Source organism: Taudactylus pleione, unplaced genomic scaffold, assembly GCF_031769625.1.
Source record: "Taudactylus pleione unplaced genomic scaffold, aTauple2 ptg000105l, whole genome shotgun sequence".
Classification (NCBI taxonomy): domain Eukaryota; kingdom Metazoa; phylum Chordata; class Amphibia; order Anura; family Myobatrachidae; genus Taudactylus; species Taudactylus pleione.
Genome location: NW_028284507.1, coordinates 12,106,902 through 12,220,000, shown reverse-complemented (window position 1 = coordinate 12,220,000; position 113,099 = coordinate 12,106,902). Strand labels below are relative to the sequence as shown.

Sequence of the window (113,099 nt, the reverse complement as noted above, 5' to 3'; positions counted from 1 at the left end):
GACGCGCAGTACAATTTGTACTTAATAAGCGTTCCTGTAGTACTCCATTGTATATTGCAGACTGTCAAGTCTTCTGAATGCTGCAGGCAGCATTGAAATAGATGCAAACCAAAAGCTGGTCCATTCTCTTACATTGTTTCTTTGGACTGTGAGCATAAAAGGACATTTAGAGACCTCAAGAAGAACCCTTGAACTTTTAAAATCAATGATGGTGTGTATGCGCCTTAAGGCCTTATACCCACTGGCAGCACTCTCATGTGGTGTGCTATCATTTCTAAATGATATGAAGTTTCTCTACTATGTTATATAGCACTGGGAAGCACATAATTAGGATCTGGGTACTAAAATTCAATAATGATGCAAATAAATAATAAAACACATGCAGACTTTCAATTAAACATACTGTCTAATTCAGAATAGTGCCAAGTAATGTGTGCCAATTATTTTTTTGTCCTGAAGAAGTTACTGTCTCACCGAAACGTTGGCACACGTGTCATTTGTTGTGAATTAAAATTTGCTTTTGATTGAAGACCTGTAAGCAAGTGTGTGTTTGTGTGTGTGTGTATATGTATATGTGTGTGTGTGTATATATATATATATATATATATATATATATATATATATATATATTATAATGTGTGTGTGTGTATATGTGCGTGTATATATGTATGTGTATATACATATACACATACATTATTTCTGTGTGTGTATATATATATATATATATTAATTATAATGTGTGTGTGTGTATATGTGCGTGTATATATGTATGTGTATATACATATACACATACATTATATCTGTATATGTATATATATTAGATACATTATATCTGTATCTGTGTATATATGTGGGTGTGTGTACACACATATATTATATAAAAAAAAATATATAATTATTTTAATAAAACCTGCTTAATAGATCTCTATGCCCTGTGCACATATGTAGGTGCCCCCTCTGGTGAGGGTAGCAGTGTCTGTCTAGTCCCCAAGCACAGCACCTGCTCCCCCCTCCCTCTCTGCTCTCCCCCCCTCTGTCTCTGGATCTGCTCCGGATCCCCTTCTCGCTCCACTTCGTATCTTTGTGTTTTTCAGTCACTTCCCTTTTGTTTGCTCCACATCTGTGCCCCTGATCGCTCCCTTCCCCCTCCCGGCTGCTGGAGGCTGAGAGAGGCGCACACAAGGTGAGTGAGGGGCCTGACATGTGGGGCACGTAGGGATCGGGGGAGATAGGGGAATGGAGCCCATGGAGGTCCCTGCCTGCATCCTTTACTAATACAGACTCTTTGCACTGCTGCAACTACTACTGTGCGTCCTCCTGCTGCTGCTGCTGCAGCTGCAATGGATACTTGTTGTGCCGCTGCCGAATGTGATGTGTGCAGAATTGCATGTGTCAGTTTTGTTGCATTGTGATACATATATTTGTTTGCCCACAGAAGGTCAGTGGGGCCGCAAAGGACTGTGTGAATAACATTGTACTGTATACTGTAACGTGCTGCTGTTGCAATGACATGAAAATGGATTTAGATTAATGAAATAATGACATTTGCCAATGTGTGTGTGTCTGATGTATTGTTACTAATGCTGGGTCCAGGGGACCTTCCTGCTCCCTTTCCCTCACTGCTCACACGTGGGTTTCCCCCGTTGTCACACAGTGATCGAGTCACCACTGTCTTCTGCAATTATGGGTGGCTAATGGAGCCTGCATTTATGTGGTATGTACATTGGCTGGTTCCTTGGGTCCCCTGAATTGCATTACATTATCTGGGGTACCCCCTCCCTGTAATGTCCGGCTATTGGGGTGCTTGGGTCCTATGCAGTATGGAGGAAAATGCAAAGGGGGGCATCTAGGGAGGGGGATGTCTCTTTCCCTGCACATAGGGGGCGGGGGTCTCTTTGTTGGAGGGGGTGGGGGAGGGCCGACCTACTCGTACAGTCCCAGCTCCCGGCTCAGAACAAAGAATCGAAGGGGAGCTCTGTCCTGTCATTGATAATAAGCCATTAGCACTAACTGTGTTGGGCCTTTTTTGTTGGTGTGTATTGCGTTTATATTGTGGATGTGAGTATGTTTATACTGTATGCAGCTGCTTTGTGTGCATGGATTCACAAGAATGTGGAGTAAGATGTGTTTTTTTTTTTGGGGGGGGGGGGGTTGTTTATGTATAGACAAAGTTTCTGTAGTGATTGTGATGTTTGTTTTAGTTGTGTGTATCTGCTAATTGTTTGCTTCCTTTTTAAATTGTTGTGTGAGGGCATGTACTGTTGGTGTTTGTAAATGGTGTATTTTCAAATATTACAGTAGTAGTTAGCTAGTATGTACAGTGTTTTATATAGTGTATATTTTAGATTATAATGGACTTGTAACAGTGTTTTATCTGTTAGAGATCATGCAAAACATACATGTGTGTTAAATGTGGCGGAAAGTTTTACATATGATATTGTATAAAAGAAGATCACAACCGTTCTATTTATAATCTACTTTATGTATCCACATAGGAACTAATTTAAAGTTACTATGACACCCCAGAGAGTGTATTAATAGTCATCAGTTTTAAATAACTTTGTGTGTATGTGTATATGTGTGCGCATATGTAATATAATATATATATATATATATATATATATATATATGTGTGTGTATATGTGTATATATATATATATATATATATATATATATATATATATAATTTTATTTTATTTTTTTCACACATGTACATGGACCAATCGAGATAGATGACACATGCTTTTGTATTTGTAGGAAAAGTTTCAGGAAGTCCTGGTACACCCCCATCCCACCGGATCACTAGAGCGTAGACTTTCCCACTACTTGAGTCATGATGAGCTGTCAGGGGGGAAAGGGGAATCACCAGGAGATGCGCTTTCGCTTACACTTATCATGTCTGCTAGGCTGGGCAGCGAAGGATTTGGAGCAGTAGGAGAACATTTCCTATGAAGGTACCATCAAAAGAAGGGTTCTCATCCAAATGAAGGGACATAAACTGTGTATCACTTTTAAAAGTTGGTTAACATTGGCTCACAGAACTAGATAACATTTACCCAGACCCCACACGGAATAGCCTTATGCTCTCTTAGCAAAGCCGGTTTCTCAAAGGTTCTGTGTTAGGGCTTCCTTTTGGCTGCATGATGATGGAGACCCAGACTGCCCCAATGCCCCACATGGGCTCTCAAGATATTTATGATTTCTGTGATGACGGGGAATCCCTTGGGAGGCTGAAACCAGTGGAGCTGCCAGTAGAGAAGGCTCTTGGTGTGGCTGGCGGCGGAGACGTTGGTGGCTCTGTTGCCGGCGATGGCAGTGCTGTGGAAAGCTCAGAGCAGCCCCGTAAGAAGAGGAAGCGCTGTGGGGTCTGTATACCATGCCTAAGAAAGGAACCGTGCGGAGAATGTTACAACTGTGTGAACCGGAGTACCAGCCACCAGATCTGTAAGATGCGAAAATGCGACGAGTTGAAAAAGAAGAGAGTCGTACCACTAAAAGGCGTGGAGGTGAGAGGTGTTGCGTCATTATTTCCTTTTAAACTTAAACTGCATGTTGACCTACAAGGCTGCTGCATTATTCTCAACATGCTGCATTTTATCTGTATTCCACCGCTAGCTCAGTTTTGCCGTATAGTTACATCATTGTGGGGAGAATGATAAACCTTTTAAAAGTTTTCACCATTCTATCTTCTGCTGCGGCATGGAAAAGTATTGTTCCGTGCCGGGGGTCGGAACACAGGCTGCCTGGGTGAAAGACCAGGAATCCTGATTGCTAGATCATTTGGGAACGTCCTGACTGTCTTCAGTCTGATGTGCACATGGATATGAGCAATTCCATGTAAATTGTTCTACAACTCTATGCACTGCTATCTAGAATAGGGTTAAATGTCAGTGTTGCAGAACAACTGCACAGTTCCAGACAAGCCCGCCACTGATGTATGGCTCTCAGCTGACGGCGCTAGCTTTGTATTGGTTTGTCATTTGTGTAGTGGGTGGAGTTTGAAATCACTGGGATTCGTGTGGGAAGTGCATGGAAGTCATTTTGACACCTACGTAGTTTAATTGCCTTTTAAACGGAATACACCTAAATGTTTAAACAGATTTTGTTTATTTCTCCAAATGTTTTTTTTTTTTTTTTTTAAGCGGGGGTTATCAACCTTTAGAATAAATGTACACTTTTTTTGTTTTGTTTGTGTATTTAACTACAGCAAGTAAACACTATATTGCAGCAGCTTGTCTTGAGGTGTGGCTATATGTGTCTGTTTACGCCGGCTGGTTCGATTGCAAGCTCTTGTTGAACTACTAACTCATAACATAGAGATTGGTTTGGCTTTGTTTCTTTTTGAATGACTTCACTATATGATAATACAATACAATACAATCGTTCGAGTTGACACTTATATGGGTAATGTTTCTAGATAAAACTCTGGGCCTAAATGGACCAGACTAGAGTACTTACCATCTTGCTGCTGAGAGAACTACAGTTCCCAGTGTCCCAAACAGTCTTTGACAAGTGGTATTGTAGTTCGGCGGCAAGGACTACAATGCCATACTGTTAGCACATTTTTTTTTTCCTCCCTATCTTGTAAATGGGATGCAAATCATGTTCCTGTATGGTGTGCAGTGTTCTTCCCCTGACATGGCCTTACTTGCTACTGATCTGCATGCTCCTGTGATCTGGTGTTATCTCCCATCAGGGTAATAAATTAGCTGACCTGGGTGGTATATGATGGTGTGAAATAGACCTTTTTCCCTCCTCTTGTTTTAACTCTTTGTCAGCTGCTGCAAAGCACCTACTAATACCTGATACCGTTCCCTGGAGCTGTCCCATGAATTTAGGCAATCACCTTTCTATGGGACTGTAAAGCAGGCCTCTCTTTTGTGTATGGGGTTGTAAGTGAGCGTGCGTCACCCTCCCCCCGCTCCTTTCCCTTCCTCCTCCTACCCCCGCCTCACAGGGAATGGCTCTTGACGTGTGGTATAGGCAAGCATATCCTATGGCTACCAGCTGGGTTTTAAACTCCCCACCCCCCACTGCAAGCCACATACTGCTCCTTTTGTGTATCCTGTTTAGACTTCTTTTCTTCATCTTTGTGATCAGGATCTGCCTGGGTCACTAAATACACTGAAATCGTCCCAGTCTGCAGCAGGGAGGGTGACTCTATCCTCTGGTTTTCTGAAACGGCTCATCCCAGCTGCTTGTCCCCCTTGTACTCTCAACCCTATGAATTAAAACAGATTTCTGCCTGGCATAGCCTGCCATCTACTATGAGGGAGGCACCAGGGTAGGCCAGGTGTTCTGTAATTTTTGCATGGCAATCTGCATGCTACTACGCCGAGTAATGTCTAGGACAAACAGCCTGTATTGTTCCCCCTGTTCTCATAACTAAAACACTGCATTAACAACATTGCTTCACCCTGTTGTCATTGGATTTACAGAACACCGGTAACAATAGGTCTTCTGTGCGGTACTCTGCTATTACAGCTAGCGTTTTATGTTACTGACTCCAAATGTTTTTGGAGACAAGCGGTAGGAAGGTGTCGTCGGCTTGATAGAACTGCTTCAAGTTCTCTTAATGAGGTCTTGCTGTTGTGTTCTTTGGTGTCTCTCCAGAACTATAACCTAGTTTTTGGTTGCTATCCGTATGCCCTGTATCGTCATTGTCACAGCATCAATGCTATCTTGAGATATACAGCCGCCTAATGTTACTTGGTGTCGGTAGCGTTGTTTAAGCATTTGTCGCTGTCCAATGTACAACATATAATCCGGGAAGCCTGTGTGCAGATGCCGGAGTTCATGACCAATTCTTCTTTTTATAACTTGTTTGTTTATACGGTTCATGGGCCTCGCTGCAATAAGCTGCTACAGTAGTGCAGAGTAATAACCTGTGAGGGTCTGTGGCGATATCCTTTGCCGTGTTCTGAAATGTCACCTCGTCTCTTCCAGCATTCTGTCCCATGGTCATAGTTCCAGCTCTTGTCCGTACACGTGCGTGAGCGACTTACTCATACTTTTGTTTTCCATCAGTTACGTATGCTGCTTTCTTTTTCTCCTGTGACGTTTTCCCGCTTCCCTCTCGTCACGACCCCACACTGCAGCGTATCTGTGAGCCTGCCCTTCATCTGCGTTTACAAAAATGACTCCGTAAGCCTTCTGATAGCAATGTCCTCGAGTTACCTTCCAGGGCCGTGTTCTGCCTTGGTCCACTAGGTTACGCTGTGAGAAACACGCTACGTTGTGAATAAGGAAGTATGAATTGTCTCGGATCTGCCCCTTTTCCCAGAACAGACCGTTTGCCCAAAAGTTTCAACAACTAATCCCCAAAGAGTTTCAAAATAGATTATAGTTTGGTTTGGTCATTAGAGGTTTAAACAATGTTTTTTTTTTTTTTCTTTCTTTTCCTTTTGTGTCAGGCCTCAAAAAGTGACTTTGCTCCTATTAATGACGCTAGCGCTACGTGAGAGATGCCGCTGATAAACGTGAACCTTGTGTTTTTTTGTTGTTGTGTTTTTTTTTTTTGTGTAGCAAATGCCAGATTTTGTTCCTTACTGGAGCTTTCAGTAGATACATATTGATGTCTGTGAATAAGTAACTAGGTTGGTGCCCCTCTCTTTCTCGCAGGTACAAAGGTTTAGGTTTTTCTTGCTCTCTTCCTATTGCCTGTAATCTGTTATTGTGTGAGGTGGTGATTTTCACAAATTCACGACTTGCACAATAAATTTGCTGGCGGGATAGCAAGCTGGATGCATAATGCTCATTAGTGATAAGGCAAGGTGTGAAAAAGTCCTCCCCCCCCCCACAGTTGCCAACCATTAACACCTTTATCATAGCTGTTAAGTGGAGGATTTAGATGGTTCTAGGTAACAGCCTAGCCAGATAGCCATGAAGTAGCAGCTTTTTACTGGTTTATTCATTACATAGTTATGGCGATGAAATGTATTTACTGTGAATGTCAATGTTGGAGTGCCTTCCACTTTGAAAGCTTTTTAACACGGGGGCAACAGTCAACACTGCAGGTTTTGGCACTAACCTGGTATTCGTACTTTAGCAATTTCCTTTAAAGATCTTGGAGATCAAGGCGCAAGTACAAGGTGCCACCAAATTGCGCCATCATGGCCTCTACTACTTAACTAGGGAACTGCGGACGTGTCCTACCTCCTGGTTATTTTCCCTTTGTAAAGCTGGGTACACACTGAGTGATATTTTTTGAATGAATCGCCCGATTTCCGACGGTTCAGAACTTCAAATGGTCAAGTGTGTACCCACTATGTTGGGCGGTGGTCGCTCCCGTGGGTTTGTCAGCAGCATCGTCAGGTCGGCCCTACATGCAGCTTAACCTGACTGTGGCTGACGACTCCATGCAGCGGGCACCTGATCGTCTAATGTGTGCCGGCCGCCCGATATGTCAGCCCGTCGGGGGGGTTCTCGCGTTGCGTCGCGCATCGCATCGCTGGGTACACACATCGTTTTTAGTGTGTACCCAGCTTAAGTGCTCTTCTGTGAAGTCCTATCTTTAACATCTGAAAAGTTTTGCTCCAAATAAAGTCTGTGTTAGTATGTAAGAAGATAAGCTTAGAACTATACCACAGCTATGTTTTTATATTTCCTCTTGTTTGTCTATTCCTACATGGGTATTTACCTAAACACAAAGTTACAGAATAAACAAAAAGAACATACTGATTTTGTACAGTGAGACTCCACCTTTCTATTGGGAAAATAGATTTTGGTGTCTTTACGGATTGTCGGACAGCATGTCAGTACCTATAGAGTCCTGTAACAATCGGGACAATGCCCCCATTGTGAGCTGGGCTGGTGGAGGGGAGGCAGATGAGTGTGATGCAGAGAGGAGATGCTGCAGAATGGGATTGTTCCTCTAATCTCCCTCCTTTTTCTTTCTTTAATGGTACTATTGTCCCTGTTTACTACTTACACACCAAACTGGTATAGCGCCCAGCTATAGGCACACAGCTGTGATTAAGCTGGTGTCTTGGTTTATATTCCCTCATTCTTTCATTTTTGTTATTTTTGTCTTCTGCATGCTGCTTTTACAGTTATGATACTTATGTCAGATAATGCATATTCCTGCTCTTAATAATTCTTACTGACTAATGCCATAAACTTGGTTATTGCAGCTGAAGTACTACACATTGACTTTTTACCTGGGGGGGGGTTGCTGATGAACGTGCATCAAACCAGGAGACCTCACATACGTGTGCAGGATTTAGTGTATTCCTTTAGAATGTAAGCTCTTGCGAGCAGGGCCCTCTACCCTCTTGTGCTTCTCCTTTATTTTCATCTACTTCTTAAGCTGCATACACACACAATGATTTTTTTAATGATTATCGTTAAACGATATCGTTTAACGATAATTGATGGCAAAAATCGTTCACTTTCTGAGTCAAACGATGAACGATTATCGTTCATGCGCGTTCACGTTTGTCGTTTGTAGTTTGTCGTTCAGTCAGACTTGTCAACTCAACGATTTACATTAAGGGAATATGCAAAAATCGTTTGTAGTTCATAAAAATCGTTCATGACATTTAGTAAATGAACAACTTTAGTAAACGATTTTAGTACATTTTTTCAAGGGAAAAAATCGTTTACTCAAATCGTTCATTAAAAAAATCGTTGTGTGTGTATGCAGCTTTACTCCTCACTACGGCGCCTAACATTAGTTGCTTATGTTCTGTTGCTTATTTAGGTGTTATGGTCACCGATGTAGCAATGTATATTATACATGTCCTTGTCCTGCATTGTATTTGTATTGTACTGATTAGTCAATTTTTTGGTCATGTACTTTGTAAGGTGCTGCGGAACATTTGTGGTGCCATATAAATAATGATAATAATATTCATATGGACATCGGACTGTCCACTAATTAGTCCTTTATGCGGCCCTGATAGTGGCAAAGACAAGTGAAATCGCAGTTGGCTGCAGTGCCACAGTGTGCGTGCATGGGTTACCATTGGAAGTGCAGGTATAGTGCACCTCTTTGTTTTGAAGTGTAGTAAATTTTTTTTTTTTTTTTTAATTCGTGTGCTTTTATCTGCAGCTCTGAATTATATTGATCCGCACCAGTTCTTTGCATGCTTTCGTTGCATTGGATTTATTCTGTAGTGAAGCAATGTTTTGTAGAAAAGGAAGCCCTATAGAGATTTACTAATAAGCACATAAGATTGTGCCTTCCTTATAATGCCCCTGAACCGATATCAATAAAAATAAAAATCCTGAACAATACCAGCGGCCAGGTGAGTGCTACAGGACTGGGTATGTGTGTGATTTGGCCATTTAGCCCGAGCATTGAAGAGGCAGATATGCCCACACATATGTATGGGTAGGCAGTGGGCATATTATAAAGTGATTCTTTCACACGGTGTTTGTAACCAATAGCAGGATCAGCCCCAGGGTAAGTGTCAGCTCACCTAACACAAAACCTGCTCTCTGCATTACTTTTCAGCAGAAACCCTCAGGCGTTACTGAGGGACACAAGGTGGAAGGACAGTCCATAGACACTCTAGTGTTTTATGTGATTGCAATCCTTGAAATATATAGATATATATATATATATCTATATATATATATATATATATATATATTATATCTATATATTTTTTTTTTTGTTTTATTCAGTCTTGATTGCTGCACACTAAATACCAATCATGGAAAAATAGAGAATCCTAACAACATGGAACCTAATTGTGTGCAGTTGGATTCCTTGATGGATTTTACTGAGGTTGCCAAACAAGTATACCAACAAGGTCATATTTCTCTATGCTTTTCTAAAAGCTTTGTTAAAAATTGTTCTAAAACACCAGTGAGTGGATGTTTGTGGTGAAACCCTTGCTGTTAGGTATTGTTTAAAGTGATAAAAGGACCACTAACCCTTCCTCTCCCAATTTGATATTAGATGTGGACCATTGAAGATAAAATGCTTTGGTCACTGTGGATCTGACAGTCCATTGCAGCTGTGTTAAGAATGACGTATAGTATTCCCTCCCTACCCTACTATAGACTGCTGAAGCTTTTCCCACATCTTGGAGAGCAGAACTGGGTGATGTATCATGCAGGTCATTAAGCTGAGACTGCAGACATTGGAAACGGAGACATTGCTAGCCCTGCCCCTCAGTATGAATCCACCAATCCACATGCTGCATTTTTGCGCAGACTGGAAAGCTGCCATTCACTCTCTGTCTATTCTGCTTAGAAAAAGCTCCGCTCTCCTAACTTGGGAGCCTTGTTGCAGGGGAGTGATGTAGGGCATGGAGGCCTTATATAGATGGGGGTAGAAGCACACCAATATATTTTGTAATCATTCAGCTCATTAATACACAGTCCTTTAGACATATCGCTTGTTGTTTACAGAGTTACTAACACGTTGACTGTTGCAAATGGCCTTTTTGTAACAATATATTGTAGTACAGTGAAGAACAAATAAGACCATTTTTAGAAATGAATGTATATCTTGAAGAATGTGCATCACTGAGCTGAATCCTATATGTGAAATAACTGAATATAGCCTCCAGGATCTTTCACTGTTTTGTACAGGTTGCTGTGTTAAGGTGCCCACACACATAGCGATGTGCTCACAATCAGCCGATGTGTACGATTTCCCTTGAAACTCTCCCCGGCAGCTCTGCACACGATCTGCACATGATTCGGTGTCCAATCTTCATACGATCTCTCCTGCATCCAGACTGTCACAGAGCATCGCCTCCTAGATTGTCAGATCTGCCCTACTGCACGGCAGATCTAACGATGTGACGTGCGACCACCGGGGACGCGCATCGCAATCGTAAGTTGGGGACTCACGATTATGGCATATTTTACACGATTTGTCGCCACGATTCGTCGAAATCGGCCAAATCGCGTAAAATATCGCTGTGTGTGTGGCCAGCTTTAGGAGTGTAGGTGCTTCTTTGGCTAAGCAGGTGATGGTGGAGTGACAGCTTTGTAGAGTTGCTGTGCAGGAATGCACTGGTGGATGGGGAACAGGGTGCTGTCACAGTAGCACAGGTGACTGCAGTCTATGCTTTTTGGTCTGTATGAGAAAGCTTAGTTATCCTGGAGGTTGTTGTACACTGGAGCGTATGGGGGAATGATAATACTTATAAACAGAGCTGCAGTGTATTTTACCTCTTGTTCAGTAATCAGTATACCTCCTTATGGGATATAGTTTGTAAGCCGACGGTCTAAATGCCGACCGCCGGCTTCCAGACTTTCTAATCCCGGCGTGGTATTAATGACAGGCTTTGAAAACTCGAGGCCTGTCATTAACCATACGCCGGAAGACCGACGCCCGGCATACCGAACGAAGGTAAGCCGTGCGCGGACAGCCGCAGGGGAGGCAGGGTTAGGTCTAGGGCTTCCGGGGGGACTTAGGGTTAGGCACCCCTCCGGGGGTTTAGGCTGCGGGGAAGGGGAGGTTAGGGTTAGGCATCCTAAAGGAGGGTTAGGGGGTTAAATTAGGTTAGTTTATACTTACCTTTAGGACGATCGGGATCTTCACCCTTGTCGGGCTGCCGCTGTTGGGATTTGAACAGTCGGCCACGCGGCCGATGGTAATACCTACTACACCCCTCCTTATATCCTCAAATCACTTATGCTTTTTTTTTTTTTTTTTTTTTTAATTATTAAATTTGTATGCTGAACCTGACATGTTCAGTTAACAGTGGTTGTGTAAAGCTGGGTAAACACTATACGATATGTCGGGCAAGCTTGGTACTTTGGATAAATCTGCATGACTATCGTATAGTGGGTATACCCAATCCACCGTTTTCACCCTTCGTCCATTGCATTGCCTTATTGGATCTTCCAATGGGACAATTCCACGGATGACGTGGTGTTACATGAAGCGTGTATCGATATATTGTGTCGTCGTCGGACTGTTCGTGTAGCTTGTGCAGTGATGCAATATATTGCTACATGGCGACACACCGTCGTTAAGCTGTGTACCCAGCTTAAGTGTCCTGCCTGTATATCTATTACTTGCTCCATTATTGTTTGGTACTGTTGGCAGAGTCTACTTGGCTGACATGTGGTTGACTTGTGTACTAGGAATCTAATGGTGACTGATTACATTTCAGATTAATACAGAATTCCTAAAGGTTTTCTCCATCACTTTCTCATAGATTCACACTTCTTTTGCATTAGTTCCAATTTGTAGGTTCCCCCCCCCCACCCCAATTATTGTTACCAGTTTCTGCTGTGAGAACGTAGTCACTTTTTGTCTCTCCTATCCTGATTTTCCCCTATTTTTCTTGGGTTTTGGCTCTCCCCTTGTCAGAGGAGCAGGAGGGAACTAGAGGCCATCTCTAACACGAACATCTGTTTCCTTTCTCAGAATATAAACATTATCACAGCTTGGTGTTTTGAAAGCGGTACAATGTATTTTGTGGATGTGGCCAGTTGAGGTGCAGCGTTATTGCTCCCTATGTTGTGACGTTGTACAGAATTTTACACAACTTGTTTGTTCAGCTTCACAGGTGACTCTTCACTATACGTACAAAAGGGCTTTTGTCATGGATGCAAGTCCTGGGAACCCATCCATTCTAAACGAGACTTTCGCAATGCCTATTTTTATATTTTAAGTTGCAAGTCACGGCAGTGTACCAACATTTCATACACATTTGTGTGGACCCACTCGCCCTGTTTCTGTAATAAAGGCGAGAGGTAATTTTTCATCCAGTACCCCCAATGTGCAAATAAATGAGACCCAGGCATCCTAAATGTAATTCCAAAATGTGATTGTTACATAACTTGTGTAATGTGCGCCGGAACCCCCCACCCCCAAATTAGCTTGTCTGTCCTGCGTGTAACGGCTCTATGTAACCCGAGCATCTGTCCAAAGCGGTAGAACAAATAGTGACTGCATTCTCTACAGATGTAGACACAGCAGAATATATAACTAAAACATAAATGATCAGATCATTGAGATGTCTAAGGGTGCATACACACTGTCAGATGAACGATTGAACGATTTTTGCTTGTATTAAATTGAATGAAATCTGACTGCAAACACATCAGATGTCAGATATCGTTATCTGACAAACGGGAACGCGCATCGTTCATCATCCATCTGACAAACATGTCAGATATGTCAGATTTTCCTTCAGATATGAACGATTGAACGATTTTTTAAATCGTTATTGTACAGAAAATCTGACCGTGTGTATGCGCCATAATTCTGTTTGTTGGATAAATGTTAAAAAACAAAACAAAAAAAACTGCTTTAAAAAAAAAAAAATAGACTAAAAAAACAAAACGCTGGCATCCTATGAATGAAAATACCCAACTGGTTTCTACAGGCTCTGTATCGTAAATGTTATATACAAGTACCCCAATCCCTTCTACTGTTTCATGCGCTTTCATATATGGATGTGGATGCTTTGGGTTAATGACCGGTTTGGGTTTGCGTGCCGTACTAAACTTTGATGATGATTGTGTTTTGGTTGTCAGTCAAGTTCTCAGCGCAACGTTGAGTCTTTCTGGGGAGAATTTGTGATTAGCATGATGGTGGCGGCAGAGCGCGGTTAATACTTGCGGAGAAGGCATTTTGTTGGTGTCAGAGTGGCATGGAATGGGAAATGTTCCAGCACATGAGAACAGGATGCCCGGCAAAGATCTCGAGCACATGGCTAATTAGCGTACAGGATAAATCTGGAGCTTGCTCCTTGTGCGTTCTGCAGGAAGAGCGGTCTTCCAACTCCGGGCGCTGCATGTTTTTAGAGCAGCAGGAGTACGGCAATCCCTCTAATACTCTGGTACTAGTGTGATCTGTATGACCTGCGACAATTCAATCTAATTTCAAAGCTTTCTTTCAAAAGCACTCCAGCTCCCCTTTACATGACTGACCAGCAATTTGGAGCATGTGAGAACAAGTCAACTTTACAATGGAACATCATTTTCAGTTAAGGTTATTACAGTTCCCCCTCAATAAATATAAAAGACTACTCTAGCCATCGGCTATCAGATTCTATAATTTGTAGCATTGTCCATAAGAAGTGAATACCCTTTGGGGTTTCCTAAACAATGGAACCATTTGTCAATGTGACATTGTCTCATATTACGGTTTCTAAAACGACTGGGGGAAAAAGTTTTGGATGTATTTTTTTGAAAACTTTTTTTGCAAAACTTTAGTATATGCAATCATTTTAGTTAACCCCATATGTGTCACACCTGTTTGTCTGCCCCTCCCCTTTAGAATGTAAGCTCTTACGAGCAGGGCCCTTACTTCTCCTTACTTTACTTTCACCTATTTCTTACCCCCCACTGGGGCACCTAACACTTGGTTGCTTACGCTCTGTTGCATATCTAGGTGTTATGGTCACTAATGTAGCAATGTATATTATCCATGTCCTTGTCCTATATTGGTACTGTAAGGCAGTTGTCAAATTATTTGTTTATGTACTTTGTTAGGTGCTGCGGAACACTTGTGGTGCCATATAAATAAAGGATAATAATAATAAAATAATAGTTAAGGAGTATAAACCTTTGCAATACCATTACAAACCCCAGCATATGTAAATTGTGCATTAATAGGGATATCTTTCAATGGTTTGTCATCTTTCAGATAATGTAGGTGTTGATCTTGAAAACATGTAACCAAACCCCCAAAATATCTAGTGCAAAGTGCAAGGCAAAGCTGGTGCAACTGGAGCTCCACCGAAACTGCTATCTATAGCCTATATGCGCAATGGTGGGTGAATATGTTGCATGCCGACTACGTTTATTTTTTATATTTACTGCTGTCTCTCATCAGATCTGTTCAGCTTTTTAAGGATATATACTCATAGCATCCTTTATCATCTGCACATGATTCTGAGAAAGCTGGTCGCAACACACCTACCCCCCATAGTTGCCACCCAACATTGCATCCATTTCTGAGTCTGGCTCACATCTGGCACACCATTCCCAATGAATAATCATGCACTTGGATGTGGCTAAATAGCATTATTTGGCCAATAAAGACATGTCTTTTTTCTGGTGGGTTTCTTTTTCTAAATATTTTTTTCTAAATAGCGCAATAATGGGTTAAATGATGTGGGACAGGTATGTGGGGGTGTAAATGATATGGGACAGGTATGTGGGTGGGACAGATACCTGGGGATGTAAATGGTATGGGACAGGGATGTGGAGGTGTTAAATGATGTGGGACAGGGATGTGGAGGTGTTAAATGATGTGGGACAGGGATGTGGAGGTGTAAATGATGTGGGACAGGTATGTGGAGGTGTAAATGATGTGGGACAGGGATGTGGAGGTGTAAATGATGTGGGCCAGGTTTCTGGAGGTGTAAATGATGCGGGCAGGTACAGGGTGGAGGTGTAATGGATGGGGGCTAGGTACAGGGTGGAGGTGTAAATGATGCGGGCAGGTACAGGGTGGAGGTGTAAATGATGGGGGACAGATACAGGGTGGAGGTGTAAATGATGGGGGACTGGATGTGGGGTTGTTGTATTGATGGAAAAGGGATCTTTAAAAATGTAGATGGGAGCAAAAAAGCATTTTTTTCCCCAACTTTTTACAAACTATAAAAACACTGAAAAAGCAATTTACACACATTTTTCTGCACCCCAAATACTGTAGAGACTATAATGTGCTGAAATACACTTGCTTGTTATCATTATTCTACCCTTCATAAGAAATGGAAAAATGAACCATTTGACACCATTTATGAACCTCCAGTACTTTCCTTATGGCCTTTTCATATGGTCCTGCTATCTCAGTTGTCACTTTTTTGGGGTCCAGGACAGTTTCCACACTTTCATGCATGTCTTTCAGGTCACTTTTGTAGAAAAGTCGCACGACCTTCCTGCGAGTTCAACAAATTGGTATTTCTAAATGGATCTCTCATTTCTCGGGTGCGAGCATTCAAGTGATGTACGCAAATAAATGTAGTTGCACCCCTTGCATTGCAACTTGGTTGGTTCCAGGTACAAAGTTACTTGCTTGTTTTGCTTTGCTCCCACTTCCCAATCTGCCCCTTTGTATTCCTGGGTTGGGTACGGGATGCCGGCGCCCCCACCCCCCCTTCAGCCTAAACCTAACATTCCCCACTTAGTGCCTAACCCCACTACTTCTTGTTGGGATGCTGGCACTGGGATTCTGACTGGTGTCTGTATTTTGGCACCGGCATTGTGAGCCCCGGCATCCCAGATTTAAACTCAATTCCGTATTCCTTGCTTATTAAACGATTGCATTCAAATTACTTAGCCTGATGGCCTTTAAACAGAGGTGGCTGCTTGGATGTGTTTTTGTTTGCTACATTAGTAGCTTTATGGTGCATACACACGGTCAGATTTTTCCTTCAGATCTGAACGATAACGATTTAAAAATCGTTCAGTCGTTCATATCTGAAGGAAAATCTGACATATCTGACATGCCTGAACGATGGGCGATGAACGATGCGCGTTCCCGTTTGTCAGATAACGATATCTGACATCTGATGTGTTTGCAGTCAGACTTTGACGATTCCATTCATTTTAATGCAGTCAAAAATCGTTGAAATCGTTCAAAACTTTGGTAAAATCGTTCATCTGACAAATCTGACCGTGTGTATGCTCCATTAGACTATGAGCGTGCAACAAATGTTAGTGTGTATCCGTGTGCGCCTAAACACTAGCGGTCAATACATTTTTTATAATGATATGCTTTGCTTTCTATGATTAATAGAATAAATCCAGAGGTTAATGTAAGACTACTTCTGTATAGTTTTGGGCAGGTTGATGTGTTTCTCCAATATGGCCCAAATAGCGTCACTTGCATGTACTGCAATAAACTGTAATCGGATTTGGCAACAAAGCTGCAAAAGTCTAGATGGCTTGTCAACACTGCGGGCATGCCCAACACTTGTCAGTCTTCTAGGGTCTTAGGCTGTACGTAATGTCACTCATTCAGCACCCCCTAACAGTGAAATGCCCAATCAGAATGAATCTTTGCCATGCAGTCAATCACTTTGTCCACCCAACCACCATATTTGCACATTCGTGGACTTTCTGAATGTGGCCACTTAGCCACAGATCTGGTTATTTAGCGACCTTGCCTGTGTAATACACAGACACTTGTGGCAAGTCTTGTTTTGAAATTAATAGTCACACGTGCCAAGCATTAGCCGGTAGTTAGTCAGGAAAAGTTTTAATCTGGAGAAAGCAGCCTTTCAAACGAATGCTGTTTCCTGGCACCCATGTGCTTATCTTAACACTCTATGAATATAGGGTGTAAAAGGGACTTAATACGGAGAATTCCAATCCGATACGGGCTTCCTTGTGTACAGTAGTCTTCTCTACCGCAAAAATGCTGCACATTTTGAGTAGTATTGGATCTGGTTTGACTTGGCCAGTAGAAATTGAATTTGTAAGAAGTCTTAACTCAAATCTAATCCTATAGATTACACTTCCCGAAATTGCATTTTGCTACAAGTACAGTTGCCTCCTGCGTTAAGGAAATTGCATGGATCTTCGTTTAATGTTTTGTCCGAAAATAGTCTATATATGTGAATCTCAGTGGCTGGCTTACTGACAGCATCGGCAGGACCATCAGAGGAACGTAGACGGTTTCCTAGGGTGTCATGGTTTAAGGGGTGTCTGAAATATTGACCATTTCATTCTTGGAACTGAATGATGATCGAGCTGAGGTCAAACAAGGCACAGTTTGTTCAATGCATCCATCATAGAACAGCGTCACTGCACAGTACACGGTATGATCACTGACTCTCGAAATCAAACTTTAGGTAGGAACGCAATGCTTGTTTTATTTCTTGCACCCTAGACCAGATCAGCTATACACGCTAATCTTTTGTTTCCCAGCCATCCCGCACCTTACTCTATGCAACCTTTTAAAGCCGCAGTACTCATGCGATCGTCCTGTCTCGTGATTGTGCTTACTGCGCTCCTGCATTGCTGCTTTAAGAAGCAGCCGCGCACAGTTCATACGCACTATACGTTACGGGGATTTCCATTTTAGGGTCAGTTCATTTTAGGTCATCCAGGATCTGCTTGTTCAGTTTCACATTTACCTTGCTGACACCTCGGGTGTGTATAACTGATAGGCCGATAGTTCCGGGGGTGTCTTTTAGTTTGCTACGTAGTAAGCGTGCCAGCGAACACATGGCTACAAACCTGTACGGTGTTTTAGTAGGAAGTTAAAATGAAGGCTGAGAGTAGGGTGATTGCGCTCACTTGTCTAACACACCCTGAACGTTCTTTCTCGGAAGGGTTTCCTGTGTTTCTTTTTAATTCTCTAGCTTAACCCAACCACCGTTGGCGGCAGTGGGAGTCCACGGGTTAAATACTTCTGCAGTTCTGTTTAAAGAGCTAGCTCTGGCTGAGAGTTTAAGGCTTGGCTGCTCCGCCCACTGTATTTAACCCTTCAGCGGCAAATTGTCAACTGGCAGCGACTCATAGTGAAAATAACGCTTTCTCCCCACGCAGAATGATTATCTTTACTAAAGTTCATCTACGAATGCTCTGGTTCTAAGAGAAGAATTAATAAAAGTATTGTTGCTAGAACTGTCTTGTGTAATGCGTCCGTACAATCCGGGATGGCTATCTAGCTGCCTCAAATGCTACCTATAATCGGAATACGGAACTAAAGAAAAAGAACGTTATAAATGTCAATAATATCCTACTCCTTGCTGGCTGAGCACAGTACCTGACACTTTATGAGGAAGAGAATGGGGGAAAGCCTATGGCTGTATACTGCCACAGTCAGCACACAGCACCATTGCAGAACCCGAGGGGGTGGTAAATAACCTGGGCCATTAGAAATGGCAATATAATGAACACCTGAGAAAGGAAAGCCTCTACCCGAAAGAGCATGCAGTCTACGATGCATGGTCAGAATGTGAAAATAAGCCTTAATTGATCTATGGAGCGTAAAAGCTAACTGACAGCTCCTCCGTTCGTTCTTTATAGTCCAGTCCGCAGATTCCAGCAGCCTGCAATTGCTGGGAGAGAAACCACATGGTCTGCTCTCCCTGTTAAGATCTGAAAAAAAAAAAAAAAATCAGCATTACAGCACCCAGCCCCCACCCTCCCTCCCCTCCTCCCTCCCCTCCCTCCCCTCCCTGTGCCCTGGTCTCCATACTACTGCAAGTGAGAGAGGGAGGGGACATGTCACATATCATGTGTTGGGGAAAGGGGGGTTAGAAGAGGTACTAAGAACTCTGTCTTATGATAATGATCCCAGCGTCTGGCAGTAAAGGGAGAGAGATAGAGGGAGGGAGTGAGTTTAAAAAAAAAAAAAAAACCCAATGCACCAGTGTCTTTATAGGAGCAGACCTAAAATGGCTGCTGGTAATCAACTGTGTTTTGAATTGGGAAGCCAGATCCTTTTAAACAAAAGGTTATTGTTCAGTCCGTCTGCTTTCAAATTTGTCTGGGTTACCTAGAGATTTTGGTTATACAGACCTGGCGTTCACGCCATTTAAATTAATTTCAGCCGGCATCTAGCCAAGAATCCCTTCTCACAGACGCAGCGTGTGCTTAGAGACAGGACATGTCACCCGATTCCATGCTGTCGTTAGAGACACTGAATGCTGCCTTCGCTGCATATTTCTCTTTATCCCGTTTTTTTTCTAGGTTTTTTTTTTTTTCATTTGTAATTTTTGTAATTTTTTTTCTTATTGCAGGTTGTAAATGACATCTCCCAAATTCTGCCGAATGAGCAAGTGCAGAGCGTGAAGGTAGGTACAGCTTAACCCATTCCAGGGCACCATGATCGTGTTACAGTTTTTAAATGCTTTTCATTTCGCCAGTGGTCAGAAAGATGGAGCTTGATTCTAATAATATAGTAATTACACTTAAGTAAATTAGTCATCCTAAAATGCAAAGAAATTATCTTTTTATTTAAAATAAATACAACTGCTCTGTGGTTAAAGAACCGAGATTAACCCATGTGCTGTCCGTATGGATAAACACTACTTTTCTCTTTGCAATGAGTAATTCAATATATTTTACTTTTAACGATCCAATGGGTAAATTGAAAGGATCTGCCTTTTGTGGCTTATAAATGTGAATATTTTGAATTCATGAAAGATAGGGAAGTGTGCCAGGCAGAAAGGAATGTGTGCCTTCAGACATGGCACGAAGTTCGGCGTCTTACATCGACACGCGCGTTATGTTTTGTTGGTGGTAAAGGGGGGTGGGTGACGTGACCTCTAGTCTATATGCTGGGTGGTCCAAGTGACATCTTAGAATTTATGGAACGATGTAGAATTTGCATCCCATGCCCTATTACATTTACGCCCAATGGACACCAAAATGGCACCAATTGTTCGTGGTCTCCGCAATCCTCTTACATTCGTGCTATGTGAACAGCAGAGCTAACACAGCGCGGAGACCAGTGGATCTGTGTTCTGCGCCATTTCTGCGGCTTTTCTCTCGAGTTACTTTCCGTTAGAAGCGCAGCTCAAAAACAGTCATATGGACAATCCCTATCGGAGTTTGGGGTGTGGGTGATTCACATCTGTAGTAGTAGCACATAATGCATTGTACAGTGGGTGCAAAAGACTTGGAAATATCTTCCCGTATCACGGACTGTGTACAGAATTACAGGAGTATTGTTTTTCTTCTTACATCTATACAAGTATATGGCTTATTTGTTCATGACACCTGCAATCTAATCTCAACTTTTGTGACCTTTCCCGCGGCATTAAATCTGTTACGTCTGCCGTCCAGCTGCTGTGTATTAGAAGGTTATACCAAAATGAGTTAGAAAGTAAAAAATAGCTGTGCGCCTACCTAATTGCTGCTATACTGCTGTTTGCAAAAAAACCACAGGGCCTCATCTTCTTTCTAGGAAACCTCTCCTCACCGCCCCTCTCCTGGCAGGCAGATCTTGCTTTCCCCATCTCTGGCGGAGTCACAGATCCCCAAGTCACGTGACTCTTTAGTTTACAAACATTGCATCCCTCACACGTCACATCAGAGGGGAACACGCAGTTCCCGCCTGCACGCGCTCTAAGGGAAAACAAAACTGCGGAAGCCTTAAAATTTCATTGTATGGGTTACCAAACAGATGATAGCTGAGAGAGTTCTGTGGTCCACTTACAGTCTGTGGTGCAACATAGCGGAGTATAATCTACAGTGCAGGTCAGACGAGCGAGACGCTGACAATTTAGGACATTACTGTGGGCAGAGAGCCCTGATCTGTCAGTCTTTCGTCTATTGCTCTTTGAAGGCTATGACACAACTGCAAAATGCATGATCTCGTATTTAACCTATAAAAAAAAAAACATTTTTGATTCCTGGCTTTAAAAGTGTTCTGCTATAAGTTTCCACCAATATTGTAGAGACGGTGGTGGTTTACACACATCACATTTATGCTGTGTATTCGTGCCGGCAGCGGTCTCTCCCTCTACCTGTTCCCAATAATGCAGAGGTTTTCTGCTCCGTAGTGACATTCTTAGTGCTCTTTAAAAATCCCTTGGTTACAAGTAGAACGCTACGGACTATAAAAGAAAGTGAACTTGGGTTCCGATTGTGTCTATGCCTTTATCTTGGGAGATGGTTCAAATTGCCGCAGCTGTGTTTGTCTAATTGCTGAATGAGCCAATAATCCCAGTATATTCCACATACTAATGGTTCTAATGCCAGGCAAGAATAGTGCAGTGCTTGCGTTCGTTTTTGCTCTTGTCAAACATATTGAGAAGTTCTGCAAATGGTAACGTTGTTGTGATCAGTTTCCACCACACTGTCTTAGAAGTTGGCTGTGGAGGTCTTGTCTTAGATAATCTGGATTTGGGATGGCAATGCCACAAGACCCCCTCCGGCAAGCTCATCGTAATGTTAGTATTGATATAATAAGCAGGAAGCAGAGCTACAGATTAATCTTCATGTCATTCCCTTTTGCATTAACCCTGAATTTCTCTCCCTGCACCCTTTGCTACCACTGTGTAGCAGTCACTGGGCAAACGTAGCAACCGTCACGCTGGTGATTGAGGCTCGGCAGCACGAAGGTGTCTGCAGGTAGTCCTAATAACAGTAACAAAAGCAGTCACCTGACACCACCTCCAAACTACAGAGATATGTACACACATGGGAAACTATATAGGACAAGCAGGATAATTAGAATTTTTACTGTAATCTTCTACTGTACTCTAGAGAGGAGTATAAATGCATGGATGTGTATGACTACATGCTATTAATTCAAAATTGTTTCCCCCTCCTCAACCTGATCTGTTCCCTTTCGCAACCAGTCTTTCTTTGTATAAACATTGTAACATTGATTGTATAAAGGGGTTGGGTATGGGATCCCAATGGCCGGGATGCCGCAGGTCAGAATACAGACAGCGGCATCACGACAGTCAGAATCCCGACACCCGTAGGTAAGTACTCCTAACGCTAACCTCTACCCCTCCCCTAACCCTCCCTCCCCGGTGCCTGAACCTAACCTCCCCCCCCCCCCCCTAGTGTAACTTGTGTCGCCATATAAATAGACAATGATGATGATAGTGCCTAAAACTAACCTCCCCCTCCCCGCATCCTAAACCTATCCCTTTCCCCTTAGTCCCTAACCCTCCCCTAACCCTGATACTTGCCTTAGTTATGCCGGCAGTAGGGATACTGGAGCCGCAATCTTGCGCCTGTATTTATATTGTTGGCATCCCGCGCACCGGGATTCAAACTACACCCCGTATAAAGGGATTACCTTCTCTTATATTTTATAGTGTGCTAGTCACTCCCCTGCACAAAGGGGAAGTAGCCAGGTGTGAGTGGAGGCAATATGTATAAGAATACAGCCTATTCATTCACTAGAAACTAGCAGCCCAATGGCTCGTCCTAACACTTCCTCAGTGATGTCACTAGTTCCTATGGATGTATAGGCTGCATTTTTTGTAAAGGATCGGCTCTGCCCCCAAACTGGCTGCAACCGCTGTGTGTAGGTGACTGGTATCCTCAATGAGCCCTTGTATCTGAACACCTGCTCTCATGCTGTATTTGTACTAATCACAGTTTTTACCAATTAATGGCTCAAACTGATCTGTTTCTGTAGTGTTCCAAATGGAATTGCTTGTGACATATGGCAGGTTATTGATCTGTATGCAGTAACGTGTTCACTGTCCATGTAGGCAGCAGTATAATCCACAACATGGGCAGGAATGCAGGAGAAACCGCTGCAGACATCTCTGTACCTTGTTTCAGCGGAGATTTTATTATGACCGGTGATGGGAGACACCACTTGCTTGGACAAGTCAGAGGCTTCACATAAAGTGCATGAGGCTAATGTATTTACTATCAAAACTTTAAATCATCTTTATATATTTGTTTTTTTTTCCGCAAAGTCCTCTATAGGTATCCCAGTGACCCCTTACAGTACTGCAACCAGCAGGCATTGTGCAGCCTACGCTCTTCTTCGTCACAGCTGCAATCTCAGAATTTGTATTATATTCCCGGCTACAGAATCCGCGTATTCCTGTATGAAACAAGCACATCAGTAATAAGGCTTTAGTTGAACAAGCAATGAGAGCAGCTTATCTTTACTGAGTAGCGATGGTTGTGAAAATGGTCATAACACTACTCAGGAAAAAAGTGCACGCAGGTATATTGCACATCCAGAGAGCCATACACATCCACAGATACATGAGCCTTTGCATCTGCAGCATAGGCACCAGGTTTATGACAGATCCTCATTGTCAACAGGGGAGTTTGCACCTGCCCTGCTGCAGGAGTACAAGATAGCTGCTGGTCTGCATGAGCTGCATTTGTAGGGCCCCTACTGAACTGGGAGTAGATGTACTAAGCCTTGGAGAGAGATAAAGTGGACGGAGGAAAAGTACCAACCAATCGGCGCCTGTCATTTTTCAAACCCTGTAAATTGACAGAAGCTGATTGGTTGGTACTTTGTCTTTGTCCACTTTATCTCTCTCTCCAAGGCATAGTACATATAGACCCTTTGTTCTGTTAGAATTCCTACCCCCACTCTAATTCTCCATTTGCAAGGAGTCTTGATTGTGTCAGATGGAAGCTGCTCTGCATTCCCGCATATTCCTGTGTACGCTTTCTGAGCATTGTGCAGTGTGGAATTGCGTAAGATACTGTACTCTACAAAAACTGGCGTAGTACTCGCTCTGCAGCAAATCTTAGCATGGGTAGTACAGATGTGTTCTCATACATCTAGCCTCAATACGCCACACAGTGCGACTTGCCTGACGTGAGTGAGCCTCCAGCTCCCGTGAGACTCTCCTAGCGCCGGCCGTTTCTTTTTTGCCAAGAATGCTTCTAAGTGCGCACATCCACTAGGCGACGGGGTAACGACAGTACGATTACAACATTGCAATCGTACCGTCGTTCCCCCATTCCCTACAGTGCCTACACTGAACGATTAGTCGTTCAGTGCAGGCACCCTCCCTCATGTCATTATCGGCAGATTGACTGGCATGTTTGGGCGATGATTGATGTCGGAAACTACCAGCGGGAGAACGCATCGCTGGCCTTTTCCGACGACATAGTGCATGATTAATGAGCGATTGCACGATTACAATGACGTAATTGTGCAATCGCTCATTAATAGCACCTAGTGAATGTGCGCCTAAAGTCGCAAAGCGATGCTACTATGAAGCACCAGCCAGCAGACTGTACTGATGAATTCGATATACAGCACTTGTATATCTGTGTGCACCGGAATCTGTATATGAAGCACAACGTAACTTGGAATGAAAATAAAAGTTGCAGCCGTTGCATTGTAGCACATGGTATACAGATTCAGAGACTCGGATGCACACAGATATACAAGTGTCACACATCAAATTAATCATCTGTCTGCTTGTGCGTTGTAATTGTATCGCATTGCGACTTAGTTGCATTTTTGGCAAAAAAGACGGTGCTAGCAGAGTCTCAGGGGACCTGGTGCGTCGACAGGGGCTTTTTAGCGCGACTGCAGCAAAGATGTGTAAGGTCACATCTGTATAAACTATACCCCCTATAGATGCCATCCGCCAGCAGATGGGAATTGGAAGATTTTGAAAAACTAACTTTTCCTTTTTTCCAGGAAAGAGAGTTTGAGAAAATATGTGTACGTCTTAGGAGCAAAGTACCATATAAACCTGTAGCTCTCAAATATTCCCATCCGGTCATGTTTTGAGGATTTCTGTCTGCGGAAGCAGGTGGGATGATTAGAGATCTCCGCAAAGCATGACCTGTTGGTGGTACTTGAGGACGGGATGCTGTCAGAATGCCAACTGCTGGGATTCCGGCGGTTAGAATGTCGATGCCGGAATCTCGACACTTGTCAGAATACTGGCGCCATCATCCCGATCCGCCGGAATCCTGAAATAAGTACTGGGGTGAGGGGGAGGATTATGGTTAGGCTGGGGGACGGGGGGGAGTTAGGTTTAGGCTGTGGGGAGGGGTTAGCATTAGACACTAGGGTAGAAGGATAGGTTTAGGCACCAGGGAGGGTTAGGGGTAGGGTTAGGCTTACTTACCTGGGGGTGTCAGCATTCTAACCTAGTAGGGATCCTGAGTGCTGGCATCCCATACCCAACCCCTTGAGGACTGGCATTGAGAACCCCTATTATGAACAGTTTACAGTACCTGAGTAGAGTCACTGTTCTGGCATTTTGGTGTCCATACAGGCTGTGATGTTTTACAGTTGGGCAGAAACCATTGATCTCTCAGCTAATGACCCCTCTCAAAGTCAAGAGGACCATTACAGTTGTCCATACAAGACGATATTGCCGCCAAGTTTGGTTACTTATAAATTCCAAATTGCTGGATATTTATCCTGTTGGTTTTCAATAGAATCATTATAGGAATTAGGATATTTTGCATTCTATAAGCGCCGCAGTATTAGGCCAGTTGTCCAATATCGGCTGCAGTATTCTGTAATTTATGTTGGCATTAAGGTTAATGTATCATTGATGAATAGGTGGTGTGTATCTGTCCTAAAATGCAATATCCAGATCCCTTACTGGTGATACAGTTCATACTGATCACATACTGTAACATGAAAAACTGCTTGTGTAAGATGCAAGTCAGAAACTTCTCTGCTGAAGATTAGATGATTAAAAGGTTTAAAGTCCTTACAATCAGCTGGTCTGTGTAACAGGAAGGGAAGTCAGGAGAGCTGATCCTGCATGTCCTGGCTACGCAGGTAGACCTGCCCAACCGGTCTTTACACACAGGTGTGGTTCTGGAGGAGGAGAGTTAGGGAAGGGTACAGGTTTCATACATTAAAGAGACAACAAGGAGGAGATGGGCTGTGGCACCTTCACCTTGAGCCTAAAAACAAACAAACTTGAGGGAGACCATGACAAGCTAACCTAGGAGCTTGGACTAGTATGGTGACCAGGTATGGCATTTGGATGGAGGTGGAGTGCCAAACCTTCATATGCTTATTTCTGTTAATACTCTGCAGGTAGAAGTGATAGCTCACATGATATCTAGTTTCCAAGGCTGACTCTCTATTCCTCAGTAATAATGCAAAGGTTACTTTTGTTTTTATTCCCCCTGAGCCTTTCAATTTATAGAATAAACCAACAATTTTTTTAGTCGGGGTGGGGATACGTGAAGTTGGGTAAATTTAAATTGTAATTACATAAATGTTTGGGTCATTGTTGATTTATTTATTTAAACATCTTGGTGACCATACTCAATTGCTGCATTATAGCCCAAGTGTCATTTTGTACCACGTTTTGTCATGTAGGAGGCAGTATTCATACCCATCTGTGACATATTTGTATTTAAAAATAAACTTTAACATATTTTATAAATATTTTACTGTTTTGGGTTCTAATATCAAAATGGACTTTTGTCCATGGGAGATGATGTTTGTCCATGAAAGATGATGTTTTGCCTCTTTCTGAGACCCGATTTTTGGAGGGAAAAATACGAACTCTGGGCCTGATTCAGAGCCGGACGCTCTGACAAGAGCGCTCGCTCTGAATCAGGGCCATCCTACCTAAAATTGGAGCGGCCTCCTGGCCGCTCGCATAGCTGTGGGTGACCACCCACAGCTTATGCGAGCGGCCAAAAAGATGGTCGCGATGGTCAAGACCATCGCGACCATCGGGCTTGCGACGAGACCCTGCGGTAGGGTCTCGCTGCCACAAGCCCAGGAGTGCTTTTGGCTCTATCAGAGCCGAGAGCACTCCCACTGACATCACTAGTGATGTCAGTGGGGCCGGACCCAGACGGTAGGCGTTCCCATTGGAACGCCTTCGTCTGGTCAGCAACGCCTTCGGCATGCCCACCAAAGGGGGGTGTGCTGTCACTCACCATCGACAGCACGCCCCCTTTGGTGCGAGACCCATAGCGACGGCTTGGCCGTCGCTATGTGGGTCTCGCGCATGCGCATGACGGAGCTCCCTCCGTCGTGCGCATGTGCACTAGGGCACCATCGACCCGCTTGCGAGCGCTCAGCGCTCGCGAGCGGGTCTGAAACAGGCCCTCTGCGCGCAAATTCGAACCTATCCAAGCCTGCACACCCCTAGTTTGTGTTGCCAGTATTGTTTTACTTTATTATTTTTTTTCTTGAAATATGTTGTATGCTGTTCCATTCATACAAGCAGTAAAGGCTTGTCCAGTAGTGTTAAGGAGTACGTATGGCCTACGCTGCATGTAAGCTGTGCTATGGCCTACGCTGCATGTAAGCTGTGCCTGTGATGTCACTGGTCCTTAGTGGGTTCGTATCCTACAAAAATGAAACAAATCATTGTGTTATGTTTATTTGTCGGTGCTGGTTTTATCTCCAGTAAAACACATTAGAATCTGGCCTTCGTATGTGACACACTGGGCTTGTGCTTAAGGACAGCTTCGTTTAAAAAAAAATGTACATGTAAAGTAATATATTATACAAGTAAAGCATGAATTATTACCCGGGAGTACATTATTTATCTGAAGATAATGACAGGATAGTGCTGTATTGGCAAGGATATGGAATAATGTAAAGCTTCATAGGCCTTTGGTAGATTATGAAGTATGTTCTATGGTATTCAGCGTTGGGCTCATGTTTCTTAAAATCACTAATGTTCATGTGCCCACAGCCTCCATTGAGGTTAATTCTGGCCCTACCTTGGTATGACGTGCTTTGCACTGACTATATAATCTCTTTATATGTGCATATTTGTCATGAGTTGCTGTACTGTTTTGGTTGGTGAAGGTGACCTGAAATATTCCTGCATTTCAAGGGACCAGTCTCCCCAGTGAACAGGTGTAAAGCACTCAAGTGACTTTACCAAGCAATAACAAAGCATCTGTCTGAGGCGACGTTTGCTAATCAGTAAGAGGAATCTGTTGCGAAACACAACTTTCCTGTTAAAGAAGTGTGACCCTCAGGTCTCTTGCATGTGCATTTCTCACATATATGTTAGTTTTACCCATCTCTCTCATTTTTCCTCTCTTCCCCCCCTCACTAGAGGTTACAATTGCGTGCCAACCAAATAACATGGCATGTTTTTTTCATTTTCTCCTAGCATTATTTTGTTGCTCTCTCTCTGGTAGAAGTATATTATCATTTTGGTTGTTTTTTGACACCGAGATGTAATACGTGATATATAGAAAGTGTAACAGGCGACTACATCCTGCTAGAAAGTAAGATCTATCAGCTCTCAGCAACTTTCTGGTTTCAGTCTTGCACCAAAACGAGAGCGAGTTTTTCTTAACTAGTGGGTCTACATGAGTTTGTTCCTGTTTGGTAAGGTGGATCTCATGTTTTAACACGTTAGGACGTGAAGGGTGCCCGTCCTGGAGCAGAGGGGTTAATCATCAACTAGCAGTTACATTGTAGTAATAACTATTTCTCTGGGGGAGAATAAACTGTGCAAGTTACTGTTTCACCCATGGAATTCAGAGGCTGTTAAATTGTAACCCACAGTGACCTCATTCCAGGCCCGTTGGTTTAATTCAGGTTAAAAAATTGTCGCTGAAAAAACGATAGTATAGTAAATCAACCTGTAGATTTATATCTTCAGTTCAATATTTCGATCTTCTCATACTTCCAGTAAGTTTCAAAGCCTTGAGCATGAAAATGCATTTAAACAAAAATAAAATAAATATATATATATATATATATATATATATATATATATATATATACAGTCAGGTCCATAAATATTGGGACATTGACAGAATTTTCATATTTTGGCCTCTATTCACCACCACAATGGCTTTGAAATGAAACGAACAAGATGTGCTTTAACTGCAGACTTTCAGATTTAATTTGAGGGTAATTACATCCAAATCAGGTGAACGGTGTAGGAATTACAACGGTTTCTATATGTGCCTCCCACTTTTTAAGGGGCCAAAAGTAATGGGACGATCAACTCAAAAGCTATTTTATAGACAGGTGTGGGCTATTCCCTCGTTATTTCATTATCAATTAAGCAGGTATAAGGTCTGGAGTTGATTCTAGGTGTGACATTTGCATTTGGAATCAGTTGCTTTCGACTCTCAATATGAGATCCAAAGAGCTGTCACTATCAGTGAAGCAAGCCATCATTAGGCTTAAAAATCAAAACAAACCCACCAGAGAGATAGCAAAAACATTAGGTGTGGCCAAATCAACTGTTTGGAACATTCTTAAAAAGAAAACGCATCGGAGAGCTCAGCAACACCAAAAGACCCGGAAAACAACTGTGGTAGATGACAGAAGAATTATTTCCCTGGTGAAGAAAAACCCCTTCACAACAGTTGGTCAAATCAAGAACACTCTCCAGGAGGTATGTGTATATGTGTCAAAGTCAACAATCAAAAGAAGTCTTCACAAGAGTGAATATAGAGGGCTCACCACAAGATGTAAACCATTGGTGAGCCACAAAAACAGGAAGACCAGATTAGAGTTTACCAAACAACATCTAAAAAAGCCATTACAGTTCTGGAACAACATCCTATGGACAGATGAGACAAAGATCAACTTGTACCAGAGTGATGGGAAGAGAAGAGTATGGAGAAGGAAAGGAACTGCTCATGATCCAAAACATACCACCTCATCAGTGAAGCATGGTGGTGGTAGTGTCATGGCGTGGGCATGTATGGCTGCCAATGGAACTGGTTCCCTTGTATTTATTGATGATGTGACTGCTAACAAAAGCAGCAGAATGAATTCTGAAGTGTTTCGGGCAATATTATATGCTCATATTCAGTCAAATGCTTCAGAACTCATTTGAAGGTGCTTCACAGTGCAGATGGACAATGACCCGAAGCATACTGCAAAAGCAACCAAAGAGTTTTTTAAGGCTAAAAAGTGAAATGTTATGCAATGGCCAAGTCAATCCCCTGACCTGAATCCGATTTGAGCATGCATTTCACTTGATGAAGACAAAAGTGAAGGGAAAATGCCCCAAGAACAAGCAGGAACTGAAGACATTTGCAGTAGAGGCCTGGCAGAGCATCACCAGGGATGAAACCCAACGTCTGGTGATATCTATGCATTCCAGACTTCAGGCTGTGATTGCCTGCAAAGGATTTGCAACAAAGTATTAAAAAGTGAAAGTTAGATTTAGGATTGTTTAGTTTGTCCCATTACTTTTGGCCCCTTAAAAAGTGGGAGGCACATATAGAAACCATTGTAATTCCTACACCGTTCACCTGATTTGGATGTAATTACCCTCAAATTAAATATGAAAGTCTGCAGTTAAAGCACATCTTGTTTGCTTCATTTCAAAGCCATTGTGGTGGTGAATAGAGGCCAAAATATGAAAATTCTGTCAATGTCCCAATATTTATGGACCTGACTGTGTGTGTGTGTGTATATATATATATATATATATATATATATATATATATATATATAATATTTTGTTTTTCCCGCCGACTGGTACTTTGTTCAAATGTTATCGTATCAAGCATTTTAAAAATAACATTAAGTACTTCCAAGGAAAATCTTCCCCCTCTCCACTTAAACTTCATTGATTTAGGCTTCAAAATTGGCGAATCCTTTCTAGGAGTATAATCTTGAAATATCTATTGCATTATAGTTGTTCACTTTGGGTTAATGACATTCCAGCCATGTGTCTTACACGGCCACGTGCAGTTGTATGACAACACTTTGTCCCCGCCCTCCATTCGGGACTTCCCAACTAAACAGAGGGCGCAAACCTGGCATTGCAGCGTACAGTGAATACTGCAGATGTCTAGCTTGTCCTGTCAGCGTTCAATTTTAGAAATAAAATAGGCACCATTCTGCATCGATAAACTCTAGCTCTTTTACGTCTTTGCCTGATACATTTGCTGATTGAAATGGGATGGAAAAACAGTTGTCTCATAGATGTTTCTATAAAACGGCATATATTTCATATACTACAGATGCATCTGATCACTTTGTTCCCTGTAAACATACTGTACGTGGGGCGGTATAAGGTGAACGATAGAATGTACAATTCTTTTATTGATTAATTTGGCACGTGGCTGCAGGTTGTTGCAGAAATTTATGTTTTGGCTTAGGACAAAGGAGCTCATTCAGACCCACTCGCAAGATGCAGTCGCTCGCAGGCAAAAGGGGACGGATATTTAAATTAAGCGCTCGCACTGCGTCGTGTAAGGACGCCCACTATGTTTTAGCAAGCTGCGGCAAAGTGCGCTCGCAAGTGTCTAGAGATGTCCCCTTGCCACTCGCAACACACGTCATCTCCGGGAAATGTAGGATTAATCGGGACCATCGAGAGCCATCTGAGCTGCTTGCAGCCCTTGGGGTCGCCTTAACCTGCTGCAAGCACAGTGATCAGTGCGGGCTAAAATAAATGCAGATGATGTGTACAATGACGCTACTTTGCTAATTATGCACGCCCTTTAAACAGCGTTTTTTGGCGGCCTGACACGCCTGTGTTCGCACATCCACTCCCCCATTCACAAGCACCTTCCCCTGTTACCACCCACAAATGACACCATCTGTCACTGAAAGCAGCGACCTGATAGTGGCTTATGAGCAACCAAAATCATATCGCAATGAATTCTACACATGCGCAGATGGGCGAAAATCGCTCAGAGCGAGTGATCGCACCTTAGCGAGCGTGTCTGAATCAGGTGTCATCACTCAGGGATGGGATTATGGTCCAATAGAGCACAGCTGACTGAATCGATATGATTTGCCGCCAGGCCCATGCCCGGCGGTTGGGATCCTGACAGCGGAATCCCGATCGTCCAAGGTAAGTATTGTCTAACCTAATTCTACCTCCTAACCCTAACCTTCCCCCCCCAGTGCCTGACCCTAGTCCCCCCTCTAAGTGCCTAAACCTAATCCCCCCCCCTTCCCCGCCGCCTAAACCTAAGTCCCCCCCGGGGGTGCCTAACGCTAACCCCCCCCTAGCCTAAGCCTAACCTTCCGGGGGACTGCCTAACCCTAAGTCCCCCCCGTGAACCCTAAACCTAAACCCCCCCCCCCCCTCCCCCCGTGGCTGTCCGCGACCGGCATCCCTTTGATCGTGATTACAGGGGCCGGTCTCCCGGCGTCCGTAAAATGACAGGCATCTAGATTTAGACGCCTGTCATTTAACCCTCGCCGGGATTAAGCAGTCGAGAAACCGGCTGTCAGGATTAGGTCCGCCGGCTTCCCGACTGCATACCCAGCTGACAAGCCCCTCGTTTCCAATGGACACTGTAGAATAACCTTTTACTTAAGAATCCTGCATGAACTAGGAGGCCTGGCCACTGCATAGATACAAAATACAGCCCTACAGTGTGACAGCGTAAAGCCTGAAGGCTAGCGAGTTATTTGTCCTGTGCAGAAAGGGAATGTCACATTTCAGGCACATGATGGATTTTACACAGAGCGGTGTCTTTAAAAACCGGAAAGACTTGTCAAGCCAATCTTTAATGAAAGTTAGTGACTTTGTGCAAATAATTTATTTCATTTGTGAAATCTATTTTTTTATCTTTTTTTTTTTTTTTCTGTTTCCTTCTAAATAATTTGTTCTTTGCCTCCCCTGCGCCGTCCTAGTCCATCGCCTGGTAAAGCATAACAAAGGATATTCAAGATTGACAATCTTTACAGGACAGCGTACAGTGCATACCGTCCTCATACATGCAGTGTGAATTTCCAAGGCTTGAGCTGTCCAGCAGGGATTTAACTGTTTCATGCGGAAGCTCTTAGAATGTTAATAAGCCTAGGTATGTCTTTGGTCTTACGTGGCCCACAAGACATCACATATCAGCGACCAAAACAGTCGATTTGCGGACATCGATGATCAGCGATCAGTCAGTGGATCAGGGAAATCCTACATGTTAAAAATCCCCGACTCGCGGATTCTGACCATTTTCGAGTAATCGAGATCTTTCAAAATGTTGAACAATCGAGACCCCCCCCCAGCCTGTTGGCCATCAGCAGAATGGGGGCACTGCGGAAAAATGTTGCAGATGTATTTGTTGCAGTCTTCATCCAATTGTTACTTTGGTTGGGTTTTGATGCATGGAATCTTGGCTTTTGGAACACCGGTGTAAATACTAGATCATCCATGTGTGCAAAAGTTATTTGATGTAAGACTTTGAATGGTGTCATACTCACCTTTCTTCTGTAAATTAGGATTTTGGCAGGGTTTGGTGGAAGACCTTTAATAAGGTGTGGGCAGTGCTTGCTTTCCTGATCACAAATAGTTGGGTTGGTTATTTAAAATGTATTTTTAAAGGGAAAAGTGCTGTTTGTTAGTTAAATGTGCAAGATGTTTCCAAAGGGTCTGCTTTTCAAATATAACGCTTATCCTGTGAGTATATAGATTGCTACATATACTCTGCTAGACTAGCGTGCACCTCTCCTATAGACTATTTCTCTCTGGTGGGCCGGCAGCATGTAGTCCCCTGCTTACATTTGGCCCCCGCTAATGAGACACAAGCCTGGCATGAATGTGCAGAGTTTGAGTGCTAGACACAATCGCTCCACATGGCCATAAAATAATTAGAGGCTACATTTGGAGAACAGATACTTCTCTATTTTCTGGACATTAAACTCCTGAAAGCAAATAACCCACGTATTTGTACATAACACCATTCATTTATTTACAAGTCTTACAAATTTGTTTAATTTTCTGGCCAAAATTTTTATGTGTAAAATGTGGCTAGTGAGTTTGTCACTGAAAGAGCTTTAAACCCAGGCAGTAAATCTGTTTTTGTGTCTGTCAAGGTCGTTTATAATTTGACATGGAGGCAAAATGTGTCTCTGCTATGAGAGCGCTCGCTATGCGCTAAGTGTGCGGCCATGGTTTGTGATCCGTGATGTAGCAAAGTAGAACATTTTTCTTTACAGAGAAAAAAAACCCCATAAATGTAAAAATGAGATTTTTCTGACCGCAATGATTGCCGTTTGTCCAATATTACAAAGGAATGTCCTTTCCCCATATAATTCAGCATCTTCCATGCTCCCTTGTTCATGCCGCAGGAAGTCGTAATTCCAGTGCTGCGGAGGAGCCATCTTATTGTGGCATTATCCTAGCAGAAAGTATGGCCCTTTTGCGCTACAGTGCCAGTGCACCCGGCCTCTGATTGGCAGGCAGCGTTACGTAGCCGTGGAAGGATGGACTCCGCTTTATCTGGGAGTGCTTCCCAGATTACATCATAAGGGAAGATGGAACTAGGAGCGGGGACAGAATGGGTGCACTCTCTGCCTCTCCACAACCTCTGTGCCAAGCAGAAGTGAATTTCAAAACCGAAAAACATCCATTCGGGAAGAGTGGAGAAAACCAGCTTATATTTCCCACCCTTCCGCCCGCAGCAAGCCTGATTTTTGGAGGTGGGGAGACGGACAGAGCGTTAAAGTAATTGCAGCTTCACTCTGTTCCTTTAAATGGGCAGAAGCTACACGTAAGGCCACCGGGGGCGAAGCAGAATGCTGCATCTGATTCTGCTGCCATATAGCCGTGGTCTATGGAGAGGAAAATTGCCTGCCCACCTTTTAGCGACCGTTCTCTCGCTAGTTTGCAGCAGAGCCAGCCTGTGTGCTGCTTGCAGAATGTACGTGTGCTGTTTGACAGGGCTAATGGCCCCTACAGCTGTTAGAAGGGGGGAGGGCGAGGTGTGTGTAGGCTGAATCTCTAAGCGGCTTCCTGCTCACCACATCTACTCTCACGTCCTTTAAAGCCCCAGGACTCCTCTTCCTTGTCGTGCTTCCTCATTTTTTTTTTTTTTTGTTTGTTTTCTGCTGGATCATTGAAATGTAAGTTTTTCCCTGTTTGTTGTTTAACTGTTAAGTTCACGGCCGATGGGTCCTATTGTATCTCTTAATCCTGTCTCGTCCAAGTCTAACAAATGAGTGTGCTAGCTGTGAAAGGGTTAAAGAGCTTCGCTCTGTGCCGGCGGCAGCGATTCATCTTGTGCGTTGAAGTTTGTAAGGTTTTGTGCTCAAATATAGCTGAACTGGATGCTGGGAGCACCTGTGCCGTGACAAGGTTTTTAAGTCATTGAGAATAGTACAAGGCTGTCTTCTGAGTACAGGTGATATTGCTAGAAAGAGAACCGACACTTCAAACGTCTATCAACACCCATGGGGTTACAGCTTGGCCTTCATGGAGCAGTTTTGGAGGGGTTGTTTTTTTTTCTTCTATTCCTTTTGTGCATTATTTTAGGTATTCCACAAAATAAGTTGTTTTGGTATTTACAATTTTATGTTTTATTTTTTATTATCTTCGTACGGTTCAAAGAAATACTATATGAAATGAAATGAGCCTTGTATGAAGGTAATGGCTGCTTATATGGTATCCAAGCCTGTCTGCGTCAGCAATATTTGAATGGTGGACATTTTCCTTTCAGTAGAATGATTGCTGGGACATAATGCAGAGATGTGTTGCTCCCGGAGATGGTAGCTTGGTGGCTATTTGTAGAGATGCTGCATTTGTACATGCCTGACTGTCATTGTGCTTCACCACAGCAGACAAAGAGGCAGCAGATGCTAAACCCCTATACAGTTTCAGTTCTACACCGTAGTTGTTCTTTGTTTAAACAAATATATATATACATAGATCTATAATGCTGATTTTACACTGTAATGTTTATTTCTCCACAATGAAGTCTGCAATTTAAAATTGCCCAGAATAGCCATTCCGGAGCTTGCGATCAGAGGGCCTGATTCAGAGGAGGACGCAATGCCGTCATTTTCGCAGAATGAGCGATTGTTTTCTATTGTGGATGTGCGAACGCAGCACGGTACCCGCGCAGCGATTGCATTTCCATTACTCATGTACATAGGAACCAACCGCAAAGTAAGTAGGTAGTCAGCGTTGGGGGGTGGTAAACGAGGGTGGTTGGAAGAACGCAGTGACGTTTAAATGCCGCTTCGTGGGCGTGCATAAATTAGCTCCGGTGCAGCATGAGAGCTCTCAGTGTGTCAGGGATAGCTGCAGTGTGTGCGGCTGGTCAGACTTGCCATACATGCTGCGTGACTGCCCGATGTGCTTCGATGTTACCGATGTTTACGCTATTGTACGTCGTTGGACAGGTATGAGAAGGCAGCAGTGGGCTTCCCTATGCTCAGCTGTGCTTTGTAAGCCATTCGCTTTCACAGCTGCGTTCCATGCGAAATCGCAGCTGCGATTGCATTAGCGTAAACCTCTGAATCAGGCCTGTTTTGCAATCTCGATAATAGCAGACTTATTTTACCATCAGCGGCCATCTTGTTGCTATACAAGTCATTTTTTATTAATTTGTTTTGTACCCCAAGTTTCCTGGCTACCCTTCGTAATTTGTGTAACAGCGTCATTTTTTAATAGGATCAATCTGACCGGACCAATATACGTTATGCACACAGCACCTCCATGTACCAAACTTCTATTATCCTATAGATTGCGCGCTTGTTAGCTAGGCCATCTTACCACTTTGTCTGTTTGTTAATACCAAGTCTTGCTTGGTTTCTTCTTGGGTCTAACTCGCTGTGGAGTGTACATAAAGGTTTGGCACCAGATGTTACATTTTCTACTTCGAGCACCAATAATTTTCTTAAACTGAGTCAAAAAGATTTAGTCCGTTTGAAGACTAGGAAATGTATTAAGCAGAAACGTTAAAACATTATCTTATACGGACGAAACGTCACTTTCATGGACATCTGTGCCGAGATGTCCGTGAAAGATGATGTTTTTGCCTCATTCAGAGATCCGACCTTGGCTGGAAGACCCTAATGAAAACCGAACCGCTCATCTCTAGTACTGAAACTGTCCTATGGATTATTGTGTAGACTAGATGGTGTTGACCATGGCAACTAATGAGATGTTTGCTTTTATTTTCTACACTACTAAAATGTCAGCTATGCTAATTGGCTGTAATGGGCCTAATTTAATAAACTGGTATTTAGTAGAATAGTTTACATAAATGTCCCTAAATGGGTCTACTAATTTGGTCTAATAGATACCATATAACTAGATATAAGGGGTTTAACACCAGTGAGATAAGATTTTAGCTTTCTCTATATCTTCTGCATCTGGGCTTTTTGCTTGTGGAGTTACAACATTAAGAAGGCTCTAGTTTTCCCCACATTGAGGAAGATTACAGCTGTCACTTACAAACAATCCTTCACTTGCTGTCACCACAAAGGACTGATACAGATCTCTTCTATCCATCTGGGCAGCTGTCTGGAAGTCTGTGAAATACCAGATAATGCCAGCACATGAGTTCATGGCCATCCTTTTGCCAGGGTGCACGTTGCCTATACTGATGGGCAGACACATTATCTGTTTAATAGTTGCTGTCCCGCACATTATTCATTAGACATGTGATTTCCTGATGTGTATGGGCCTGATGCATTTTATGCGCAAGTCAGCCTCCATTGCTACTGCATTGAGTACACGTAACTGAAGGTGTATTTTCACCCATATGCAAGGCTGCACGCATCTTGGCAACAGGACCACCCCTCCCTGCCCTGTACGCTTGCTTTGATCATCATCAGTACAAACTTTCATGGTCCCTCTCCTTGGTGCAAAAGATACTTCTGACACCCGTTGTATTTATTGAAATGCCCTCACTGAGCATTGTGAGAACACCCAGTTACGCTGCTTCAGTCGCAAATGGAAATGCGTACGAGTCTGAATCACCCATGCGCGAGATGCGCTTCACATACGGGTGTACGTTAATATTTAGCACAACCTTTTAGTGGCTGTTCAATGTGCTTTGACAAAGCTAGTGTGACAAGTGGATGGACTGAACACACACACTCTTTTTTGACAAGCGCTCGCTCTGCTTTTCAACTTTGGCGTTGTATACAGCGTTCGGAAGAGTTAATCTTGTATACAGTGTAGTATGATTCAATGGAAAGCCTCATTAGGAACCTAGTGCTCTCTGCTGCAGGAAACTTTGAGACCCCTTAATGTAACAACAGACTTCTATTTTGCTTTTGAAGCGAGAGTAATGTTTTGTCTTTGCTTCTAAAAAGTGGTTGTTTTTCCAACACTTGTTTGTAGAGCTCTAAACTAGTAATTGTCTTTCCTTTCCTTGAATGGCTCTGATAAATCCAGTGATCATCCATACCACTTTCTTAGCCACTGACTTGGATCGTCCTCATTGGTTATTTATAGGACCGCACTTATTCCTATGAATACTATCATTTTTAGAAGTAAAGTATAGGACTTTGATCTCCTTCCACTATATGCTTTGGCGATATCACCGGTTCCACGTTAATGGATGGGCTGCTTTTCATTAATATTGTATTGGCCCTGCCCAAGGGGAGAATTTGGTTAGCCACGGCAATTTACAGCAGCTAATTGACCCTCCAGGGGGCTATTCAATTAGCCCCGAAGCCGGCAGTAAGCGGTTGTTATTTTTTTTCACGTGCCTCAAGCAGGTGAAAAAATTCCCGATTTGCACTCCTGTGAAAAAACATAAGTCAGTGAACTTATCATGGATTTTGTATTTTGGGGCGAATCACGTTTTTTTTTTGTGTGTTCAAAATAAACATGATTTTAATTGAATTGCGTAAGAAAAACGCAAAAAATTAACGCGTCTCTAATTGAAGCAGTGGAAAAGAGAACCTGGACTGACTAAGGAAGTAACTTACCACAATTTATCTCTGATATTTACCATCAGCATTTTCCCTCAAGACCATAAGTTGTGTAACTGAGCGATTTCAGCTCTGTGACTAATTACACATATGTTGTGTTTGAGCCTTACAGCTACTGTCTCCAATACAGGTCTGGAGACTCAAAGACTTGGGCGACCATTACTAGCAGTTGATATGTCTCTCTTTCTTCAAAGAATTCTATAATAAATGTTCGAACATTGTTAAATGTCATTTTATCTGTTCTTACTAAACATTTATCTGTTCTTACTAATTTCTGTATTTACGCTCATCAGTAGTATATAGTGCCACAATCACAGAGCTCTGAATTACCATCAGATAGATCAGTGGTTCTCAACTCCAGTCTTCAAGTACCCCTAACATATTATGGGCCTGATTCTGGTTGGATCACAACTGCGATTATGTACACTGTCAGACGATTATTGCGTTCTGCCCATGCGTATGCATCGCAGTGCGCAAACCAGTCACTGAGATCTGGACTGCGATAGCAGTGGCTACGCAGACCCATCGCAGAGTGATTGACAGGAAGTACCGTTTGGGGGTGGTGACTGGGGGGTGGTCAGCGAAATGCAGGCGTGCCAGTAGGTTTGAACGCCGTTGCAAGGGCATGCATAAATTATCCACTGCGATGGCATTCGCAGCTTGAGCTCTCACTGCGTACCGGACGGTTAGCAATTTGAGGTCTGACCTTGTGCAAGTGTGCGTGAGGATCCGATTGTTCTCAGTCTTGCAAAGTATTACGGATCTGTGTAAGGTAGTGTATGGCCTTATGTTGTGCTGCAACGACATAGGAATCGCAGTGTATTGGCATACCTTCGCAGTGAGATTGCATGCTTAATCACAACCGCAATCCAACCTGAATCAGGCCCCATGTTTTCAGGATTTCTGTCTGTGGAAATAGGTGGGATAATTACTGACCCAGCAAAATAGATCGACTTGCTTGTGCGTGATTTAAAGCTATTTAGAAAACATGACCTGTTGCGGCTGCTTAAGCTTTGGAGTTGAGAAACACTGAGACAGATAATTTTATTATTATTTTGATTACTTGTAGCATGAAAACCATTTTGTTATATTAGTGTTATTTAATTTGCTATTTCTTTTTCTTCATTTTGTTTTAACAGAGTTGTTCGGAAAGCACTTCAGTTGATGGACCCGAAACAGACCAAATGGAAACAGGGCCGGTTAATCATGTTGAAGAAGGAAGGTTGAAACAGGAATGTGATGCTGGGCTTCTGAATAAGGGATGCGAAGATTTAGGACACAGATTGTTAATGGAACCAAATTCGTGGCTATCGAACACCCCTATTCCCCAAGATTCTGGTGACAAAATAAATTGGGAAAATTCTTCCATCCTCAATCATGCTGCTACTATCAACAGTTCAAGTCTAGAAGATGCCAAAAACCTAGTAGCGTTCTCTGCTGTGGCCGAGGCTATGTCCTATGGCATACCAGCATCCAGGAATCCCTCAATGGTATCGGTGCAGCTATATGAAAAGTTTAATTATGAAATGAACAGAGAGAGCTCTAATCTCCCCGAAAGCAAAGCCCCATCTTGCCCTGAAGATCTAAATACCTTAAAGGCAGCTCTGGAACTCGCAAAGCATGGCATGAAACCACCTAACTGTAACTGTGATGGGCCAGAGTGTCCAGACTACTTGGAGTGGCTAGAGAACAAGATCAAATCTGCTGTTAGTGACCATCCAGATAGCTCACACCACCCACTGAGTCAAGTCAGCAGAGAGCTGGTGGAGAAGACCTACTCTAAAGAACAGGTGCTTGCCCTAGAAAATAATACAGCTAAATGTCCTTCTGGTGTCCTTCCCTTTTCTCAAAATGCATTGAGCATTGCAAAGGAGAAAAATATAAGTCTACAAACCGCAATTGCCATTGAAGCTCTTACACAACTTTCATCTGCACTTCCACAGCCAAACAAGGATTGCCCCAAAGGCGCGTCACAGACCTCTTTTGCTCCCAATGATCACCTAACCTATTTTCCGCCTGCAAAGGGTAACCATGGTCATATGTTACCAATGTCCTGCAATGACCTGTTCCAGAATCCTCAGTCCCAACTATACACTGGTAAAAATGCACTTCCCATGTCGCAGGCCTCTTGGCAAACTACGTGGGAACAAGACAAAAAGGCTACTTATCCAGAAAGGCAATACATTCCAGAGGACAGTCTCTCTCGTAGTGCTCCCATGCTGCAGAGCCAGACATCCACCCCACAAAAATCAGAATTTATGCAGCAATGGGATCAAGGACCAGAGCAACTAAAATTGTCTTCAGACCCCATGACTGGGTTGAAGCAGTTGCTTGGGAACACAGATGACTATATTAAGTCTGTGTTCAAAGGCCCTGAGTCTTTACCCCCGAAAGTTAAAAAGTCAAAAAGCTCTGTAAAGAAAGAAGCAGCAGAGTTTTACAAAATGTCACCAAATCAACATCTCGCTCAATTGTTCGAAGAACCAAATTTCCACAAGAGTACCCAGGTTGCTTTGCAGCAGCACCTTCACCATAAACGCAACCTCTTCGTAGATTCCAACCCCATGCAGGAAGGTCCACAAGAACAACCCAGCTGGTGGGTGCCAAACTCCCAAAAGGTTCCAAAGAGTGTCGATAAACCAGTAAAGGAGAGGAAAAAAAGGGTGCAGTCGCCTTCGCAAAAACAAACTGAGCCGAAAATTAAACCACCTCGAAAGCAAATACAGATTAAGAAACCCAGGCAGAAAGATGGCCATGCTGTATTTTTGCCCATGAGCCAAATCAAGATAGAAGACTTTCGCCGAGTTGAAAATGGAGAGAATCAGCAAAAAGAAAAGACCGATCAGTCTATTCTTAACGACATCAAATCAATGGTGCTTACACCACAGTCTGTGTTACAGGCTAATCTTGACCGCAGATATACTTTAAACACTCAGGAAATGTGCACTGTAAGTCAGCCGAATGATGGGCAAGCCAATGGCTTCTCTCTTCATGAAGATAACCGTTTTGGTCTAAAAGATACTTGCCCCACATCTTCCATGGATGATACCAACTCTAGCTCTGGACAGAATGACTCTATTGGCCAGCAGGCCAGTGCAGGCCATGCTTCTGTTCAAAATGATCTGCTTGATGACAAATTTGATGATTTATTTAGGCAGTTTGAAGCACAATTGGGTAATAGCTTCTCACTCCCAATGACCGAGATGCCCTCTCATAATGGTGAAGGTCCTCCAAAGCAAGCAATGTCGTTGGACTCACAGGCCAAACTACCCTTCCCTCCCCAAATGCTACCATCTGAACACTCCACGTGTCCAGCCACAAATTCCGACGCTGCACTTTCAGACATGGAGATGTCGCAGAATTTTGACAGTCTATTTCCATCAAGGCCTAAGCAGATCAAAGTTGAGTCTTCTGGTGCTATAACAGTGGTGTCTACCACATGCTTCTACTCAGAGGAGAATCAACAGCTTGACGGAACGCCTACCAAAAGTGATCTGCCTTTTAATCCTTCTCTTAGTGGGTTTATGGAATCTCCGTTGAGTTATTTAACTTCTCCAACCAAGAGTTTACTGGACACTCCAGCTAAAAGGGCTCAAGCTGATTTTCCAACATGCACCTGCGTAGGTAAGTACAATTGTTAATTTATCTGGAAAAGAGAAAATGTTGCACATAGATAATCCATCACACCACATGCAAAATATCAACATCCGTCTTCCTCAAAATTCTTGCCCCAAGCCTAATATATATGTACTCTGGTGAGAAGTATATTACAAAGTACTCCATGATATTTAGGGAACCTTAATATTACTCTTTTATTAAAAGGAACTGTAAACAATCTATTTATTTATTACCAGTTATTTATATAGCGCGCACCTATTGCGCAGCGCTTTACAGAGAATATTTGTCCATTCACATCAGTTCCTGCCCCAGTGAGCTTACAATCTATGTTGCCTACCACATGATCACACACTAGGGTTCATTTTGTTTGGAGCCAATTAACCTTATTTTTGGAGTGTGGGAGAATACCAGAGCACCAGGAGAAAACCCACACATGCACAGGGAGAATATACAAACTCCACACAGTTAGGGCTGTAATGGGAATCAAACCCACAACCTCAGTGCTGTGAGGCAGTAATGCTCACCATTACACGTGAATTATCTTCTGTGTTTCCATTCGCCAACCACTTGTTCCTATGTGTCTTATAGGTTGTAGACTCTTCCAGTCAATATTTTCTGAAGAGAAAAATTACGAAACCTATAAGTAGGGTTTAATTTTCAATTTACTTTTCAGAAAAATGTGTGCAAGTGATTCTACAAATATAGGCTCAATACTGTGCAGTTACTAAAGGTGTCTGGTGGGCCAAACAAAGTATTGTAAGTTGTAACGGGTACAAAAAATAAAAAAGGAGGTAACTTTACACATATAGACACATCTCTTTTTAATAACCCATCATGGTACTTGGAAAGCGAGTGAGTGGGCAGAGGGCCTGATTCAGAGCCGAACGCTTTGACCAGAGCGCTCGCTCTGAATCGGGGCCCTCCTCCATGAAAATGGAGCGTCCTCCTGGACGCTCGCATAGCTGTGGGTGACCACCCACAGCTTATGCGAGCGTTCATTGTGATGGTCGCGATGGCCAAGACCATCGCGACTATCGGGCTTTCGATGGAGACCCTGCGGTAGGGTCTCCCTGCTGCAAGCCCTGGAGTGATTTTGGCTCTATCAGAGCCAAAATCACTCCCACTGACATCACTAGTGATGTCAGTGGGGCCGGCTTCAGACGGTAGGCGTTCCCAGGGGAACGCCTCCGTCTGGCAGCCACGCCCACCAAAGGGGGCGTGCTGTCAATCAACATCGACAGCACGCCCCCTTTGGTGCGAGACCCGGAGCGACGGAGAGCCCGTCGCTATCCGGGTTTCGCGCATGCGCAGGACGGAGCTCCCTCCGTCGTGCGCATGCACAGTGGGGCAACATCGACCCGCTTGCGAGCGTCCTGCGCTCGCGAGCGGGTCTGAATGACCGCCAGATTTGACTGACTGTTCATTCTTTTGGCACCTTCTGCAATTACCAAATCTAAAGGTTATATGTCGGGACAAAAGGTGTGTAAATGTGGTATTTGATTGGCTGGTCTACACTACTGTCTCCTCTACTGTCCAATCAGAGGCCACATTCACTTCTTTATTTTAGACCTGTTCATTTGGAATTTCCTTCCTGCAGTGCTGATATCTTGCAGTTATCACAGCTGTTGTCTCACAGTGATAACTGCTGTGATATCCCAACTGATGTGCTAGATGGGCGGACTATTGTTACAAGGTGGACAATCTCTGCTGCTAACTTATTTACCAAGTCAACATCTCAGCCATAGACTTTAATAGAAATGTGTTCCTAGTGGTAATTTATCACTTTAAGGGGGAGATGTACTAAGCTCTGGAGAGTGATAAAGTGGAAAGAGATAATCTACCAACCAATCAGCTCCTAGCTGTCACTTTACAGGCTGTTTGAAAAAGTCAGGAACTGATTGGTTGGTACTTTATCCCTCTCCAAGGTTTTAGTACATCTCCCTCTAAATGTTTTTGTTGTCCGGCTATCTGCCTCGAAGCGCTTTGTTTTAATAAGCAAGACGTATTCTCCAAAAAGTATTTTCAGTATGATTAATGCTGCTATAAAATGCTGAGCACAGCGCTGTGCTTTTGCCTTCTCAAGCCCCTGGCAGTGACTTGTAGCAGAGAATGGGAAATACCGCTTCTCTAGAGCGGCGCCTGATCCGTCAAAATACTGCAGGAAATGTTTTGATGTCTGAAGTGTAATTTGCGTGACGTGTTTTCTCATTCCCTGCATTGTACCGTGAGCTTTAGAACTAACCTATACGTGTATTTACATCAGTCTCCTTTCAGTTTAATTTTTCTTCAGGTAAGTTGGGTGCAATGCGCCAATATAGGTCTTTGCATGTGATAGGGAAGCAAGGATGCTCTTCTGTCCTCTGTGACTGATCTTGTGTCGTATTGGTGAGATATCTGTGTGATGAAGAAACAAGTTGTTTTATTCTAAAATAGCCAAAGGCCTCAATATTTCGGGGAAGGGGCAAAGCCACCAAAACATTGTGCTATTTGTCAATGTAGGAGTAAAACTACTCCCAGAGAAGTTTTATTTTCCTTATTTTTCACATGTTGGTAAATGCAACGAAGAAACTAACCAAGTACAAGACACCCACGTGCATACAGCATAACCATAATGGGAATCAGTATGATTTACCGCCGGACCTGTGCCCGGCGGTTGGAATCCCGACAGCAGGAGGAAATCCCGATTGTTGAAGATAAGTATATACAAACCTAATTCTACCCCCTAACCCTAACCCTCCTTTAGGGTGCCTAACCCTAACCTTCCCCCCCAGTGCCTAAACCTAACCCCCCCTTCCCTGCCACCTAAACCTAAGTCCCCTGGGGCTGCCTAACCCTCCCTCCCCCTAGCCTAGCCCTAACCTCCCGGGGGAGTACCTAACCTAAGTCCCCCCCCGGGAGCCCTAAACCTAACCCTCCCCCATCCCCCCCCTTCGATCGAGATGCCGGGCGCCGGTCAAATGACAGGCGTCTATATTTAGACACCAGTCATTTAACCCTTGCCGGGATATGACAGTCGGGAATACGTCAGCCGGATTCCTGACTGCATACCCCATAATGTACATTTAAGAGTGGATGCCGAGCTTAGTCCAACCTCAGTTTACTTCAGTTTAATAATAGTGAAGAAATAAAGTTGTAAATAGGCACGCCATGAACTTGGTGTGGTCTTATTTCATTTACATTCTACCCCCACCCCCAATAAGAAAACAACGTTGAGAAGAGAGAACATGTAAGAGCCATAATAGTTTACGGGTCTAACAGCAGAGGAAATCCACGCCCAATCTTAGTACAAAATATGAAATAATGAAACTGTTTTACTTCCCTGGATAACTGGAAGTCTCTATTGTTTTCCCTCTTTATTAGAACAATGAGTAGCGATAAAAATGGTTCCTGTTCCATGCCATAAACATCACTAGCATTCACTTATGTATATCTACACATGCTAGAGTACGCTTCTGATACTGATGCTTCCCTGTCTCTCGCAGTGTTATGGGAAAACTATTTCAACACAACATTAAAATAACAAATTTACAAAGAGTTAAAAGTAATACAAGACTTGGGTCCCCAGATGAGCTGACATATATTCATGTTGTCACTTGGGCACTCTATAATACTGTACCACAAACCAGGAAACCTTCCAAGGGGTTAATTACCCGCCAGCTGCTCTTGCGTATCAGTGGCTGGCGTCCTGGTTCCCCGGCAACAGCCACCACTTGTTTACCACACGTGTTTTGTCAACCATTCTCTGAATCTGAACAGCTGGGTGGTGAGCTCCACACCACAGGCAGACACTAACCATGTGAAATAAAGTTTATATGGGATTGTAGCAGTGCATAATATCAGATGTCGCCTGCTCCCGCACGGAAGACTGCTACCTTGTGCTATGTACAATCAAGCTAGGAATCGCAATCCGAGGCTGCAGCCGCTCTTGATGGAGTCGCAGATCTTCTCGTTGGTTTGGTCTGCAGGAGACAGCATGCCACTTTCTGCCGAACAGCAGTTCTTAGAGTCGGTCACTGTTTATTTACAGTTGTCATTGTATTTAGAGCAGAAATCAGATTGCAGATGCGTCTGTTCTGTTCTCCAGGAAAGCAGGCCTGAAAAAAAGCCAATGTTTTAATAAATTGATCTTTGAGGGCATGGTCATTTTAGGCAAAGTCCAGATCCATACATTCTTTACATTCCGTCAGGCATTCTCACGCATTCAAAGTATTCTGCCGAGGCCCCAGTTGTACTAAAGCGGTTTCTTACACACTTGCACCAAGTTGATCGATGCTGCAAAAGAAGAATGTCAGTCCAGTGTTCAAGTTATTTACTAACAAAGTGCAGTAATCCATAGCAACAATAAGCAGTTGGCTTTGGTTAATGTGTTTTGATAATGAAAAAACGTGCTTTGAGCTTTGGACAGTAACTATCTGATAAGGACCATACATATGTATATGTTTGTATGCCTTCTCATGAGTCCTAGATCTGTAGGTGTGTTGCGTTTTTGGCTGTCAATTTTTGTTTAAAGCCCATGCCCCAGCTGCCTGTTGGGCTCCCGGTACCCTGCCCTTGCTGACTGCTGAGAGACGCCCCCTCTACTGACTGGGGCTCCTGTAGCCACGTTCTCTGCTGACTGTAGGACTCCCAGAACCATGCCCATTTTTGACTGGGCTTCTTTCTGCTTATTCTGGCAGGGGCGAGGGGGGAAGCGGGGGACATGTTGCATTCGGGAGCATGGCATCGCTAGCGACATCCTCAGATGTTTCTGCATGTACAAAGGATCTGAGGATGCGACGGACGACTGGCAGGAGTGCGCATCGGGATTGTGATGGTGTGTACACACTACACAATTTAAACGATTTGTTGTTACGATGCGTCTGAATCAGCCAAATCGTTCTAAATATCGTTTAGTGTGTACCCAGCATCAGCCTTGGAGAGAGATAACATGGAAAGAGATGAAGTACCAACCAATCAGCTCTTAACTGTCATTTTTCAAATACAGCCTGTCAAGTGACAGCTAAGCTGGGTACACACTGATAGATATATCAGGCGTTCATTGGAACAGTCGATATATCTATAGTACAGCGGCGGGTGTGTACACCTAATATATCTGAACGACGATCACAAAGATTGGAACGGCCTTGCAGCACAGCAGATAGCTGATATATCTGAAAGATATATTGGTCATCTGCTGGTGTGTATGGGTGACCCGCCGATCGCCCGTACACATGCTGCAGGGAAATCGCCACCCAGCCGGCATTTCGGGCAGATAACTTGCCAATCGTCAGGTCGGCCAAACAGCCGACCCATCGACCTAATGTGTACCCAGCTTTAGGAGCTGATTGGTTGGTACTTTATCTCTCTCCAAGGCATAGTACACCCCCCCCCAACCTGTGTGTGAGAGAGAGTGTGATAAACCTGTAATGACAATTATTGTAACTACCATAAAATTCTCACAGAGAAGACAATTTATTGTACATTGGAAATAAAGAAGATTAAACACTGTTCTTTTCAATTTAATCGGCTGTGCTAATGTAATACAATTATTTGTTAAAATACCCATATTTATAGTTAATAATTATTATTTAACACATGTTTCACAAGAGAAGTTGATACAAGAAGCCATTATGTTTATAAAATGGTTTGTCAATTTTTTTTTGCACTTTACAAAATGCTAGTACAGGTTGAGTCTCCCATATCCGTAATTCTATTATCCGAAATATTCCAAAAAACGAAGTTTTTTTTTGCAGCCGTGACATCATGACGTGCCCTGGCGTCATGATGTCACAGATTAATGACCAATCACTAGCAGCGTGGGCGTGGTCTATATGCCGCGCTCCCCCCACTGCAGCGCATGCAAGGCATTTCGTGACACCCGCCGGACTCCCCTGCAACACCTGATGGACCCTATTGCAGGACCCACCCCCGCCGCACATGCCGGGACTCACATGACACCTGCCGGACTTCACCCGACACACGCCGGATCACTCGCGACATCCACCGGACACCCCCGCAGCACACACCAGGCCTCCTGTAATACCTGCCGGACCCCTCTGCTGCACACGCCAGGCCTCCTGTGACATCTCCTGGACCCCCCTGCAAGGTATTCTGAAAACCAAAATTATCCAAAATCCGAAATGCTCCTGGTCCCGAGCATTTCGGATATGGGATACTCAACCTGTACAATGGTATCTCATCTTAGTGGGTTTTATCACTTCTGTAAGGAACTGTGAGCTACAATATATAATATATTGTCAACATTCTATTAGAAAGTATTTGATTGTTTGCAATGCATTGTGGGGCCAGATTAGGTGTAAAATGGCCCTATTGGCTGTGTAAATAGCAGCGTGTGTATATATGGGCATTTTTAGGAATAAAGAGCAATGAGTTGGTAGTCACTTTTGTTGTCATTGGATATTTTATTCCCTGGCAGTGCAGAGGCCATGCTATCAGTCCAGGGCTGATAAGGATCTGTCAGCAGGATTAAAGTGGGATGTTTGCTATGATGCTGTATACTTGGGTATAACTCAAGGTTCAACAGTTCAGGTAGTTGCTGTTTTGTATACCCAGCACTAAATCACACACATCTGCCTTCTGCTTCAGTAGTAAGTTGAGAGGTCAGGTTCTTTGAGGTAGCAGAATCCTTGAGCCATTATTAACAGCAAAGCTATACAAAATTCATTAATGTAATTAAGAGCAAGTACAGATAATATTTTAAATTATACAGTGGCTGTAAAAGTAGTTGCCCGTTTTTTTTAAAAATTTTCCCCCCACATTTTATTATCATAATTTTTTTTTTATTTGGGATTTCTTACCAATGATCCCAAAGTTCTTAGTAATGTAAAATAATGAAAATAATAGCTAAAGTATCTTCTCCATGGTCCCTTTGCCTCGGATGACGTGTGAGGCTTATCCCCTCGTCCGGTGTAGTGAACGAATGGGAAGTCTCCTCTTTCAAACTATGGCCCTGATTCAGAGCCGGACGTTCTGACCAGAGCGCTCGCTCTGAATCAGGGCCCACCTCCATTAAAATGGAGTGTCCTCCTGGACGCTCGTATAGCTGTGGGTCAGCACTCACAGCATATACGAGCGTCCAACAAGATGGTCGCGATGGTCTTGACCATCGCGACCATCGGACTTGCGAGAGAAACCCTGTGGTCGGGTTTCTCAACCGCAAGACCAGGAGTGATTTTGGCTCCATCAGAGCCAAAATCACTCCCACTGACATCACTAGTGATGTCAGTGGGGCCGGCTTGAGACGGTAGGCGTTCCCATAGGAACGCCTCCGTCTGGCAGGCACGCCCCTGGAACGCCCACCAAAGGGGGCGTGCTGTCAATCAACATCGACAGCACACCCCCTTTGGTGCGAGACCCGGAGCGATGGAAAAGTCCTACGCTCGCCGGGTCTCGCGCATGCGCACGACGGAGCTCCCTCCGTCGTGCGCATGCGCAGTGGGGAACATCGACCCACTTGCGAGCGGACTGCCGCTCGCGAGTGGGTCTGAATGACCCCCAATGTGCCCCCATAGAAGCTATCCAGCGATGCGAAAGATATCCCCCAACATGGCGCCCAGGGAATTCAGGGACCCATATTGGAATAGGGTGTTCCCATAGGCATTTTTATAATGGGTGCAAGGTGTGTGGTGCACACGGGCCCCTGGGTCCAGGGGAGCCCACACCGCACACCCTGTACTCACAGGTAATCATACTTTCCTCTCTGCAGATTCCCGCAGTGCTGTTCCGCAGCGCCGGATTGGCGCTGCAGAGCAGCAAACACTCACGGGGAAAATGGCGGCGGCCATTTTTCCATTGATCTGCGCAGGCGCAGAAAAGGTGTCCCCAGGAAAGTAGGTGCGGGCGCCATTTTCCCGGAGACCCGTGCATGTGCTGTAGATTCTGGCATGAAGCCAGACTCTACATCACTCAGTGCCACGCCGAGCCGCCGACAGAGAGGAAGGGGCCCAAACGGAGGCTGCACATGTGCCCCCTCCTCTCTTAAAACGCCCCTGGGTGTTCCCTATTTCAAATGATGCAGCCCTCTAGTAGCTGTTGTCTGGTGATCATTTGTGAAGTTGTCTATTCAGCCTTCTTGCGATCTAAACAGCCCATCTAGTCACGCCATGCCGTGGTGTCTGTAGCGCCGAGTGTCTTTTTTTGTGCAACTTTTTTACCTTCAAATGTGACTTGAAGAGAACACACAAGCAGCTTCTGCTGATTAAAATGTTATGCAGCATGCCTATGTTCTGTGTGTCAACCGCTGACACTGTAACGTAGCATTTCGGAAGCAGGCAGATACTGCCAGTTGACATGTAGCGCACAGAGGATAGATGTGTACATTACACGGCACTTGCGTTATGTGTAGGATAGAAGTATGTGGATACATCTGTATGAACCAATCTACTTCTAGCTTGTGTGTTTGTGTATATATATATATATATATATATATATATATATATGTGTGTGTGTGTGTATATGTATATATGTGTGTGTGTGTGTGTGTATATATATATATATATATATATATATATATATATATATATATATATATATATAAAAAAGAGGGTGTTAAAGAGACATGCGCCTGATAGTGTAGTAAATTCAGTAAGGTGATGATATGTGTTCAAAATTAGTGTGCGTACCAAAGAAAAGAACTTGAAAGCTTATCGGGGTTCCAATGGTATAGTTGATATATGGATGGGTAAATGGGATGTCATCTACTGGAACACCTTTGAAGAGGGCTCGTTCAAGACTGGGATAGAAAAGGTAATATAGCGCAGTTTGTTTTTTACAGAAGTAGCGAGACAGGACTACAATTAGCTGCGTACCATATATCGTAGTAAATCAAGCACGTAGTAAATACAACCAAGGTATCTCCCAGTATTCCTTTCCCTTCTCAATATTCCTTGGAGAAGTAAAAACTGCGCACAAGCAGCATAACCCAAAGACGCCCGGGAAACGCGAACGGGCGTCTTTGGCTTGTGCGCAGAATATTGAGGAGGAAAAGGAATACTGGGAGATACTTTGGTTGTATTTACTACGATATATGGTACGCAGCTAATTGTAGTCCTGTCTCGCTGCTTCTGTAAAAAACAAACATCTACATCCCATTGAGGGAACCACTATAGTTGTGCGCTGTTCCTACACACAACTTCACTATATATATATATATATATATATATACATACATATACGCACGCGCACAAATATTGGGACATTGACAGAATTTTCATATATTGTCCTCTATTCACCACCACATTGGCTTTGACATGAAACAAACAAGATGTGCTTTAACTGCAGACTTTCAGATTTAATTTGAGGGTAATTACATCCAAATCAGGTGAACGGTGTAGGAATTACAACGGTTTCTATATGTGCCTCCCACTTTTTAAGGGGCCAAAAGTAATGGGACAAACTAAACAATCCTAAATCTAACTTTCACTTTTTAATACTTTGTTGCAAATCCTTTGCAGGCAATTACAGCCTGAAGTCTGGAACGCATAGACATCACCAGACGCTGGGTTTCATCCATGGTGATGCTCTGCCAGGCCTCTACTGCAAATGTCAAATCCGAAGTCCCTTGCAGATAGATTGCAGCAGCTTTTCCACTAAGATTGGCCTATATTTGCTGTATCTGTTTTTGGTAAGCGTTAGTCCCTGGAGTGAGATAAGCAGCCACTGAGCAATGTTTTTTTGGCATGATGTGAGAAATGTAGCACCTAGCATTGATGGACCCTGCCTCTACATGATTAGTTGCTTTCTAAAGGTGGGTACACACTAGACGATATGTCGCGCCGATCTGCGGGATCGGACGACATATCTTTTATATCGTCTAGTGTGTACCCATGATATGCGTGCCCCCAGCGGGGCTTTAGCAACATCGCCTGTCTTTATGTTGGTGCCTTTCTCACATATAGGGTCTTTGTTTTGGAGGACCGTCTGCTTTAGACAAAATCACAGTGTAGCCCTATTCTCCCGATTTCTTTTCTCCTATAATGGGCTTGAGTGATCTGGATGGATTCTGGTTTCCTGCCGTTCCCCTGTTTACAGCGTGATAGTCTTGTCCTCACAGACATAATCACAGAGTGGACATATCACTGCCTCCTGCAAGATCAGTGCCCCCATGTCCCGCTGCTGTGACTGCTCCCATGATCAGATTGGTTAGTAAGCCAGGTACAGACGGACAAGCAGGAGATGTATTTTGAATCTGGCAAGGTGGTCATGCACTGTGTGGATTGATGGTTCCATACTGCGATAACACTGACCTTGGTCCTTTGCAACTGAAGTCACTGTATTCTCAGTATTTTGACCTATGTAAGGTCCCATCATGACAAGTTTGTATGTGGGAGGAGCGTCATCTGGGTCTTCATGAGGGCCGGGGTGTGTGTGTGACCTGGCCAGAGCTGCCCTGCTGAATGAATGTAAAAGTCCAGTGCCTCCAGCATGTAAATGAGGCAGGGAAGTCAGTGTGTGAACATGTTCCTGCTACAAGCAAGGCAGCGAGAATCCTTACTGAGTAATAGCGCTGGGAAAAATGCTCCCTCTAAGGTAGCACAGAACGTGGCAATAGTGTGACCTGATGCAGATTTGTATGGTAATCGCATCACAGCTTCCTCTTTGTGTACATTGCGGAATCGGGCCCCAATTCTGAATTATACTCTGATGATTTTCTGCAGTGTTCCCTTTCTATTTCATTGTATAAAATCTCTCCTCACATGCTTTCCATTGATAGGTAGCCTAGGTCACATGACTCATTGTGTACTACGCTAGAATGCACAATTGTAAGAGAGCAATACATTTCATTAACAACAGTAGCCTGTAGTAATAGCACGGAAACACATACCAGTGCATAATACGACACTTTGGTTAGTTTCCAGGAACTTTTAAACATTCAGCTCCTGCACATTTGAGGCACTACAGCAACAGTACGTTGATTGAGAGTCTGTATATACTTTCCTATAAATACCTTTCCTCTTCCTTCCTCAGCGTAGTAGACAGTCCCAGTACATGCGCGATCTCCACATTCCATTGCTGGTAATATGCTGGTGCTTCATACATACCACCCCATGGTACATTCAGATATATACTTATTATATAAATCTACCAGTACAGGGTTAGAACTCTTTCTGTTACCTAGTAGAGCATGGATAATACTGGTTCTTCAAGCTCAATTCACTAATGCCCATGGTGCTTTTTAGTTAAATTACCTTTGAGTTAAAGTTTGACATGTGTGACGAGTAATACGGGAGACGGTCATTATCCCTGCACGTGGGATGCCGGTGCTTAGAATACCAGCACCAGATTCCTGACACCTGGCAGAATTCCGCCGCCAGCATCCCGACAGCTGGCATGCAGAAGGTAAGTAGCGGGGTTAGTGACTCTGAGGTATTGGCAGGTAATAGAATACAAGCAATTATTTATTTGAGACCCTCAATAGTCAGCTCAAATACTTCATAGACCACACGCAATACCACTGTTCCTGATGAATGTCTGCAGTGTGGCAGGGTGCATTATCCTTCTGAAAGAGGCCACTGTTAGCATGAAGGGGTGTACTTGGTCTGCAGCAATGTTTAGGTAGGTGGTACATGTCAAAGTAACATCCACATGAATGGAAAAGAACCAAGGTTTCCCAGTATAACATGCTCAGAGCATCACACTGCCTCCATCCCATAGCGCATCCTGGTGCCATCTATTCCCAAGGTAAACGATGCACACGCACCCAGTCATCCACATGATGTAAAAGAAAACGTGATTCATCAGATCCAGGCCACCTTCTGCCGTTGCTCCATGGTCCAGTTCTGACACGTGCCCACCGTAGGTGCTTTTGGCAGTGGACAGGAGTTAGCATGGGCACTGTGACCATTCTGCGGTTACGAAGCCCCATACATGGCAAGCTGCGATGCACTGTGTGTTCTGACCCCTTTCTATCATAGCCAGCATTAACTTTTTCAGCAATTTGTGCTACAGTAGCTCTTCTGTGGGATGGGACCAGATGGGCTAGCCTGTGCTCTCCATGCGCATCAGTCACCCTGTCGACGATTTACAAGTTATCCTTCCTTGGACCACTTTTGGTAGGTACTAACCACTGCATACTGGGAGCACCCCCCATGACCTGACATTTTGGAGATGCTATGGCCCATGTTTCCAGCCATCACAATATCTGGCCCTTGTCAGTGTCGCTCAGAACCTTACTCTTGCCCATTTTTCCTGCTTCCAACACATGAACTTCAGGAACTGCTGCCTAATATATCCCACCCCTTGATAGGTGCCAATGTAATGAGTTAATCAATGTAATCCACTTCACTTGTCAGTGGTTTTAATGTTAAGATTGATCTTGGTGTATGTATGTAAATATATGGTTGTGGTATATTTTGTCAACATGCACAGAGGGGATGTATCTACCATCCTGGCGGTAGGGATGCCGGTGCTAGAATCCTGACGGTAGGGGTTAGGGTTAGGACACTTACCTAATTTGGTAAGGATTCGCCAGTCGGGACGCCGCTGTTGATATTCTGACTGCCGACATCCCGTACCCAACCCATATAGAATACTGACATTGTAAATGTTAATATGGTGACACTGGGATTTTGCATTGACTTTTAATCTATGCCAAACGCTAAAATGATGTCAGCATTCTAATGATGTGGACATCATGTCGGTGTCAACATATTAACATTCAAGTCTACAAATCCACTGCATACTGTGTGTGTACGTATATATATATATGTGTATATATATATTTCATATATACACACACACACACACACACAATATGTATGTGTTTGTATAAAAGACGCACACCTCTAGATTCTGTTTTGGGGGTGGCAATAACCCCAGATAACTATAATCTTTAACAGCCATATGCAGCATTGCAGGATACACAGTAAAGATTCACATAATGTTATTCCGCTTCCTCCCCTGCTCTGTCCTCATATATTTTACCCTTGAACTTGAGCCTGTGCTGCTATAAACGTCTGCATGAAGGGTGTGACTGTGTGTGCAAAACCATCCGTGACCGGATTTCTTCCCAGGAATGCTGCAGCAAAGACATCTGCTCTGTGTAAGGCATTCCTCCAGCAGCCGAGGGGGGTCAGCACGCAGTATATCTGCATTGCTGCATGCTGTTCTACAGTGCCACTCATCACTGTTATTAGCCCTGTCATACAATAAACACAGAACATCTCTAAGCGGTTGTGGAAGAATTACAGGCTTTATCTGCTTATGTCACGTGTGTGCATATGTTTGTCAATAAAAAAAAGCAATATGTCTGTTTTTCCTTTTAAGTTTTTTTTTATTGTAAAATAATGTCTATTGTATGTTCCAAAAATCCATTATATTACCATATAGTATATACAATTTTGCTAATTATTTTAATACAGCACTAGTATATCAATGATATGCTATAAAAGACCTATTCACACACTGCATAGTTAATAACAGTGTAGAAAGCAGTAAGTGTATATTTAGTGTATGTGTAACACCTCCATGAACTGAACAATGTGTGCTGCGTTGACAATATTTTTATATTATATTACATATTAAGCACATTTAGAGAAAGATACAATAAGTGAGAAGTTTCCGTCGGAACCTCCAACGTTAGTATGATGGTGGTAATGTGGGCAGGATGACCATGCTTGTCGCTCGCATAGAGGTGTGGCAACAACTAGCTAGGGAGATTCCCGCAGTGTGATGTTCCGATGGAACCCTATGCCTAATTTAATATGCCCCTTTCATTTTTTTTCTTCCTATTACAAGTTTTTGAGTTTGAATTTCTATGTTGGAAAACTCACCACAACAGGCTTAATAACATAAATACACTTTTTCCGAATTCTTCTCATAAACACTACCTAATGGACGTAAAATGGGATTCATTTGGTCATCTTGTGGAAGAAAATCAAGACGATTAACTAATGGTTTGTTACAGAAGCAGTCCGCACACTGCTTTCTCTCCCTGCCTCGCGTGTCGGTAAAAGTTTGAAATACATGTCGTTAGCATGGGTATCATGTCAGTTGGTTCACAATTTTTGCTTTGAGATCTGCTGCTGCCAAGGGTTACGAGTTGCAATGTCCTGACAGACTGCGTCTTCATAAGGGCCCATACCTGTATACCACAGCAGGGGGCGTAATGCCCACAACGGGTACAGTAGATGAGAGCAAAGGGATTATTCTAGATGATCGCTATGAAAAATGGCTGCAGTGGAACTTTTTTTTTATTATTATTATTTATTTACATCTATAACCAATAAAGTGAACCTGTTCATTACACATTAAATGGAAATATGAAAACAAAGCAAAAACTATTTTTTCTTTTTCTTTTTGGTAGAATTTCTTGACAGCATGGAGATTCACAGCAGTCCCTCATAATAAACTCCACAGAGAAGATGCAGGCTGCAAAACCTCACCTGCTATTCATGATAAGAACATTTCATATTACAGCAATGCTAGTGATCTTGCAATAAACACCTCATGCCACCTGTCTATGCAGTCACTGGCGTGGTCCTGCTATATGCGTAATGTGGCAGAGCGTTCTTTCTTGCAAGGTTAATGGCCTATCTGTGAGCTAGCCATCATGTATTGTATAAAAGAGACATGACTTTAGCATTACTGCCCGGCTTTACTCCACCTGCCACTAGACCTAAATGTGAGATCATGTGATTAACAGGAAGAGCCATGTGAGCAGTCCGGAGCTTCCCAGGATATTGCTAATGTTGCCATGTACCTATTTTTGAGGTGGGAGGGGCCAAGGGAGAGGTCATACTATCAACCGTACACGCTAGACAAACAAACAAAACAATTTATACTGCAAGACCTGAGGTGACACACACACACCCTGAAGCCCTTTGCCCACTAAATAAAAATAATCACATCAGTATGTCGGCATCTGAGTCATATATTTACCTGTGGAGTCCAGAGTCTCTCAGACTTTCATTATAGATATTGGATTTATATTATCTAATGATGTTGTCTTCTATTCAGTGATCATACAGTAGTTATCCAAGGTGTAATTCTATCATACGTAAACTTTACTGCCACAGGAGTTTTCTATGCTCTATGGATTATATACGTTATGATGCACAAAAAATCCTTCTGCTTTTATTAAAATGAAGGGCGACTGCCTTGTTGATTGTTTGTCCATAAAAAACTGCAGGGGATTTTAATAGACTTCTGGGAGGTGTATCTATTCCCAGTACTCAGGGGTCTACCTGTACTGAGGGACAATTAAGCAGTAGTTTCAGGTAGCACCCTGGAAGGTAACAATATGCTAAGGGGGAGATTTATCAAAGCTTGGAGAGAGATAAAGTGCCAACCAATCAGCTCCTACCTGTCCTTTTTCAAACACAGCCTGTAAAGTGATAGAAGAAGATTGGTTGGTACTTATCTCTCTCTAAGCTTTGATAACGTTTCCCCTAATTTTCTTTCAGGAAACAACTGAATTTGCCGTTTTAGCTCGGTGGTATAAAGTGACAATCTACATATAATAGTTTTACACTTATCATAGAGATTTATACAAGTTATTATAAAGGGTGCCACACTACCATGAATGTGTGGGGGCACACCACTGCCTTGTATTTGGGGCTACTGCTTTAGGGGTCTATTTACTAAGCAGTGTTAGCAGACAGAGTGAAAAGTGATGTCTGTGATAAGGTACCAGCCAATCAGCTCCCAACTGTCATATCACAGGCTGTGTTTGAAAAATGACAATTGGGAGCTGATTGGCTGGCACCTTATCACTTTCTTATCACTTTTCACTCTGTCTCCTAACACTGCTTAGTAAATAGACCCCTTAGTGTTATAGCAGAGGAGAGATCCAATGCACTAACTGAAATATAACATACTTCTGATTGGACATGCACTGTGTCTCTCCATGGACTCCGTTTATGAGCCGCTACAATGCGGACGCACATTGCTTTCTCACCATTTTTTTTTTTAACCCTTTAAAACAATATGAGTGTGGCATTGCGGATCCACAAGAACATGCACATAGTGGGAGGCCTCAATGACATACTGGCTGATTCACTAAGCTGTATTCCCCTCACAACGATATTACCGTGCAGTGTTCTAGGTAATAATCTTTGAACATTATAGCTTGCACCTCATTTGGAAAGCAAATATGACCCAATATTATTATTAACTTATATGTACAAGGCACAGGATGCCACCTTACAGTGATAACAAAAATAAAAATTGCACAAGTATATATAATAACATTAAAAACATCAAAAACCAATGAGAGTGAATGTGTGTGATGATGATGGTGGTGGGGGGCATAGAAATTAGGATAGAGAGACTTATTAAGGCCGAAAGTCTGATAGAGCGAGGGAGTGAGTTCCATAGTAAAGGGGCAGCACGGGAGAAATTTCAGATGTAGGAGAATTATTGGAGTGGTCAGTGGAGGAGCGGAGAGGATGAGAGGGAGAGTGGAGCAATGAAGGACTTTGTAAGTGAGGAAGAAGAGTATAAGCTGTATTCTGTGGTGGATGGGGGGCCAGTGAATCCATTTACAGCGTGGGGAGGGAGACACAGAGCAGCTACAGAGGTAAGTGACACAGGCGAGGCGTTCATTATAGATTGCTATGGGGAGTGAGAGGAAAGCCAGAGAGGAGGAGATTACAGCAATCTAGACAGAACATGAATGAATGAGAGGTTTGGTGGCATCTATGATGATTAGAGGTCTGGTTCTAGAAATATAACGAAGGTGGAAGCTTCAATATTGTGAGATAGACTGATTGTGGGGCGTGAATGAGAGGGAGGAGTTGAGGGACAGAGGGGAGTGTGGTGTTGTCAGCAGATAGTAATAGTCGGGATGGTGAGTGGGTCCTAGATGGAGGTGAATACAATAAGACACTGAATATAAGAAAGTAATGCTTTCATTATTATAAATGCATGTAGAGACAGCTGCACCTTGTGGCTCATTGACAATGCCTTCCAAAGTCCAAACCACCTCCTTCATTTGCTTAAACCAGGGGTAGCCAACCTCGGTCCTCAAGAGCTACTAACGGGTCACGTTTTCCAGACCACCTAGCTGGTGCACAGGTGTAGTCATTACTCACTAACACATTTGAAAAGATCCACAGGTGGAGCTAATTATTTCACTTGCGATTCTTTGCTGACACCTGGAAAACATGCACTGTTGGCTATCCCTGGCTTAAACGTTTTCTTGTTCTCCTACAATACTGCTCAGTTTATCCAAATGTATATATTAAATGACTCATGAGAGAGTGGGGATATGAAGTAATATCACTTGGGAAGCTTTTGATTACTGTGATCAGAGTGAAATGGGCTTCTATGCAGCAAGAGCTTCAGCACCATCCGATCCTTTTGCAAGTTGGTAAATTAACCTTCTCATGTCTCATTCTTCATTTGCCCCCAACTGCATTACACAAAGGGGGTCTTATGGTAGGGACCCTCATCAATGTATTAGTCTATCAGAAGCAGGGTTTAAAAACCTTATTAAATATTATTTATAAACCATAACAGAACATTAATCCCACCAGCCATATTATAATAAGGAAACGTAACCAAGCATCAGAGTTTAACGCGTCTCTGAGAGTCAGCATTGTTTTGTTTAGCAAGACTAATACTACCCAACGTCTTTGGTTTCCATCCTCATTTAGGAATGACATGATAGCATAGAGGCCAGCTCTGTGGTATTTTGAGCAATCCCAGTATTTGCGCTGCCATGTCTATGTATGGCATTTTACAATCATATGGGAGGTGAGGGGTAGTGATGGGCACCCTCAATCATTTAGAATCCAATGCTGTTTTACTCAATCATCTTTTCTCTCACATGGAGTAATCTTCCTATATACATTGGCTGATTTATGACAACACATGTCGCAACATATTTCCTATACTGGGACATTGATTAACTGTATTGGTTCACAAACTTTCTTGAATCATGGCACCTTAGAGTATCAGCGTTATTTTCAGGGCACCAGTAGGTCAAAAATTCCTTATTGAGAAATTCAGTAAAGATTATTCAATGAAGTAAATTGTACTTACTTGTCATCCTAAAGGTGCCCATGCACTGTGCAATAGGCACCTTGCTCTGCGATGGATGGCCGACACATCGGGCGGTCCCCACACATGGAGCGATCCGCTGCCCGATATGCCGGCACCCCCCAACATAGCGCTGCATGGGATCGTACATCGCATCCCCAGATCAGCTGAACATGCAGAAAGATCTGGAGGTGCGATGTACAAACCCACGGGAGCGTGCACTGGCCTTTATCATGCCCACACGCGGTACGATATAACTGGTTCATTTACGTGGTGGTGGACAGGGCTGTGCTTCTGTTTGTCCATATATTTTATGACTGGCAGCCTCCAGCACTGGTTTTGCCTAGCACATTGACTATAAAAAATTCATATGACCCTGGACTACCAACCCGTGGCACCCCTGCAATTGCCCTTCGGCACCCCCAGGGTACCATGGCACCCAGTTTGGGAAACACTGGTTTAAAGGATCATACGATAATATTATAAACACTGTGAATCCAAATTAAAAAATAAATTGAGATAAAGATGTTATGTTAATATTTTATTTAAAACACCGATAACAGAAAACCGGCCTATATTTAATTACAGGTTGAGTCTCCCATATCCACATATTCCGAAATACGGAATATTCCAGCATTACTGAGACGGTGAAACCTTTGCTTTCTGATGGTTCAATGTACACAAACTTTGTTTAAAGCACAAAATTATTAAAATACAGTATAAAATAACCTTCAGGTTGTATGTATAAGGTGTATATGAAACATAAATGAATTTCATGTATGTAAACTTTTTTTTGATGCACAAAAATATTAAAAATGTTGTATAAAATGACCTGCAGGCTGTGTGTATAAGGTGTATATAGAACATAACTGTTTTCTGTGTTTAGATTTGGGTCCCATTCCCAAGATATTTTATTAGGGTATATAAATATTCCAAAATACGGAGTATTCCAATATCTAAAATACCCCTGGTCCCAAGCATTTTAGATATGGGAGACTCAACCTGTAATAGATTGCAAAAAAAAAAAAAATTTTTTTTATCATGCTAGTGCAATTTTTTTATAGCCTAAATACGTTTGTTAAAATGAATGTGGTTGAAATAAGACGTGGAAGTCGGGAGGTCAGAGTTCATGTTACTTGGCTGCGTCTTAAAACTTTATTGCAGTGATTTTATACAGGATCGGAAAATTTGTAGGATGTGTTAGCAGTAAACGATGCACCTTACAAGACATAACTATGGGCGATCTACATTTGTTTGCTAAACACGTTTTATTGGACTATCAGTGACCTCATATTTTACAATTGAAATGGTCGATCCACTGTTTTTTTCATTTCAAATGATGTAGATGGCCAAATAATGGATAATACAATCAAATTACCCGGGACATGTTCATCCACAAAGATCAGATTGAAGCTAATCTAAAAGTGTGTATAACTATCGCACGGGGCATGGGCAGAAAATGTGTATGCAGCAGATATTCATTGTTTAACTTAAAATCTAATAAATAAAATGATCAAATGTGGGATTTTCATGTTTGCGTCTCACACGTAGATCTGTCATTCTCCAGAAATGTTGTTCACCCAAAATCAAATATGAGGTGTTTAGCCGGCATTAAGAGAGGGACAAGGGGCTTAATTCTTGTTTTGTTGGTAGAGGTCATGTTGATGCATGTGTACGTTTTGAAAGATCAAACACAGCCTGCTGCATTACTGAAGTAACCGTAGTAAGGACACTACCATGCAGTATCTGTGGATGGAATAGCAGCCTCATCTGTGTCTGTACTGTACATTCCTACACACGGATGCTGCTATTTTTACAGTGACCTTTAAATTTAATGAGACATGCCCGGCACATTTATTTGAACTGTAAAATAACAGAGATCCAAACGCACAGTGCTTCATATATGATTGCTACATAGACAGCATGCTGACCATGATCAATAACTTATTAAGACTTATGCAGCACAGACGGTGTAATGGTTAGCATTACTGCCTCACAGCACTGAGGTTGTGGGTTCGATTCCCATCACGGCCCTACCTGTGTGGAGTTAGTATATTCTCCCTGTGCCTGTGTGGGTTTCCACCAGGTACTCCGGTTTCCTCCCACACTCCAAAAATATACTGGTAGGTTAACAAAAATTAACCCTAGTGTGTATGTGTGTGTGCATGTGATAGGGAACATAGATTGTAAGCTCCACTGGGACAGGGACTGATGTGAATGGCCAAATATTCTCTGTAAAGCGAAAGAAAATTAATTGTAAATGTGAGGGCTTATGATAGGACAAGCAAAATGCTGGGGCTACCGCCATGGGGCGATTGAACAGCATCTGGTTTATGGAAATGTGGGCAAGAACTCAAGGCTCATCAAATTCACTAGAAACCCTTGCCCACTTTTATGTTGTTTTTGGATGCATTGAACATTCTAGGTTAAGATGTGATGCTTGTACATGCTGTTACTATTACAGGACATGTTTATGACCAATGTTTTATTTCTCCACAGAACAAATAAATGAGAAGGATGAAGGACCATATTACACTCACCTCGGGTCTGGACCAACAGTGGCATCGATTAGAGAGCTAATGGAAGAGAGGTGAGTTGGGCCTGTATGGCTTCAGTCTCTGAAAACTATATGGGGGTTACAATTAAATGTTGTCTTGTTTTGAGCAAGATAACCTATAATGCTGATTGCAATGTGATTTATACGTGGAACGCTGTTACATGTAGCGCTAGCTTTCCCCCCCAACATATCTCTGTTCTCTCCTCAGCTCATGTAACTCTCAACTGTTCCAGAGCTCTCTAGTGCTTCTACTCCCTCCCTAGCAGTTGTAACACTCTATTTTATCGAAGTTTCTGTAAGAGTCTACTTCCGATTCACCTCCTACGTCTGTTACCTACACAACTCATGTAACCATCTGTTCTAACTTTGTCTGAATATTCTTTCCACAGCTCATGTAACCCTCCTATACCTGCTCAGCTCTTCTTTTTTTTTCAAAATGTTTTTATTTGGGTTTTCAAACATTTTCATAGAACATGCAATATTTTTCAGCATAGATACAATAATGTATTTGTTGTAATACAGATTATATGAAACTAAATATTCTTGTTGTTATACCTGCTCAGCTCTTCTAACCATTTTCTTTTCTCTACTCCTGTATTTTTCTGCTTAAGCGCCTGTATTTGTCACTAACACTTACTTTGCTCCCCAGCTCCAGTTACCCTCTATATCAGTAGTTCAAGCAAGTTTCTGCTACCCCTGCACTTCCAGTAGCCTCCTACTCCTGCTATAGGAACCCACTTCCAGTAACCCACTACACCAGTAGCCTTCTACTCCTGCCTCTGTTATATACCCCACTTCAAGTAACCATCTATATATTAGTACCTGCAGCAAGTTTCTGCTACACCCCACCTCCAGTAGCATTCTACTCCTGCTCCAGGAGCCCTCTGTTATATACCACATTTCCAGTAACCATCTATATCAGTACCTCCAGCAAGTTTGTGCTACACCCCACCTCCAGTAGCATTCTACTACTGCTCCGGGTACCCTCTGTTATATACCCCACCTCCAGTAATCCTCTACATGAGTACTGACAGCAAGTTTCTGTTACACCACACTTTCTCCAGTAGCCTCCTATTCCTGCTACAGGAACCCTCTGTTCCATATCCCACCTCCAGTACTTCTCTACATCAATACCTGTAGCAAGTTTTTGCTATACCACACCTACAGTAACCTCCTACTCCAGGAGCTGTCTGTTCCATACCCCACCTCCAGTACTTCTCTACATCAGTACTCCGGCAAGTTCTGCTACACTCCACCTTCAATAGCAATCAACTCTTGCTCCAGAAACTCTCTGTTCCATACCCCACCTCCAGTAACCTTATACATGAGAACCTACACCACACCTTCTCCATTAGCCTCCTTCCCCTGCTCCAGGAACCATTTGTTCCATACCCCAACTCTAGTACCCTCTACATGAGGACCTACAGCAAGTTTCTGCTACACCACACCTTCTCCAATAGCCTTCTACCACTGTTCCAGGAACCCTCTGTTCAAACCACTCTTTACCCCAGCTCAAGTTACCCTCTCCTTCATTAGCTCAAACAAGTTTCTGCTTTTTCCCCTTTTACAGTGGCCTCCTACTCCAGCTAGGTAGCCTTCTTGTTCCATCCCCCAGCTCCAGTAACCTCTACTTTAGTAGCTCTAGCTACTTTCTGCTTCCTCACCATCTTCAATTACTTTCTGCTCCTGCTTAGTAACCCCTAGTTCCATCCCCCCAATCCAGTAACTCTCTGCTTCATTCATTTGCTGAAGTAAACCTTTGTTCCTTCCACAGCTCCAACAATCCTCTCTTCCTTTCCTAGCTTTGCTCTCAGGGCACTATAGCTATTTGCTTCTTTCCATGCTCTCCTCCTCAATGTATAACCCCCTGCTCTCTCCGCAGCTTCTGAATCCATCTACTTCTTGTTACCGTCCAGATCCTGTAACCCTTTGCTCCTTTCCCTCAGCTCTAGTGCTTTGTATGTGTGTATTCAGGACCTCTCCATTAATACACTGAGAGGAGCAACACAAAACCAGATGAAGATGTACGGATGACCTCCAGTACCCACTCTCATTCAATAATATGTTTCACATTGCAGGTATGGGGAAAAAGGGAGTGCAATCCGCATTGAAAAAGTCATTTACACAGGAAGGGAAGGAAAGAGCTCTCGGGGCTGCCCCATTGCAAAATGGGTACGTAGTAACAAATATATACTGTTATGAATCTGCTGTATTCTAAGGGACCTTACTGCAATGTGTTTTCTCCTGGTGGCATAACTAGTATTTAAGAATCTCTTCATTTATAAAACCAGGGTCTGGAAGTTGTACATAACTTGGTCTCAGTAGAGAACATTATTTGCATCCACTTGGAAGGCTGAATTAATTTGGCTGTAGCATAGTGAAAGCTGTGTATACATCATGTATGCAATGCTCAGGGAATGGCTGGGAGCCACCGGGCTGGACTCAGGTCATTATGGAAGTGTGCGTGTACTATTGGGTAGGAGATATATGTTGTTTTCCTGCTGCGTGTAGCTAATGACATTGAACTCCACCCTCAGCTTCATGTCTTCCCCCCTGCGTGCTTTCTAATTGGCAGGAAGCAGACTTTCATATGCAGGATGGAGGTAAACTGAGGACAAGGAGGATTGTTTATAGCATTATTTATAGAGCAGAGCTCTGAGTGGACAGTGCCAGCACATAGATTATCCCTTTCTTAACCCTCTGACTTCTGCACATAGCCTGGAAATACATGACGAAAGTACTACTACACATAGAAAACTAAAACACCAACTTCTCCCATGTTAAAGCATTTGTTTGAAAGGAACACTAAATACTAACACAGATCTGACAGTGTCCCCATGCTCTGCACAGGCAATGATTTTGCATAGTGGTTAATAGGAGCTTGAGTGTGTGGGTGTGTGTGCACTGGTACTCGGTAACAGGAGTGTGAGTGTGCACTTGGCACAGAGTGACAGCACAGTAGGAAGTGTCTGAGTGCGTGAATGCGGTGCCATTCAGTAACAGGTCAGTAGGGAGCTGCTGCTGCATTACAGCTGTGTCCACATACATCTTACTTTCTTGCCGGTGAAACAGCCCTTCTAGGCGCGCCATGACTCAGTAGCGCCGAGAGTCTTTTCGTGAGACTTTTTCTCTCAAATGTGTCTTAGTCGCAAATCTGCATGCGAAATGCTACGTTACAGTGTCACAGCCGCTGACACTAACGTAGCATTTTGCAGATACACCTGCTGGTCACAGAATATAGACCTAACACATATCATTTCATTAAGCAGCAGTTTCTGGCGCATTTGAAGGTAAGATGTCTCGCGAAAAGACACTCTGCGCTACCGAGTTGCATGGCGTTCACCCGTTCTGTTTAACGTGACTTGTAGCGCATGGAGGTAAGATGTATGTGGACACATCTGTAATTGAAGAGATGGGAGATAATCTTTGTAAGGGCTCAGTTGTGGCTAATAGACTGTGTTTGAGGAATCTATGCTTATAATACACTGTTGAATTAAAATCTTTACCTTTCCTGCGATCTAAAGAAAAAAATACTTGTAAATGGGTAATATAACAAGCGGCACACCAGTCACGCATTGCCTCCTCAGTTGTTCCAAGACCATTACAATACGATGAGAACATAACTGTCAGTATGATATCTTCAGAATAATCTTCATTTAACAGAGAGGTCTAAGCCGCAATACCCCTGCAGGGGAACTTTTGGACTATCCAGCCTGGTAACTTGATTAGTCATACTAGATCACTGGTGAAACACGTTTAAAAAAACCAAATGTCCATGTACGGGCAAATGGGTTTCAGACAACTGAATGGTCTTCTGGTTTCAGGTCATCCGCCGGCAGAGCGAGGAAGAGAAGCTCCTGTGTATGGTTCGGCACCGGGCCGGCCATCATTGTGAGAATGCTGTCATTATCATATTAATCATGGCCTGGGAGGGAATCACCCGCTCCATGGGTGATAAGCTGTATCAAAATATTTCTGAAACCATCACGAAATATGGAAACCCAACATCCAGAAGATGCGGCCTGAATGACGAGTGAGTTCTCCCCACAGATAATAAATAGTGAGCAAGGGACGCGCTGCAAAACATGGTTCATAGAGTACTAATAAATCTGTATAAGTCAGCCATTCACAACATATTTTCCCAATATACACTACATGGTCACCGGATAACAATGGGTATTGATCTGTATGTTGATGTCTGTTCCAGCCGGACCTGTGCGTGCCAAGGCAAGGACCCTAACACCTGCGGTGCCTCTTTTTCCTTTGGGTGTTCATGGAGCATGTACTTCAACGGCTGCAAGTATGCTCGCAGCAAGACCCCGAGGAAGTTCCGACTGGTTGGGGATAATCCCAAAGAGGTGGGTGATAAATATATAGGCACTTAATCCATAAATTGTCTTTTTCTCTCTTACACAGCATTGGACAATACTGGGTTCATGGTAAGAACTGGTAACAAGTAAGGATGTGCAGGCTCGGTTCTACTCGGTTCCGTTCGGTTTTTTTTACCGAATCTTATTGGCTATCCAAAACTCATGACAGCTGATACCCAATAAGATTCGGTAAAAAAATCCGAACGGAACCCAGTAGAACCGAGCCTGCACATCCCTAGTAACAAGTGATACTCTGCCCTTCTGATTATACATCCATGTTCATCGCACAGTACGGGCAGGAGGAGAATAGCGCCAATCATTTGGGTCTAGAAAAACAAAAAGGGGCAGCGTGTTCTTGAACTGATAGTAAATGAGTTATTAGTACAAAATGATCAGTGTATTAGCAGATAGTATGTGTTATAGCTAAAATAGAAGTGTGGTTTGCAGTGTAAAAGTCTTGAAGGTTTGACCAACAAACCTTCAGCACAGTCATCTTGTTTAGGGTTTGTATACAGGGGTCACTGTGGTATATCCCTTGTGTTATGCCTGTCCATCATAAAACAAGCATCATTGAATCCTATGCACATAATAGCTCCCAGAGTATAAACAGCTGAAGGACCATGGATGCTGCATGTCCTATTGTGGACCTTAAGAGAGGTGACATCACCCTAGGCTGGTGTCTACTGTATGTGACCTTTCCTCAAACCTGAGCCTGCTCACACATATATAAGATATGTGCCGTGCGGTCTCCTTATATCTGGTTGTGCAGCTGAATACAGCATTGTATTGTTTCTTTGCAGGAGGACTGTCTCAAGGACAACTTCCAGGACCTGGCTACTAAGGTTGCTCCGGTTTACAAGCAGCTTGCACCACAGGCTTACCAAAATCAGGTACTTCCGTCTAACATGGCTGCAACCTTTAACATTTCTATTGTACAATTCATTTATAAAAGGAATTATATGTACTGTACATACTTAAAACCATTTTGGTGCATCAAACTATTATGCAATCACTAAGATTTTGCTATGCTCTACAAAGTGTCATTTTAGGGATGTGGTATATGGTATTATGGTGATGTATTGCATAGTATCACTACTGTATGTGTGAATCATTTCACAGGCATTGGTAGCCTGTCCTTTATGCTGGCCACACACATCACAGGCTCCAAGCCACAGAATATTGGATACATGGGAGAGCCGGCCGTCCAGCCCCAACTTCTAGATCACTTTGGCATAAGTAATATACTCAGAAGAGACACCATGTTAGTTTCCTATGTAAATACAGAGAGCGAGTGATGTCAATGTAACTTAAATAGGGATGTCCCTGTGGGGTCTCGAATTGGGTCCCCCTTGAACATAGGAAGGGAGTCTCAGGGTTAGGACCCGTTAAGTTGAGAGGTTTTACTGATCGTAAATATTGGTCATCTATATTATAGTAATAATATATTCCATTATTTCCACCAAGTAATTGCAATTATGTGTTGTTTTTATTTATAATATTGCATTATCTTTAATATGTACTCAAAGAACGGACCCTGTTGTAGTAATTAGTATTTATAATATGAAATACATATGAGCAGATCTTATCAAAATTCAATTTGTGGCCGATTCACAGAGTTCAATCACATTATTTGGAAACTCTCTAAGCAATCTTTCAGTCTGCTTGTTACATACCATTTCCTGTAGGAAGTTCCTGCTCAGCTCGTTATCTCTACCCTCTCTGGTGGGTGGGTGATTTTTTCATTTGCACTTCATTTGTTATTTTACACCTCTTATATTTATTATGTTTACTCCTTCTGTATCAGATTTGATTATATTAAATATACTGACCTCATCTACAGCACTGTTTATTTCAGCGAAAAAGATGCATTTATTAGACGGGGCAGTTTTTGTTATAACAAAAAGTAACAATTTAGTGTCACAATTATAATGGAGTATTTTTAGTGTAATTAAACCACGGATAAATGCTGTATTTAGTCTTAGCTTTATTACTTTGTTTTATCTATTTATATCATTTTCCCTTTGTCTCCTTGATGATCAGGCTATAAATGGAGGCTATGATATAATGTGCCCTGTTATTAATTCTAAGTTAATTTTCCCCTTTAGGTTAACAATGAAGAAATAGCAATAGATTGCCGGCTCGGATTGGAAGAGGGCCGCCCGTTCTCTGGGGTTACAGCGTGCATGGATTTCTGCGCCCATGCTCACAAGGACCAACATAACCTCTACAATGGTTGCACCGTGGTAAGAAGGTCATTGCACCTCTCAGAAAAAAAGCTGCATGGGAATTTACTGTCTAGAAGCCTAAAATACAGCTTTCTGCTAGACCTACAAAACTAGTAAAATACAGAACAAGGGAGCGCATATAGAATAAAACAATTTTGTTTAATATAAAATGAAAAAAAATCACTTAAATAATAACACAATAAAAGTAGTAGAAACAATGTCTATGGACAATAAATGCCACCGATTGGTCTCAAGTTTCCGTCATAGAATTGACAGCTTCTGATGAAACCGTTGGATATACATAACGGAGAAATGCATTAAGATCTGTTTTGGACATTAATACCGGCTGCTGGACATTTAACTTGTGATTGGTGAGATACCTTGGACGCTGAACTGTGCATGTCTGCTCACAGCATAAGCTGAGTCTCCCTCCACATTACATTAGGCCATAGATGTGTTTCTTCTAGGACCGCTGCTGCATTGTTTTCAGCCGGGGAGCGTAATACACAGAGGGCCTGATTCAGAGCCGGATGCTATTTGCGCTCGCTCGTTCAGAAAAAGGGGCCGGATATTTAAATTGAGCGTTCGCTCTTTGCGGTCTGTTGACGCCTCTATGTCTGAGCGAACGAACGAAACATGCGCTCGCTATTTTGTAAAGACTCCCCCTGGCCGCTCGCATCCTACGCCATCTCCGCTATTTATTTGATTAATCAAGTACATCGAAAGGCGTCTGAACTGCTCGCAGTGCTTGTGGTAGGATTTTCCTACCGCAATCATGCGAACAGTTCAGGCTAAGAAACAACCAAGTGACGTGGTCGATGACGCTGCTTTGTTAATTATGCACACCCTTAAAACGCCCGTTTTGACCGTTTGGCACGCCTGCGTTCGGATCACCACTCCCCGTTTTCAAGCACCTTCCCCTGTTACAACCCACAAATGCCTCATCCTGTCACTCAAATTAGCAGGCACTCGCTATTTTGCGAGCGCTCAATTTCCGACCGCACTGATTGGTTGGCGCATGCGCATTACGACCCATACGCATGCGCAGATGTGCGAACATCGCTCGGAGCGAACGAGCGGCCGCTTACGAGCGGCTCTGAATCAGGCCCAGAGGCCATTCTCCCACTGCAGTTTTTTGTGATAAACATTGGTGGTGAGATCAAGTCCTTGGAGAGTGAGCACGTGAACTATTTGGCATTTTTGCCACAATATAATACTAATTGGAACATCTCACTATCTAATGCTGGGCATACACTGCCAGATAAAATGTCTGTCAGATCGACAGACATTTTATCTGGCTGCCTGCCAGCCGCAGATGTCGCCGGCATACACTGTGAGAGAAATCTCACAGTGTATAGCCCGACATCCGCGCTCCGCCCCCGGGGGAGGAGACATTTCCCTGTTCCTTCCGTAGGAAGGAACACAGGAAATGTCTGTCTGTCGGCCGCACTGGGCATACACTGCCCGATGCGGCCGACAGTTTCCCGGGTAAATATCGCATCGGACGGGCATGCTGGACAATCCAGCATGCCCGACCGAGCAATATTTAACCCTCGGTCGCCCGCATACACGCTGCAATTATCGCGGCAATCCGCCGATATCGGGCGGATCGTCCCGATAATTGCAGAGTGTATGGCCAGCATAAGTGTCAATTCTATGCCGGAAACTTGAGACCAATCAGTGGCATTTATTGTCTATAGACATTGTTTCTGTTTCTTTTATTGTGTTATTATTTAATAGTGATTTTTTTTTCATGTTATATTAAACAAAATTTGTTTTATTCTATATGCGCTCCCTTGTTCTGTATTTTACTAGTTTTGTATAGCTATATTATACCCCTTTTACACCGGAGCTAAAGCCCGGGTTTTTGAAGGGTTAACCCGGGCAGCTCCCTGGTGTAAAAGGGCAGAGGGTTGGATCGCCGGGTCGAGTGACCCGGCAATCCAACCCAGGTAACTAGCAGGGTTTAACACGGGCGTAGCCCGTGAAACCCTGCTATGGGAACAGCGCACTCCGGGTCACGAAGACCTGGAGTGCGCTGCTAGCCGGCCGATTGGTCCGGCTTCAGTGGCGCTTGGAGATGACGTCATCTCCAAGCGTCCACTTTCACTCCGCAAAAGCCGGGTCTGTGCAGACCCGACTGCGGTGTGAGCGGCGCTGACTCGGGAATATCCCGAGTCAGCGCTGGCAAAATTCCGGGTCTGATCCGGCTAGGAACTTTGGGCCTGATTCAGACCCACTCGCAAGCGGCTGTCCGCTCGCAAGTGGGTCGATGGTGTGCACTGCGCATGCGCACGACGGCGGGAGCTCCGTCGTGCGCATGCGCCAGACGCGACGAGCGAAGGACTTTCCTTCGCTCGTTGTCTGATCAAAGGGGGCATGCTGTCGATGGTGATTGACAGCGCGCCCCCTTTGGTGGGCGTGCCGGGGGCGTGCCTCCCAGACGGGGGCGTTCCCAAGGAACGCCTACCGTCAGAAGCTGGCCCACTGACATCACTAGTGATGTCAGTGGGAGTGATTTTGGCTCTGATAGAGCCAAAATCACTCCGGGCCTTGCGGTTGAGAACTCAACCGCAGGCTCCGGCTCGCAGTGGCGATGGTCGCGATGGTCAAGACCATCGCGGCCATCAACCTGCACGCTCGTATAGGCTGTGGGTGGTGACCCACAGCTATACGAGCGTCCAGGAGGACGCTCCATAATTATGGAGGACGGCCCTCATTCAGAGCGTGCGCTCTGCTCAGAGCTTCCGGCTCTGAATGAGGGCCTTTGTTCCAACTCCGGGTCAGACCCGGAATTTAGGTGGAAAAGGGGTATAAGTGTTCCCAGCACTTTAAGTGGGAGTTGCATTACAGCTGTTAACTAACCATATTTTAATTGTGTTCACTTTGCGCCTGATATAAACATAGGTCACCTTGTATTTGTTTTCTGCTAGACCTGTGCATTGCATGTAATGAAAAATAAAACTATGGAGATTTATATCTACAGTAACAAAATAGGTTGCTATGAAAATCATAGGATGCATTTTAGTTAAAGAGCAATTTTTTTTATATACAAGTATTTCTATATGTGAATTATATAGGTAAAATACACTATTCCAGTGTTGGCTAACCTTGACACTCCAGCTGTTATGGAACTACATAACCAAGCATGCACTGCTACAGTTTTGCTGTTAGGGCATGCTAAAACTGTGGCAGGGCATGCTGGGATATATAGTTCCACAACAGCTGGAGTGTCAAGGTTAGCCAACACTGCACTATTCAGTCTTGGCCTTCCACTGCAGCTTTGGTAATAAAAGTGTGATGGGGTACTTCTTGGAAAATCACTAAAAGGATCCTGATATAGACTAGATGTTCAGAATGCTAATCTCAGTGTGGCGGGTATTCACTGTCTCTGCTCTATATTTTACATATACAGAGCATTTCACTTAACTTGGCTAGTACAAGCCTGGCACTCGGGCTGTGGGGTAAATGTAATAGTCTACAGACTGCAGGCATCAGCGAGTCCCTTAAAAGACTGCCCGATGTTTTAAAGTAGCAGTCATTGAAAAGGTAAAACCAGGTTGATTTAGCTTTTTAAATGACTGCAGGCTACTAAATGTACCCCTATGTCTGAGGTCAGCAACAGCACTTTCTCGCTTCCTGCTCGTGGCTCGATCTCACCCCAGACTCGCATCATTTTTTCATGTAGCCCTACAGGGCTGTGAACAAATATAAGCGGGTCTGGAGTTACTATAAGTGCGGCATACAGATGCAATTCATCGCATAGACTCAGAGGGTGAGCATAATTGAATTGACCCCAATGAGTTAGTAGGATATTTTAAGTAGAGGAAATATATACATCCACTGGTTACACTGTGACTCCCAAAAGTTCTGTGCAAGCAGTGTTTTTTTTTTTTAGACACAAACAATGTATTTGTCCTTTAACAATATTTATTAATGGTATATAATATATATAGCGCATGGATTTTATAGAGAGCACGCTGAAACTAAATTTCTGTATGTGATTGTGCAACTGGAGATGACTTCCAAGGTCTCTGGTAAGGATCCAAGCTGCGTCACTCAGAGTTGCTGAATCGGAATGACATTATAATAGTAGCTTTAATAAAGAAACCATGGAAGAGAAATAACGCAGACCTCTTTCTATGTAGGTCTGCACTTTGACAAAGGAGGACAACAGGACAGTCGGCAAAATCGCTGAGGATGAGCAGCTTCATGTGCTGCCACTTTACAAAATCGACAGCACAGATGAGTTTGGGAGTGAAGAGGGCCAGGCCATAAAGATCCAGAAAGGAGGAATACAGGTGCTATCTTCTTTCCCCCGTGAGGTCCGTAAACTCCCCGAACCCGCCAAGTCCTGCAGGCAGCGGCAGTTGGAAGCCAAGAAAGCGGCAGCTGAAAAGAAGAAACTTCAGAAAGAGAAGCTGACAACCCCAGATAAGGCCAAGCAGGAGCCAGCAGACATAGAAACCAACCAGCAGAACCCAGGTGCATAATAAAAGAGGGATGGGTATTATTATAGTAGCAGGCAATATTAACATAGTAGCATGCTAGTATGGATGTGTATATGCATTACAAAATTTACTTCACAGCAAACTGGTATCGTGCATGTGCTCAGGATTCATGCCCCATCTGGTAAACATATTCTATTCTGAAGGGCTTAGAATCCATCAGGAACCATGTAGCCCTTCATTGTATTAATATAATCTACATTTTTATAAAGCAAGAGGTAAATTATTATATGGCGGTGCTGCGTGGATCATTCGTAGCATTTTTTTCTTTAAATGAAAAAACAGAAATGACAGCTAAGTACGTTGTACATTCATTTTATGATGCATTGGCCACGATTTTGGAAAAGATATGAGCATAGGTGTAATGGTGTGTACACACGGTACGATTAAAATGGACAATAAGAACAATATCGTTATCGTTCATATCGTGCATTTTTCGGTGGTAAAACGACCTGCGATGCGCGGGCACGTATGGACGATAATGATATCGTCCATCGTCCGTGCATGCAGGCCAGCCTGGTTCGATATTGACTAGGTTACTATAGGGACCCACGATCGTTGGGTCATTGGCCATCGCTGGTGGGTTCGTGGTGTGCTCGATGATCGATATCGATCATCCAGCACACCCGGAAGATCGTTCAACGATATTGCTATCGTTGACGATCATCCCGTATGTATGTACCATTACGCCTTACTGTCGTATAGACTGAATTGCTCCAAACGGAATGTAGTTATGAGACCGGCGGCTGCATGGCCACCGGTCTCAATCCCGACACTACAATCCCGACAGGGGATTTAACATAGGCGTCGAAATACTGACACCTATGTTAATCCCGACGCCGGGACCCCGATAGGACTCCGGACCAATCGTCCAACACTGGAGGTAAGTAGCAATGTAGCCGGGGACGGGGGGGTTAGGTTTAGGGACCCAATGGGGGGGACTTAGGGATAGGAACCCTCCCCCCGGAGAGGGTAGGGTTAGGCTAGGGAAAGGGGGTAGGTTTAGGCACTAAGGGGGGAGGTTAGAGACCCCCCCAGGAGGGTTAGGTTTAGGGTGCGGGAAGGGGGGTTAGGCACTAACGGGGGAAGGTTAGGGTTAGGCACTAGGGGGGAAGTTAGGGTTAGGCACCCCTAAAAGAGGGTATGGAAGGGGGAGAGGGGAGGGTTAGATTACTTACCTCCGCTATCGGGATTTCCTCCGCGTCAGGCTAGCGCTGACGGGATTTGAACCGGCGGCTACACAGCCATCGGCATTTCAGTCCCATTCCGCTCCAAACAGTATATTCTGGTGCTCAGCACAAACCTGCCTTATACATAGATATAAACAATTTATCAGTCCCCTCTAAAGCTACCAGTCCTAAATGCCATCTGAAAGAAAGATAGGCGCTTTATGCTATTATTTATTCATAAAAAATGTGTGCGGGGGGAGGGGGAGTTCCACTGCTAGCTATGAGGCATTCTGTAATCCCTAAACATTGTATCTAAATTAGAATAAGTCTCTCTAGTTGTCACTTAGGCCCCTAGAAACAGTAATTGTAATAGTTATTAGCGCCATTAATCAATATATATATTCAGTTAGTACACGGTCTAGAAAAGAGTCAAGTATTGCATTATAACCATTTATTAAAATTATTCATATATTTTATAAATATGCCTTTGCATTCAAGAGCTAAGCTGATCTAAACGATTAATCAAGGAATGACTATAAATATATCTAAAGCACATTGGTTTGATACAGTGCTTTTTTATTATACATACTAGTACAGGGACCTGGTATATGCTGGCTCACCTCAGTCTGCTTCATATCAGCTCCGCCCCCTGTGAGACCCCACCTCAGGACCTGCCATGACATTTCTGTTAGAATGAAGTTGGCTATTGAATAAATTTAAAAATGACTTCTGCTACATCCATTTGTTTAGTAGACTGATTTGTCTGTTTAGGGGATGCTGTAATTCTGCAACAGCAGACTCAGGTTATGGATGGATACCCTAAGAGTTTTCTGTAAAATGTACTTTTATTTGGGGATCTGTTTATGCTATATACAGCGAGTACAGACTGCCATACTATTTCCCTTCATTAGTGATTACTATGGGCCTGATTCAGAGATGTGCACTAACCTGATTGTTAGTGCACCTCTCCGATGGCAAGTGGTCTGCGCTTGCGCTGAGCCCGTTTTAGGCATGTCCAGAATGGGCCCTGCGATACCGCACGGAGATTCGCCCAAGCCTCTGCCTGATTGATGGGCAGAAGCATTCGGGGAGTAGTGGGAGGGAGGGGACGGCTTGCTTTCCCGGAAACGGGGGCATATGTCGTCTCCGTTTTCCGGGAGGGACGAGGCTAAGGTCTGCGTCGGTGGATGCAGATTTCCTGGCCTCGCAGCTGCCACGAACCGGTCAGGCTGTGTTAAGTTTCAGCTACCGCATGCTGGCGAAAGGAGCAGTCGCAATGGTGATCCCAGGCTGCGATTTCGGTCACAGTGCTGGGATTGCAGCTGCAGCAAGGAGGTGTCTGTTTCCTACAGACACCTCCTGCTTCATTTACATTTGAGATGGACGGAATCGTACAGTCGCTTGTGTGCGGCTCTGCAATTCCGTCCATCTCTGAATCAAGACCTATGTGTGGTGCAAAACAAACGCATAAACATTCTACAAGGCTAGAGGATTAGCACATTAAATGGGAGTATTTAGAGCAGGGGTCAGAGAAGTTTTTTACCTTTTACCCAAAAATATATTTATATATGTTAATGTAAGAGGGGCAAGGGGTGGACTGCTGTGTGCGCCTGCTGCCGTGCAGGTGTGGCGGGGCACTTACCTCTCTCACCCCGTGGCTCTCACCTTCAGGACACCTTGGTTTCTCCCACCGACGGTCCTGGGTCTTTCCGGTTTGACACAGCCGGGGACGGTCTAACCTGTAAGATAGGTCGGACACGCTGAACCTATGGGCCGGACCTTGGTGCCACAGGAAGGACTGACGGACAGGGGTGCGGGGACTAGAGGATGGTCATCATTGGCACTTGTGGCCTCAGACTGGTTTGCACCCGCATGCCAGGCACATGGGTGCAACCCGAACGGAAACGCCCGAAAAGGGAAGAGGGGACGACACACAAACAATGATTCGACACACAAACACAGAATGCGCTCACCGGGTATGCCCCTTGTCTCTTTGCTGGGCGAGTAGTCCTGGTCTCTGCTCCTATAAGAGAGCACGGCTGCCTGGCGCCGCACTAGAACAATACCTGCAGCCTAACACCGCACGGTGATGGTGCAGTGGATATGCGGTAACCTAGCACAGGTACAGTGGTCTCGGCCTAGCACCGCACGGTGGTGGTACAGTGGGTTCACAACGACCTAACACAATGGTACAGTGGTCTCGGCCTAGCGCCGCACGGTGGGGGTACAGTGGGTACACAACAACCTAACACAATGGTACAGTGGTCTCGGCCTAGCGCCGCACGGTGGTGGTACAGTGGGTACACAACAACCTAACACAATGGTACAGTGGTCTCGGCCTAGCGCCGCACGGTGGGGGTACACAACAACCTAACACAATGGTACAGTGGTCTCGGCCTAGCGCCGCACGGTGGTGGTACAGTGGGTACACAACAACCTAACACAATGGTATAGTGGTCTCGGCCTAGCGCCGCACGGTGGGGGTACACAACAACCTAACACAATGGTACAGTGGTCTCGGCCTAGCGCCGCACGGTGGTGGTACAGTGGGTACACACCAACCTAACACAGGGGTACAGTGGTCTCGGCCTAGCGCCGCACGGTGGTGGTACAGTGGGTACACACCAACCTAACACAGGGGTACAATGGCCTCGGCCTAGTGCCGCACGGTGGTGGTACAGTGGGTACACAATAACCTAACACAGTGGGACAGTGGTCTCGGCCTAGTGCCGCACGGTGGTGGTACAATGGGTTCACAATAACCTAACATAGGGGTACAATGGCCTCGGCCTAGCGCCGCACAGTGGTGGTACAGTGGGTTCACAATAACCTAACACAGGGGTACAATGGCCTCGGCCTGGCGCCGCACAGTGGTGGTACAGTGGGTTCACAATAACCTAACACAGGGGTACAATGGCCTCGGCCTAGCGCCGCACGGTGGTGGTACAGTGGGTTCACAATAACACAAGGGTACAGTGGTCTAATACCAAGATACAAGGGCCTCACTGAGGGCTTACCTGAACTGCCAACTCGCGTTCGGGACTCCCTCCAGCGACGATCCGCCTGCTCCGACGACTCCTCCGCTCTTCCCCTCCTGCCCGCAGGCGGGGATTTTAAATACCCCGCCGCGCGGGCTCCTGGGCTGGATGACGCGGCGGGCCCTCATTGGCCCGCCGCGCCGCCGGGTGATGACGCGCCCCAACACGTGGGCACGTCCGGCAATGCGGGGTCCGGTCCTTGCCGGCGTCATGGCAGCGCCGCGTCGCCGGGTGATGACGCGCCACAACACGTGGGCGCGTCCGGCGACGCGGGGTCCGGTCCTTACCGGCGCCTTCGTGGGAGGGGGGGGTGCGCGGCCCTGGACCTCCCACACTCTCCCCTTCTTTTCCTTTTGTGGTCCCCACAAAGACCGGGTGGCACGACCACTCAAAGTCAGGGTCTGGGAACCGTGGTGGTGGCACTCCCAAGGTCGGCCTCGCGGACCTCCGGACTGGAGCCTCGAGGGACAGGGCGGCTGGTTCGGCCAGTGGTGGGCTGTCTTGGGGTCCGGGCGGTGGTGTTCCTGACGCCCGTGTTGCTGGTAGGGGTAGTTCGGTCCCAGCCGACTCCTAGGTGACGACGAGGGGGCTGTGCGCCCGGGAGGGCGGCGCCCACCAAGTGAATGGGGTGAACCCCGGGGTCCCCGGTCCTGCCAGGGCGTTTGGGGGCTCTCTGCTCTGTCCACCAGGCTTCATGCTGCAGCACGGCTCCTGTGCCTCCGACGGGTCTCCCGACTCCCAGGGTCGCAACATGTCTCGGTGCAGGGTGCGAGTGTGACCGCTGTCGTCCTCGGCACGCACCTCATATACTGGGTTGTTGGGCGAAACTTGTCGCTGTACGATGTAGGGCAACACCTCCCATCGCGGGCTTAGCTTGTTCTTTGGGCGCCTCTCACGGACAAATACTCTTTGTCCAACTGGGATGGGCTCCCCCACGGCCCCTCCGGGCTGGGGGTGCCTGGTGGTCCCGATGTTGCGCTCCGCCACCTCCCCTGCAGTCCTCAGCCGTCGCCTTTGCTCCTCGACCCACCCACCATGGGTCCACTCGTCTTCCCCCTGGGGTAGAGAGAGGTCGAGGTCCTGCAGTTCCCTCCCTGCCCTACCGAACAGTAGGAAGTAGGGCGACGAGCTCGTGGTCCGGTGCACGCGGTTGTTGTACACCCACACCAGTTCTTGGACGAATGCTGGCCAACGGCGTTTCTTTTCGGCTTCCAAGGTTCTCAGCATTTGTAACAGGGTCCGATTGAATCGTTCGCAGGCCCCATTCCCCTGGGGATGGTAGGGCGTGGTCCGGGATTTTTGCATGCCGTAGGTCTGACAAAGTCGTTCCATCACGCGGCCCTGGAAACATGCTCCTTGGTCTGAGTGGATGCGCTCGGGGCAGCCATACCTTCGGATGAAGTGTTCCACGATGGCCTTGGCGGCTGTTTCCGCTGTCTGGTCACGGGTAGGCGCCACCGCAGTGAACTTAGTGAAGTGGTCCGTCATCACTAGGGCGTACTGGTGCCCGCTCGTCGACTCCCCTATTAGCACGTAGTCCACCATCAACAGCTCCAAGGCTCGCCTGGTCTGGATGGTCTGCACCGGGGCTCTCTGTTCGGTGGGCTTGGTGACGCCGCATGTCGGGCACGCCCGACACACGGCCTCTACCAACTCTTGTAGTCCTGGAAAGAAGTACTGACGGCGTATCCACTGGAGCGTCTTGGCCACCCCGAGGTGGGCCCCTTCCTCGTGGGCCTCCACTACCAAGCCTCGGGCCAAGCCTTCCGGGAGCACGACCTGCCTGACTTCGCAGAGTTCTTGTTCCAGGTAGGTGCGTCGGCACAACACCCCGTCGTGGACAGTCAGCCGATCCCATTGGTGAAGCATCCTCTGGCCCACCCCGCCGAGTCGGCCCCTCTCGCGGGCGGAGGGCCAATGTCCCTGTTCCTTCCAGCTGTGGATGGCCCTCAGGTCTGGGTCTTGTTTCTGCTGTACGGCCCACTCGAGGGCGGTCCTCTGCAGCTGGAGGCCGCAACTGGTGGCTTCCAGGGGTCCGGGTGGTGGTCTAACCTTGGCAAGATCAGGGATTTCTAAGCCTTCCTGGTCCTCGTTGGAGGGGCTCTTGGGTGCCTCCACGGGAATACGGGACAGGGTGTCGGCGTTGGTGTTGTATTTCCCCGGACGATACTTGATCTTGGGGAAAAATTTCGCCAACCGGGCAACCAAACGCTGCTCCAGGGCCCCCAACTTGGCAGTGTCCAGGTGCGCCAGAGGGTTGTTGTCTGTGATGACCTCGAACTCCGTCGCAGTTAAGTACTCGGCAAACTTCTCCGTCACGGCCCACACCATTGCTAACAGCTCGAGTTTGAAGGAGCTGTAGTTTTCGGGGTTCCTCTCAGAGTCCCGCAGACTCCGGCTCCCATAGGCAATCACCCGTTCCTGCCCCCCCTGGATCTGGGAAAGGACTGCCCCCAGCCCTTTGTGACTGCCGTCGGTGTAGACCAGGAAGGGCTTGTCGAAGTCAGCGTAGGCGAGTACCGGGGCTTGGGTGAGGGCGTCTTTCAGCTGGTTGAAGGAGTCGTCTTGGGCTTGGCCCCACGCCACAGTCCTCTTTCGTGCATCCGTTGCCACACCTCTCAGCAGCTCATGCAGAGGTCCGGCTATTTTAGCGAAACCCCGAATGAACCGGCGGTAATAGCCGACTAGTCCAAGAAAGGCTCGTACCTCCGTCACGGTGGTGGGTGTTTTCCATCCCTGAATTGCGGTGATTTTGTCGGGTGTAGGTTTCACCCCGTCTTGGGATACTACGTGTCCCAAGTACTCAAGGCTGGGTTGGAGGAGGTGGCACTTCCTTGGCTTCAGTTTGAGCCCGTATTGCTCCAAACGCTGTAGTACTTGATCCAGCCTGCGGAAATGCTCGTCCAGCGTTGGGGCGAACACGATGATGTCATCCAGATAGATCAAAATCGTCGAAGTTTAGATCCCCTAGGCAACATTCCATGAGTCGTTGGAAGGTAGCTGGCGCATTGGAGAGCCCAAAGGGCATCCGGCAGAAATCAAATAGGCCCATGGGGGTGATGAAGGCCGTCTTGGCTTGGTCCCTCTCGGCCACCGGCACTTGCCAATAGCCGCTGGCCAGGTCCAAGGTGGAGAAGAATCGTGACTTCCCCAGGGCTGCCAATGATTCTTCGATGCGGGGGAGAGGGTATGCGTCTCGCACAGTACAGTTGTTCAGCTTCCGATAGTCCACACAGAAGCGTAGGGCCCCATCTTTCTTCTTAACTAGGACAATCGGCGCCGCCCACGGGCTTTTGCTCTCTTTGATGACGTGGTTATCCAGCATCTGGCGGATCATGGCCTTCACTTCCTGGTACAATTTTGGCGGAATGGGTCGGTATCGCTCCCGGATGGGGGGCTGGTCCCCGGTGTTGATCTCCTGTTCTAATGCCCGGTGTAACCGAAGTCTTCCTCGCTGCGGGAGAACGCCTGTTGTCTCCTCCACAGAAGCCGTTCGAGCTTCTTGACCTCGGCGGGGCCGAGTTCATCTAGGGGCACGTCCATCTGTTCGAGTATTATTCGCCCGTTCCAGCCTTCGGTGGGCTCTACCCGCTCCTCCACCCTCACGGCCAGCGTCCATGGTTTCCGCACGTCGGGCTCTAGGAGGACGTTTTGTCCTGACTTGACACCGCCCTCGGGCACAGCCTCTACCTGTGCCAAGATTGTCCCGGGGGGAACCTGGGCTGGGGCGTCCCCCAGGTTACAGATCCGGATGGGCACCACCCCATGCTTGACTACTGCCAAGGCCCGAGCCACGATCAATCCAGCGTCGGTTTGGCCAAACCAGCAGGGTTCTATCATGACTTCCCTACCCTCCAGGGGCCGTTGCGCCCGCACGGGCAGATCCACGACCACCTCTTGCCTGGCAGGAATCCTCACCCGTTGGTTATGGCCTGTCTTGACCCGTCCCAGGGGGCCTGTGTCAGCGGCTGGAGATGGTCCCTCGCACAGCCGCATCACCCGTTGCAGGGCCTGCTGTACGGGCTTCTGCACCCCTAGGTGTCTCCAGTACCGGGGGCCCTTCTCCAGGACTAGGGCTTGGTCCAAGCAGTGGAGTATATTCATCCCCAAAATGACAGGCCCATGCTTCAAGTCCTCCCCTGCGACAACCATGATGCCTTTCTTCCCCAGGGACTGGGCGTACAGCTCCACCTCGACCCAAACCACACCCAGGATGGGAATTGGCAGGTTGTTTGCGGCCATGAGGGTTACCCAATCTCCCACGTTGGTCCGCTGCAGGTGGGCGTAGTTCTCCTGGAAGCATCGCTGGGACATGGTTGACACTTGGGAGCCGGTATCCAGAAGACAGCGCTGGCTCTTTCCCGCCAGCTGGGCTATTACTGTGGGGCACTCTCCAATGAGATCCGACGAGTGGGTAATGTCCACCTGGTCGTCTCCCCTCCTCGCGGTTTGGCCCGCAACCGCGAGGGACGCTAGTTTAAAGGTCTACGGCGGGTGTCTCGACTGGGTCGTATTTCAGGACATTCGCGGGCGAAATGGCCAGGTCGATCGCACTCCCAGCAGACTGGGCCCCTGGTGTCCCGTCGGCGCGTTCCTGCTGACTCCCAGCGCCGGGGCGGGTCTTGCTCGTGAGGCTTCCGACGTGGGGCCTCGGCCCGCTCTCCTTCTGCACGGGTCTCCGCCCCGGCCCGCCGGTCTTCTGCCTGCTCCACTCGCTGCTTTAGCTGGGATACTTCTTGCTGGACCAGCAGGAGCGCATTGGTCAACTCCTTGACGCAATTCTCCAGTGGGTTTAGGGGTGGGTTGGGGGTGCGGGAGTCTGGGTGTGTCGGTTGGAGGGACACAGAGCAGGAGCCAAACTCCTTGTCCTGATCCTTGGCCAATGCCTTCTCCAGCACCTCGTGGAACAGAAGGCGGGGGTCCCCTTCGATCTTGTCTTGGAAATGGTGGCGTAGGGGCCTACTCTTCAGACCCGCCACGAATAGGTCTCGTAAGACCAAGTCTGGGTTTCCGGCCAACCAGTCTGCGTCCTGCCGAGCCCGTATCCGATCTGCGCAACTTTGGAGGGCGTTGGCAAATTGGGAGATCGACTCGTCCTCGCGCTGGATCCGAGCGAACAGCCGTTTCCGGAGGTTGGTCGGTGTGGACCGGTCTCCGTAAGTGGCCTTCAAGATTTTGAACACCCCCTGGAGGTCCTTCCTCTGCCCGAGAGGGCGGTTGATGACAGATTTTTTTGCTTCCCCCAGGATGACCTGCAGCACCAAGTCTACCTGTACCGGCGCGGGGAGGTGATACAGACGGATCACCGACTCCACCTGGTCCATCCAGTCGTCCAGTTCCATGTTCTGTCCATCGTACTTCTGGATGAGTTGGACAGCGGCTCCGATGGCCGGGGTGACCCGCCGGTCAAAAGTCGGGTCTGTCGTCTCGGATGGTGGTCCCGCGGAGGTAGAGGCGGTGGTAGGGTCCGTCATCTTCGTGGGGGTCCTCCGGCTGGCGTCAAGGGATCCTGCCGGCTACGCCAAATGTAAGAGGGGCAAGGGGTGGACTGCTGTGTGCGCCTGCTGCCGTGCAGGTGTGGCGGGGCACTTACCTCTCTCACCCCGTGGCTCTCACCTTCAGGACACCTTGGTTTCTCCCACCGACGGTCCTGGGTCTTTCCGGTTTGACACAGCCGGGGACGTTCTAACCTGTAAGAGGTCGGACACGCTGAACCTATGGGCCGGACCTTGGTGCCACAGGAAGGACTGACGGACAGGGGTGCGGGGACTAGAGGATGGTCATCATTGGCACTTGTGGCCTCAGACTGGTTTGCACCCGCATGCCAGGCACATGGGTGCAACCCGAACGGAAACGCCCGAAAAGGGAAAAGGGAAGAGGGGACGACACACAAACAATGATTCGACACACAAACACAGAATGCGCTCACCGGGTATGCCCCTTGTCTCTTTGCTGGGCGAGTAGTCCTGGTCTCTGCTCCTATAAGAGAGCACGGCTGCCTGGCGCCGCACTAGAACAATACCTGCAGCCTAACACCGCACGGTGATGGTGCAGTGGATATGCGGTAACCTAGCACAGGTACAGTGGTCTCGGCCTAGCGCCGCACGGTGGTGGTACAGTGGGTTCACAACAACCTAACACAATGGTACAGTGGTCTCGGCCTAGCGCCGCACGGTGGGGGTACAGTGGGTACACAACAACCTAACACAATGGTACAGTGGTCTCGGCCTAGCGCCGCACGGTGGTGGTACAGTGGGTACACACCAACCTAACACAGGGGTACAGTGGTCTCGGCCTAGCGCCGCACGGTGGTGGTACAGTGGGTACACACCAACCTAACACAGGGGTACAATGGCCTCGGCCTAGTGCCGCACGGTGGTGGTACAGTGGGTACACAATAACCTAACACAGTGGGACAGTGGTCTCGGCCTAGTGCCGCACAGTGGTGGTACAGTGGGTTCACAATAACCTAACACAGGGGTACAATGGCCTCGGCCTAGCACCGCACGGTGGTGGTACAGTGGTCTAATACCAAGATACAAGGGCCTCACTGAGGGCTTACCTGAACTGCCAACTTGCGTTCGGGACTCCCTCCAGCGACGATCCGCCTGCTCCGACGACACCTCCGCTCTTCCCCTCCTGCCCGCAGGCGGGGATTTTAAATACCCCGCCGCGCAGGCTCCTGGGCTGGATGACGCGGCGGGCCCTCATTGGCCCGCCGCGCCGCCGGGTGATGACGCGCCCCAACACGTGGGCGCGTCCGGCGACGCGGGGTCCGGTCCTTACCGGCGCCTTCGTGGGAGGGGGGGCGCGCGGCCCTGGACCTCCCACATTGAGGTTACCCCCTTGATTTGAAAGGAAGGAAATCCTATAGTAGTGCCCCCATAGTTATGCCCCTGTAGCAGTGCCCCCATAGTTATGCCCCTGTAGCAGTGCCCCCATAGTTATGCCCCTGTAGCAGTGCTCCCATAGTTATGCCCCTGTAGCAGTGCCCCCATAGTTATGCCCCTGTAGCAGTGCCCCCATTGTTATGCCCCTGTAGCAGTGCTCCCATAGTTATGCCCCTGTAGCAGTGCCCCCATAGTTATGCCCCTGTAGTGCCGCTTGTACAAAATAAAAAACTTACCTTAATCCCCGCTCCTGCATCCGCCACCGTCCTGTCCGCCCGGCTGCTCCTCGGAACTATGGGAGAGACGTCATGACGTCTCTCCCATAGTGCGCATGAAGAGAGCCGGAAGCTGGAGTTCAGAAGAGAACTCCAGCCTCCGGCTAACGCGGCGCTGCAGGGAAGTAGCCGGGCGCCCGTTGGTAATAACATCTCAGCGGGCATCCGGCTCAGAGCCTCCCTGCGGCGCCGGGCTGGAGGTCGCTGACGCCGGGTGCAGGGGGGTGCGCCACTGCACCCGTCGCCAGTGACCTCCATTCCTGGGGGTAATGGACGGACAGCCAGCCATGCAATGATTCATATGCATGCCCGGCTTTCCGTCCATTACCTCCAGGAATTTCAGTTTTACCCCAAATGGGGTAATTTACCCCTGTTCCCCGACCACTGATTTAGAGCATTAAATGGACTATGTGGAGCTTCAGTTAGCAATATTTATGTGTACAGTTTAGATTCTGCAGGACTGCGCTGCTTAAATGATGAGTTCCAAAAAAACCTTTTATACTCACTATCAATATTTACTTAAAAAAACTATTAGTTCCAACCCTGCACTCTGCGTTCAGGTGTTGTCATGCTACTGTTTCAACATACGCTTCTGTTTTTTACAATTTGTGTGCTGCAAAATATGTTGGCGCAGTGTAGATAAGAATTTGGTATAAGCCGTATTGTGTTTGACATTCACTTTGGCCATACTAACAACAGCACTGTGTTCCCTATATCCACAGGTATTCCCCAGCAACAGGTAAAGCCCTGTATTAAAGTGGAGCCAACCAATCACTACAGTTCCTTTAAGTATAACGCAAATGGAGTTGTTGAGAGTTACTCCGTGTTGGGCAGCTGCCGGCCTTCCGATCCCTACAGCATGGACAGTGTTTATTCCTATCATTCTTTCTATGCACAACCACCTAACCTGCCTTCTGTGAATGGCTATCATTCAAAATTTGCTCTTCCTTCTTTTGGATACTACGGATTTCCCAGCAACCCTGTGGTCCCTTCTCAGTATATGAATTATGGTTCCACTGATACGAGGACTGGTGGGTGGATGAGCAACACATTTGAGAAAAAGCCTGAAATGCAGTCAGCGGCTGACAGTATGAACCACGGTTATGGCAATGAGTTATCGGAGCAAAATTATGGGAGAGCCCAACAGTACAGCCTGCCAGATCCCATCAGTCAGAAATCAGTAAGCACCCCTCACCGGACTACTCCTGTTCCAATGGATACCACTCCATATGCTTCCTGTTTCAGCAAAATCATTAAGAAGGAACCTATCAATGATTTCTCGCATGACCCATTTCAGAGAGCCCCGAGCGTCCACTCTCAGAGCCCCGCTTTGAATCTCTCATTACAGAAAAATGATCAGTCCATTCCCTACAAAGCAAATGGTGTGTTTTCTTCTGGAAGGACAAGTGCAGATGTATCTCAGAATATGTTTATGACCAGTGAGAAAACTGGCTTACCGAATGGCCTAGACAAGAGAGATTATTTTGGTATCCAAGCTAATAGTGTCGGAATGAAAAACTTGCATGGACAGAATAAGCAGTGGGGTGCATACGGGATCGATACTCAGGCAGGTCAACGTGACGCAAACACTCCAGGGAAGATGTGGAGCTCGTGCAAGCTCAGTGACAGTTTTGCAAACACTCAGGAGAAGAATTGGAGTGGTGGACGAGCCATGAAGGAAACGGCAATGTTCCAGGAAAAGCTCTGGAACTCGGTTGCTGGAAGTGATAGGTGCAGTGTAACACCTAGCAGCAGTATGCAGGAAAAGTCATGGAACATGTTTGCTACTCCAGCCACTCCATCTACCCCCTTGAAAACAGATACCTGGGACCCCTACAGTCTAGATGATAATATAGATGACACCCCTGTAAAGAAAGAGGAGGATGAAGAGGAAGTCTGGTCAGACAGCGAGCACAATTTCCTCGATGAAAACATTGGCGGAGTCGCAGTAGCTCCAGCCCATGGCTCCATTCTCATAGAGTGTGCACGGAGAGAGCTTCATGCCACCACACCTGTGAAGAGGCCCAATCGCTGTCATCCAACCCGAATCTCGTTGGTATTCTACCAACATAAGAACTTAAATCAGCCTAACCATGGATTGGCACTTTGGGAAGCCAAAATGAAACTGCTGGCAGAGAGGGCACGGTTAAGGCAGGAGGAGGCCGCCAGGCTGGGCATCAAACAGGAAGTCAAAGGCTTTGGCAAAAAGAGAAAGTGGGGAGGTGCTGCCACTACAGAGACCCCACCTGTTGATAAGAAGGAGGACATCCCAACTCGTCAGACAGCTACTCTCCTAACAAACTCTTTTACAACTTCATCTTCGTACGCCTATACCAAGGTTACGGGACCATACAGTCGCTGGATATGAGATTAAAACAGCTACCATGGTGGCCATTGTACCTCAGCTAATTGACAGCACTGTAATATATGGTGCTATTTTTGGTGCTTTTACACGTGTGTACAACAGGAGAATCTTTTACATGTACACATCTCCCAGGACTTACCCCTTGAGCAAGAGAACTATTACTGTATAATGTTTTTATTTTTGTTTTGTTTTCCCCAATTTAATCTTTACAAAGATTTATACCTGCATTTTTTTAAGCCTAATATTGTACAACAAATGACAGGAAAACAAACACAAAAATCATGGCATCCTTTTACCACACGCATACAAAAAAAGAGATTTTTTTTTTTTAATTGCAATCAAACATATATTTATTGGATTTTTATAGTACAATGATGGTGCAGAATTTATAGGCCAATCACATCTCAATCTGTCTTTTTTTTTTAGCTACTAGGAATCACCGCCCCAAAAAAATACGCTTGCAAGTCAAGTTGCGTCAGTCTGCAAACTCTTGTAGATGGCGGCAATGACTTATTTATAAAGCAGCGGTCTAGATCATGGAGAGAACGTCCTTTTGCTAATGAGGGGAATATATAATCAGCTTGTTTGTCTATTTATCATCCTGCACATGATTGACGGCTCTACATAACTACTGCATGGTATAGCTGTTGCCTGCAAGGCAGCAATACAGATGTGTTTGAGACAACAAAATTAATGTTATTTAAAGCAGCAAATTTTAAATATATTTATAAAACCTAATTACTTGAAATGACGATACTTTGCATGCTGCACATACAGACTCCATTCTCTTCCTCACTTGTTATGCACCCTTGAATTACATGCTAGAAATTAAGTAAATCCAATGATTCTCTATGTGGGAGGGGAAACCTGTTTTTTTTTCTTCAAAATTACGATATTTGGGATCTTAACAACATTATTTGCTGCTAGTATTTTTATTGTACAAAAGTAAATGAAATGATCAGAATGCCTGGAGTCTCTTTACATACACATCTGTTTTCCTGTCCTTGAGGTTCCTAAGGAAAGGAATGTATTTTAGAAATCTGGATATGTGTACCTGTTATCAGGTGGTACCACTGCAGTAGTTATCTGAATTTAAGATTTGACTTAAGTGGAAGGGCTTCTGCCTCTCACATCCAATGAAAACTGTGAATATGTACCATTGTTCTCTATATTTTACTGATCGTACACATGGTGCTGAGGTATTCTCTGCTTTACTTACATATTGGTAGGACTGCCTTGCAGACCAAAATATCCAGGATATTTTACTTTGGCGTTTTCCACTGAATATCACTTTGTAACTACATGATAGCTCATTGTAAATGTGTTCTATAATTGATTTTAATGTTTTTTTTTTTTTGTTTGTTTGTTTTTTAGAAAGGGGGGCAGTTAGGGGGTAGGTGGGTGTTGCTTTATCTCCACAATAAGCCAGTCAATTATCGCAAAATAGTGGTGCTAGAATATATACGACAGCAACACCTATTTTTGGGGCCTGGATAATGCAGGTGCTACGAAGAATAAGTAATTAAATAAAAGTATTTTTTATGAACATAGTTGAATTAAGACTATTTAGATTTTTTAAGGAGGTAAATGTAATAGTTTCTAGATTGGATAATGGTTGCCAGGTTGTGCCGGAGGTAATAAATAATAAACATTGCACCTATACTATTGACCACTCCAGCTATCGGGTGGTTAATAGCACACCGAATGTAAATCCAATAGTAAGTCAAATATTTTTTATCATTATTATTTTTTTTATTTTTTTTTGTTGTATTAGGTGTAAAATGCTCGGGAACAGACCCCATGTCTGAGTATCTGAAACCGTCAGTCTGTAAATAGCTTTCTTTTTTTTGCCTGTTTTATAATTTCATTTTAAAGCACTTTTTATCCTGCTGCAGACATTTTGACATAGATAATGGGAGAATTGTATATAGAGCTAGAATATTTAACGCAATGTGTCCGTCCTACCATTTGCTATATCTGCTTTTATATATATATATATAAATATATATATAATTTTCCTTTTTTTGTTGTAATTTGTAAACTACACAAATGTTGCTATTGTACAGTCTAAAGCAGCAGTTAGCGAAAAGGAAGAGAAAAATGCCACTCCCCTCCCCCCTTCTCCCCCCAAATGAATTGCCTATGCCGCACTAAATGAATGATACTGAGTATCTGAACATAACCTGTATGGGACAAACCAAGGGTCACAAGTAAAATTTCTGTCACAAGTAAAATCTCTGTCCCCCAATTCTGTTCTTCTGACGATTAAGATTAGCAAATTTTAAGAAACCATTGACTGATAACATTTGGTGAGTAAGAACTGACCATATCGATTGTATCTTTCCAAACACATTTATCTGCTTCTTAAAATCCCTGCGTCACATTTTTCACATCTTAATAAAACATGCATAGATTCACCTTTGAACTATTTACAAGAAGAAGGCCAGATACAATATATATATATATATAATTTTTTTTTCTACCCCAAACCAACATTCCCGCTAGGCTGAATATAGTCACTTACGAAACACAGCAGCATCTATGTAGGTTGTCAGGATTTGTGATTGGCCCACAGTGATATGTAGCTGAATCTGTCCAATTTGGCTAACCACGCATTTCACCAGATTGAAAGGTGATACTTGTGTTTTGGCTGAGCAGCTGGCTTGGTCAGTGCGTGGCCAGATTGAGTCTGATATGTGAGAACAATAGCTTGCACTCAGCTGCATAGCAAGTCTAGATATAGTGCCAAAAATCTTAAATTCTGTCTAGGTATGGTAACATTTACATAAATATTTGTAAATATGAGATGCTTTTGGATCAGTTTTAATTTTAGATTTATAGGTCCTTCAAAAGGAATAGGACTCTACAAGTATATGCATTGATTAAATATTTTATCACCAATACATTTATAATGTTCATACCTTGGAATGACACGGAGGTTTAAATTATGTAGGTCATGACTGCATTTTATCATTCATTTTAATCATTCTGTTGCTCTTTTAGTCAATGAACCAGATTCATAATTCCTAAATTATAACCTTCTTGCAAATTTTCCAATTTTAACTTTCAGGTCATTCTTAAGCGGGGCATACACGGTGCCTTAGGCACCGTGCAACGCGACGGGGGATCTGACGTATCAGGGAGTCCCCACACACTGTGCGATCGGGTGGCCGACCGTCCGATATGCCGGCTCCCCCCTCCTCTACCCACATAGCGCTGCATGGGATCGCATCCCCTAATCAACTGATCCTGCAGTAAGATCAAGGGGTGTGATGAATGACCCCATGGGTGCGCGCTCGGTCCGACATCATGCCCATACACGGTGCGATATCGCAGCCAAATTGTACAAATCCGTCAGATCGGCTGCTTTATCGCACCGTGTATGGCCCGCATTAGAGGACAAGTAAGAAAATCGGTGCACATGTAACTATGTAAAAAGATGTTGTAATAAATAGCACCTATTTCATTAAACTGATTTTAAGGGGCATTTACTATGGTCAGCACACCTTTTGTTAACGGCTTTCATTTTCTGCTAGTTTACATTAGTTATGAAGTGAGCGAGGATAGAATGACCTTCATCCAATCAGGTCATTGGAATATTCACGCATTTCAGGAGATGAGTGTTTTCATTTTGTGGGAGTCAGTGACTTGTCTACTTGTGTTTTGTTAGTTTGTACATGGTTACATACGGCAGTGTCATGATGTCAGGAGGGGGATGAGGTAAGCAGGAATCCCCAGACTGATGGACAGTGGAAGAAACAGGGTTCCATGACCGCACAGTAGTGATGTGAGACTAGTGATACAGGAACACTGCATGAAATTAAGTTTATACATACAACTAATACAGTTAAGAAAATGAAAGCAAACAACTGGTTGCTAAGGGTTACAGCACATATTTTGCAGTCCACTGTGCACCTATTTTTATAAATGTCCCAGCAGGTCCTTTTTATCGATGACAGATTGTTGAAAATATATATTAAATGAATATATTTTTCAGTAAGCTTTCCCAAGATGTATTATAACACATATAGAATACGAAGTGGTGTTTTAGCTACTACACTATTTATCTGTAGTCTAAAGTGCAGAACTATAAAATGGAGATTTGTTAAAAAAAAAAATATAAACCTGTCCCACAAAACATTACTCAGTATTGCTGTTAGTGCAGTGACCAATGTATTTCTGACGTCTATCTTAGAAGAGACAATAAATTGTATATAGATGTAATCATTCCTTAAATTCAAAATCTCTAAATAAAATGTAAAAAAAAAAAAAAACCTTTGACAAAGTTACTAAAAGATAATTTTTTTCAAACATACTTTGTATTGATTTTTACTATCAAATTGTAAAAATTGATAAAATTGAGTTTGAAAAATAAAAAATAAAAAAATAAACCCTAAAAATTAAATATTGTTATACTATTATCCCTCTTAGTTATATCCTCTTTTTTTCTGACCCAATGGAGCAGAACACTTTTTTTTGACCAATTTACAGAGGCCCAATGATTTATTAAGAGGTCATATTATACTACTGTATACCTGGTCTAAGTATGTGAACAGCCTTAAATATACATATGTGAATTGGACGTAACGGGTAGGCGGGTTTTGGCACTCCAGTAAGTTTCTAGCTGTGGGTAATAGCAGTTTTAGGCTTGTAACTTCTAAAACCTGGGAGGGTTGTTGCCTTCTGTGATAGAAGACGTTGCAGTAGTGTCAGATGCACTTGTATATGTCTGTGTTGTATATTTGCCCTATTTACTAAATATAGCTCTCTGTACTTTTTTTTTCCATTCTTTTGTGGTGCTTTAGTCCATTCCTGGTAAATGGTATAGGATTCAAATTCCTCATTTCTCAAACTGGCAACCAAGATTGAAGATGAAAAGGTAGTGAGAAGAGAAACTGGAACTGACTGAGATTCTGTATTTTTTGTGGAATGGAAATATAAGATATTTTGGCGGTGTTTTACACTACATCCTACCCTACCTCAGACTCCTTGCTTTGACACTTTCCTTTTAGAGGGACCAGGAAGTAGTTAGCGTTACTTCTGAATAAATCAGGCTGTGCTATGCATACCTTGGCAGCTGAATCAACCCTTCATTTGTGTAATAAGTAGCGTTTTCCATAAGCCCACTTGAAGAGAGGTCCAACATTGCATTTGTATTCTAATCATGATTGATGGACCACTATAGTATTATACTGTACAAGTCAAATGTGTGTTATTCCCCCTAAAGAAATTAAAGTCATTAGTAAACAATTGTTTGCATGTTGAAATGGATATGATTTATACATACATATACCCATATTATAGTAGACATCCATTCAGTTTTCCTCCAGTGATTTAAGATTGGATGCTGTAACTGTAAAGATGTGTTGGGAGATAAAATGCTGGAAGCGATGCTGTCCCTGATGTTGTGGTATATAATCAACCTGATTATGGGTTCATTCAGAAGGGGTAAGTAAGAATTTGAGCAAGAGGTGTTTCTAACATTTTGGATGACCTGCAGTTTGAGGTGCTATGATCCCCATTATTGTGTCACATTCAAAGTGGTTCCCTCACGTCATGTTCAGACTAGGACATCTCTTGATCAGATCCCTACTAAATGCTCTGTCATCTCTCCTCTGAACAAGCCTTTGCTTTTCTATCTGCATTTCTTTTTCCAAAGGTGTTGCGTCTTCTAACGAAAACGTGGTTGCGATGTGTGACTTGTGCTTGATTCGGTTAGTTGATGTTTCAGTGACTTGTGACATCTCTGGTTTGGTATAACCAAACTTACAGTTTTATATTGTCCATTGTGTAGAAATATGTTATATTTACAAATAAAGTGAAAAAAAAAAAAGAATTAAAACCATTGCCACAAGCCGCAAGATTCTTGCTCTTCTAGAAAACAAGTTTAGTTTGCATACAGTCTGAATTACAACTTAGTTAAACAATGTTCTTCTTTGATTAAAGTTGTAGCTTTAAGAAAACCCAATACTGCCAGCTAGATTGGCTTCAATTCCCTACTCATCTGGTAGCACTCTTCCCTCCCAACACATGCTAGCTTTAGGTCTCAGGTCTGGAGCCTGTCCAGTTTGCTTCATATTGAATTAGTGATGTCAGAGCGGACAGTCAGTTTTACCACAGGTCAAGTCACCCATTTATATCCCAGTAATGCTCCACGTACAAATGTGTCATGTAAGAGAATGAGGCAAAATAAAGGGAAGTATTATATACTATTTCCATTTGGAATAGCAGGGAGTTAGCCCCTGTAAGCTAAACATTTGTGCATTCGCATTGGCCTTAATTTTTTTTCCAAGTAATTTACCATTAACGCTGACCCGTCACTTTGCATTTACACTCAGACACCTATTTAAAGTATTTAAATGTCATTTATTTATTTTTTTAAGTATTTATCTTGTTTCAACTATGCAAACAAGAAGAAACTGAGAGGGGTCATTACAGGATTTGCTGTTTTCATTTAAAAGACAATTACAAAAACATATTTCTTTAAAGACGACAATGTGGATTTAAGTGGAGTTGACAGGTTCGCGTTAATGGTGAATTACGTGGAAAAGGTCAAACAAGAGGTCTATACTAAAGCTCATAATTTAAGCTGCCTATTGTTACATAACTAAGCAGACGGAAATGCAGCCAATGAATGCTCTTATAAGCTATGACATCAGTGTGAAGTGAGGCACAATAAGTCCCTGCCTCTGCTGTGTTTAACTTTCTATAGCGGGTAGATAACTCCACTTATATACTTACTCCATAATGGTGCTATATTATTCCTCTGCCTCAAAATCCTTACAGGTGCTGTTTTACATACAACTTAACTGGAAGTATGAAATATGTGAGAATTGCTGATCTCAAACAAAATTATGTTCAAAGCAACATCATAAACGGATGGGGGTAGATTTCCTAAGACTTCTAAAAAGGAACCAATCAGCTTCTATATATCATTCATTTAGTGCACTCTAGAAAATTATAGCTACATTCTGATTGGCTGCTATGCAAAACCAATCACTTTTCGATTCTTATAATTTTTTTGTTTTCAGAAGTTTTAGTAAATCTACCCCAAGGAGGGTAAACATTTTTCCAAAAGAAATTGCAATGTTTAATTCTATCTCATTTTGTACAACATACAATAGATTTAATTAAAAAACAAAACATTACTGATTAGTTGCTATGTGGGTAACTTCATATTGGTCTAGTTATTAAATAAACCCCAAGATGTGGTACACAATCTTAGAAGGTGCTGAGTGATACCATATAAGTTTTGGAAGTTATACACTTTAATTCAGGTTATTTTTACATATTAAAAGTTTCTGACTGTGGTTAGATAAACTATAGATTACACATTTACAAAGATATGACATTATTTTCTGGGATCCATTGATATATTATGGTGATTCCCCATGTGTTTGCCACTTATACCATGCAACTTAAATTAAAGTCTACGATGCAGGTATCCACATATGAATTCAGGAGACTTGGTCATCCAGCATACTAAAGAGCTTTCAAGTTACAGTATATTCTGTCACAATAGATAGTGGGATGTTACATCTATTTAATGGATTGTTCATCTAGGAAAACTGATAAATAAGCTACATTTAGGTACAGTACACTTGGTGACAGAGCTACTAGTATTTCTCATCTCCCTTTTTTATACATTTGCAATCAAAACACTGATTACATCTGTGCAGATATATTTTTTTCTATTTAATCCACTCCTTTGTGTAATGTTTCAGTTATAATGCAACATTTTTATTTTCCTGCTTTGTGCATTTTATATATTTTAACCATTTTTTTTCTTCATATATGGTGCTATTTTCTTTTTTTTATTATTACTATTTTTGGGAGGAAAGAGGGTGAAAGTAATTTATTGTATAGAAACCAAATTTTCTTCTTTTTTTCACATATTTTGACATGTAATATAAATTGCTGTAACACGTTTTATTTTCTGAAATATACCTCGCAAATACATCACTGCAGTCTGTTCACGAAAAGCTACAAATGGTTATGGTAGAAGAGTGCATGCAGCCGTGTACTGGTCAGAAAACATTTGAATTATTTCCACACCAGAGTTGCCTACGATAGAGTCACAAAACTATTTCAAATATTTATAGGTGAGCGGAGGAAGGTTTCCAATTTTGTGATGTAACTTTTGAGGGTGTTTTCTTTGCTATCTTCTATTTATATAGAGAAACAATAATGTACAGGAACTATGAAAACAGTAAATCAACAGTGTATGTGTGTGTATATATATATATATATATATATATATATATAAACACACATACGCACTCATGCACCCCCCCAAAAAAAAAATATATATATATATATTTATATATATAAACACACATACGCACTCATGCACCCAAAAATACACATCTGTAAACACACATACAGGTATGGGAATTTTTATCCGGAAACTCATGAGCCAGCATTTACCGGGAAGTTTAAAATAAAAAACAGGCAAGGATTGCTGAATATTGGCGGTTATATACACAGACATAGGAAGTGTTTCTTCCTATAGTTACTATGAGGAGCTCCACTAGCTAATGCAACAAGTAGGTGGTCAACAGGGGCTATGTTGGGATAGCTGGGTCATTTTTAAATGTGTTTTAATATATTTATGGTGTTACAGGAAAATTCCTTATCCAAGAAAAACCCAAGTCCCACCAATAATTCCGGATAGCAGATCCCATATATACATCTGTAAATGTCAAAACAAAAGTATTAGGGCGGTTATGGACCCACACACACACACACACACACGTTTTTTCTGTTTTTCTTTCCATTTACATTATCAGGGATAATTACAACAGAGATTTTGCCACCATAATAATGTAATTGTTTTCAGGGATTACTCTCCAGACACCATACAACTTCAGATACAGGCATTTAACTTTTGATAACCTTTGTTCTTTTATTATGCATACTGTCAAATGAAAAAAAAATAAAAATGTACATTTTAGGTATGGCTTGTCCATTTTTATCTTTTTATGTATTTGAATTAATTCTTTTCCATGTTGTTTGGGGATAATGCGTACATGTATTGTCAGTGCCAGCAGCAGAGAGAAGGGTTAAACTGAATAAAAGGTTGGTTTTGTGGCATAAATAAATGCAGTATAGTTAGCTAGAAAATAGATGTTGATGTATTTGATTTCTTGTCTTTAAATTCACTGGCTACAAGATTCTCCAATGGAGCTAAGCTTGTAAGCCACACTTGAATATATCTCAACTTGTGACTGTGGTTACTTGAAAATTCAGTTTATTTTGGGGTTGATCTGATGAATGGTAGATTTTACAATGTCCGAAGGCGATAGGATTAATGTGTATTAAACTGCAGATATGACTAGTACAGTAAATTGATGCTGATAATTTTATTTTGTATAATTTTCCATGTTTTGTATTTTTTTTTCTTCTTTACATTTCCTTCCACCCTTTGTGTTCTGTAATTTTTATTTTTAGGATGCCTAAAAAAGTATGAATCTTCATTTTTTTTTTTTGTATTTTATTATAATTTTCACAAGCAGCTTGTTTGTGAAATGTATTATTCCTGATAACTAAAATATTGTGGGTGTTTTAATAAATTTTATATTTATTTTTTGCACTCAAACTCTGTGTTGTTGTTTTTTTTTCTAAATTGTAACATTCAAAATTTTATTTTCTTTACCTTTTCTTGACGACACATATTGTGATCCTAATGGCGGTCAGGGAAACGAAATCTCTTTCAAAACTGGCGACACACATGGGTGAACACTTTGCACAAACCCGTGAATGGCTACATAATGTAGGTACCCATAAATGTGGTCATTTGTTGATCAACGCACGGGCATGCCAAATAATGATCCCATACATTTCATTTACATTGGTCTTGAGTATCGCACTTGTTTAGGGGCTCCTTACACGTCGATATTTGGTGACATTGTATCTTACAATGAAAATTGTATGGAAAAAAATAACTATATAATTGTACTTCTCATATTTGCATGGTAACTACTTAAAATTAAAGACGGACCATCAAGTCTTAACCAGATGCTGTTTCAACAATGGTGCTGAGTGATCTTTTTTTTCAAAGTTATGAATAAATGTTTTTCAGTACCATCTAATAACTTCATGGAAATACGGAACTACTGTAGTTATATAAAAAGTGACCACAACTAGGACATCTGCTAGCTATGAGCAAGTACTACACACCAGAAAAATTTAATTCCATCATTAAAATTGAAAAAAAATATCACAATGCATCATATGTATATATAACACAGGGTTGGATTGGGAATTTAAAGTGGCCCTGGAAAAAACTCTGAAAGTGGCCCTATGTGAAAAAGTGGACGTGGCAAAGGTTGTGGCCTAATGTGAAATGCTGTGTCCACAAGCCCCTCCCCCCATTTTAGTCATGCTGGGGGCATGCCCACCGCTCTAGGAGCTGATGGGCATGCCCCCATAATCCCTCTCTCCAGTGAATAAGCACAGCAAGCATGTGAATGAGTATATTCTTGCCTATATGATTTCTCTGCAACAGGGAACCTCTGATGAAATGATCCTCACTGGTCAGGCAGTGTATTGAGTAAGTATTCACGATTCATGCAGGAGATTACTTGGTATGGAAGCCGCCTGTTTGTGTCGCAATAAAGCCAATGTCAACATCATGCAACATAGGTTCAACCACATAGTAACATAAGTTTTGGGGCAGGACAATATGTGAGTTTCCCATATAAAACAATTTTATATTAATAAAATATGTTTGCTCATTTGGTACCATTTGCATCAGTAATATGGTTTCTTTAGAATTGTTGTCTTACTGATGATTACTGTCCCCCAGTCTTTTCTTCTTATAGTACCAGCCAGTAAAATCCACCACCTCAGTGTAGTCAGTGCACTAGCGGCAGGGAGCGTGGCTCCCTGCCGCTAGTGTGCATGCACCGGTCCCGGCGCCTGACAGATTGATTGCGCAGGCCCTGGGACCCGACCAGGACAGGAGCAGGTGAGTAATTGCACCCTCCCTCTCTTTCCAGGGGCGACAGCCCCCCTCATCTAAAAGGGTAGGAGCTGCCGCTGATAACCACTACAACAACTGAGCTGCCCCTGCAAACTGTTTTATTCGTAATGGGTTGGGGTAAAACAATGAAGAGCAGGACTAACAATAATTTATTTCACACAATGTCATATGGGCTGATGATTTAAAAACCCATTGACTGCGCACCTTATATTTTATCATCGATAGGACATAAAGATTGCAAAACAGATTAGATAACGCTTTCTGTAAACATACATTTTGGACTTTTCACATTTTTAGTGGCACTGACTTAAAATTAGGTGAATTTTCATTAGCATTTGGCATCAAGGGGGAGATGTACTAAACCGTGGAGAGAGATAAAGTACCTAACTGTCATTTTTCGAACACACTCAGCGACATAGCGGGTACACACGCCGGATCTGAGCGACATATCGTCTAGTGTGTACCTTTAGTCAGTGCAGAGGATCACACTGATTTTATTGCAGCTATCGTCTCTTCATCTGAAGTACGCTCATTGAGAATAGTCAGCCTAGGTAGGGGATTGGACGAAAAATATGAGCGCACTTCCTCGGCCCCAACAGGGGGAAAGGGAAGGGTCCGTAAAATTATAAAGAGAACTATAAAAGGTCCGAAATTCCTCAGCCATAGTCTCAGGGTCATAGGAGAAAGAACCAAGTGATTGAGAATACAATTTGTCTATCGCACCTGACGCTTGCCTACGACATAACTTATTCGCTAATAAAGAATCTATTTGATCAGCCTTATTGTAAAAGCGCTGACGAAGTTTCTGTAAAGTAAGTGCAGCGGGGTGAGACAAGAGGGTATTTTGTTGGCCTCGTAGATTCTCTATTTGTGAAAGTACTAAGGTGCTAGGGGTTAGTTTGTGTTGAGCCAGTAATGTGGAGATTTGTGACTCCAGGGGGTAAATTTACTAAGAATTGAGTCTGGGAGAGTTTGCTTTTAATTCAATCGATTAGCTTAACCGAAACTCGGGTGATTTGAGGCTCCTGAGACTCCCATATTTACCAAGAAGTGAGTTTAGCTGAGAGCGAGATGTCCGATGGTGAAGCAGAACGAGATTTCTCCCCTGAGTAGCAGGCTTTGCAGGAGATTACTCACCCAAGATTGCAGTGTCTTCTCTCTGCAAAACTCTCCCGAGCAAGCAGTCTGCACATATCAGTGAGATATGTATAAGCTGCTTGTGTTTAAGGCTGTAAAAAAACAAGCTAAAAGTTTTTTAAAAAAAGCCTAACCAGCCCCAGACTTGCCAGCCTGTCCTGATTCTTAAAATTACGGGGAACAAAATGAGTAGGGTTCCACTGTAATTTAAGAACCAGCACCAGGCTGCGGGGCCAGACCTGGTTTTAGATATAGGGAGAAGAAATTTGCGTGAGGTTCCCCTTATATTTAAAACCAGCACCGGACCCTTTCTAGCAGGGGACTGATGCCACAGCCAGGGGAGCCCTTTCACCGGGCCCCCCAGCTGCAGCATCAGCCCTGACCGCTAGTCAGCCCAGTCCAGGAATCCTTGGGGAGTTGGGGACCCCCCCAATAAAGTGGTCCCCCTCTCCAGGGCACCCCTGTCCTAGGCTGATAGCCTGGGGCTATCCCCGCCACCCCAATACTCACCTTTTGTCCCATTATGTTCTCCGCAGGTATCCAATAAGGGCCACGGACACACTGTAACTACTTGAGTTTGCTAACTCTCCAGTATTTTCCGGTAGCAAAGGAAATCTCTCTCCCGAGTTTTACATTAGTAAATTTGCGAGTGGGGAAAAATGCCCAAACTCTCCAGAGTTTGCAAACTCTCCCAAACTCGATTCTTAGTAAATTTACCCCCAGGAGTTGAATCGTCTGTGTGGCTGCTTTCCTTACTGCTGAGGTTTTTGCAATGAGAAGACCTTGTATAGTAGCCTTATGTACTTCCCAGAGGATACTGGAGGAAATGTCGGGAGAGGAATTCTCCTCAAAACAATAGGTTATCGCTATCTTCATTTCTTGTAAAGCAGAGGGGTGCTGTAGAAGGGAATCATCTAAGAGCCAATTGCATTGTCTATGAGGAGAACAATATGTAAAAGAATATAAACAGTGGCAAACGCATGATTTCTAGATGGGGGTTTCCAATGCTTGATTTTAGAACGACAGTGGCCAGTCCATGAAGAGGGAGACCTCCAGCCAGGTAAGTGAAGATTTTATTTTATTCTCGTGCCACAGGGTTTTCAAAGCTGAAAACCCTGCAACCAATTTTTTTTAATTGGTATTGAGAGCGCGCATACCCGCGGTATTCCAAAATTGGGCGTAAGGTTTTTTACCTCGCTAAACCTCGCGCCTAATTGAATACGCCCCTATAAGGGGTACGTTTTCTAAGTTTCGAGTTTGGTCGAGTTAGCATTCTCTGGAGAGTTTGGTATTTTTTTCCACTCACAAATTTACTAATGTAAAACTCGGGAGAGAAATCTCCTTTGCTACAGGAAAATTCTGGAGAGTTGGCAAACTCTCTTCACTTCACCATCGGCCAAACTTGAGTAACTTTTCACTAGTGAAGATAGGATTTGGGAAATTACCAAGATGAGAGTTTCTAAACTCTCATGAGAACGGACAAAACTCCTGTCCAAAGTCGTGAAATCAATTCACTTGCCTGTGAACTGTGAGTTCAGTAGAAACATACACAGATCAGTGTGATCCATGTATGTTTCTGCCTGTAAACAGTAAATGAAGGGTTCATTTTTTTTTTTTTTTTTAATGACGTGGGGTCCCCCCCCCAAAGCATAACCAGCCCTGGTTACTCAAATTACGGGGAAAAAAACGTGTAGAGTTCCCCCGTAGTTTAGGAACCAGCACCTGGCTGCAAGGCCAGTTCTGGTTTTAAATATAGGGGGAAAAAATGCGTAGAGATCCCCCTATATTTAAAACCAGCACCAGACCCAAACCGACCAGGGTGTAATGCCACAGCCAGGGGACCCTATCACTGGGTCTCCCCAGCCAAAGTATTCACACCCAAAGCTGGTCAGCCCAAGCCGGGGATCTCGGGACGTAAGGACCCCCCAAGAAGGGGTCCCTCCTCTCCTGACACCCCAGGCTTAGGCTGAAGCCCGGGGCTCTTCCCCGCACCTCTAGGCTGTGGGTGCGGGAGAAATAATCGGGGAAATAGTTTAAAACTTTTGTATTTTACAGTGGAACTACAGGTGCCAGCATGCCTGCCCTTTGGCACTTGTGGAACTACAAGTGCCAGCAGTTGGACAGTACCCGTTCCCCCACTGTAAATAAAGTTAAATAACCACAACACACACACACCATGTATAGTAAAACTTGATTACATACCCACCTATCCCACTCATACATACTTACCTGTTGCCCGTCGCTCGGTCCGCTTCTCTAAGTAGAAATCCACTGGGAGTACCTGAAAAAAAAACAATACTCACATCCTTCCTGGCGCCGGTCCCCATAGCATCCCCTTGCCTTGGCAAAAAATACAAGCCAGCACCCGGACCAGACACTTACATTAGCGGTGTAGGTGCCTGACCACATACACCGCTAACCAGCTCCTCACTGCTAAGTGTGATCTCTCAGGAGCCAGCAGCCAATCAGCGCCCGCTAACTGTAGAGCGGCTGCTGATTGGATCCAGCTCCTGACAGTTCCCACGTGGGCTGGTCAGTCAGTCAGGAGCCGGAGCCAATCAGCGGCCACTGATTGCCTCAAAACTTTTGGCCATGGCTGTAGTAGTGCCCCTCTTGCAATGTCCCTTATGCAAAATCCCCAGTAGCAGTGCCCCCTGTAGTAGTGCCCCCAGTAATGCACCCATATACAGTGCCCCTTATACAGTACCCCCAGTAGTACTACTTATACAGTGACCCGGTAGTGCCACTTATACAGCGCCCCTTATACAGTACCTCCAGTAATGCCCCTTATACAGTACCCCCAGCAGTGGTCCCATTATGCAGTGCTCCCAGTAATGCCCCTTGTACAGTGGCCCCAGTAGTGGTCCCCCCTATGCAGTGCTCCCAGTAGTGCCCCCTGTAGTGGTCCCCCTAATGCAGTTCCCCTCATACAGTGCCCCCAGTAGTAGTCCCTTTTATGCAATGCCCCCAATAGTGGTCCCACCTATGCAGTGCCCCTTATATAGTGCCCCTTATATAGTGCTCCCAGTAGTAGTCCCCAATATGCAGTGCCCCCAGTAGTGGTTCCCCCTATACCCTTATATTGTCCCCCCAGTAGTAGTCCCCCCCATATGCAGTGACCCCAGTAGTGCCGATTATATTGTGCCCTCACTAGTGGCCCCCCTATACAGTGTCCCCAGTAGTGGTCCCACCTATGCAGTTCCCCCAGTAGTGCCCCTTATATTGTGCCCCTTATAAAGTGTTCCCAATAGTAGTCCCCCTATGCAATACCCCCAGTAGTGCCCTTTATATAGTACACCCAGTAGTAGTCCCCCCTATGCAGTGCCCCCAGTAGTGTCCCTTATATAGTGCACCCAGTAGTAGTCCCCCCTATGCAGTGCCCCCAGTTCAGGATGAAGACACACAAAAAAAACCCCAACAACACTTACCTAAATCCCTGCTTCTGCATCGGCTCCATCCACTTCTCCGTCCTCCCGGCCCACTCTGCACTATGGGAGAGACATCATGATGTCTCCCCCATCACCCACTGTGGGAGCCCGGAAGGTGGAGCTCACGAGTGAGCTCCAGCCTGGCTCCGGCAGTGGGCACAGCTGCCAATGAGAGTTCTGTCTGACTCTCATTGCCTGCCAAAACAAACACACTGCCGCTGGGTAGGTCTGATGGCGCCCAGGGCACGTGCCCTGCTCAACCCTTCTAGATATGCCACTGCTCCTCTTTCAAGTGTTAAGCTCCCTTAGTCTTTTTGGGGTCTAGTCATAGAGAACATGAAGTGGCTCACAATAAATATCAAGGTATATAGCATCACATTTTCGGGCGCTGTCCGGCCCCTTCGTGATCCCTGTATGCAGTGAGAATTTAGACCTATCGGGAGCCCGATATGCCTGCTGCTCACTGCACATGCCTCGGCCTCTGAGAGCAGCAGGTCACGTTAGACCTGCTGCAAAGTACGCTGGGGAAAGGGGGCGGAGCCAGTGCAAGGTGCAGGACACGAAGCAGGAAACTATGCTACTTCCCTGCGCTGTTCGGCTTGCGGTACAGATTACACCATCCTCAGATGGCGTTCCTTTATGAATCGCACTCACCATATAAAAGTATGGTGATGCAATGCAGACAAGGAGCAGGGGTACTGCTGGAGAAGGAATAACCTTCTCCCTGGTAACTTGCTCCATGAATTGCGGGAAGCAGAGAAGAGACCTGATTTCAGCTAAATAGGGCTGAAATCTGGCAATCACCAGACAGTAGCTGAAACAGTACACGAAAAACATTTTCCACTGATGGGGGGATATAAAGCCCATATCTTCCCCATCATGTCAAATGATATAAAGGTAATCCCTCATTTAATGTGGTAGGTTGTCTAGTTAATAAAATGGTAGGCCTTGTTGACAGGGCTGACTCTTCCATTAGGCAGCTTTAGGTAGCTGCCTAGGGGCCCCCGGGACCTGAGGGGATGGCTTGCTGAGGCTGTTTGGTAGAAAAATCAGAGACATCCATCTTCTAGACCAGGGGGGTGCAGCAGGTACTTGTGGGGAGCTCCTGGCGGGGACACCCCCGGATGCTGAGGGGTACAACAATGGAATATGAGCAAGCAGCATCTGTGGGATCCCTGAGGCAGAAGTGCACAACGGTGCTGACCGCTGACAGCTGCCACCTAACAGGCACTGACAGTTGCCCCCTGTGATTAAGAGCCTACAATGCCTCAATGTTTACCTAAACTGCGTGCGGCTGTGCCGAGCGCAGGGAGAGCAGCTCCCCTGCACTTTGTGATGCCGGAAGAGGGTACTCGCTGCCGGCTGAGAGACGGCCGGGTGTCCAGGTGATGGTGCTGGACCAGCAGAGCCAAAGAGCCCAGATCGTGAGACACTGTCACAAGCCACTGCACTGTGAATGCTGTGTGAGGCGAACGCTGGGTGAATGTTCGCTGAATCTCCGCCTACCTTCTGTCCATCATTCTGGGATCAGTCCAGATTGGCTCTGGCATCTATATCTTTCTGGTGCAAACGCTGCTCCGATGCCGGTGATAGAGTTTTCGTGTTTCAGGTTCTGGCATTGTCTCCTGTTTCCAGTCGAGTCCCTGTTCTCCTGCCTATATTGTTATATTGCCGTTTGTGTCATCCAGGCGGCACTGTTCGCATACCATCTACGTGCCGTTGGTGTCATCTAGGTGGCACGGTCCGCATATCTGTCCTCTGCTGTTCGTGTCATCCAGGCGGCATGGACAGTACTCTGTGTCCAGAGGTCACACTCCAGCGTCAGCTGCTTGTGTCAACCCGGCGGCACAGGTCACACTCCAGAGTCAGCTGCTTGTGTCAACCCGGTGGCACAAGACGCACTTCAGCATCAGCTGCTTGTGTAAACCCGGCGGCACAGGCCGCACTCCAGCGTCCTAAGTATGCAATCCTGCGTACCAATGCATGTGTCACCTCAGTGGTTCTTATCTCCATCTGCCACATCTAGCCAAGTTATACCAGCCCACAAGGTATAACTTGGCTAGATGCTATACTGCCCAAAGGCTGCATCTTTTTCTACAGCCCACAGGCCACAGCTAGCTAAGTTATACCAGCCCACAATGCTGCTGCACAGCCCAAAGGCCGCATCTTGTCTTACGGCCTTTGGCTTAACAGACACACCCTGACTAGCCTGTCTGGGGGTCCCAGTGTCTGCTTCCTCCTGGGTGAGTGCTGCCTGAGACTTCCCCCCAGCTCCCTCTCCCTCTTCCCATCTCCATATACATCTATATATCTCCTGCCTGTGTTCCGCCTACACTATGGTCTGCCTAGGGTCCCCGTGCCTGGTTCCTCTGGAGTGAGTGTTGCCTGAGACCCTTAGCTCCATTCTGTGGCGAGCAGAATCCATGATAAGTAGGGCTTCAGGGTTCATCGCAAGTGCTCAGATCTGCTTATTACGGCTAATCCTGTGCATTCTTGTGCGAGACTGCGGCCATCGTGACCAGTGCGGGGCCAGTCACGCAAAACAAATGAATAGCTCCCGGGTTCTTTAGATGGGAGTTACGGGAGCTAAAGTCAATTGAATCGGCCCCATAGAATTCTGCTTTTTAATATGTTGGAAAGGTGGATTATTGGTGAAACAAGAACCATAAAGTATTTATAGGATGGTATTGAAAATCACGTTTGCTTTTTGTTCCCCTTCTTGAAATTTCAATAAAAATAAAAACTCTTTTTTTTCCACTTTTCTTCGATGTATTTAGAATGATTACAAAAGACATATGGTGCATACACACGGTCAGACTTGCTAGATCAACGATTTGAACGATTTTACCAACGATCTCATGAATGATGAACGAATTTCTGACAGTATTTAAATGAATAAAATCATCCAAATCTGACTATAAACACAGTCGATTTCAGATATCGTTATCTGATATGCGGGCGTGCGCATCGTTTGTCGATGCATGTCAACGATATTTTTACAATCGTTATCGTTCATATCTTCCAGAAAATCTGACCATGTGTACCCTCCATAATGGTATACTTTGTGTGGGTACAGCATAAGAAAAATCAGTGATATTGATGTCGGAATGTGATGAGTGCAAATGTGAAAAAAATACCTCAGCACAAGGTGGAGAAAACCTTCAGCAGCGAAGGGGTTAATAAGATCTGGAGCAGTGGGAGTCATTTAGTGGAGCATAAAGCAGAGGTGAGGCAGCATAAAGCCGATAAAAAGGGGAACAAATAGTAAAGCAGAAAAAGTAGCTGGGAGCTGCACGGGTGAGAGGCTATGTACCACCTGTATTGTGTCCATCACTGCTATAGATGTCATGCAGCTGACATATCGGGGATGCAGGAAGTGCCACTGGCACCATCCTTGAGGTATTTTTTTTAACCAAACACCGTGGGTTTGATGCAGGATTGAACTAATGCCAGTTTTCTTTGCATCCATTGTGCCAATTTGAACCATATCTGCTTGCAAAGAGAATAGACGCTTATGTGCCAATGCAGACTTGTAAGTAAATGGCACTTGCACCCAGTGGCGCCAAGAAGGGAAGGGGTGAGGGTAATACCCAGGTCAGTGTTTGCAACCACTGCTCTGCCCACTACCACTGGTCATACCTGTATAGCAGTGCAGCCGCATATCGGGCAGTGAGAGAGTGTGAGTGCTTGGCTGCGGCTGCTATAGAGGTGCAGCCATCGGTAGTGGGCAGAGAGCAGAAGTGTTACAGGTGGGACAATCGCACTTCTCCCCTGGAGTTTTTCCCCTGTACTGTGTTAGTGTTGTGGGCCTGTATTTACAATGGGTGCAGTGTGCGCGGTGCACGCTGGCTCCTGAGGGGCCCATACCGCACACCCTGCACCCATATTGTTTATACTTACCTCTCCGCTGTCTTCAGAGTGCAGCTCTACAGTGCTGTGCTGGAGCTGCAGAGCAGCACAAATCACAGGGAAAATGGTGGCGACCATTTTCCCTGTGTCTCGCGCATACGTAGAAAAGTGGTCTCCGGGAATAAGGTGCAGGCGCCATTTTCCCGGAGACCCACGCATGTGTAGTAGATTCTAGCATTAAGCCAGAATCTATCGCGCTCTGTGCGCTGTCAGAGAGGAGGGGGCCAAACGGAGGCTGCACACGGGCCCCCTCCTCTCTTAAAACGCCCCTGGCGTGTAGCTAGAGTACAGTACTCTTCTGAGTCCTGCATACAGGGAAAGGAAGCCTGATTCAGACAGATCTCTTGCACCTAGCATGGGGCTGGCGCACGTACCGATACTAATGATGACGTTATTGCTGTAGATGGAAAAACAGTGGGCGGAGCAGCTTCCTGCTTGAAGCCACACTGATCTCCGCAATAGCATAAGGCAGTCAGTCTTGCTGCTGCGGCATTACTCAGGCACAGCCCCAGAAGTAGAAACATACTCATCAGCTCTCTGCCACAATGGTCGGGAGGCTACCGAAAATCAGGTGGTGTTCCCGGCTGCTTTACAATGCTGGAAATCTCTGCAATGTATAGTGGGTGGTGGGGCCATGATAATGCGATCACGTTACCACCATTACTGCTGCCATGGCCTCTGCAGCACTGTCCAGCCAGAAAGGTGGCATGTATGGGTAGAGGCAATGTATGTAGGGTAAATAGGAAAAATAATACGTAACGAAAATAAAGAAGGAGCTATTAAAGTTAAGGAACAAAATTAGCTGTAGGTACAGGAGAAAAGAGGATGGAAGATGCTACAGGGTGCAATAGACTTGGAGGAGGACATAACAGTTTGTTGTAAATATAGTTGAGTTCAATACCTTTATGGTTATATTTTTGGGACAAATGTTTCTTCAGGAGTAATGGTTAATTTAATAATCAAGTTTGTAGCTGAAAGTTGCATGATGTCACTCATAAACAACTCAACTTCATGATTACTGTTATAGTCCAATATGAACGAAGCATACTAATTGGGGTTATTTCACAGTAACACACATTACAGCACACAGCGCATGCGCATTATACCCACTTGCTCCCCCTAGCGTACAGTCCGGAAAGTGCACTGCACCGCTCAGCTCACATTCGGAATAATGACATCACTTCTCCCTGCTTCCTAGACTGTATTATCACAATGTAAGTCTTGGCTGCTACCGGACACCATGTCTATGCAGAGACGCCCAAACGCTTAATAGTTGAAATGGAAAAATAAACCAGAATAATTTGCAGTTGTTTTGTCGCTTTACCTACCCACAGCATCGCAACCTTATTCTCAGCCTAGAGCGTAGTAAAATAAACTCGCTTGCCGGTGCCCTCACACTGCCCTTAGCAAACATGGCCGCCGGGGCGCACCCGATGTCATAGTTATGCGGCGCGTGGATATATGGCTGTAGACTGATGTTGACATTGAATCTCTCCTGTGCATCTGAATAATGTTGGCAGCAGCTGCTCACCTGCTGACTAGGGCGAGGGTGAGTAGCTCATTGCGTTGCTCCCTGCTGAAGGTTGCTCTCACCTGAGACACAGTGATGTGGGGGTTGTATAGTAACTAGGGTCAGGCGGTGCTTTTGTTATTGCATAATTTGACAACATATAGCGGCAGAGAACATGACAGTTTTCAACATCATCCAGTAAGTCTATTACCCCTGCTCATAAGTGTGAGTGTTGTAAGTTGTTCTGATTTTCCAACTTATTTTCAAACGTAAATCATTTGGACAGTTTTATGTCACAGATGGCACATTCACTCACATGAAGGCAACGTCAGTCCTTCCTTTTGCATTACATCTTGTCTGCTCTAACTGTCAACAGATACACAAAATTACAATTGTGGATAACACTCCTTGTACATATGCATCAGTGCTCTCCCCAGAAAATGTTGCCAGCTGGGTGGCATTAAGAAGCAGGGGCGTATCTACCCATTGGCCAGGATGGCACTCGCCAGGGGTGCCGACCAAAGGGGGGCGCCATCCGGCAGTGCCACCAGTAGCCAAGGGGTGGACAAGTCCCCCGGCCCCACAAGTGTAGGGCAGACCGCAGTGATAGCGGTTAGCCCTACACAGTTTACAAATGCACATCCGCCAGCGGCGGCTGTGTGTTTGTAATAGCAGCCAGCTAATGAGAGTCAGACTCTCATTTGCTGCTGCGTCGTCCGCGGAGGGAGCCGGCTGGAGCTCACTAATGAGCTCCGTGTTCCGGCTCCCCCGCAGCATGTGATGGGAGAGACGTCATACGTCATGACGTCTCTCCCATGCTGGAAAAGAGTGGCCGGGACTCATAGCGGACAGCGGCGGTCGCGTCAGGAGCGGGGATCAGGTAAGTTGATTTTTTTTTGTTCTTTGTGTGTAAGCCTGGCACTACAGGGGGGGGGCACTGAAATAGGAGGTGGCCGCTACTGGAGGCACTTTATGGGGGGGTGCCTGCTACTGGGGGGCACTGTATAGGAGTGGCCACTACTGGGAGCACTGTATAGGAGTGGCCACTACTGGGAGCAATTTAGGGGGTGGGTGGCCACTACTGGGGGCACTGTATAGGGGGGTACTACTACTGGGGTCTACTACTGGGGAGCACTCTATGGGAGGACTACTACTGGGGGCACTGTATAGGGGTGGCCACTACTGGGGGCAATTAGGGGGTGGGTGGCCACTACTGGGGGCACTGTATAGGGGTGGTCAATACTGGGGGCAATTTTGGGGGGTGGCCACTATTGGGGGCACTGTATAGGGGGGTACTACTACTGGGGGGCACTGTATAGGGGGGTACTACTACTGGGGTCTACTACTGTGTGGCACTGTATAGGGGGGCTACTACTGGCTGCAATGCAGCATAGAGGGGATTACTATTGGGGGCACTGCATAAGGGGGGGGGGGGGGCACCAGTCCATTACATTGCCAGGGGCGCTTGGATCACTAAATACACCCCTGTTAAGAAGTAACCTGGTGGGGGGCAGTGTAATCTGACATGACACAGATATAGGGGTCTATTCATGTACAGTTAAGTATCCTGTTTAGCTGAAAACAGGGCACTACACTGCTTGGTGCTATTTATAGAGTAGGGTACCGTTGGAGAAGCTAATTACTTCTCCAGCGGGGCACCCGCTCCTGTATGTGTCGTAACATACATACATTTGTATGGTGAGTGCTATTTCTAAAGGAATGGAAAGCACAGCTTTCCGTTCCTCTACTTGGCACTGCATTCGCCATCTCAGGATGGCGTAAGCAGTGCTGCTGTTCAGGTCTAGCTCCAGGGGTCAGAGCACCCTGTGCCGGCTCTCTACAGTGCGCCCCAACATCGCACATGACCTAATTACCATAGGCCACACACCCTACGTGACTTTAATTGGAGGCGTGCCCGCATGGCACGCCGCCAAATAACGACAGGCTGGGGGGGCCTCACTAGCTGGGCTTCACCCAGCCCTCTCCCGTCACTGAATGGATGCCGCGTGCATGCGAGCAGCATCCATTCAGACTCCGGGGTCCGGCACCTCCGGGGTCCCCAACCTCCTGATTTGACCACCCACTTCGGCTCACAGGTGGAACAGCGGGACAGTACCGTCCCGCTGAAATCTGGATGTTGGGGTGGGGTGCGCCCTCTATGGGTGGCGCCCCTGTTCGACCACACTGGTTGAACACCCCTAGAGCCGGCCCTGCTGCTGTTAGGGGTGAAGAGCAGCCATCTTCCTGCGTTCTCTCTGTTGTCTCCACTTCCCTTCTCTGCCAGCAGCCAATCAGAGGTGCCCAGGGTATATGCATATTTCCGGGTCACCACCTGCTGGCTCGCGGCTGCCCCCACTGACCCAGTACCCCCCCCGATTCCTACAACTGGCTCCGCTGTTTTAAAGTGACCCGGGTCACCTCCATCCAAGCTGCCTGCTGCCCCTGCGCCCCCCTTCATTAATGCTGCCGCTGATGGCACCGTGCGCAGAACCACAGAGGAGGAAAAAACTCAGAAGACATTGAGAAGACCGGACCACCGAACGTGCATATACCGCTCCGCAAGACAGGTAAGTGTACATGAATTGCTACTTATCCAAACTATAGATCGCATCGAAGTGATACAATCTATAGTGATAAGTAGCAATTCTATACCGCATGTCTTAATGAATAGACCCCATAATTATTAAAGACTCTTGTAGATATTGCCTACTTGCTGGCTGGACACAGATATAATTGTGTCCTGCAGTGCAGGCTGAGAGAGCGAGTGAGGGGGGGTATCTTTATTACCATGCCAGTCACAGTAATGTAAGCGCAGTATGACTTTGATTTTGGTCGTCAGATCCCTGGAGCAGGATAGTGCCGGGTGACATGTAAAAAAAAAGCTGGACGGAGAGAACACTGGGCCTGATTCAGATTTGGGAATAGAGTAATACCGCTTTTCCACCAAAGCACAGTGTTCAGCCCGGGACACTGAATATGGGTTTCAAACTGCGTCACATCGGCTTGAACCCCATTTACACCGCAAGCTAAGATATTGCCGAGGCCTTCCTCTGCTGGCGCTTAGAGATTACATCAGCTCCAAGCGCCGGGAAATGTGGGTCTCCCTATGCTGTGAACAGGACCCAGGTCGGATGACCCCAGATACCCGTTTCCACTGAGCCTTACCCAGGTCTTACCTGCGTGAAACCCTGCTCAAGACCCGGGAAGGAATGCTGGGTCAGTTGACCCGGGATTTTTTCCTAGCAGCCTTTTTCACTGAGCCGCGACACGGGTTGACACGGCAGTAACCCGGGTTTTAGCGGCACTGAAAAAGGGGTATAAGATAGAGCAAGTGATTGTGTACCCGGACAAACCATGTTGCAATGCTAGGGGAGCAAATACATATATATTATTGCATGCAGGGTAAATACTGGCTGCTTTTGCATTTTGCCCACAAATGCTACACAGCTTTATTTTTACACTGCAATTTAGATGTCAGTTTGGACACACCCCTCCCAAATCTAAATCATTTTACATCTGCCCCACCTGCAGTGCAACATGGTTTTACCAAGATGCACAGTTACTTGCTCTTTCTTAAGGTGCCCACACATAGCAATTTTTTTTCCCGTTCTGGCCGATTCTGACAAATTGTAACGACAGATCGGGTAAAAAATTTCCAAATCGTGAGTCCCCACTCATGATCGCGATGCGATGCGAGCCCCCGCTGGTCGCACATCGCATCTTCAGATCTGCCGTGCAGTACGGCAGATCTGACAATCTAGGACACAATGCACTGTAAAAAAGTCTGGCTGCAGGAGATCGTATGAAGATTGGACAGCATATCGTGTGCTGATCGTGCGCTGAGCTGCGAGGGAGAATTTCAAGGGAAATCGGACACATCGTCGGATCATAAGTATATCCGTATGTGTGTGGGCACCATTACTGTATTCCCAAATCTGACTCGGGCCTTCTGAGTCATAAGATGTATGTAGCTGCTGTTTCCAGATATCACCCCAAAACAAAACAAAATAAAAGAACACTTTTTTTTATTCCCCCAACCAGATCTGTGCCCTCTGCAGTGTTAGAAGATCATTTGCATCCGTGACCGATGGGGAAGACAAGATTATGCAAGTGCTGAAAAACAAGTTTCCACTGGCCTCTTCTGTCCGGGTTGTTGATATTTCAGGTAATGCACAATTGTTGGTGCTAAATGTGAAGAGACTGCAGTTTACCTTCCTATAAAATCCACTGTATTCCTT

General features: G+C 44.8%; 2 protein-coding genes across 2 annotated transcripts in view; both read left to right on the top strand.

Moving 5' to 3' along the window:
* Nucleotides 1-3,132: 3,132 nt before the first annotated feature.
* Nucleotides 3,133-89,851, top strand: TET3 (tet methylcytosine dioxygenase 3). The gene is made up of 11 exons (XM_088470847.1): nucleotides 3,133-3,506; nucleotides 19,626-19,679; nucleotides 40,039-42,523; nucleotides 62,996-63,086; nucleotides 65,132-65,225; nucleotides 66,878-67,086; nucleotides 67,261-67,411; nucleotides 68,224-68,313; nucleotides 69,529-69,666; nucleotides 73,797-74,133; nucleotides 86,251-89,851. Exons 1-11 carry the CDS (start codon nucleotides 3,141-3,143, stop codon nucleotides 87,894-87,896), a joined length of 5,661 nt encoding a protein of 1,886 aa, XP_088326973.1. The 5' UTR covers nucleotides 3,133-3,140; the 3' UTR covers nucleotides 87,897-89,851.
* Nucleotides 89,852-108,766: 18,915 nt separating this feature from the next.
* BOLA3 (bolA family member 3) overlaps nucleotides 108,767-113,099 on the top strand; it is a 13,125-nt gene continuing 8,792 nt past the window's right edge. The window contains exons 1-2 of the mRNA XM_088470892.1: nucleotides 108,767-108,900; nucleotides 112,903-113,026. Coding sequence (XP_088327018.1) covers nucleotides 108,862-108,900; nucleotides 112,903-113,026 — 163 coding nt within the window. The 5' untranslated portion in view covers nucleotides 108,767-108,861. The remainder of the gene's footprint in view (nucleotides 108,901-112,902; nucleotides 113,027-113,099) is intronic.

Excerpts from the sequence above, each read along its gene's own strand:
- TET3 (XM_088470847.1), top strand. The coding sequence starts at position 3,141 with ATGATGATGGAGACCCAGACTGCCCCAATGCCCCACATGGGCTCTCAA. Across the intron at positions 63,087-65,131 it reads AGAGAGCTAATGGAAGAGAG|GTATGGGGAAAAAGGGAGTG; the intron begins GTGAGTTGGGCC and ends TTCACATTGCAG. Across the intron at positions 65,226-66,877 it reads GCTGCCCCATTGCAAAATGG|GTCATCCGCCGGCAGAGCGA; the intron begins GTACGTAGTAAC and ends TTCTGGTTTCAG.